The sequence below is a fragment of the Apium graveolens genome, chromosome 3 (assembly GCF_009905375.1).
Source record: "Apium graveolens cultivar Ventura chromosome 3, ASM990537v1, whole genome shotgun sequence".
NCBI lineage: Eukaryota > Viridiplantae > Streptophyta > Magnoliopsida > Apiales > Apiaceae > Apium > Apium graveolens.
In genome coordinates, this window is record NC_133649.1 from 6509096 (window position 1) to 6653274 (window position 144179).

The window sequence follows — 144179 nt, forward strand, 5'->3', positions numbered from 1 at the left end:
TTTCATGTTATAATGGCCACTTTTTGGACATTAAGTACAACTAATTTGGTCGGATTCGAGACATTGAGGAGCTTCTGTTGGAAGAAATCTACCTATATATATACATACATAGCATAATACCTAGAGTTGAATTTTAACCAAGACAAGATATGTATAAATACATAAAGTGCTTATACATCATTTTCATATTGCGGGTGTGTTCGGCAAATCTTATAAGTCAACTTATTGGCTTATAAATTCGTAACAGCTTATTGACGAGTGTTTGTCAACCCAATTTATAAGTTGAATTTACAACGTATAAGCTTTATGTTGAATGTTAGTAACAACCTACTTTTTCTTAACTTATTTTTATTTTTCATTTTTTCATTAATTTTAGTTTTAAAATATATTTTTTTAAATGCTAATTAAACTTAAAATATAGGAATTAAGATAATTATATTTAAAAATAATTTATTTTAGTTCTTTAAATAAAAAAAATCAAATTTATAAATTAAATTATCCAAACACTTGTATAACTTATAAGCATTTATCAACTTATCACTTATCAGCCACTTATTCGATTTAAGTCATAAATTACTTATTTTCAGATCGTCCAGACGGGCACTTTACATAAACTATTGTTGTGCTAAGTATTTTGTTATATTTGTACATTTTTGTGAAATCTTAAGTACCTCCGAACCTTAATTATTTGGAAAAAAATCGTCCAACTTTTTATAAATTGAGGTCGAGATTTTAGAGTGTTAACATCCCAAGATCTTGTCTTCAATTTTAGGTGCATGCACCGCTGTAATCGGGGAAAAATGCTAGAGACATCAAATATTATTATAAAAAAAATTTTCAAATATTTTATAGATGATAATTTTCTTCATAATAATATGGGATCCCGCGTGTATTTATATGCGACCACGAATTAAATTTTGACACTTATCATGTCACGTTATTTTATAATTATTTTTGTACAAATTTTGGATTCCTTAACATTACTCTTAATCGGGAGGTCATTAGTTGATCTGCGTATAAACTGAAAACTGGTTATCTAAAAAATATCACTTGATTATTTATTTATTTTCATTTAATATTTTTAATTCAGATATACTAGCTCGTCCAATTTTTCGACAAGTAATTCAATAGAAGCATCGCTCGATTATTTTTTCTCATTTAGTATTCGAATTCTTATATAGTACAACTTTCTTCGATATTGACAATGTCGCGTATGTATTATATAGTTAAAAATTCTGCATGTGAATGATATAAATGACACGTAGGTACGTTCATTAGCGTAATAGCGTGTGTAATTAAGTAATTAAGTTATTAAGTGGTAAATCTGTGATGAGGTCAGCCTCGAGATTTTGCCACGTTGCCCCTAAATCTGGTTCTTGAGGAGCATGCATGCTAGTCAAATTGCAAGCTGTTATGTGATCCGACACCTTTTTAGCTATTCCTGTGGTCAAATTGACATAGTATAAAATAAAAAGTGCATATATGACCTCTGCTAAGCTTTATCTGATTCATGTGTGAACATGTATTGTACATTACACACACTACTATTGTACATTACACATACTACTTCATAAGTGATCCGTTCGTTAACATAATATTGTAATTGATTATAATATTTGTTAGCAATCATAACGAAACGTGTATTAAAAAGTATAAGATCATATTTAGACCTTTATCGGATACCTTAACAATGTAATAATATGAAGATAATTATTATTTCTCAAATAGACCGTTTGTGATCCACTATTCATCTAAGTTTGAGATTTATGAGCGAGGAGAAAATCACATAACAATTAGATCATAATTAGGTTCTAGATCAACAATTAAATTAAAACAAATTTTGCTAATCTCTCTAGCTATTCAGAGAGATCAGTCGTGGTCATTGGCAAAGACATTTGTCTCATGATCCGCCTCCTACATAACGATCCTCCACAAGATTTTGGTCAAATATTATTATAATCATCAAGGAGAACTACTGTAACACATAATCCTTATCTACTAAAAACTTTACTACAAAGTCAAATTTAATCCCGTTAAGTCGCCATCAATTGATTGCCTACCATGTTTACTAATTGTTCCATATATACCAAGTGATGTGGTACTTTTATTTTCTACTATGACATGAGATTATTGGTAATATTCTAGTTATATTAAATACGGGTTTAACTATTTAAAATGTACACATATTCAATGTTTGGTTCCCTGGCCTGATGTCCTCAAAGCAATTTCAATCTTCTAGAGTAACGAATGTAAATTTTTAAACTCTTGTTATACGAAATGGGGGACATGTAAGATTTAATTTATTATCCGAATTGAACGCTGATATCAGCTTGTTTACTATTTGTAACCACTCGTAATTTAAAACTAAACGAAAGAAATTGTCAGTTTGAAATTTAGATCAAACTAGCTTTACAACCGGTGTCATGAACGGGTCTTTATTAATATTTTTATATTATTTAAAATTATAATGAATTTTTTTTTGAATTATTATCATATTAGTATATAAATATTTGTTGCTGGCGGCATTCAAAGATGAATATTGTGTACTGTATAAATAATAATATAAATAACATGTGTGAGTTTGAGTAGAGTATAATCTTTTATTATTTGAATTTAACGGTCCTTTTAGTATTTGAATCTAACGGTACTGATAACTTGATTAAAAAGAACTGGCGGTTATAAATGAGGATAACTAAATCAACCAAAATAAATAAATCATACTAAATTATACTTCATTACAATTATTATAGTATAGTATAGATGTTCATAAAGAAATACTCCCTCCGTCCCATATTACGTTTACCGTTTTGACTTTTTACACTATTCATGATAATCAATTGAATACTAATTTACGTCTAATCTATAAAATCAAATATAATCATGAGTGATTTTGCTGGATTCGTATTAAGTATTTTAATACAATGAAGTTTTTATATTTAATACTAATACGAAATTAAAGATATTAACAATTAAAAGTGTGCATTGGTAAAGGTGTACAATACAAATAAGGAAATATTTTCAGGGATGGAGAGAGAGTATATATTAGAAAGTTGTGGGTTAAACTACGCCACATATATACTCGTCTCCATATACAGTAAAACCTCTGTAAATTAATACTCGATTAATTAATAATCTCTCTAAATTAATAATTTTGTCCGGTCCCGACTTGGGCCAGTTCAAAAAATGATCAATTTCGATAAGATAATAAGATAATAATTTTTTTGAAAACCCTGTATAAAAATATGGTCCCAATAAAACTATAAATTAATAATTCCCTTATATTCATAAAAATATAGCTATTACATCTTTGTAAAATATGATTCAATTGTAGTTTGCTTTTTCATATAATTTAAATCAACATGAAACTCATCCCTAATCTTCCTTATTGCATCCAAAAGCTCGGGTGTGGTGCTTTCATGTTGCATCAAAAAGTTATTAAGCATTTTTGATGCCTTGAGTGCTTCTTTACGTGTAACCGGCTCCAACGGTGTTGTATCGTCTTCAAGATCATCTTCAACACTATTTTCAAGGATGGTGTTTGCAATCTCTTCTATACTCTGGACCTCGGAACATGATTCATTTTCACCCGGATAATCTAAGAAGTTATTAACATCCATTTTATTACGATAACCTAGATCCTTAATCATCACCTCAAGTTCATGAATGTATTCTTCCGGAGTTGTATGTTCATTTAAATTGCTCGAAACTTCATCTATGGAACGAATTTTGCAATGTTGAAAGCACCTTGCTATTGACTCTTGTTTTACATTTGTCGTCCACGTCGCGACTGCATAATTGATAGCATCCAAAACATTAATCTTTCCTGGATCAGATTGTCCCAACTCATAACCTTCTAATAACCCACGATAAAATCTCCTGCGATAGTGCATCTTGAAAGCTCTTATAATTCATGCATCACAAGGTTGGATTTTTGATGTCATGTTAGGTGGCAAGAAGTACAACTCAACATTTTGTAGTCCTTCAATATTTTTTGGATGTGCTGGACAGTTATCTACCACAAACAAAATTCTTCTGCCTTGCATTTGGCTATCAAACCAACGAATGTATTCATCAAAAAGTACACTAGTCATCCAAGCTCTTTTGTTTGCACGATAATAACAATTCAAGCTGCCCATGTTAACATTCTTGAAGCACCGTGGCTTTGCATACTTTCCAATAATCCATAAAGGAATTTTTTCAGAGCCATCTTCATTGCAACATATAACAACCGTGAGCCTTTCTTTGTCTTGTTTTCTTCCTTCAAGTTGTTTCGTAGCAAGAGAGTGATCAGCTTGTAACCTGTAAAACAAACCAGTTTCGTCCATGTTAAAAACATCTTTCATAGGGAACTGATTTATTTTTTCCCTTATGGACTCCAGTTTCTTCTCCATGTCCTGTACATCAACAGAACCACTTTCTCCAAAGCGACGAAATGACTTAATACCATGTCTTAACTTGAATTTCTCAAGCCAACCTTGAGAAAAAGTGTGCTCCTGATCTTGTTGAGGGTATAAAATTTTCATGGTCTCTTTTGCCTTCTCTAAAATTAGCTCTCCTGTCATATTAACACGATCTTGGTACTAGAGAAACCATTCATAGAGAACCTTCTCCATATCTGGATATTTTGCTGGTTTATGTCGCTTAATATCTTTTCTTTTCTCCAAGTAATTAGCTGCAAGATAGTCTGCTGACCTTTTCAGTGTATTTGATATTGTACCTTGACTAACTTTTACATGAAACTTATTCTCGAGCCACAACTGGAGATCTTTTTGAGTGCATGATGAATTTTCTCTTTTATATTCACATAATGCTTTTCTTGCTTCATCCGTCATTGTTGATTTTGTGCCACCTTTTAGATGAGAAGCCATTGTTTTGTTTGTATAATTTTTCCCCCAATCTAGTATATACAGTATATATAATATATTTTATGACTACACATACATTGAATACTTTTGATGTAAAATACAATGAATTAAATTAATTCATGTACTTTGAATTTTCCTAATATACATTGAATATTTTCTATGTAAAATACAATGAATTTAACTTATACACTACATGGACTTTGAATCTAATATATTGTACATTACATTGACTTTCTAAATTCATATACATTGAATTAATTGAATTAAGTATTAAATATAAATTGTACAATTCATTTTATTTAAATTTATGTGAATAAAAATTTAATCAAAAGTTAATTTTGTTTGCTACCGAAAATTCTCTATAAATTAATAATTATTAATTTATCGATTAATTAATACCTCTCTAAATTAATAGAATTCTCCGATCTCAACTATATTAATTTATAGAGGTTTTACTGTAGATCATTAGAGCACCCATGCGCAAGACTTGTAAATTTATTCGTGTTTGTATGTTGTTATGTCACATTTTGAGAGATCTCCGTTTTTTAATTTTTATGATTATTAATTCTCATTAATAATTATAACTTAATACATAAGTTTTATCTTTTATACTCTTTTTGAAACGAGTAAAAATCAATTTTAAAAATAAATCATGAAAAGTATTTCAAAACGCTATCCTTCAAATCAATGAAGATATTACACAATCAAAATTAAATTAGATAAATTTGATAATTAATCACATCAATGAAACTTCTATCTAAAGTCTCTAAGGGGTAGGACCAATTTCAGAAAACTGTATAGTCTTGATCCAATAAAAATTGGTACGCGGGTATTGTGACAAGGAGATGTGATACAAGAGACAAATTGAGATATTTCTCAACTACAACCCCTCTATTTTTCATAAATCATAATCTCTAAAAACAATCACAAAGACACAAATTATGCTCTATTATTCGGCAATCTTCAATTCGTATTATTACAAAATTCCTCCAATAACATGTATGTTTTCATATTATGTACTCAAAGGCCAAAAAGAAAATCGACCCAGTATACCTTTGTTTTCCTTTCATCCTCGTATCGTGTTACGAGTAAAACTGAATATAAATTTATATAATTAAATGTAAATATTAGAATTTTAGGTAAAAAATTAGTAAATTATAAAAAAGTATACATTAATTATTTATACTTACAAAATTAATATTAAACTATGCATTATTTAAAAAATAAATATACATATATTTATTATGAATATACATATTTATAATAAATATAATATTTAATTATAAATATATTTTATTTCGTCTATCCCGTGTTGTGTCGCTCTGTCGCCTACCTAAAAGACGACTCTACAAAGCCGACTCTACATGTTTGCTCGTGTTCGTGTGTATTTCGTGTTCTGTATAGACACTAAATTTTTGTGTTATTTTTGAGTCTAAGTCAAAAATTGTCGGGTCAAACTAGAACTTGTTTAAATTTCCAATGTTTTAGTTAAACCCCAGGTTTTGCATTTGTTTTAAATAAATTATGGTGAATCATACCATGTTCTAAAAATCATAAATAAAAGGGTAGATTTGCAAACTAATTGCAGAAAGAAAGATAAATTGCATTAACAATTACATTAAATATTTTTGATTATATTTGCCTTCTTTTCTTCTTCTTCTTTTTCTCAGAAACTTAATTAGTAAAACAATAAAGATAATTACTTAATTATCAAATCTGTTCTTTTCTACCATTTTTATTTCCTTCCATTTCTCTTCTTTAACTAAAAAACTTAATTATCAAATCTTTTCTTTTCTGCGATTTTTGTTTCCTTCCTTTTCTTTTCTTCAACTGAAAAACTCGGAAATATAGCATATAAGTTTTTGTTTTGATCATGGGATTCATATTAGTTAAGGAAATAAGAATGAGCTATTTTTAATATTAAAATATAATAGAATCTCATTTTCATTATTGTTAATCGGGCTTGAATTAAAATGAGATTTTAGTATCAACATGTAATAAAATTTCATTTTCATTATGGTTGACTGAATTTGAATTATTATGATCAGGCAACCCCTAAATTTAACTTTTTCTAAAAAATAGTGTTACTTATAAATTAACATAATTCAAATATAACAATATAATATGTTCTCAAAAAAAATATAATATTAATACAACTGAAATTAAATTTGAATTTTAACTCTTAATTACTATATATACACAAAATGGCGTACGTAATTAATTAAGTACACCCCTTTTTGCTGGCACTTCATCTGTACGTAATTAATTAATTCGGCATTTTGGAATAGCATTGCCAAGTCTCCACTCCTAAGTCCTAATCATATGTGTTGTGTTATACTTTTATATATTAGTATTAATTAATTAAATGTATATAAATCGCAGACTGAGATTTGGTTGCCCTAAATAATTAGCAACCTTCGTACGTCAGGACGTTGACTCCAACAGAACAGATAGTGTATCTTATTTGCCTGGGTAGTTATCTTAATATTGTTATTTGTTGTTGCGAGGTGTTCAATAACCCCACCAAACTTTGAATATATAGGGCATGTTTAACGTACTCATCATTCTTTTCTGCATATATCAGTAATTAACTTGTATTATCACTATTGTCCACTCATTCTGAAATTTCTGAGAACTCTAGATTCTTCGACAGTAGCTAATCTTGTTATAATTATCTTTGTTAAACTTACATTAAGAAGAAAGGAGCAAGTCAAGTTGTTTACATGCATGCAAGCATGCATGGTATTCTTGACCATCCACGTACGTACGTACTGCTAATAGTATATTTGCAGAGAGTTGACGAATTATAGGGGATTAAATAAACTGATACCGGATCTATGGAGGAATAAATAAATGAATTATGCCATTATTGTAGTATTTCCTATTTTATATAGCCTGTAAGATCACTATGTAAACGATGGGATTAACTATTTTAATGCAATGCACGTAGTCATGTACATCAGATATGTGTCCTGCACTGCTGCACATATAAAGATGAGTCTCTCTGACTCTCTGAGAGAGACATATTTGAGCATGTATGTGTTTGTAGCACTATACTCTAAGACACACACACCTGTATGTATTTGAGAATGGAAGATTGCAAAAACACTCGTTGTATTACTTCTTCTGCATTCACGATATTTAAAACAGAATACAATATGTAAAGCTAAAAAACAGGAAATGCTAAACCAGACTCCTACCAATCCTCCACTACGATTATTAGACTCCTAAAAACATGCACCTATTACTTGACCACTTCTACTGAACACCTAACGACTATATTTATTCAAATATATTTAGATTAAATGAACATCTAACACATTCCTCCCTAATCTAAACATATTTCAGACACTACACACTTGTTTCCACAAGATTCTCCACGCCTATTAGTTTCTTCATCGCCTCAAACTTGACTTTTCCCAAAGGCTTAGTTAGTATATCTGCTCGTTATTCCTTCGTAGCAACATGTTTAACAACCAATTCTCCTCGTTCAATACATTTCCGAATAAAATGAAAATGCACGTCTATATGTTTGCTTCTTCCATGTAAAATCAGATTCTTCATTAGTTCGATTGCTGATCGGTTATCTATAGACAATGTAACTGCACCAATTTGCTGTCCAGATATTTCTTTCAACAGACCACGAAGCCATATGCTTTGACACGTTGCATTATTAGCAGCAGCCATATACTTTGCCTCGCAAGATGATAATGCAATCACTCTCTGTTTTTGTGATGCCTAGGACATCAAATTACCATTCAGATAAAAACACATACCGCTTGTACTTCTTCTATCGACGACATCCCCAACTAAATCACTGTCGGTGAACCCAGCTAACATTTTCTTGTTTCCATCTCCTGAGTACCTCAAACCATGTTCAACTGTACCACTAATATACCTCAATATGTGTTTCACTGCTTGCTGATGTTTAACCGTGGGCCTTTCCATAAATTTGCTTACCACACCTACTGCATACGAAATGTCAGGCCTCGTAAGAGTCAGATATCGTAAACTCCCCACGATACATCTATACTCAGTGGCGTTCACGATCACTCCAACTTCATCCTTATCCAGTTGAAGTTTTTTTTTCCATTGGACACCTAGTCCGATTACAGCTCTGCATTCCCGCTTTCTCCAAAATTTTCTTGACATGGGCTGATTGCTTCAACGTGATACCCATCTTCCCTTGCTGAACCTCAATACCAAGATAATAGGACAGTAAGCCCAGATCACTCATCTCGAATCGCTTGCTCATCTGTACCTTAAATTTATTGATTTCTTCTTTATCCGACCCAACCACCAGTAGATCGTCAACGTAAACACCAACTATAAGAACACTCTCCTGGCTGTTTAGGTGTATACAACTTGTTCGTGCAAGCACCTTATAAAACCCAAATCCTTCAAGCATTTTTTCAGCTTTGCATTCCACGCTCTTGGAGCTTGACGAAGCTCATACAATTGTTTTAACAATTTATAAACTTTCTGTTCATGTCCAGTCTTTACAAAACCTTCGGGTTGTATAACATACACCTCCTCAATTAATTTATCATTCAAAAATGCTGATTTGACATCGAGATGGTGTACCTCCCAGTTCTCCTTCGCTGAAAGTGCTAGTAGCAACCTTATAGTTTCAAGCCGTGCCACCGGAGCAAACACTTCATTATAATCTATTCCCTTCTTTTGAACATACCCATTTGCCACTAAACGTGCCTTATGTTTAACGATATTCCCCTCTGCATCTTTCTTAAGTTTATACACCCACTTTAACCCAATGGGCTTAACTCCCGAGGGTAAATCCGTGAGCACCCAAGTCTGATTTTTTTCAATCATGTCAAATTCTACATTCATAGCCTTTTGCCACTCAGTTTCCTTCGCTGCCTCACCATACGAGGTTGGTTCTTCCACCTTTAATAACTTCAGCTCATCTAACATCTCTATGACTTCAGTTTCATTATATAACTCGTCCAAAGATCTGAATTTCTTTGGTTCACTTTCAGGTGTTTCCACTATTCTCCCAGCAGAATACTCGAACATATTTTCACCAGCAATTGGTGTTTTTCGCTCATTCCCTGTACTAGACCCACTATCTTCCCCTAATCCATTTCCAAATATGCTGAACTGTTCCGGAAAAGCCACCTCTTCCTCGATTGTCTTTTCCTATGGCCAAAATTCATTTTCCTGATACACTACATCACGACTCACATTAATTTTCCTCGTTACTGGATCGTATAATATGTTAGCTTTGGTGCCTGACTCCCTTCCAAGATAACTTGCTTACTTCGGTCGTCCAATTTTTTAGTGTGTACAGCTGGTATTTTCATGTACACTATACATTCAAAGACTTTTATGTGGGACAAATTTGGTTTCTTTCCACTCCAAGCTTCATACGGCATACTTCCTTTTAATGCCCGCTTTGGTACACGGTTTAAGACATACACTGAATGTTTAACAGCTTCGCCCCACAAATACGACAGCGATTTTGATCCCTTGAGAAAACTTCGAACCATAGCTACCACCGTTCTATTTCTTCTTTCCACTACCCCATTTTGTTGGGGTGTGTAAGGGGCCGTATATTGACGTTCAATGCCAACCTCTTCACAATAATATACAAAATCATTCGAACAAAATTTCCCTCCACGATCAGTCCTTAGCATTTTTATATTTTTCTCCTTTCTTTTCTCTACCATAGCTTTAAACCTTTTATACATAGTAAATGCACTACTTTTCTCCTCCAAAAATACACCCACATTTTCTTGCTAAAATCATCTACAAATAGAAGAAAATAGTGGTCACCTACATGTGTTGTTGGCGAGATAGGACCGCAAATATCTGCATATATTATCTCCAAAGATTGTGGTGCTTCAAATTTTGTATGTGCTGGAAAAGAATTTCTGGAATGCTTCGCCATCAAACAGCCCTCACATTTCTTAGAAGGTTGAGTCAATCGTGGTAAACCATACACCATTCCTTCATTTGTCATAAGTTCTAATGCCTGAAAGTTTACATGCCCAAGCTGAGAATGCCATAACCAAGTACTCTCCTCTATCTTCGATATTAGACACATCAGACTTTTATTTTCCAAGCAGATTTTGTACAGCCGATTTTCTGTCCTCTTTACTTTCATCAACAGTCTCCCACATTCATTATACACCCACAAGTAAAGTCCCTCGAGAATCACTTTATTTCCATCTTCGGACAATTGTCCCAAACTTATAATATTATTGCACAAGGAAGGGATATAATATACCTCTTTTAAAAGTTTTTTTTCGCCATTTTTGCATCGGAACGACACTACTCCGCTGCCCTTTATGTGCACAATTGATCCATCCCCAAACTTTACTTGTCATGTAACGCTCTCATCCAATTCCTGAACTTTCCCCGTTCACCGGTCATGTGATTACTCGCTCCATTGTCTAAGTACCAGATGATCGACTCCCTCTGTTCATCTGTCTTCGTTTTCAGCCTTGAAATTACTGTTTCCTCATTTAAAAGCATCACATTATTCTCACAGTTCTTCAGCTCTGCCACTAGAAGTGCTGGTTCATCTTCGTGTTTGCACGAGAGGTTCACTTCCTTCTGTACCTCTCTCTCATTTCGTGGTTTGCGACATTCAGCAGCAAAATGACCGTACCCTTGGCAATTAAAACAACGAATCTTTGTTCTATCTTGTGCACTGCGTATTTCGGTTTACCCACAGGATTTCCAGTTGTTTTGGATTTCCACTTCCCTCTCTATTGCTGCTTCTTTTCAGCCACTCTTCTCGTGTTAGTAGTAATTGCCCCTCGTGGCTTTCTTTCTTTCTCCACTCCTCTTCCGTCATAAGGAGTTGTCCCTGGCTTGTCTCAGAAGTTCCCCTTAATCGCTCCTCATGATCCTTCAACGAGCCAACTACCTCCTCCATGGACATTTCCTCAATTTTCCCAAATTGCTCAATGGCGGATGCAATTTGAAGAAATTTTGTAGGGACCGCTCTGAGTAATTTTTTCACCATGTAGCCTTCCTCCATTGTTTCTCCTAGTGCTCTTATGTTAGTAACTATACCATGCAGCTTTATATAGAAATCATCCAGATTCTCGCTTTCTTTCATACGCATTGCTTCGAACTCTCCTTTTAATGTTTGGAGATTTTGGCTTGTTTCACCTTCTCTACTCCTAAAGACATCATCTTCAGTGCTTTCCATGCATCCTTAGACGTTTTCTTGTCTACTATAGCTAATAACATGTCCTCAGGGATCCCTTGATAAATACCTGCTAGAGCACGCTTGTCCACTTTGTCGTCAATTGCAGATTTTGTATCCTTTGGTTCTATGGCGTCCCACACTTCATGGGCTTGCAAAAACACCTTCAATTTTAAAGACCATGCAGCGTAGTTGAGTTTAGTTAGCATCGGATAACTGAAGCCAATTGTACTTTCTTTTGCCATTGTTGACTCCATCATGAATACCTCGTGCCTTGTAGCTTAAGTGATCGCTAAAGCTCTGATGCCAGATTTAGCACTATACTCTAATACACACGCACACATGTATGTATTTCAGAATGGAAGATTACAAAAACACTTGTTGTATTACTTATTCAGCATTCAAGATATTTAAAACAGAATACAATATGCAAAGCTAAAAAACAAGAAATGCTAAACCAGACTCGTACCAATCCTCCAGTACGATTATTAGACTCCTAAAAACATGCATCTATTACTTGACCACTTCTACTGAACACCTAACGACTATATTTATTCAAATATGTTTAGATTAAATAAACATCTAACAATGTTTCCATCTATACATATTAATATATAGGAGTATGTGTGTGTGCGCGCGATAGTGAGGCAGTGTGTATGCGTATATACATTTTAGCTTATAGCTAGTAATAGCAGTTAGCTGATCTGGGATTGAAGTATGAACGAGAATATGGTAGAAGTTTAGATATACATGCTATCTGCAAAACAAAAATGTTATAACAGATTGAATTCTAAGATGACTTTTAATTTTATATGAAACTTTTATAATTGGTTGTACTATAATTAAATACGAAGAACCCTTTGTGTATTCATATTAACGATACCGATTTACCGATTTAAAGTATAAAGCTCGAAAATTTCATCTACATCACCTTATTTAAAATTTTATTTTTGAGTTCCTTGCACTGCTCTTTGTAAAATCTCTCTTGGCAAATTCGTGTTAAGTGCCTCTATATAATCATCTCTCTCTTATCATCTTTTTTTACGAAAAAATTGTATATATATATATATTCAGTCATTCTTTATTATTTTTATCACTAAATTTAAATTCACGAATGATATTACATTACATATGCATGAAAAAATATCACTTGTCAATAAAAATGGTATATAATATTAATGACGTGCATTGTTAAGGGTTTTGGTCCCTAATATCTAGTAACAGAGTGCTAAACTATTAGATCTGTATTTCAAGAACTTAGATCAAGTAATTATTTGTGCCAATCTGTGAAAAATTATTGTGAATTGATAAAAAAAATCTTTGTTATGAACTTTAAAAATATACTCCTTCTGTCCCGTTCAATTCTATACAATTTTCTTTTTGGGACGTTCCTCCCAATTGTATACGTTCCAAAAATAATAAAGTTTTAAAATATAAAAAATAAATATACCCACTTACAACCACTATTTTCTTCCACTACACTCACTTTATACATTAAATATTAATCGATCACATCACTTTACCCACTTTTCTTACTTTTTTTCATTAAATTACACTTTTTCCTAACCTCCGTGTCACACCTCCTATGTATACTAATCAACGGGACGAAGAGAGTAGATGTTACGACCCTTAATTAGTGTGTTAGATAAACAGTACATCACATGCCAATGTTAAATTTCAAATCTTCGAAGTTGGAGAAAATAGATTCGTAAAACTCAAAGTTTTTTTTTTGACAAATATGGCTTATAGCCTTACAAATGAGTATTTTTTCTCATAAATTCTCGGGGCCCAGCACCTGGGACTAGGTCTGTCAATGGATCGGATATCCCATCTGACCCGAGAGTCAATGGAGCGGATATGGATCACTTAAAATAAAATCCGATCCGGAAAAAATCCGATCCAATAAAAATCCGATCTGATATACATAGGATATGGATTTAATAAGATCTGATCCGTAAATAATCCGATCCGAATAATTTGGAAAATTCATTTATTATTATTACATTCAATTCCGTTGTTCCTCATTCTGGACAAGAATAACTTTTCTGTTTTCGGTGAGAAGTCCCTCTATGTACGTTTCATTACTAACATTATACGAAAAGTCTCTCAATGGCTTGTTTCTGTTGGATCATGAAATGGATAACTCTGTTCATTTTCTATTTTTGCAGAAATTATTTGCAAGTCTCTAATTTGCTTGTTTCATGCTAAGACTGAACAATGAAAAAGCACCAATTATATTCCAGTGATACCACTATTTATATATTCGTTGAAGTGTCTGTAATATTTTTTATGCTACTGCAATGTTTCTAAGTTTGCAGAATGGATTACAAACTTGTAATATGTGAACTGATGTATTTTTTTATTAAACTTTACATTTTGATTTTGCGAATCGTTATTATTAGTGATTTCAACATATTATAAATTTAGCTTTTTTCTAAATATAACGGAGCGGAGCTCCGATCCAAAAATCCGAAAATCCTACGGATTAGGATATGGATCATGCTCTAAAAAATCCGGCTATGATCGGACCTGAATCCAAATCCGGTAAAAATAAATGGATCAGGATATGGATTAAGGGCGATCAGATCCATTGACAGCCCTATCTAGGAGTAGATAAACTAATTGATATCATATATGTTTCCCTCGGCCGTTTTTTAAGAGCGCGGAAGTTTACGGGCCACAGGTAAGTTTATTTGAATTGAATTGTTTATTAACAGGCCTGATGATATAGTCGGCCAGACTCCTTTGTTTTGGATGTGTTTTGAGTTGAATTCTTACTTGGGCTCAATATGGGCTCAATTAAAGTTAAACATACTTGGGCCGGATTATAACCACAATTGATTGCGAAGGCCTCCAATACATCATTGGCAACTTGATAGTTGATCCAGTTGGTAGAAATGAATTGTTAGTACGAAACAAACTACAAAATGAACACTTTTTTTTGCCACAAATCAACACACTAAAAATTACCAAAAATAAGAAGAAAAAAAAGTCAATCAACACATTAGTGTCTATATTTCAGATTGAAAATCATTAATTTAGTTAAATTATTGTATACTTATATCTTTCTTTTTTTTAATATTCCTAATCTAAATGTATATATATTAATATTTCTAATTAATTGATAAAAAATTGTACAAAGCACAAACACTGTAATCATATTTATCAAATTTTAAATAAAAAACTAGTACTCCCTCCGTCCCCCTCAATTCTTTATATTGGGGGACGAGGGTTCGACACACACTTTAATACTTTTATTAATTGTAGTTGCATAATTTTTTTTTATTTTTTTTTAAAATAAAAATATAATATTTAAACTTTTATAAAAAAAAAATTAAAAATAAATTATGAAGATATATTTTATAGTTGTCTTAAAATACGTGTCATGTGAAAAAAAACTGTAAAAAAATGAAAAGTACGGGGTTTAAACCTCTTGTTTGCTCTTCTCCAGATTTTGACTCAACCTGTCATTTGTTTTTTTAATTTAACATCCACTTTAAAATACACTTTACTTGTAATAAAAGTCAACACTTGACATTATAAAAAAAATTAAAAAACAACAAATGGGCCCAGCCCGGCCCACCAGAATGATTCAATTATAGAATCTTGCCACTGCACTCTACATACATACAGACATATCTTTTAAATCTTTATGTTCTGCAAGAAAGCAGAGAGTTTCTGATCTGAGAAGCAACTGTTGCAGGTTAACCCTTCAAATCTTATTCTTCTTCTTTATATTTCTATATATATATTGATTTTAATATATTTAATTTAGATACACAAGACATGTTTGTTTTGTATTTATAAATGACATGGTTGGATAACATTTTCTTGATTTTTCTCTGATCCAAAAGTCTGTAATCTAAATTCTAATCAAGTTTGCATCTTTTTTGCTTAGATAATCTTTAATTATGATTTTGTGTTAATTCATTATATGATTGCTTTGGCTTCTCATTGTAAAGTTTGGTTCTTGATCATAATTCTTGATGATTGTCATAATGTGTATACTAATATGTATATATTTATGAAGCTTATGCACATTTCTTGAAGAGGATTTTGTTTATATGAGAAGCTAAAGTGGGCTTTTGAGTCTTGATCAGATTGTGGTTGTCGAAATTGGATTGATCAGTTTTTTATTTGTTTGCTTGCATTTCGTTGATTATTGACATGGAGTATGGTTAATTTATCTCTGAAAAGCAGGGATGGATCTAGTAATTTTTTTAGGGGCACGGAATTGTTTTTAGGAGGGCAAGTTTATAATTTTGTGCGGAATCCCTGTATATAATGAAATTCCGAATGTATAAAAGTAAGAAACAAGAAAATTTTGTGTGGCCGTGCTGCACGGGTGATGTTGCCACTTTTTAGTTAGAGCATAGTGTTGAATAGTATAAGATTATGTTGGGGCATTCCTCTAAAACATTGCCCATGTTTCTTTCATGGTATTAAGTGTAGGATATGATTATAATCCTTGAAATTTTCAATTCCATTTGTTGTGTAAAAACTTATTTGAGATTATTCCAAGGATTATATTATAATCCTTTAAATTATCTGATCCCTTGTTTGTTTTGTTGGAGTGGGAGAAACTATTGCAATCCTCTAGAAGGATAATAGTCCAATCCCATGATTATAAACAAACATGGATAAAATTTTGAAGAACTATAGTCCAATCCTAAACTTAATACCTCAAAATAAACATGAGATAGGATAATTCAATCCTTAGGTTTAATTATGATGAGATTAATTTTCCCGGAAAATAGTCTCATACTATAATCCCACGAAAAAAAGATGATCTTACGATTTTAGATGAACTAATACTTAGCGTGGTATTAAGGCTTGGTTTAGGGAGGGGTCTCGGGTTCGAGTCCTCTCCCCCCATTTATTTAATTCAAATATTTGTTTGTCTGTCTGGTTTTTTAATTATGTTTGTTGTTTGTCTAGTGACAATCATATTCCTACGTACATCATACGCTGCAGCCTTAGTAAGAAGGATTGAATTATAACTTTTTGTTTGTTTTTTGTTAATTTGCGTAGATTTTCTTTGGTCAGTTTATATTCAGTTCAGGAGAGATGGAAAATATTCATTCTGAAGACTTTCTGAGAGAATTTCACATCCCTGATTACTTGCTTATTCCTGGCGCAAAGGGTGAGTATCTTCGTCATGTACCTGCATGCCCTGTAGTGGTATTCATCAACTCTAGAAGTGGTGGTCAGTTGGGTGGGGATCTTCTGGTCACTTATCGTTCTGTCTTGAATCCAAGCCAGGTCTCTTTGTCGTATATGAATTACTTTGACAAAATTCCATGAGGATATGACTTTGCTTCAACCTCAGTATTTGCTTTGTGCCAATTTAAATTAGGTTTACGACTTAAATGAAGAAACTCCTGATAAAGTGTTACGGAAGCTTTTTTTGAATCTGGAGAAACTCAAGGCTAATAAAGATGAATTGGCCCTCAAAGTTCAGGAGAGGCTAAGAATAATTGTAAGTTGGGCTAAAGAAATATGCTTAAAATGGATACTTGATGTATTAGATTTATTCTCCATGATAATTTTTGACCTGAAGTATGTCATCAGGTTGCAGGCGGGGATGGCACAGCTGGCTGGCTGCTCGGGGTTGTTTGTGATCTAAAGTTATCCTGTCCACCACCCATTGCAACAGTTCCCCTGGGAACTGGAAACAATCTCCCTTTTGCATTTGGATGGGTATGTATAAAATTGTCAACTTGATAACAGCGATTGGCTGTCAAAATTTTGAGTATATGTTGGTTGGTTGTACTTTTGTATTTATATTTTTGTATTCTTCAAGTTATTTTTTGTGTATATGCACAGCCGTAGGCAACCATGGTGATATACTAATATGTTAATGCGCAGGACTTATTACTACGTATACTTGTCAAAAATTATAAATTTGTTATATAAAAAAGACTGTATACTACAATGCTTTGAGATTGTTTCTCTGTTTACTAGTCTTTCATGAGTTCCTGTCAACTGGAAGGCGGAAGCTGTTTTACATGAATGATTGAATTTCAACTCTTTATTGCATCTTTTACAAGCTTTGGCACAAGCTATGTGGATTTTTCTGTGTCATGAGATACTGTATATTTGTATATTTTACGACTGCAAGTGGGTTCCATCACTTTCTTTCTTTCTTTCTTTTAGTAAGTGCTTAGTTTTATGATTTTCAGGGAAAGAAGAATCCAGGAACAGACCGCGATTCAGTATTGTCATTCCTTAGTCAAGTAAAGGGAGCAAAAGAAATGAAGGTTGACAGGTCAGGCAGTTCAGAAAATTCTTTTATATCATTGTTTACCTTTTCTTTGTTGCCTTCTTGTTGTTTTGAATGTAACCAGGTAACCGAAGGAATATCATCATTTTTTATAGATTACCGATATATTTAATAAACATTGAATCTGTGATTTATCATCAATGTTATATGGTAAATATTACTTTAATGTCTTCTTTATGTGATTTTTAAACAAATATTATTATATTTCAAAAAATAGCTGGCACATTTTACTGAGGATGAGAACTCCAAAAGAAGGGGCTTGTGAGCCTATTGCTCCCCTGGACTTGCCACATTCCTTGCATGCATTCCATCGAGTGTCTTCATCTGACGATCTTAACAGGGTACGGTCACTACTTATTGTTGCCCTCAGTTGATTTAATAAGTACCTGGGAAATCATAAAAATTCTGTAGTTGATTGAAGACTTTTTCAAGAAAAAAAAAAGGTGATGAAGACTTTAAATGCCTTATAGTTTCCTTATATATTGGCCATTATTTTATGGGTATACATATAATTAATTTCTCAGGAAGGTTGTTCGACATTTCGTGGAGGCTTCTGGAACTACTTCAGCATGGGTGAGTCAATATTTTGCATATTTTTGCATATGGTAACCAACTGATAGCGGTAGGCATTGCATATATCATGAACCTTTAAATATTAAACAATTATGCATTAAACCTTTTTTTTATCCGAAGGCATCGAGCTTACTGTATAATAATTGAGAAAAGTATATCAAGAAATTACCTTTGCTTCTTGCATGACATTGTGACTAAAACTGAAAAAAAAACTAAAATATTTTACAGGTAAGCAAATATTTTATCTTAATTTGTAACTGTAACCTTGTGTTGTTATCACTCTTTTAACGTTAATGTGTTTGGAAATCTGAATGTTAAGGTTCGAAGTGTAAACATTCTACTAATTCCATAATGAAATATTGATGTTGAATATATGCAAAAGAAAAGATTGAGTGTTACTTTCTGTATCTTGAAAGGGTATTTGTAGGTTCAAATTGATATTTAGCCTTAGCCATCTCTTTATCAACTGTGTTTCCATAATTGTGTGAACAGTGAACTGCATACATAATAGAACTAATAGCAGAGCATAATGATTTCAACCAGTAATAGTTTCGTTTGCCAGCTATTTTCTTCATGAAAAAACTTTTCAAATTCAAAATTATTTCATTGGCGAGTTGCTTACTTGTAACTACTTAAAAGTCATACAAGAGTCGTACTCTGGTAAGTTCTGTTAAAATTTTATGATTGTTTTCGTATTGACAGGAATGGATGCTCAAGTTTCCTATGCTTTTCATTCTGAGAGAAAGCTCCATCCAGAAAAATTCAAAAACCAGCTTAATAATCAGGTTATTATGTTTTTTTTGCTAATAAAGTGCAGAAAACATGTTTCTAATCATTGGTTCTGTTTTTTGTTTCTTTCTGGCCATTTTTCAAAGGCATGAACACAGAATAATATATACATACACTGTCTGTATATAATACCAGTGAAATTTTGAAGCATTGTTTGGTGTTGCCATCATCATAAAAAAAATTTAGGTCATACAAGGACAGGTGTTTGATGTCTGGTCTTCTGGTGGTTGTACAATCATTGTTATATGACAGGAGTACATAATTAAGTAAACATTACCTGAAAAAATTGAGAGATGTAAAGTAGGTGAACAAGCCAAAATGCATCAAAAAGAAAATTACCAAAATTATTAGGTATAAATATTAGTGGCAGTGTGTTAATACTACACACATTATTTGTTTATGGCCATTATCCAATTCTGTGACACTCAATACTACTTTATTGCATTTGTTATTAAAAGATGTAGGTTAAAGCAGGCATTCAACAACATCCATGACAAATGATGTTTTGTTGATAAAACTTGCTCCAAAAGTGTTAAATAACCGTGTTTTAAAATAAATGCAAGGGTTTTCTCTTATAATTAAAAATAGTTTTTTTTTTAATAAATACACATGTGTGCCTCTTTTCCAGTACCATGTGTCATGCATCTATGTTTTTCCCATACGCAAAGGAAAGAACTTATGTAGCAGCACAACCTCCCTGTTGATCATATAATCATATCAACCCCCAAGTGATATTTTTTTTATTAACACTTTTGGAACTCTGTTTAATTATAAATTAATAATAATCAAGACCTGTTTCCCTTCTAATTGGTGACCACAAATTATATCCTTTGCAAAAACTGGCTGTTGATTGGTAGCCAGTGTAAAACATGAAGGTCAATGAATATCTGAACACTTTTGGTTATGATTATTGTGCATGTCTTGAATTGTTTATATATGTAGTTGTCGTTGTGGTTTAAGTATGTAGTTTATCTGCTCTCAGAAAACATATGCAAAGCTTGTTGGTAGCCAAGGATGGTTTTCTGCAAGTCTTCATCATCCTTCTTCAAGGTAAGCATATATATGTCACAATGTAAAAGTATCGGTTCCTTGCATATTGTCAGATTTTTTTTAAACATGTATTATTAAGATAATATATGTTATATCTCTAAATTTCATTTGTATGTACCAATAAAAAAGATGTTCGACTAATATTGACTGTAATTTATCATCTTAGATATCTAGCATTTAGTTAAATGCAGATTTGTTTATTATCATTTTTCACGTTGAGAATACTTAATTTGGATATAGTATTAATCGTTATATGTTTAACTTAACTATTGAGTTTCAAAGAAAGTTTCTATACATGTTTTGTCTAACCTTGTACTGGTTTTAAGTCTCCCATATAAATAGCCACATGGAGATATGAACAGTTTACAGGTTCTGACTATTTAGTTATATATATTAATAATTTCAACAGAAAGTACATTTCATTGTTTATTAGCTTCGAATTTTATCATTCACTCATATATTTCCAACATCAAGATGTCAAAGCTTATAGTGCATTTTCGCAAATTTATTGTTTTTTGCTGTAACGTACTCAAAAACTAGCTAGTGTCGTGTTATTCAATTTCTAGCTAACACGGCTTGGAGCTAGGTCAAGCGCGCTAGCTTCTATCTGCAATCAAACTAACAGCAAAGTTAGTTGCTTGTTTGTTTCATTCATAGTACAGTTTAAAATGGTTGCAGGAATATTGCACAGCTAGCTAAAGTGATGATTATGAAAAAAAATGGTGAATGGCAAGAGCTTAAAGTACCTCACTAGTAAGTCATCTGTTTGTTGTTTTATACTTGATTATGTATTAATATCTATTTTTATCTACAAACAATTAGTTCGTTGTATTGGAAACATAGTTAGCTAATTTAATGGTAAGGATGTTTGGTAATTCTTTACTTTTTTCTTCATCCTATACCTCATCTTTTCAAATGTCATTTCCTTTTTGTCTATATCGTCCGATCCTTTCACCTTTAATTCCTTGATAACTCTCCATTCTTTTCACTATTACCAATAGGACATAAGTAATCTATGTGAACAATTTTTTCTTTGCTGTCCTAGTATGTTTCAGTATTACATAACTGTCAATTTTTTAGAGCATAATATACCGGTTCTGTAAAGCAGAGAACACCACCAAAGGGGAAGGGGGGAAATTGACAAGTGCGTTGAAATTTTAAAAGTACTGTTTTGAGCTAATGTCTATTATATTTTCAGATTTGAAGGTTATACATTTTCTTAACAAGAAAGGCTTGTTTGTAAATTTTTTTCAAGAGTATGTATTATCATTTCATAACCATCCATAGTACCAAATGGTGGTGGTTGAGGCGTGATTATATAGCTATGATGATAATTTTTTAGATTTTATAAATTGTTTCTCACTTGTCAGTTCTTGGATTTTTGTTGAAATGAGATTGCTATTGTGAAAGAAAGACAGTAAGTTATTACTCCATCTTTATTTGATGTTTTCTCTCCTGTTAAAAAATAATTGTATTTACGATAAAAAAAATGCATATTACTAAAGTCTTGGTCGAGGTGGTTGGTTTAGGGACCTATGTTCAACAGGTGACGTGACGGGAGTTGGGTTAGCCATTTGGGGCCCATATAAAGCTGACTGTTTGGTCAGTGTGGTCGGTTTTAATGCTTTCATAGAGTTGGTCGGGTATGTTTCAGTCCGAGTTGCCATGTTGTCATGTAGTAGTGTAAGAGTCTAACCACAATTATTAATCACTATTATTTCTATGAGATATTTTATATGCAAAAAAAAGCTTTTTATCATTTAATTTTCAGTGCTAAAAGAAAAACTGGTTCGGGTAGCGTTTGTATTGTGGATAATCTTTGTTTCACTCCAACGCATGGCCACTTCTGGATCTTCTATTTACTGGCTGTACCGCTGACTTGTAAAAATTATAGGGGTATACAATTTGAAAAGCTACTTGTTTTGGAATTTCTCAATAGTTGTGTCATGCATTATCTCTAAATGATTTCATTTTCAATGTCTAGCATCAGGTCAATCATATGCCTCAACTTGCCTAGCTTCTCCGGTGGACTAAATCCATGGGGAACTCCAAACAAGCTTAGAGCTCGTGATGTTCGTACTCCATTCAATAGCTCATGTGCTCTATTCCTTCTATATATTTACATAAATATAAGATCTATATATTATATACGATACTTTTAGTTGGTGTTTACACTTCTGTGATGAAATTATCCTCACTCGGACATGACTTACAGAGAGAGCTGACTCCACCATATGTCGATGATGGCCTTATTGAGATTGTTGGTTTTAAGGATGCATGGCATGGACTTGTTTTACTTGCACCAAAGGGGCACGGGACTCGTCTTGCCCAGGTTTGTAATCAAACTTTCAATGAATTAGTTATTATCTAAACCTTCTTTTGCTAAATTTAGCAATATTAAAATAATTACAATTACTATGTCAAAGCTCGAACACCTTGATAAAGTGACCCATCAATATTTTGTCTAGTTGACACTAACCTGTGTTAAGTTTTGTAGTGCCATAAAATAATTTCATAGTTGGCTTTATTGCTTGGTACAGTGGCAGAGTGGCTCAGATCATACCATTCAGCTATTACACAAACGTGTTAACTAAATAAATGCAGTTTGTTATTTCCTCAGGCCCGCAGGGTGAAGTTTGAATTTCATAAAGGTGCAGCAAGTGAAACATATATGAGAATTGATGGCGAACCCTGGAAACAACCTCTGCCAAGTGATGATGACACTGTTGTGGTGGAAATCTCGCATTTACATCAGGTCAAGATGCTTGCAACCCCCGGATGCAAATCAAAGAGTGTCTACGACCCTTCAACTCCTAAAAAGGATGATCATGATGCTGAGGACGACAACGATAGCGATGATGCAGATGATGCAGTTGACGAGGAAGGTAGAAAATTTGGTGCTGCTGACACTTTTAAGATCCCTGACGAGGTTGATATTTCACATCTCAGTTAAGCCTGTCGTGATGATTGGTCTATTTTATACGATTGATTCCATTAATGACAATGATTATTGAAAACTTGTTATTTGATTGGGGAGTACAAGAGCAACTTCATATTTTGATTAGGTTTGCAACTAATGTAATTCTCTACAGATTTATAAATTATTCTCTGGAATTGTGCACCTTCAGGAAAGCTATTAGTTCTGTGCCTTTCGGTTAATTCTTTTTCGAATTGAAGCAATCCCTATTCATCTCGGCAAAAAAACAGGTTAGACCTCGAATTTTGGTTGTTTTGAGAATTATAAAGGGCAACACTTTTGATTTTTGAATGTTACAATAGGCAACTGTCAACGACGATTGCAAATCAAGTTAACATCTCAGAATTAAAATATCTTTCGATTGCAATTCTGCATAGGTATACAAACAAAAATTGGACTCCGTATAGATAAGCTGCTGAAACAGGAGCTTCTGATTCCCCAGCTCTATCAATGTAAAATACTTAAGCAGGGCCTAGTAGTAGTACTTTACATATCTAGTAAAAACTGGCCATGGAAACTGAAACTAGATTTATAATCCACCGTGTTGGTATTCCCCCAAGCATTTTGTAACAGCCTCGTTGGCTGTTGGTGATCCTGTTCTTTCTTCCGCTTTTTTCTTTTCTCTGCAAGACAGAAAAGAATTTTTAAGAATGCCAAGGTTTTCAGGAAAGTTCACGACTAACAGAACTGATTTTTTTATGCAAATGAGCCACAACGCCTGTACAAATTATAAAGGGAGGGGGGAATCGAACATGGGACTTATCGTACACAGGACCTCATCAGTACAGAACTGAATAGAATATTTCTGAAAACGTCTGGTTGATAAGACTAAGACCCAGAAACTACTGCATAAAAGATGGCCAGAGGGAAAAATTGCACACACAAAGCATACACCAATCAAATAATTTTAAAACCAAGTGCGGAAAGGCACGTGTTCTTTGTGAAGCAAAATAGTATGAAAATATACTTGTTAAAATGATAAAATATAGAAAAAATATATGAAAGAATGATTCGAGCATTATGGACGACTCAGTGACTTGTTATTTATATCAGAATGCTTGGAACTGAAGACCACTGATTAGCCTGTGCGTGGAGTGTGTGTTTAACATCTTATTAGGTGAAAAACAGTATTAAGTTCAAGAGTAACATGAAACAAAAGTAATTAAGATTGATTAGGAGGGATATCAAAAGGTACCTTTCTACATATTCCTTTAAAAGCTCCTTTGCTTGAACCAACTTTGTGAGAAGATTACGGTATACATCAAGATCGCGATCAACACTTCTTTTGTCTATATTTAGCGCTGCACATAGCTGTAACACCAATCGAAAGAGTTAAATATCCAAATAAATCAGGAACATGTACAGAGAGTGTTTAAATTTGGATTTAAACAGTAGTAAATTTGGTTTTACAGAAAAATCAGCAGGGTCACGTGATGCAATTTAATTTTGTTGCAGGAACTGAGAGCTTTGGTTTGGGGGGGGGGGTGATATCTGTTATTCTTAAGTATTCCGGTTTTCTGCTCCAGATACTTATTGGTTGATAGAAAATCTTTGTAGGCTGCACCACAGACCGAATCCGTAGACCTATCTCTGGCTGCACCACAGATGATCTTTTTTGTGACCATAATTATGAGGCATGGGTATATCAATTGACTTACTAGTTCCTAAATCCAGACATTTGAGCTTACCGATCAGTCACATTAAGCTGGAGGTCTCCTGATCATCCATTTCCTCTAGATTCTTTCCTATACCTACTTATTTAAAATTTATACATCCCCTTAGATTTAGTGACTTCGCAACAATAAAATAACTAAAAGTTTAAAACCTCAGTATTCAACTGCAAATTTATTTGTCCAAACACATGGTTGATAAATTCAGACATCAACGGAATACATCACATCACTGGTCGTGTTTGGTTCTTATGGAATATAAAGTACATTATATCATACACTGCTGAGGCAATGAAAATATAAGACAATTACCGAAGCCTGCCCATGCCTAGTCATCAACCGACCTAAACATCCCGAGATCAATTAAAAAGTACAGGAGAGCATAGGATGTTTGAAGTCAATGGTGGAAATTAGCTCACATCAAATGGAAGTTGGAACCATAGGTCACCTATAAGTTTTAGGATATCCACCCCCTACCCTTAAAATGTACATACCCCACAGGCACACTCTGGTCTTCGGATTAGTAGAAACTAATATAACTTCTCACAATATATATAACTCTTGAAAGAGGTAGAAGATCATTTCAGCAGTTCGCTACTGCAAACTATTAATATGTGGATATTTCAACAGTTTAGAGCATGAGTGCTACCTTTTCTAAAATGGTGGGTTCTGTTCCATTTGCCAATTCAAGAAGGCGGAAAAGGCCGATGGCAAAGAACCGACTGTAACTAAAGCTTTCTTTAGTCCTAGCCCTTTCTGAAATATCCTTCAAAATGCTTTCAACATCTCCCTCTTTTGTAGAAAAATCAACCAATGTACTGGCAGTCTGAGAACGAGCCCATTCTTCAAGTTTTTGTGCATCGCTCCTGCAATATTTAATTTGGCTCAAGATTATTATAAGTAGGGGTCACTAAAGAATTCCACGGACTAAAATTTAATTTTAATGCAGTAGATGTTACTATAATTTAGCAATTAGGAAATACTGATTTTGTTAGAAGCCCTGGAGTCCTTCTAAGTGCTACCCGATGCTAGTACATCAGGAAATACTAATCATAACTGGAAGGTTCAATATCAACAACCAAAAGCCAAAAGAGAGGGACATTTTTTTATGCATATAAAGGAAAGGAAAGACAAGATGTAATGGAGGATAGACCCCGTCCCCATTTAATTCGAGATAAGAACCCAGAAATTATCTCAATGCTGTGTCTACGAATACTTTCGAGTTCTGATAATGTGTATAACTACCTAACTAGCACTTCTCAATACTGTATAACCACCTAAAAAGCAATTCTGATTACTGTATGAGTATGACCACCTAAGAAGCACTTACCTCAGCCTAATGCTTACAAAATACCAATAAGGACTGAGAAGTTCTATTTCTTGTTTCAGGGGTGGATAATTAAAAAAGTACTACTCTATTACCATTTACCAGTTGATCAGTGCAAGTGAGACCAGCATTAAAGGGCGAATAGCAGAAGAAAATTACAAAAGAAATAGTCAAGAAAGTAGACAGGCCTGTATTGCTCCGGCTCTTCCTGTAGTGCCTTAATATATGCCCTGAAGATAGCCTCCCGATCCTCATCACTTGGATACCCTTCCATAAGTCGATCATACACCGTCACAAAACCGAGTGCAAATACTGCATCATAACAATGCGTCCTCTTGTACCTCATCAGATGATGCTGCACTATTAGCTCTTGCAGCACAGTATTGTAGATACTTGGAATTGGTCGCTTATAGGCCTGAAGGAAATTGGCTTTTGTTTGAGACACAGTGGGTACATCTGAAGACATTACATAGATTTAGATGATAACTCAGACAGACATTATACATTACACCCAAAATTACTGAAAATCAACAAGCTGTACCCTGTAAGCCTGTGCAGAACACAATCTTAATGCATTATTGCTGTTACTCCATAACTTCATGCATTATTGACCGCTATTTATCTCCTAGTCCTTGTCCAGATCACATCCAAATCCATTTTCTTTTTAAAACATTACTTATATTTGAAATTTGTGAATTGATCATTGGTTTAACTTAATTTACATCATAGATAAGATTATGAATTGTCATGCATTTTTCCTATAAATAGGATAAGATAATTCATGTTCAATTCTGTAATACAAAGCTTGTAAACACAAACAGCTTAATGGTTATAGTACTTCAACAAATTATCCAATGTACCACAGAATCTAATTTGAAACAGCAGTGATAAAATCAATCAAACCTTTTTCATACAAGAAGTCTAGAACAGATCAAATTTACAATAGCTATAAATCAACTAACAAAACATTTAATACTGGCTAAATGAAGCTAGGATTAGTCCGAAGCTCGAATTCACAATCAAAAAACGAAAATAACTAATTAATAATGAAATCTAAAGTAAGTGATGTTAACAAGTAAATCAAAATGTACAAAATAAATGCTAGTAGTACCTGTTGAAGAAGACATGCAACGAACAACCAAACGTGAGGAACTCGAATGAGTAGAAACTCGAACACCGATCATATCACAGGACTGATTTAAACGAAACCGACATGCATCAAAATTAGAAACCAAATGAGTAGATGAAACAGAGAGTTTCCTGTCAGAAGAAGATTGACTAGTAAGTTTAGCAAACGAGAGTGAAGTTACAGCTGCCATTACTTTCACTTACAAATGATATTATATGTGTATTTAAATATGTGTGTGGTTGAGTTTAGGGAGATTAGAGTTCAGACAGTGGAGTGCACATTATTCATAGTGAAGCAAGCAAGGCAAAACTGATGAAAAATTTGTAAGAGAAAGGGAAAATGAGAAAAAAGGTTGAGAGGTTGTAATAAAGGGAGTGGCTTATCCAGGCCAAATCTATTGGTTTTGGGTCTTAGCCACTCTGGATTTCACACGTAGGCTGTTTTTTTTTGTGGTTGATCCAAATTCCTTCCTATAAACCAATTACTACTTCTACTACAACTAGTTTTACGATACACATGTCTTCATTAATATTTTTATATTATTTAAAATTATAATAAATTTCTTTTTAATCATTACCTTATTAGTATATTTATAAATAATAATATAAATATTTGTTATTGCAGGGATTCGAACATGAATCTTGATAAAATATAAATAATAATATAAATATTTGTTGTTGGTTGGATTCGAACCTGGGAGTTTTAATATTGTATAAATAATAATATAAATATTCGTTATTGACGGGGTTCGAACATGAGAATTTGAGTAGTGTATATTCTTTTAGTATTTGAATCTAACGGTCCTGATCACTTGATTAAAAAGATCCGACGGTCGTAATTGAGGATAACCAAACCAACAAAAAAAAAACATACCAAATTATACATCTCTCTCCTTTTTCTTTTCTAAGTATTAATTGTAAATAAATGTTGAATTGAGCGATAATCGAACTCAAACCTACCTATTATTGTTACAGCATTTTTAAGAGTGCTGGGAATTGACTAGTTAAACAGTTACAAAAAACTAACTAGTTAAATTTTCATTCTCCTCTGCCCATTCTAGCCAAATTGGCTAGCTCTTTCATCACCTTGTTGTATAAATTAAAGCACAAAGACAAAACTGTATAGAGTTTGTTTGTTGCAGAAAGTGAGGATAGCAATAATAACATAAAATTGTATAAAAGTTTTTACTAATATTTTCATCAAATGAAAACAGAGACAAAATCATATCCTAGAAACAGTGACAAGAAAGTAGAAGTTGGAATACAGGATCATGGGATTATCTATTGCTAACGTTCTAACTTCTCGAAAGGCATGCATTTGTATATGACTATATGAGCATGACTATGCAGCTTCATTTTCAGAGCTTTCATTGACATCTGAAGCTTCCTGTTCCTGATGCTGCTGCTCTCCATTGTTTTCCAATTTAATCTTCTTATTCTCTTGCTTCCTTTGTTTTTTCTTTTGTCGTTTCAAACGCTTCTTCGCTGTGCGCTCTTCTGCAGCTTTTAACCTTTCCTCCCTTCTTAACATAAACTCTGCCTCTTCCTTCTTTCTCTGATAGTCAACATCCATCCGTGCAAGTCGATCTTGCTCCTTTCTCCTCATTTGCCGATACTGTACGAAGAGAAGTTTCAGGTAAAAGGACTATAATATTGCTAGGACTATAATATTGCTATGAACTTTCAAAATGTAAGTACATGGGAATGGTCTACTCCCTGCACTAAATTCACAAAAGAAAGTTCATATACATGCAGTTTTTTCTTTCTCTCTTTGTCAATGAAATTTCATAGTTTTGAAGATGCTCAGAAATTCCTCTACAGGTCATGTCTACCAAACCCAAGAAATTTTCAAAATAGTTCATGTCCTCGCAGCAATGCAATCAATCACAATTGCTTTACAAATATGGTTTATATACACACTTTAAAACTATCGAAACAGTTCATGTCCTGGCGCTTAGAGACTTTTGCCCTCACTCAACTTCAAATTTTGGTGGTAACACATTTTATATATAGTATATACACACCCTAAGCACATTTAACACATTTCATACTTTCTCAGTTGCCAAGATGAACTTATTTAACAAGTCTAAATATATAGTGTCCATACTTGCTAAAGCGATATTTACACCTGATGTTTCAGAATGTAGTTACTTATATCTATGTATCTAACCATTATATGTTATGTCCTAGCTCAGGTAGTAAAACAAAGCAATTACATAGATATGACACAGGCTATATTTAACATTTTATTTTTTCATATTATTCCCATTCCCAAGAAAATCTAAAGTAGTGTATCCTAGTACTATTAAGAACAAGTAGCTATGGTCCGTTCTGCATGACATTAGAGTGAATATGTTTCTCATGACTTAGTACATTGCAGCCCAATTAGAATGATGAGTTTAAGTAATCAATAAAATACAATTAACAACTTCTGTGTACCATTCAGGTCTGTAGGTTTATATAGTTTCAACCTCTCTTTGCGATGCATTTTCTGCCAAAAACTTAATCTTACAAGGAAACCACATTTATACCCTACTAGATAAGTGATACGTGAGTACCTAATCCTTATTCTCCACTTCAATTCTTCATAAAAAAATTATAAAGTATAACTGAAGATGTAAAAAACCCGCAGTTACAATATATGGAAACAACCAGTCCCCATCTATCTATCATGAAACTGCTCCATTTCTAACCTTTAATATTTACAACTCGTTATATGTTGCCCTACGATTAAACTCGATTGTACAAAGAACAAAAATACTTAAGAATCCGTTCTAGCACATCGACATATGCATATCTCAAATATTTATATTCAGAAATTAGACAAAGTAGCTCAATCAACTAGTATTGAACACTTACAATAACCAATTTAATCCATCCACCTCAAATATCTAAACTAATGTTTACAAATACAGTTAAGAACAAGCAGCTGTGGCTTGTTCTTCATAACATCAGCGTGCATATGTTTCAAATGACTATTCAGCCTAATTACAATTATGAGCTTAAGTAATCACGAATATCAGTTAACAACTTTTGTGTAAAATTCAGGTCTGTAGGTTTATATAGTTTTAGCCTCTGCTTTGCAGTGCATATTCCACCAAAAAATTAATCTTAAAAAGAAGCCACAACAGTTATACCCCACTACTGGACAAGTATAATCTGAGTAACCGATCCTTATTCTCCAGTCCGATTCCTCGAAAAAAATTATAATGTCAAACTAGAGGAGTAAAAAATTGCAATTTCAGAACATGGAAATGAAGGATCCACATTTATCTATCATATAAGTGCTCAATATATACCACTCATTATATGTTGTCTTACAATTAAACTCGAATTTACAAGGAACAGATAATAACACTTAAGAATTGTTCTAGCACATTAGCTTATGCATACCTATAATATCTACAAAGTAGCTCAATGAACTCATATCGAACACTTGAAAGAACCAATTTAATCCATCCACCCTAGATATCAGCTTTACAATCACACTTTACTACAATCAATCCCGTCAAGTTTACGCAGATTATCACCTAAGTCCTTAGCCACTTTTAACACTGTAGTCTGTAGAGCTCAACTAAAACTAGATTAAAACCCTAAACACTGAATATCTAACATCGATAAACGAATAATCTCGATAAAAATTCTCCGAAACGTACAAAACTAAAAGGTTCAGAATACCTGATGGAAGTCACCGGAGCCAGAACCAGCGGAACTACCAGAAGTATTACTAACACGAACCGGAACGCACTCGAGAATTCTCCGAAGCTTGATTTCGATATCTTCATCCTCAGGCTTAGGCGCCGGTGGAGTATACTCAACAATCGCGCTCGAAGAATTCGCCGGAGGACGTGGCGGAAGCGCCGCCACTCTCTTCTCCGGCGCCGGCACTAGCTGCATTTCCAGCGGCTTAGAAGACATTGATTGAACACTAATTAAACCCTAGAAATCGAATTGAGGAGGATGTTTTAATATAATTGAATTGATTGTTTTGTTTTTTGATTGTAGAAATTTTGTAGTTGTAACGTTGATTCAAGTGATGAATTTGATTTTGGGTGGGTTAACAAAAATTGGGCGTCGGGTCGGTCCCTTTCTTTATAATGTCTCTTTCTGTTCAAACTTACTCAGCCGGATCTAACTTCTAAACCGCCGAGTCTAATCCCAAACGCAACTGTGTAAAGAAAAAATACCCCAAATATCACTTTCGGTGAAATGACCCTCAATGTCACTTTTTAAATTGTTGGCCCCAAATATCACTTCAAAATCGGATTTCAGTTGAAGTTTTTCAAAATAAATGAAAACGCGGTTTAAAATTTTTCTCTAACAAAACGCATCTTGGAGTCATGTTCAGTAAACTTTGTTTCATTTTTCTTTTAAAATAAAAGAAAAATGCAATTTCGTTTTATGTTTTTTTATAAAAGTTTGGTTTCAAACTGTGTTTTTTATGAAAACGCAATTTCAAAAATTGTTTTGGTCAAAAACGCAGTCTTATCTTTAGTTTATGGATATAAAACGGGGTTTCAAACTTAGTTTTTCGTAAAAACGCAAATTCTAACTGAGTTTTTCTCGGGATACGGAAAAAAAAAATAAAACAAAACCAAAACGCAAATCCAAAATAAGTTGATATGAAAACTAATCTTGAAGTTGTGTTTTGCCCCGCTAAACATGAATTGAAGTTATGTTTTCAATCTAAAAAAAATATTGAAAATGAAACACGGAACTCCGTTTTTCATTAAAAAGAAAAACATAACACGAAACTCTATTTTAGAATGACATTTGGGGTCATATTTTGATAAAGTGACGTTGAGGGTCATTTTACCCCAAATAGTGATATTTGGGGTAAACACCCACGAGTAAATATCACAACTGTAAATAAAATATGATTAGAAAACTTGATAATATATACTTCTTCTGTCCCTCCCAATGGTTATTATTTCTAAGAAAGTGTGTGGCACGCATTTTAAGTTGAATAAAAAATATAGTTCTATAATCTTTTTTTATAAAAAAAATCTGAATAAAGGTTTAAACATTCTACTTTTATTCGGAAAAATAAAATTTTAAAAAAATTATAGAACTATATTTTATATTCATCTTAAAATGCGTGTGAGATCACTGTCTTAGAAACGATAACAATTGGTTGAGATTGAGGGAGTAATTGTTATTTATTTTATATTTCTCAATATATATATAGACAAGTGTTTAAATACAAACCAATATTAGAATACAAACTTCAAACTACAAACTAATAGCAGCCACATGTTTAATCATTTTCTCTCTCCTCCATTTGCACATATTTATATATATATATATTCCCCATCGTTTTTAATTTGACTTTTCCCATTAGTCGGTTAATTTTTGTTTTAAAAATAGCATCAATTTGCATAGCATATTTGCTATATTTTGACGACAAGTCAATATTTAAGCTTACCTGAATCATTAAGCTCAAATCAATACAATTCTAGAAACCAGTAGATTTTAGTGATTTTCGTAGGCATAATTAGTAATTTATTGCCGAAATATATCAATATGGTATTCATACTAATTGTTGGAGGATGTAGAAAAAATACAGTGAAGAGATTTTAAAAAGAGTTCACCAATTAACGGGAAAAATTCAATTAAAAATGGGGGAATTATGTGGAATTGTCTGTGGGAGGGTATATTTAAATTGGGTGTGGTATTACGTATTTTAATTTAGTTTGTATTGGAGTAAAACTCTATATATATAGTTTCATTCCATGAATAACTCTCTTATATAATCGTGAAGAATTATTATTTAAAAATATATAATTTATTTTATTTTGATAATATATAGTTACAAATTTTAATTACCAAGTTAAAAAGTAACGTTACACAATTTTTATTTAAAAAATCATTGAAATTTAATGAAAAAGTTTAAAGTGACTATAGTAGAATCGAGTTTATTTTTATTCAAATTATTTACTCAATAAATCAAAATATTAAAAATTATATATAGTAAATTCAAATTACAATTACACTAGGGAAATAAAACCTTACCAATTCAAATTACACTTAAGTGAAGGACATTTGACATGAATAATGTTTATTTTTCATTTTAATTTGAATTATTTACTAAACGATGGAAATTAAACCTAATCACTATTATAATTAGTACCATTTAGTTCATATTTTAATTTAAATAGTTTTCAAATATTATAATGTCCAATAACTAAATTACCCGCTCTTTATCCACCGCCTCACAATTAATCTGTACTATATAAAAATCCTCCAAGCTAGCCAAGACAAAGTAATTTCGTATGCACTTAAAAGAGAGTTTTCCTAGTAAACAACCACCTGACAATCTTACAAAAAAAAATATTTGCATCAAAGGACTCAGTTTATAAATCTTTTCCTTAACAATCAGATTTTATTAACTGTTATTAATGCTTTCATATAAAAATTAATAAATTGATGAAACCTTTCCGCAACAAAAGTGCAAATCATTACTAAATAAACTAAGATGACATGTCAAAATTATAAGGGTTAAAAGAGCTTATTACACAAAAGATAGTCACACACATTTAGCAAGACTGGACTCATACTATATAATATGTTTGTTAATAAGTTAGAACTAATTGAACTGAACAACCAAATAAATTACCTGACCAAGCTTACTTCCAGGTACATACAAAATAAACACCGCATAACGTATCGAAGTATTGAACAAATTGTACTCAGAGAATCTCTACCATTATAGGTATTGTCTACCATCACGGGAAGACAAAACCTATAATTATATCCGCACAACACATAAAATTAGTATGGAAATATCAACTCAGACCTCCATTAACACTACCAAGTTATGCTCTTTTTACTCTAAATCCCATAAATCATAATTAATTAAAATTGAATTCTATCACCTTCAAGAAATATTGGTAAATTATCCGTAATCAACAAGAATACAAGGGACCCAACAACCAATAGAACCCAAACCTGAAAGACAGATAGCTTTATATAATTCGACATTATAAAATCCTCTTTTAATCCACATTCTTATCAAATTCAGTATGCTTAGAAAAAAAACAATTAATTAGCTCAAGAAAAGGGTCAAAATCAATATTGGATATATTGAATACACACAATTACACAAGTGCCGCATAAAAAGATAAAATTTTGAACCTAAATCAAAGTAATAACAGACAACCCACCTTCAAAGTCATCATTTTATAATTGAAAACACAAAAAAGAATCACAATTTCCAGATTCAAATTTCAAGAATTATAACAAATAGGAATAAATTAACAAACCCCCTTAATAATTCAATTCAGTTTACTCCCAAAACAATTAACAAGAACAATTATAAATAATAATGGGAAGATAATCACCTCAAGTAAAGATTAGAAGCCTCTTAGTGGGTTGTTTCTAAGTGGCTTATTTCTAATCTTCTTCCAAATGATTGATGAAGAGAGAGATGGGGGTGAGAGAGATACAAGAATATACGAGAGAGAAAGGTAAGAGAGATATAAGAATGTATGAGAGATAGAACAAAGCTGCTTGATTAAAGAAGATATCACGAGCTGTTTGATTTTGCTGAAATCGCTTTCGATCGCTTGTATTTTGTGTTTGTTTCTGGGTTGGGTCGGGTATAATGGTAGTTTCTGCGTGTGTCTGTGTGTAAAGAAAAACGACTACCGCAATGTTTCACCGCGGCTTCCGAAATGAAACATTGCGGTAGTAGGTTCATGTTTATTTGATATTCGATATAATATTTAATATTATTAATATTTTCAAATATTCAAATATTTCCATTTATTATTAAAAATATTGAATAATTAAAATATTTAAATATCAAAATATTTTCCTTTATTATTTTAATATTTATTATTAAATATTTGAATATATTAATTTTATTTTAAAGTTTCAATACTTTTAAAATATTGAATATTAAATATTAAATATAATATTTAATAATATTATAAAAATATTTTATAGTATTTTTTAATATACAATCTTTAATCAGAAATATTAAGAATAATATCTTATTAAATTAATATTTATGTAGATAAAAAAGCATTGATAAATGAATTAATATAGAAAAATGGCAAAAAGGGAAATGAAGTGTGTGGGCCACTACCACAATATTTCATTGCGGCTGTCGCAATGAAACATCGCGGCAGTAGAGGATCCCAGCCTTCTGTTTACCGTATCATCGATACTGATTTGTTGGTTGTAAGAAGTGCCTATTTAACTATGGCTGTGAATAGGGCCCTATATATATATATATATATATTTGTTGCAACAATTCCATTATAACTACCAAAAACAAAAATAATATTGCAACAAGATTAGACATAACGATATATATATATATACATTCAAAAAATAAAAAATAAAAAAGATAATTTTTAAAAACCGTGTATCGCACGAGTTATAAGGTACTAGTATTTTATAAATTGTTGAATAAGATCATTCATATAAAATAACTAAATAGATTTTGGGGGGGGGTTTATTTTTTTTTTTGAAAAATACCCAAGTTTAAATTATTATATTATTTGTAAAAATATATTCATTTTATTAAAAAATATAAAAAAATCATTTTTTACAAAAAAATCAATTTTCTGCAACTTAAAGTGACCTCGATAAATTTTCGCAATTTCAGGTAACTAAAAAAATCGATTCAATTATTTGCATATTTGGTTGATTTAGTTTCACCTCATTTTTGCAAATATTTTTAGAAGATAATAAAATTACAAAAAATATAGAAAATTAATATATTTTGTAATTTCTTTTATATTTTTATATAATTTTTTTAAAGATATAACAGAATATTTAAAAATAAGTTCTAAATTTCATCTAATTTTAAAATTCAAAAAAAAAAATGGAAACCAAATGATTTTTTCCAAATATTCTAATAAAACACAGAAATATTTTAATTTAAAAGTGTAAAAAAATCGTGAAGGGGGCACCTGGGGTTCAAAGTTTGAAAACCCTAAACTCTTGCAAAACCTTCGAGCTTCAAATAATCTCTCTGTTGTCACCCAAATGGCTGTAAGTAATTATCGCTTTCATGAATTCAATTTCATCTTTCATCTATTTAATTATATTATTATTACTCGTGTGTATTTGTTTTCACTCTTTTTTTTAATTCTCATTCTTTTAAATTAGGGTTGTAATTCAATTTTACCGGGTGCTTTAAACTTATGCAATTGTTCATGATTTTTGTATCTAACATGTTAAATAATTGGAATACAGAGATTAGGGGAAAGGGTTTATTAGATAGCAGACGCCATAATAATGCGTGTTTTTCGTGATTTCCCCTAATTTGTTGGGGTTAACTTACAACTGAATTACTATTAGTTTTAGATGGAACATAGTTTTTTAGGGAATTTACATTATTTTTTTTAAGGGAAATTGTATAAATGTACGAACATTGAATAGTTTATATTCAAATTTTACTTTACGAGAGCTTGAGAGAGAGCACGATAATGTGCGTCAAGTCGTCAACTACGATGTATTTTCTTGTTAGTGTTGTAATATGCCCGAGGTACTGGTTATTATGTAGTTGATGGATTTTATGCTGTGATTTATTGTTTTCTATTGAATAAATTACCCCCTTCTTGGTGAAGGGTGCTTCATCTTTTCCCGATCCTGATATAGAGCTATTCTTTTCAGGTTTATAAACTAGTGTACCTTTTATTCACGTTCGAGAAATGTGCTTTATGCTCAACTTAATAGCTTAAATATTTGAGTTGTTAAAGTAGTTTATAGTGATGAATTGGCTGTCTTAAACGACAGGCGATTGTTACATTAGAGATTCCACCAGATGTACTTAACTTGGGATCTGGAATGGTGAAACTTAAAGCTAATAGGGATATTTCCTTTTAGTCAGTTACTGGTAGCATTCTGCACTAGTAAAAGTTGATCACTGTCAACTCTAATACCAAGACTGCTGAAAACTCTGAAATGGTGTCTAATTATTCATCCATGTTTTGTTTAGTTGATAGGTTGTATTGCCAATTGTCATGAGCTTCAGTCTTTTAGGAAAATCTTCCCCTATAACAGTAATACTTATTGTTAAATGCTTATGTTTTTAGTGCCTGACTATTTTTATAAATAATTTTTGAAAACTTGAAATCAATTATGTTCCTCATGCAACCAGTAATCCTCCTGGAATAGTGATTGTGCTATGGCTCAGTTACCCATGGATTGTTATTTGTTGCTAATATACTGTATTACTGTTTATTGCAGACTGTGCCGGTTAATCCCAAACCATTCTTGAACAATTTAACTGGAAAGCGTGTCATAGTCAAACTCAAATGGGGAATGGAATACAAAGGTACTATCTCACATTTTTTTTTGTTGAGTGCATCTAAGAAATTTGTGTAGTTGCCATCTGCCCTTTCCAAATGCACACCGTATATGTTTATCCTCGGACTTAATATTTTAATAATTGATACTTCTCTTTGCAGGATTCCTCGTCTCTGTGGATTCATACATGAATTTGCAGGTAAATTTATGCTCCAACTCATTAAACTTACAATATGTTTTGTTTTTGGATTTGCTTTCTCTGTATTAAGGTTGTTATTATTAGTTTACTTATACATGACTTATGATTTGTTATGATATCGCCGATGCCAATTTAATATTGCAGCTTGCAAACTCTGAAGAATATATTGATGGACAGTTCACAGGAAACCTTGGAGAGATACTGATCAGGTATCATATTAGCCATTAGGGATCTCACTATTTAGTTGGCTTATGTGTTCTCAAGTTCTTTCGTTATCTGATAATTTAGAAGCTCGTAGTCGTGTAAGTATTTATAAGAGAAAGTTAATTATATGACAACTTAGTAGTAAACTCACAATAACTTTGTATATTGTTCATATAATTTCATCAAGTTAAGTTCCATGGAGACTATGGTTTAGTTGGAGATTGTAGAGACCATATATGTTCAGCAAGTAAAATATGTGCATAACATATTATGCAAAACAAAGACCGTCATATTGGATATCTTATGGACCACGTATGTTATGTTTGCAAAACATTAATATACGTACTATTCCATAAAGTATGTTATGTAGCTATTTTACTTGCAGAAACATATACAGTCGCCAACTAAAGTTTGGTTTTCAAAGGATTTTTCTGTAATTTTATTTACTAAAATAGTGTTTTATATTTGTTCTGCAGGTGTAACAATGTACTGTACATGCGTGGGGTGCCAGAGGACGAGGACCTGGAGGATGCGGATCGCGACTAGAAGTCAACCCCTGTAATCAACCCGTGTTTTTAAACATTGTATGCTTATGGTTTTATGTTAGTTTTAACATAATTTTGGCTACTTGGTAAAATGTGTTTTGTTTGCTAAGGCAAGCCCCATAAAGACCACTGCTGCTTAGTTTTCAAGTGATGCTCCGGAATACATGTGTTGCCTGCATTTGATTGCACAAGTTTTCTTTCGAGACATTCGATTAACGCTATATGTAATCTTACATTTTGATTATAATTTTCTTAAACATTTATGGTTGTCGGTTTTGTATGTGGTTCATAGTTAAATTCTAAGCAAGGCACAGTAACATATTTATATTTCTTTAACGTTTTAAACTCTGCTGATAATATTATACAACTGCTTGGTGCAATTGTTCATGTGTTTGAGGCTTTTCGTAGGGAGGCTTTGTTATATTAACAAATTCAAAATAAAACACAATCAAGTATATCCCTTACTCCCAAGTCACAAGTGTGGTCTAGGAATAGTGCCATAATTCCTCTAAAGAAATCAGACTGAAAATGTAATTGTGAAAATTTCTAAATTATTGAAAATTTTGTACCACAATATGTGAATCTTTAAAGGCTAGTTTGCACGACTAAGATTTTCTAAATAGTATTTAGTGAGTGTAGAAAATCAGAAAAACCTGTATTAGACTCGAAAAAGTGAGCACTGCTGCACTGATGTGTACTGCATAGTGATATTCCCGGTTTAATAATATGTGGACGGCTGACGTGGATGGTGGGACAATATTAGTATAAAATTTTATCAAAATCTATTAAGATTGGTCTGAAAATAATCTCTCACCAAACTTGGTAAGAAATAATCTCAGAATAATAATATTAATCATTTTTAAAAAAAAGTTTAATAGTTAAAATAGGTGAGGGTTGATGATGTGGTTGGTGGGACAATTTCGGTATAAAATTTGGATCAAAACTTACCGAAATTTGTAGGTTTTGCGTTTCACATTAATTTTAGTAAATTTTGATGCTTGCGCGTATAAAATTTGAACCCGGCTTAAAATAATTCCTACCAAATTACATGTTATTAGAAACTGCTCTACCATTTACTACCCATTTTTTCTAGTTCAATTTGTTTAGTGTGAAAATGTCGTTTTTTTTTAAGTGGAGTAAGTGAGCCGAAGAAGGATCAGTGTTACAGATTTCGGAAATCGGAACTATTCGGTTACGATACCGATTTACAATTTATTGGATGATTTTTAAAAAATCGAATGATTAATCGGCGATTTATCGGAAATCGATCAAATCGGACAAATATTTTTGACCGATTTATTGGCGATTTTTTGAAAATCGGCCGATTTCTATAACAAAGAGAAGGATTACGGGATAGCTGATGACTTCACGTGACACCCCCCATACGGCCCCAGAAATTGGGCAGTTCACGTGAGCATACACCTTATGGGCGAGGTGTGGGAGTGGGGGCGATAACGTTATGGCAAAAGCGTTCTTTGAGGAAGAAGCCATCAAGAGAGGCAATGTGATTTGTGGGTGAGTCATCGGTTTTGTGTTCTTTCATATGCTGCCACGTATCTGCTTCTGCTTCAACGTTCATCCGGTGCATGCATTAATCTCTGTATCTCACTCTAATTCACCATTATTTATATCACACTTCTATTATTACTCCATACACATTGAATATCACTAGTGAATGGAGATTCCCTTACATGTTTTGTCTTTGTTTCACTCATATCCTCAACCACAACCTTAATTTATTTATCTACCCTTTATAAAATCTTAAAATAAGTAGTTATCACTTAAAATAAATAAATAACTTATAAATTAAAAGTAGATTAATCATTATAAGTTATGTAATGCAGAGAGATTCTGCACTATCTCATGCTGCCGTTTCTCTTGTTTTCATTGATCTTCTAACTCCAAATATTTCTCGTGCATATAAATCTGAAACACAACAAAACCAATAAATAAAGACAAATAAGTCGATGTAATTATGCATAATCAAAAGGCTAAGTATATATGTTATATAAATGAAAAATCCCACGGCAATTTTGTTTAAACCAAAAAAGTCCCTTTTGTTAGACATAAAAGTCCATAACACATATAGTCATTGACGACTAAAAAACCTTCATATAAGGCCAAAAACCCTCAAGTAATATAAATAAATGAATGTAAAATTTAATTTAACCCTTATTAATTATTAATCAACTTTTAAAAATGATAGTTTTGAAATAATATTAATACATTTTAATTGAAAATAAAAAATGAAAATACATTATCAGGAAAAAATTATTTTAGGAGAACCTATTATTACGGGACAGAGGGAGTACAAAGAAATAAATCATTTATATTGAGGCATAAGCATGGGGCAAAACACATTTATATATGTCAAATAGATGAGAAGGAAATAATTTAATATGTTAAATATATCTCTATATATACATATTTAAGCTAAAAATATAGATATGTGTCCCAAGAAACGACCACATTCGAAGATAAAAACCATGTACGATGACTCGATGAGCAAGTTGCAGATATACATAACGTCATGATTTGTTAAGGTGGAGAATGGGAGGTTCATTTCTTTTGTAGTCTTTGAATACATCCAACACAAGTTTGTTCGTACAACTCATCCGCTTAGATTTTCTGTTACTTTTCTTTTGTTTGCTTCTACCTCTGATTAATATCAATATAGCTGATCATCATGTAACTAAATATATAAGTTGCGACCTAGATAAATCTGTCTTCTCCTCCACTGGTTTTAGATGATTATAAGGTGATATATTTCTAACTTGAAGAAGTTAAAATTTTTTGGGGCTTTTGAGTTTCTGGGAGCCTAAGCGCAAGTTTTATTCACCTGTAGCCAGGACCACCCATGTTTCCGGCCAGGTTTCTACCACAATAGTCCAGATCACGGGCCACTGGTCATGAATAATGAATAGTCCCATATAGTTATATGGGATAGTTGACTGAATTCACGTGACACCCATGCAGGGTGAAAGATTGGGGGGGGGGGGGACAGGAGACAGGGATAATCATCCTGATAAAATAATGAATGTTGAATGGTATGGGCAGTTTTGAGGCCTTCCGGTATGGGAAAGGTGGTGGTGTATTGGGGAAGGAGCAATGGGCACTGTGATTTGTGGGGTGAGTCATGTGTTAGTGTTCTTTCATATCCTGCCAGGCTGCCACGTATCAGCCCTCTACTTAATTAGTCCCTGCATGGGGTTCATGCATGTATGATGAATTGATGATTGATGCATTCTCCTCTTGCCTCTTCTTACTGATCTTTACTGTATTTATTAAAATCGCCTCACACTGTATAATAGAATGTAATGTACCGTACGTATAGATATTTTATATATGGGTCCTGTTAACCACAGCCCTTAGGGCTGTTGATAAAAACATAATTTTCAACATATGGCAAATTCTGATTTGTGCTTATATTGTATATGCAAGGGTTCGGGTTAAATTTATGAAAGTAAGAATAAATTTTGATAGAAAATACACATGCATTTAATGCTTACTGTAATTTTGTATTATAGATACTAGTTTACATATTTCAAATTATCAATAAATTAAATTTTTACTATATTTATATATAAATACTAATTTTTTAGATAAATAAACCCCATCACAGTACAACGAATTTTCATGATATGGTCTATGCGGTTTTTGAGATTATGCGGTACATGTGCTGTTTGAAAATTTAATCAAATCGCATTTGCAGTTTGGTTTATAATTTGAGTAAAAAATCGTATTGTCCGCGTTGCGATCACTCCTAATCCTACCAACCTTTAGAGTCGGTCATGCATGAGATTTCAGGAATTCTATTACAAATCATTTTATGAGGTTCTAAAATACATAAATCATGAAATTTCATATATATTAATTTAATGAAACTATATATAATAGCTCCGTACGGAGGGAACGAGTGGCGGGGAAAATATTAATATACGTTTGTACTCTATAAGAATATAAACTAGCTATTCTTTTAGTATGTTATAAGATCAGGCCCACAATAAAAGATAAAAACCATGTCCGATGAAGCAAACCGTGTGACAAATTTGAATTGTATTAAATATATATCATCATGTTTCATTTAACGTGAAGAAATGGTGTTCATTAGGGGTGTAGAGACGAACTGCTCAACTGCATCCAACTGCTTGCAACCGAATCGTATATTGTAGATAATCGTGAAACGCAGGTTGGTTGTAGATTTAAATTTTAAAAACCGCTCATTCACAGTTTGGATGCAGTTTTAAATTTTTGAAAATCGCAACCGCAATCGTAACTCGCAACATATATTTATAATAAAATATATTTTCAGAAATGTAGTTGATATCATATAAATTAATAAGTATACACATTTTTAACTAATCTTAGGTTAATGTTAAGACTTCGTTCATAAGATTCACAATCATTATAAGATATATAACCAAACAAATGGAAAATGTAATTAACATCTAATTTTTTATCATTTTCTTTTTTCTTTTCTCTCGCCTCCATATTTTTTGTATGTTTTTAATATATTTGCTCTACACGGAGCATTAGTTTGTATTTTATTTTTGAATGGATTCGTTCAAGGCAGCCGCATTTGAGGGCATTCTTCCACATTTTTGCCATGCAAATAAAAAATTTATTGTACTTTTTGTTTTGTTTACCGTTTTTATATAAAATAAAAACTCGAAGCTTATTACGGGGTACGGATACAACCCTTCATAGCACCTAAACTACGATTTTTCTCAAGTCTTACCGAAATCGGATTTCCTTTTCGTGCCATAAGTCAGCTTTTCAAATATCTATAGAATGAGGGAAGATTTGTACAAGTTATACGTTTCGTCCCCACCACCTTGTGGAAAATCGTTAGGTATGAATATGTTAGATACCCGTGACTCGATTGGTGAAATAGTATCTCTCCCCCAAAAAGCATGTTTTTTTTTTGCAAGGCTATTTTGCTATTCTACAGCTTGAAAATGGCTCCTAAAGTTATTGAATTGCTCTGCTCCTAAGCTACTAAGCTATCTAGGATCCGAAATTCTTTGATATTAAATACCGTCCCCCCACGCCTTTCTTTTTTTCTTTTTGACAAACGGAAGGAAAAGACTGACCTATTTGGTACTTTTGCGTAATAATATAGTAGCGAGAGAAATTCTCGATAAGCGGAGCTTTGAATACATTTTAAAGCAAATCGAGCAGGGGAACAGGCCCAGAGCAAATTCTTTAACCAGAAAAAATTACTGTAAATAAGCTCATCCTAGGCATAAGCTCTACTTGAACTCAATATCTTCTATAAGGATATGTATTATCCACCATCACCTTATGGTATACCAACTCTAGGTGAAATATGCAGAGTCTTATTCAATCTATTCTTGGCCGAAAGCTTTGATCTTGGCTTTGCTCGAAAGTATCCGGCTGGCCCGGCCGAAAACGCCTGCCCTTCGACGGCAGGTTGATAATCTTATTCAAGTCCGAAAGAAAGGGGCTCCCAGGAATGAACAATTGGAGAATTTTTTTTTTATTATTGTTTCTAGAATATTATTATTATATATTATTATATATAAAATGATAAAAATAGAATCAATTAGAAAACCTGCCCCCTTTTCTATTCTATGTGGGTTTCATAATGTATTTTTGTTTTGAATAAAGAAGCGCACTCCTAGTTAGTGTAACGCAGGTCTTTTTCTCGGTTGACATCTGGGCTGTTTTTGGCTAACATAGAAAAAGGGTAGGATTCCGTTCCCGAGGGACCTTCAAATACTTCTACTCGTCCTGACTTGCTCAGCTTTCGACTAGAGAGTGGACCTTCTGGACATCCGGCGAAGGGTACGAAATAAATCAGATTTCTTTTTCGCACGTAACTTAAATTTGAATTATTAATATTTTAAATTTATTTTTTTACAAATTATTAATTATTTTAAAATAAGTGGTTCATGAACCGCAAACCGATCCGCAATAACCATAAATTCGCAACCGCAATTGACGCGGTTAACCACAAATGCGATTACTGATGACAATTTTTTAAAACCGATCTTCGCGATTTAGTTCAACTTTTATCCCAAAACCGATCTGATCCGAACATCGTACAAATCTAGTTTTCATTCCCTTTTCGCCCCACACAACTTTGTTCGTACAACCCCGTCCTTTCAACCTTCTATTACTCATCTTCAAACAAGACTCGGGAAACTTAAGTAAATTTCTACAAAATATTACTCTCTCTACCTTGTTCAGTTCACTATATATTTTTTAATACGTAGCATATATTTCAAAGTCACAAAGGAATTTTTGTAAATTAATTTTAAATTTTTTTAATTAAATTTTCAATTTAATATTAAATTTTCATTTACAAGAAAAAATATTTAAAATAATTTATGTAATTATACTTTACATGAGCATTAAAATACGTGCCGAACTCCGGTCGCTCAATATATAAATTCCAATAAAACGGAGGGAGTAAGTATTTACGAACTTTGAGTGATACTGGGATCCATTTTTTGTGTAACAAATATTTTAATAAAAATACAAGTATTATTTACGCAGTTCAGTGCTCCCTCCGTCCCTAAAAATATTTTATATTTGTGTCGGACACGTTTGTCAATACACACTTTTGATTGTTAATATCTTTAATTTCGCATTAGTATTAAATATAAAAATTAATTGTATTAAAGTACTCATAATACGAATTCAATATGATCACTCATGACTATATTTGATCTTATAAATTAGACGTAAATTAATAGTTAATCGCTTATCATTAAGAGTGTCTTAAGTCAAAATGAGAAATGTATAACGGGACGGAGGGAGTAGTTGATAATTGATATAGATAATTGAAGATATTGGTGGATAAGTTAATTAATCATTATAAAACTGAAAAATGCAAGTAAAGATAATGTGAATATGTGATTGTCGACCTATAATATCGACATCAATTAGTAGCCACTAGCATTACACGCGAAAATGACCTCTATTCAATCCATAAGCTCACTAAAACACAAGAAGATAAGGGGTTAGGAAAAGCTCATGCATGATAAAGAACACAGCTTATAAGTCGACTAATCTTGACAAATCCTTCATTTTCAATCGTCAGTTGTCACCCATTACAAAAATTATCTTAATAATTTCAAAATTTGCAAAAAATAAATTCAGAAATTAGAAAATAATAATTTTTTTGTATATAAATTATACTTGAGCACATGGGCGGATCCAAATATATATTTTTAAATGGACATCGAACAAATTTTGAAAAGACACTCTGATGATTTTGAATTTGATTATGACACTTTTATATATTTTATTTTAAATGATGAATTTTGAATAATATGATTTTCAGTTGTAGGTTTAAATTTTCATGTTTGCACTTATAGATGAATGTGTTGGATTTCAAATAAAATTCAAAAGCAATTTTTTTTACTTTTTTAAACATGTTATTTGTCAAAATTCAAAATTTTCAAATGAAATCCAGGTTTTCAAATACAATATTACAATTTTTTTTGTTTGTTTCTAACTCGGGTTCGAAGCTGGTTCCTGGGTCCACTAATATTATTTTTGTTTATTTATGGGATATTCAAAAATCTCGTCAAAAATAAGATACTGAAAATACACCTAGAAGGGGGTGAATAGGTGATTATGGCTAACTATGATTACTTTTAAATTTTACCCAATAATAACTTACTGAGATTTTACTAACAGAACTATAATCTGACAATGATAGTAAGCTTAGATGATTAAATGCAATGCAGAAAATAATGTGCAAAAAAATAAATAGAACACAAAAGAATTTTAGCCAGGTTCAACCCCTAAGCGCCTATGGTCTACGTCCTGGTCCCTTACCAACCTGGTAAGGGAATATATTATTGATCAATGAAAGTTACAACTGCAAGATACAACAATATATCTCACTTTATCCCAGCTGCTGATAATGGCTTGCTGAAACCCTATTTAAGAACCTGCTCTCTAAGTATTATACTACCCCGTAGTACAAACTCCTCTAACAAGTACCACTAAACCCTTGTTTCCCTTAGACAACTTATCCAGCAACTAATCAATATCAATCGAATAATAAAGAGATTACAACTCAAACTATAGACTCTCTAAGATATAACGTGTATATATAATTAAGAGCTCGAGAATATTATAAAATCAATAAAGTTCAGTGAGTAGTGTTTTTGCTTGCAATTAGTTAGTTTTGAAAATCTGCAAGAATGCTCATATATCAACACACATTAACGTTTGAAACAACCTTAACAAATTACAACGGCTAGAATCCAATTCTAGCGTTTAAGATCGTTGGGATGGTTTCCAACGTTCATGTATACATTAGATATAAGAGAAACATTGATGTTCAACGTTCAGAAACATCTCTTCTATTTTGTAGAGTATAAAACGATTTTAACAGTTTGTAGAAGATAGAGTTTGATAGAAAAACAAACTCCTACAATTTAGGAAATCAATTTGAATAAGTTAAAACGGTTTATACTTGAGCTCTCTATATATAATGCACGTATGTTATATTAGAGAGAAGTTCCTATAATATCTCCATGAAATTCGACTTCCTTGTTGAATCTGGACTGTGTATGTTGGCTTGCTGTTATTATGAGTAATGTGATCATAGCTTGCTGAAATAGATCACTGACTTAAAACAGTTTGCTGTCATGATTTTTTTTGACAAACAAAGGAATTTTATTAAATAACCAAATCACTCCTCAAAACATTCTTGACCTTAACAGGAATAGACCTCCTATCGAAAACTCGATCTGGAAAAGAATATGACAAACGAGCTAATGCATGAGCCGCCATATTTGCAGATCGTTTAACAAAAAATAGAGATACTGTGTTTAACTCCGCCAACATGTCCCGACAGGATTGAACCACCTGCCCGAGAGGAGACACCATTGGCGTTTTGCTACGGATTGCCTGGACAACAATCAGGCTATCCGATTCCACCACCACCTTGCTGCATCCCGTTCTTTTAATCCAGCTGATCACTTCTTTAATCACCACAGCCTCAGCCATTGCAGCTGACACCAGGCCTGGAAGCAGTTTAGTATGCGCCTGAAGGAGCTCCCCATGATCATCCCTTACAACAAAAGCCAAACCTGAGGCATTATACTCCAAGAACGTTGCTGCATCTGCTGAGATCTTCATATATTCAGACTGTGGTGCGACCCAAAACTCCTTTCCGTCACCTTCAATGAAGTTATGGTAACGTGATGGTTGTTTAATCTTTTGGGCTAAATTCCATTGTAAAAGAAACTGTGTAGCTTTTGCTATAACGACATTCAAACGGGTATAATTCTTGTTCCACACAAACTCATTTTTGGCTTTCCATAACGACCAGCAGACAGAAGCCACCTCTGCTATTTTTTCTTTTGCACATACCTCAAATATTTTCTGCCACCATTGAAAGAAATTATAGCTTCCATTCACACTGAATCTGGGAAGGACTATTTGCCAGCACTGAGTTGCCAATGTACAGTGACACAATATATGCTCCACTGTTTCCTCTCCATTTCTGCAGACTTGACAAACTGAGCTTACTGGCACTTGTTTCTGTGATAACATCACCATTGTAGGCAGACAGTTCGATAAGGCTCTCCACATAAAATTCAAGACCTTGGGCGGTGCCTTGACTCTCCATGTCTTTCTCCAAGCACTCGTCTGATCTTCTTGACGCCATAAGTTCTTTTGTTCTTGAAGTAGCCTATACGCACTTCGGACAGAGTACATGCCCGACGCTTCTTTTCCCCAATACACTTCATCTTCCTCACTGCTGTCTGTCAGAGTTATACGTCTAATGCACTGCTGATCCCGAGTGTTGAACAAATCCCTTAGGATTTCCTCATCCCACCCCCTGTGATCCATAGCCATTAATGCACTCACCTTGTAATTTTCTAAGCCTTGGACCGCTGAGGTTATAAACGGGTTATGATCATCTAGAAGCCAGGGCTGATCAAGAATATTAACAGAGTTTCCCGAGCCAATTTTCCATCTCATTCCTGCTGCAATCACGTGTTTAGCTTCCCAAATGCTGCGCCAAACAAAACTGGGATTGTTCCCAATTTGAGCATCCATAAACGAGCAATCTGGGAAATAGCGTGCCTTAAACACCTTACTCACCAAGCTGGAAGGATTTTTGATGAATCTCCAACCTTGTTTCCCAAGCATGGCTAGATTAAAATCTCTAAAATCTCTAAAACCCATTCCCCCTCTAGATTTGTGGCGACTTAAGCGATCCCAACTCATCCAATGAATACTTTTACTGGCTGTCTTCTTAGTGTTCCACCAGAACTTCGAAATGCTTCTCTCCACATCTTTAGTAATTTCTAAAGGAAGAAGAAACACGCTCATCGCGTACGTTGGCAAGGACTGAATAACTGCCTTTACTAATACCTCCTTCCCACCTTGGTTAATCAATTTTCCATCCCAACTTTGAGCTCTTCTTTTAACCTTATCTTTCAGAAAACCCAGAGTTGCTACCTTGCTTTTTTTCATCATATTGGGCAGTCCCAGATACTTACTATCATCCTGAGCTTCTGCAATTTGTAAGGTACTGCAGAGTTGTTGTGTATCATTCGTCCTTGTATTTGTACTAAAGAAAACCGAGGACTTATCGAGGTTAATCTGTTGACCCGAAGCAAGCTCAAATTTCGCTAAAATCTCCACCAGTTTTTGAACTTCACTTTCTCCTGCTTTACAGTAAAAATATGAATCATCGGCAAACAACATGTGCGTAATACTTGGAGCTCGTCTGCAGACCTTAACCCCCTGGATCATTTTTTGACTTTCAAACCTGTGAAGCATAGCCGAAAGACCTTCTGCACAGATAATGAACAAATACGGAGATAACGGGTCTCCTTGGCGTAATCCTCGGCTTGGCATTATCGGACCAATCTCCCTCCGAGCATGCACAATTTGGTATGAGACAGATGTGACACATTGCATAATGAGATGCACCCACCAGTGATCGAACCCCATCTTTATTAAAACAGCCTGAAGATAACTCCATTCGATTCGATCATATGCCTTGCTCATGTCAAGCTTCAAGGCCATATATGCGTCATTCCCCCTTCTTTTTCTCTTTAAAGTGTGCATTACTTCATAAGCAATTAATACATTATCTGAGATCAGCCTCCCTGACATAAATGCACTTTGATTTTCAGATATCACCTGATCAAGCAACATTTTCAACCTGTTAGCAACCACTTTAGTAACAATTTTTACTAACACATTGCATAAAGAGATAGGACGCAGATCAGTCACTGTGGCTGGGGATTTTGTCTTCGGAATGAGTACAATGTTGGTGGCATTTAACTCCTCCATTAAAACGCCAGTGCTGAAGAAATTCTGAACCAAATTGACCACATCCTTCCCTACGATTTGCCAGTGCTTTTGATAAAAACCAGGTGTCATTCCATTCGGTCCAGGCGCTTTGTCCGGATTCATTTGGAATAAAGCCTCCTTAACCTCCTCTGCTGTAACCTGGCCTAACAGCTGATCATTCTGGGACCTTGATACTGTTGTTGGGACATAGCTCACTACTTCATGCCATTCAACCTGAGTGGCTGTGAACAGACTCGTGAAGTACCCTGACATTAAGTCTGCCAGTCCATTCTCCCAATCCATCCATTGTCCATACTCATTTTTAAGCTTATGAATATGGTTATTTCTTCGTCTGTTGGAAGCAAAAGAATGAAAATATTTGCTATTTTGGTCGCCAGCCTGCAGCCACAGCTGTTTTGACCTCTGGCGCCAAAAAATCTCTCTGATTTAATATTTTTATTAATTAATTTCTAGCTTCCCTGTACCGCAGCTTCGAATCCTCATCTCTCCCCCCTCTGAACTGCTTCATCTCAGCTTTACAATTCTTGATTATGTTACCAAAGCTTCCAATTATTTCTTTTCCCCAAATTGCCAGACTATGACTGCATGTTTTTATTTTCTGAGTGACACTAGCTTCACTATCGCTGCTCCAACCATCTCTGACTAGCACCTCACACATAGGTTCAACCATCCAGGCGTTTTCAAACTTAAATCGATATGGAGTTATAACTCTCGAAATAACTTGGGGAACTAGCAATATTGGACTATGATCGCTTGTAGTACCTTCCACATTATATAGTTTTGCCATGGGAAACATGTCAAGCCACACCTCGGTTGTCAGAGCTCTATCAAGATGCACCTCCATCCATTCATCTGTGTCCCTCCCCCTTTCCCATGTGAACTGATGCCCCACCAATTCCATATCTGTAAGACCCGCATCCTGTAGTGCTTCATTGAACCCTTCTATTAACGAGCTTGGGTAAGGCAAACCTCCAGTTTTGTCTCTAATATCCACCACATTATTCATATCTCCGATTACACACCAAGGTAAGTTTGAATCTCTTGCCAGATTGCGAAGCAAGTCCCGGGTGTTGTATCTTAACGTTCTGTTAGGTTCCCCATATAGTCCAGTCAGCCTCCATGCAGGCCCATTTTCCATATTAACTTTTACGTCAATGTGGTTCTGAGAATACCCCAGAATCTCCACCTGATCATTCTCTTGCCAAAGAAGAGCTAAACCCCCGCTTCTACCAATGCAATCAACCACGAACATACCCTGAAATCCCAACCTCATCTGTACCCACTCCATTTTCGACTTCCTCGGTAAAGTTTCACATAAGAATATAGCCATGGGCTTTTCTTGACGTACGACGTCCGATAGGAACTGAATATTTCGAGGGAGGCCCACCCCTCGGCAGTTCCAACTGAGTGTTTTCATAATGGCCGGCGGGTCTGCTGTGCAGATCCCGCCAAAAATCCGTTTTTTAAACTCAAGTTTGCCAACCTACCTTCTTCCTCCATGTCTGTATCTTCTGTGTTGTTACTCCCTGCTAGCCCAGCTTCTATGGGCTCTTGAAGTCTACGTCTTTTCGGGTCGACAACTGTCAGCCCATTATCTTCATTTGAATTATCATTTTCCCCCATTAAAATATTATTTGAGATAATAGCAGTTTTATCTCCTAAAATTTCTCCTGCAGCAGATATGTCATCAATCATTATCTTTTTTGGAGTAACTGCCATATCCTTCTTGTTACCTATTTTCACGGGATCAGTTATTGTCATTGCGCTTTTTGTGGCATCAATCCCTCCAGCACCATCCGCTGTCAAATCCGCCGGAAAACTCACCGGATTTTTACCACCTTGTCTCAGCCACTTAGCCCCCATTGTGTGGTTCCGTCGCCTTGGCTCAGCCCTCATCCAGGCCCCGTATGGTTTCTCTATCTCTTCCGGAGATGTTTCAAAGAGCTTCTCACAAAACTTCTCCCCATGTCCTATCATGCCACAAATGAAACAAAAGGTGGGTACACCTTCATAACGAAAGTTAACCCAACACCATTCCGTCTGACTCTTTCGGAGTTTCATTCTTCTTTTTAACGCCATATTCAGGTCAATCGTTACACGGACCCGAAGATACTCACGCCAGACGCCCACGAAATTATTAGCATCAGACTCAAGAAATTTCCCTATATAGTTGCCCACATCCTTTACCACTCTTTGAGACATGAATCCTGCATGCATGCCATGAAGTTGAACCCACAAATCCAGTTTATTGATAACCATCGTACGTGGATTATCTCCTTCCTTCATACTTTCAAGAATTAAGTGAAATCTGCTAAACGTCCACGGGCTTCCTTCCATAACTCTAGTAATATCAATCTCATGGTAGAACTGGAAGATGTACCTATTGCGATCTATCTCTTTGATGTACACTCCCTTGCCTGGCCTCCATAACGCTGCCATCCTATGCTGCATTGCCTGAAAATCTATCGGAGAATCAGTTAAAAATCTTCCTATCAAACACCATCTAGCATCTATTTCAGACAACTCCTCTGAATTTTCCTCGTAAGAGATACCCCCGTCCTCCTCATCATCCATCTTAAAACGCGCAAAGCTTTCTTCCATTTCCTGAAATGCTTTAGAATTTTCTGCCATTTGCCTTCCCTCAATAAAATACTATCAGTTCAACGAATTTTCTAATGATTAGAGATAACAGGACGAATCAGAACGAACAGAAACGAATCAATGACTGAAAAACTGAACTTTCACACCATGGCATAGGCTAAGACTAATTTAATTTGGGTCGAAAAATTTTAAATATTTTGTTTGCTGTCATGATACTTAAATAGCAAAGGTATTAAGCTGATATATCCTGCAAACATTCTCAAATAACAATATGATGGCTTGTTGTGTTATGATCATCAAAACTAAGGAGTTACAATATGTACCTGAAAAAAAAATATAGGTGTAATTTTATTCTTTGCTTAACAGTTTTTATCTTATATATTTTTTTGTTTAGCTAAATTTACGTCATTAATTTGTAAGCAAACAATAAAATTACAGGCCGAGATGCGCTTAAATTGGCCGGACACCCAAATTATCAAGAAAAAGAATAATATTACATTCGGATTAAGAACTTTGGATGACTACTATACTAAGGTTTGATAGCACGATAAATATTACTCTAGTACATTCTGACATTACGAAGTGTAAACGCGGCATTTTTGACACTGATTTGATAATATTAAATTTTACGATATTACGAAAGTTTGATTAATATACATAGTGTGGAGTTTACTAAAAGTCGAAGTTTGTATTGAGTAAATTATGAAAAAAATAAAAATACTCCACTGATTTTTTGAGATCTGCTAAGAGATACTAATTGATCCTCCCATCCTAGTTGGAGTTCCCCTATGTAATGGTGGATCAATTAATCACTCTTGTAAGTTGTAGCCTGTTTTATAAATAATTAATCACTAATAGCCGGTTTGCGAAACTGGATTTCATTTGAAATTCTGAATTTGATCAAATAATTTGTTTACAAATTTGGATTTGGATTTTATTTAAAATTCTGGACATTCAAATATTAGTATAAACATGAAATTCTGGATTTAATCAAATAAGCTATTTGAGAATTTGGATTTAGATTTAATTTGAAATCCCGTCCATTCAAATATTAGTATAAACATGAGAATTTAAATTGACAGCTCAAATCCTGTTATTTGAAATCCTTAATTTGAAATGAAATGTAAATTTTCAAACGCCTCTAAACTTATTGTGAAAATGACTTCCACTAATCAATAAGTCCGAAACAAGTAGAAGGGAAATGATTGGTGTTTAGAAAATGACTTCCACTAATCTATAAATTTAAGCGAAAGCAAAAAAGGGTAATTGACGTGAACTGCATTTTGTTAAGGAAATAATTTAATGTTAAATAGATAACTCTCTCTCACTACGTTTTGGCTAAATATCTGTGTCCCAAGAAGCGCCCACATTCTAAGATAAAAAAAACTCTGCTATCTTATCCTCATGTTTTGTTGTTGAAGTGGAGAATGGGGTTCATTTCTTTTAGAGTAAATTGTATTTTGTAACTCATACTTTTTATTAAATAATAAAATTATATATTTATTTTTAAAAGTACAGTTCGCAATCCCTAATTTTAGATATCAAATACAATATACATCCCTTTAATCATTTTATTAAAAATATTTATATTGTAAAGGGTAAAATTGAAATTCAGCAAAATATTTAAATAATATTTTTTTTTAAATTAAACTAAAATTTAGAATATAGATATAATTTTTATTATTCAGTATAATTTTTAAAATTTTAAAATATAGATATATTTAGAAAATTTATGATTATATATATAAACATATATTTTGCTTAATAAATATATTTTAAGTATTTAGTATTATGATTAATTTAAAGTATTAGTAATAGAAAATAGCTATAATTTTTTTCATTTAAAAATACATTAAAATAAATATTTTAATTAATTTAAAAATTTAGTTATTAATATTAACATCACAATTTTAATTTTATAACCATAAGGGATAAATATTGTAATTAATATTAAAAATTAAGGGTTACAAAATTTTACAAAATAAATATATTATTTTGATTTTAAATAAAAAGTGGGGTTATAAAGTACAATCAACTCTTTCTTTTGTTTTACTCTTTGAATACATCCAACACAAGTTTGTTCGTACAAATCCGCTTACAATATTGTTACCTTTCTTTTTTTTGCAACTAATTAAATTGTGACGTAGGTCTTCTCCTCCGTTTGCTTTTGATCATATACTTACACTTGTTCAGCATTTAACAAACAAAGTATTATGAAAAATATATGCCATGTTTTCTAACATGCATTTTATTTTAAATTATAAATTTCAAATGATATAATTTGAGTTGTAATTTTAAATTTTAATTTTTGTACTAAAATTTGAATGTCACGTAAATTTAAATTATATTACTTATTCAAACTTATTATTTGATCAAATACATAATTGGATATGAAACCCAAGTTTTCAAACGTAGATTTACTATATATCATTCTCCTTTTCAAAAAATGCATATCATTTTATACTCTATTCGTCCCAATTTATTTGTCGTATTTGATTTTTAATGGTCAAATTTATCCATTTGTAATCAAAAATTTCATATAATATTTAATCGAAAAAGAATATAAAAAGAATATAATTAGAAAATATATATAATTCGCTTTAATATGTATTTTTTAGTTTTTAAAAATAATAAAAATATAATATTTAATTTATGATCAAAATTAAGTCAATTTAATTATAAAAAATCAAGATAAATGGGGACCGAGTACTCTACACTATATTGGAGGGAGGTTTTGATATGTAAACCAATTAAAATTAAAGACCTTCAAGTGTCAAGTATCTTTCCAACTATAACTCATAAAAAAAATTATTGAAAAAGTTGTCGGCTCCCTGGGGTCTATAATACTACAACACATAAATGATTGTTGTCGTCCGGAAATTAGTTACTCTAAACATCTCAGACCTCTGTCGGCCTGATATTATGTTAAAAAATAAAAGTTTTTAAGGTGTTAAAGAATTATCATTTCCAGAATCTTATATTATAACAGTTGTTACCTATCAGGGTTTCACTGTTTTTCTTCCTCAATAGTCCAGATCACTAGAGGTAGAGGCAGTGTCTGTTGTGTTACTCCCTGTTTGAAACCTGGAGGTTGAAATAAAGTGATGAAGAATCCACGTGAGTAACACCCATACAGGTTGAAAATTAGGGGGGACAAGCGACAGGAGATGGGAAGAGTCTTGATAAAATAATATATGGTAATGCATGTTGAATGGTATGGGGGACTATGAGCAGTTCACGTGAGCACCATAGGGTTGTGGTATGGGGAAAGGTTTTGGTGTTTGAATTGAGACAGAAGCTGTGATTTATGGGTGAGTCATAGGTTAATGTTCTTTCATATCCTGCCACGTACCTGCCTCGGGTGCATGTATCTCAGCAATTATGTTATTTATTTCACCTTTTTTATACAACCTGAGTTATGACACTTGATATATTACTCGCTAGGGCACAAAAACCTGTGGAGATTCCCTGGTCGTTTTTGTCTTTTGCTTCATGTACTACAAACTTTTTCTAGGTCTGCGTAGCCTAATTACAGTAACTGATACAGTCAAGTACTGAAAATTTACCCCTAGTAGTAATACTTAGAGTATGATCTGATAAATCCATACACAATATTTGAATGTTCTATGAAGCACAAAACAAGAAACGCACTCATGATTTTACTCTATATCCTTTGTTTCCATTTAGGGTAACAAGTAACAACCACAACTAGTAGTATGCATCTTGTTACCTGCACTCGGCGTAGCTCCGTACGTAAGGAAAAAGTTGACAGAAACAAGTGAACACGATATACTTTTGTATTACTCTGAATATAATTTGAAATCTCATATGGTGTCAAGAGAGGTGTAACACGTAACTTTGGTCTTATTAGCACTTTATTGTAAGTTTTGGGATTATATTGTGATGCCAATTGTCAAGTGAAGTGATATAGGCTATCAAAATTGATACTCCAAATGTAAGTTTTGGTCAAGTTAGCACTTTTATTTTGGATGTAATATGATTAAATGAGTGACTCAAGTCAGTTTCGTAACAAGTGACTTATTTGACCTATTTAATAATTAATTCTATAAAGTAAGTAGGGTATCAACTTAATATGTAATCATAAGTAAAATATTATGACCTCGGTTGGAATTGTCGGGGGTTAGGGAGCCCTCGAACAATTCGTGTTCTTAGTGACCTGTTAAAGTCACGTAATCCCGATTTCTTATTTCTTTCAGAGACTATTTCTTTTGCAAATAAAATCGAGGAGCTTCGTGTTAGGTATGGCTTCTCTCAGTGTTTTTCAGTTGATAGAGTAGGTCGTAGTGGTGGTTTGGCGATTTTTTTGGAAACACAATGTGGCTTGTGAAGTGGTAGGATATTCTCAAAACCATGTTGATGTTAATTTTATTGAAAATAATGCAGCTATCTAGAGGCTATCTTGTTTTTATGGCTTTCTGGAGAGAGAACGTCGTAAACACTCTTGGGATCTAATTCGCAGGTTAGCAGGAGTTTCTCAAATTTCTTGGTGCATCATAGGTGATTTCAATGATTTACTTTATTCGTCGGATAAATAGGGTAATTTGCCTCATCCTCAAAGTTTAATGGATGGTTTTAGAGCTGCAATTGATGACTGTTTTCTTTCGGAGCTTGATCTTAGTGGTGGTAAATACACATGGGAAAAGAGTCATGGGAAAAGCGATTGGGTTCGGGAGAGATTGGATAGAGCTTTTGCTACTCAACAGTGGTGGAATCTTTTTCCTCTCTGCAAGTTGCTAGTCTACCATGTGTCGGTATCTGACCATGATCCAATTTTTCTAGACTTGCTCAGTACATCCTTTTTAAAGAAGCAGTTTCGTTTTAAGTTCGAGAACACATGGCTCCAGGAACCGAATTTTCGTAAGGAGGTTTCAGATTTTTGGCTTGAACTGCCCACTGTTAATATAATTCCAAAGCTTGTTTCTGTCTCAAGCTTCATGGCTCGCTGGGGGAGGAACTTTTTCCACAAGTTTCGAGATAAGATCAGACGTCAGAATGAGGTGATAAGGCTTCTGGTTGATCGTGTAGATGAGGATGGAATCAGTAATTATTTTATGAAGAAGGAAAAGTTAAATGATTTGTTGTGCTACGAGGAAGTGTATTGGAAGCAGAGGGCTAAAAATTTCTGGCTTACAGAGGGAGACGCTAATACAAAGTTTTTTCACGCGAGTGCATCAGCTAGAAAGAAAGCTATTTATCTTCCGTTTCTTGAGACGGATTCAGGGGAGGAAGTAAGTAATCATGAGGATATGTGTCAAGTGGTAAAGGATTATTACACTGCAGTGTTCACTAGTGGGCATAATGTTGAGATACTTCAGCTGGATGAATCTGAAAGGCGTATAACAGAGGAGCAAAATCACATGTTAGTGGCTGAGATGACTTTCGAAGAATTTTCAGTTGCTATCAAGCAGATGCACCCGGATAAAGCCTCGGGTCCTGATTGATTAAACCCTGTTTTTTTCCAGCAATTTTGGTCTATATTGGGGCGAGAAGTTTACGAGAGTTGCAAGTGCTGGTTAGACTCAGTCACTTTTCCAGCAAACCTTAATGAGACCAATGTGGTTCTCATTCCTAAAAACGAAAATGCTCGTTGTATGAAGGACTTACGACCAATTGCTTTATGTAACGTTCTATATAAGGTCTTAGCGAAGGTGCTCTCAAATCGATTGAAAGTTCTATTACCAAATGTTATATCAGAAAACCAATCAGCCTTTGTACCGGGAAGGAGTATAGCCGACAATGTGTTAGTAGCTTTTGAAGTTGTTCACCATATGCGTAGGAAGAGTCGAGGCAGGGATGGGGAGATTGCTTTGAAACTGGACATTTCTAAAGCCTACGACAGGGTAAACTGGTCATATTTGAAAGCTCGAATGCAGGCCATGGGTTTTTGCAGAAAATGAATTCAGTGGATCATGCTTTGTGTAACCACGGCGTCATATGATTTTTGTTTCAATGGCACTTCTGTAGGTCTTGTATGTCCATCACGGGGTCTACGACAGGGGGACCCTTTGTCCCCGTATTTGTTTATCATGTGTGTGGAAGGTCTGTCTAATTCTCTTGATAAAGCTGCTATGAAGGGCAACATTCATGGGTCTCAGGTTAGCAATACAACTCCAATTATTACTCATCTGCTTTTTACAGATGACAAATTTCTGTTCTTTTGTGCCAATCTTGCTGAAACCACTGTTGTCAAGTCTCTCTTGAACGATTATGAGGCTCTGTCGGGTCAATCTGTGAATTTTCAGAAGTCTGCAATTTTGTTTAGTTCAAATGTCCCACAGTCTGAGAGGGGAACTTTAGCTGGGATTTTAGGAGTAGCGAATGAGCTTCAGGATGGAAAATACTTAGGCCTCCCTTCTTTTGTAGGTCGTTCAAAGAAAAGGGTGTTTGGTTTTGTCAAAGATAAAGTATGTAAAAGATTACAAGGTTGGAAGTCGAAAGCTATTTCTCAAGCAGGTAAATCAATTCTGATTAGAAACGTGGCTCAGTCTATTCCCTCGTATTGCATGTCGTGTTTTTTGCTTCCAAAATCTCAATGTCAGGAGCTTGAGAGGATGTTAAATAAGTATTGGTGGTGTACTAGCTCTAGTGATAGACGAGGAATAAGTTGGCTCTCTTGGGATTCCATGAGTTCATCGAAGAGTAGAGGTGGTATGGGTTTTAGGAATCTTTACGGTTTCAATATAGCACTATTGGGAAAACACTGCTGGAATTTTATAAAAACGCCTCATTCATTGGTTGCTCGTGTTTACAAAGCACGTTATTACCCAGATTCTCATTTTCTTCATGCCTCTGTGAGTCCAGGATCTAGCTACATATGGTCGGGGATCATGACAGCAAGGAGAAGCGTTTGTAAGGGATATAGATGGATTCTTGGAGACGGTAGGGACATCAATGCAATAAGGGACCCATGGTTGCAGAATAAGGATGATTTTTATGTGTCTCAAAGTATAGACTATGGCTGTAATCAAGTGCAGGTATCAAGTTTTTTCAGAACAGATGATAGGAGCTGGGAGGCGGATAAAGTTAAGTCTTTTTTTACAGAGGATGATGCTCGTATGATCTTGACAGTGTGTATCCCACAAAATCATGCAGTTGATCGTTTAGCATGGTCTCGAACGACAAATGGTCAATATACAGTGAAGACAGGTTATCAGCTTTGGTATGATTCCAATATAGGACCTGGTAGTGTCTATCAATCTAATGGCTGGAGCAAGTTGTGGAGACTGAATCTTCCTCACAAGATCAAAATTTTCTTGTGGAGATTTTGTAGAAATAACATCCCTGTTCGAAGAAGATTGAGTGCAAAGGGAGTGCGGCTACCAATAACTTGCCCTATGTGTATGGCAGATATTGAACACCCGGGGCATGTTTTTTTCGATTGTCCGTTTGCTTCTAGTTGTTGGCATTATGCAGGTTTAACTTACGATATGCAGACGGTGGATTTTGTCCCTGACTGGCTTATACAAAAGATTAGTAGTGCTTCGAGGGAGGAAATTGAAGTGGTGGCCAAGGTTTTGTGGGGAATCTGGTTTTTTAGAAACAGAAGGGTATGGGATAACAAGGTGGTTACAGGACGGGTGGCTATAGACTGGAGTTCTAAGTCTATCTCAGATTGGAAGATGGCAAAGCATCTTAAAGCCCAAAATCAGGTGCTCAGTGTTAGGGCTAGTAACAAGTCACTTCAAAAATGGAAACCTACTCGTGAGGGTTGTCTGAAGTTGAATGTTGATGCATCTATAAAGCTGGGATCAGACTTGTTTATCGTAGGTCTTGTTCTTCGTGACCATCATGAAATTTTTGTGGGAGGAAAGACCATCTGTTTACAGATGGTGAGCACAGTTTTAGAAGCAGAAGCTCTGGCTATTCAGGAAGGTTTGCATTGGTTGTGTTCGATGTCGAATTAGGTGGTCCGTATAGAATCAGACTCTCTCCTCTGTGTGCAAGCTATTAATCATTCCCAGGAGAATCATTTGGAAGTTGGCCATATTTTGGAAGATTGTCGCACGGCTTTACTGGCTAGATCAGGGTTTTCAATTCAATTTGTTAAAAGACAGGCGAATAAAGTAGCCCACTTGATGGCTCGTTTACCTTGTTCGCTAGATTGCCCAAACATATTAACGTCTCCTCCATATTTGTTGTTAGGAGACTCTTTTGCACGATGTTACTTAATGAAAGTTGGCATTTTCTTCAAAAAAAAAGTAAATTATTATGACAATTTTATTTGTGATCCCAATAATAAATAAAATATTATTTTTTTTAATTTATTTATATTACACATAATTTTTTTATAATCTTAGTGAAATTGATATTTATGGGTGTCAATTATAACAGTATTTTATAAAAAAATATCAAAATTAATGCGGAAGAGAAAAATAATTAAAAATAATATTATTAAGTGGCAATTGCCATTAAAAATAAGATGTCTGAGGAAACGCCCACAATAAACTATAAAAACCATGTTCGATGAAGCAAACTGTACGATACATACGTGTGCTAAATTTGTATTCAATATATTTTGATGTGTTTAGTTAAAGTGTTGAATGGTGTTCATTTCTTTTCGCCCCCACACATCCAATAAGTGCTTTGTTCGTACAGCCCCATCCTTTCGAATTTCTGCTACGCATCTTTAAATACAACTTTAAAACTTACTGTAACGAGTTTAATCCAATACAGATAATATTCGTTTTATTTCGGATACGGATAATATCCACTTTTTTCGGATACGAATGCGGATATTACGGATGAATATCGGATTTTTTAAATTTTTTTATTGCCCCGTTTTGACGAGGATTATAAAATATTTTCTACGATTTAATACATATAATGTATTATATATGTATAAAATATTTGTACAATTATATAAAATTTGTATAAACGTATTACTTAGTAAATTTACATACACTATAAACTAAAAAAATAATTTTTAAATTATATACAATTATATATTTATATAATTTAGATATCATATATGTATTTAGTTTCGGATTCGAATATCCCGAATTCGGATACAGATAATATCCGTTTTTTCTCGAATACGAATGCAGATTTTTCAAACGAATATCGAATTTTTCAAATTTTTTTAACAGCTCTACCAAACTTGTATATATAACTATTTCTAGTATTTGAGTAACGCAAACATAATAATAATTTAATATAATTTAATATAATTATTAAAAAAATACAAGAAAATCAAAAATTCAACTGACTTCACGATTAAAAAATTGGTGGATAAGTTAATCATTATAAAATTGTTGGTGTAATTGATTTGATATATATTGTGGATAAGTTAATCATTATGAAAATGAAAAAGCTGCTAAAGATAATCTAATATATAATATGTACCTCAATTAATGGCCACTAGCATTACACACGAAAATGACCTCTACTCATTCATAAGCTCACTAAAACAGAAGCAATTATAGATGATAACAGATGATAAAGAACAGAGCTTATAAGTCGTCTAATTTTGACAATTGTCCATTTTCATTTTCACCCGCAATTAATATTATATTATAATAAAATAAGACCAAATAAACATATCCAAGTATAATTGGAGTCAATTTTAACCACTTTCAATTGAATTTAAGGATGTGATTTAATTCAACGGTCATATTTAAATACAATTATATTTAAATGGTCGAATTTAGCCATGCCAAAGTGGCGGGAAAAACTATTGAAAATATCAATTTATTATAATTTTTTATAAAAATAATAATTGGGATATAAATAAAGTTAAATCTTAGAGAATTTAGAGAAATTATCAAAAATACTAACTATTTTAATTTTTTTGCGATTTTACTATCTTCTGATTTTATTTTGCAAAAATACGGAATCAACCAAAATCAAACAGATATGCAACTAGGTGAATCGAGTTATTTTGGTTGAATTTGAGATTGCATAATGTTGCACAAAGCAGACACTACGAAGGTTGCATCAAGTTGATTATAGTTGCAAAAAATTGTATTCCCTTCGTCCCAACCATTTCTATACAAATGGTTTGGGCACGGAGGTCAAGAAATTCATTAAAATAATATTAGTTTTATTTAGTGAAAAAAGTATAAAGTTGGGAAAAGTGGTGGGATCGATCAATATTTAATGAATAAAGTGAGTGTAATGGGAGAAAGTAATGGATGTGGTTGATTTTATATTATTAAATTTTTACCATTTTTAGTAAGTTTGAAATGTATAGAAATGAACGGGACATCCAAAAAAGAAAAGTGTAAGGAAATGAATGGGATAGAGGGGTAGTACTTTTGCAAAAAAATAATAATTATATTTTTGCAAATAAAAAAATATTTTTGTAATTTTTTTAACAAATAACAGTATTTTTGCAAAAATATTTTTTAAAAATATTTTTAGACTTGATTATTTTTCAAAAAAATCCTAAAAATTATTATTTCTAATTAAAAACCCCTAAAATTTATTATTTCTATCCATAGAATTAGAAATAGCGATGACGAGTCAATTGTTCCTTTTCTAGATAAGATCGCTACATGCCTCCTTGAGTACGTACAATCATCTTATCGTCATGTTTGGTTAAAGTGGAGAACAAGATGTTCATTTCTTTTGTACTCTTAGACACGGCCAATTCAAGTTTGTTCGTACAACTCATCCCCTTCAAATTCTGTTAACTTTCTTTTGTTTACTTCTGTCCGTGATTAACTCCCTCCATCCCTAAAAACATTTCCTATGTTGGACACGTTTGTTAATAGATACTTTAATTATTAATATATTTAATTTCATATTAGTATTGAATATAAAAACTGCATAGTATTAAAGTACTAATAAATACCAATTCAACAAAATCACTCGTGACTATATTTGATCTTGTAGATTAGACGTAAATTAATACTCAATCGCTTTAACAGAAATAATATTAGAAGTCAAAATAAGAAACATATAACGGGACGGAGGGAGTACTGTATAATTCTAGATGACCTTTTGCTCATTTGTCTCCGTTCTTATTTTTTCAAGGAGATGTGGAAAATTTCACTGATATTTAAATTAAAATGTATGCATGAATGCATTATTTTTCAAAAAAACATGGAATTGAACTATACGTAATTCCTATAAAATATACATTGTTGGAAAAATTAGAACTATATTGTTGGGAAAATATATATCGTTTTATGAGTGACAAATTTGTTAGAAAAATGACGTGAAAAGATGGGTTCATCTTTAGCCATTTCCTACCATCAAGGAAAAGATCCTTTGACTTAAAAATCGGTAAAAAATTGTTAATAGGCAATGTGCCGATAGAAAATATTGAGTAGGAAAAATCCTTTTATCTTGTAGTGTATAATAAGGACAAGAAGAGTACAAAAGTAACTAGAATGTAATGACCGTGGTGGGCCTAGCATAAAATCAATTTAGGGGGATTAAAATTTTAAAAAAAAATTAATGATTTTAAAATTTAGTGTATAAATTTTATTTTACTGGATATCATTCGGAAGAGCTCTTTTTGTGGTTATTTTATATATAAATTCCGATTAAAATATTTCTGATTTAGCTGACGGGGTGCAATTGACCCCACTCACTTTATGTTAGCCACATCCAGGTCCCGCAACTAGAACTAGGTCTTACCTTTGAGTTTGTTGTCCGTTCAATTCGCATATTTATAATTTGATTTTTTTATAAATTAAATAAATGCATAAAAACAAGAATAAAGTAATTATAGTAATCTATTTAAAAGTAATTTTAGTAAACACGTTTTGAATCACTTATAAGGTGTAAAAGCAACATTTCTGATATTTGACTTGATAATATTATCAAATTGAATGGTAGTGTAATACCAAAGTTTTATGATCATTGTTTTAAAAAGCGGAAATCGGCATTATTTGGTAGAGTAATCTTTCAATGATTGATCGGATAATCGGTGATTGATCGGATTGATTAATCGAAACATTAATCGGATATGTTTAATAAAAATAAAAATAATTAATTTACTAAACTAAATATATTAATTTAAGAAAAAAGTGAAGTGATTAATCGGATAATAAAATCGAACGACGGAGTATATTAAAACGATTAATTGGATGATTAATTGATAAAATCGGTGATTTTTAGAACAGAGCATTTTCTAGTGAAGTCCAAGTCTGTACTGAATTATTAATTATATATGAGAAGTTAAAAGATACTCCACTGGTTTTTTATGATCTGCTAAGATACTTGATACTCAAACCTATTATTTGAAGATACACTGGATAATGATGGATTAGTTTATCACTCATGTTCTACTATGAATGTTAAGTTAGTGGCCACTAAACTAATATGAAAACGACATCCACTAATTTATAAGCCCGAAACTAACAGAAAGGCGATGATTGGTGTTTAGAAACACCAGTTAATAAAAACTTTAATAAATAAGAGTTTTTTTGGTGAGCATATATTAGCTAGTTTGATTTTTTTATCGATGAAATTGATGTGCAGATAAAGATTAATTTTGAATTCAGTTTCATAGGTGAAAATTAGATAAAAAAAAGTTTATATTTATTATATGCACATAACACATGTAGAAAAATTAAATAAATAACAATAATACCTGATTTTGATAAATTTACTAATTTATTTATAAAAAGGCTAGAAAATTATATATGCCATCTCTGTAATTTACAGGAGAGATGCATTCGGTGAAAGTCGTTAAATAATAAAAAGATGTAATAAAAAAAAGGTTTTTTTGAAAAATATCCAAGTCTAAAAATATTTTTTTTAAAATACTGTCATTTTTTAAAAATAATTGCAAGAATACTTGTAAATTTGCAAAAATACTATTTTTCAAAACTTTTCACAAAAATATAGTTTTTTGACAACTGCAATCAACTGCATACAAATTTTGACGAATTTCTGCAACTATATGCAACTTCAAATCAACCAAAAAAAACTTTATTCAACTAGTTGCATATCTAGTTGAGTTTGGTTTATTCCTTATTTTTGCAAAAAAAAAATAGTAAAATCACAAAAAAAATTTAAAAAAATTGGTATTTTTTAATAAATTCTCAAAATAGAAGTTAAAAAAAAATTAAATTGATGTGCATAGAGAGATTCATTACTTGTTAAATTCAATTTCATCCGTAAAAATAAACACCATCTCCGTAATCTACAGGAGAGATGCATTTGGAAAAAGTCTTTAAATAATAAAAAAAGTGAAAAATTTAAAAAATAATATTAAAAAAAAAGTAAATAAAAGAAAGAGACATTGCATCAAGTCATATAAAAATTTGGTGGGACGAGCATGTCAATTCACGTGTCCCCTCCCATCCTTCTTTGAATTTATCTTTACTTTCCAAATGAAATGAGTGTAGAAAGTAACACCCGTGGAGGCCCGAGGATAAAGTTGATAATTTTTGCTTCTTTTATTAGACCGAGTTAAATTTATACCATTTATCCGTATTATAATAACCGAAATGTGATATAATTTGATATATTTTTTTGGTTGGTTTGGTTATCCCTTTTTATGAACGTTGGATCATTTTAATCAAGTAATCAGGACCGTTAGATTGAAATATTAAAAAAATATACACTACTCAAACTCGAACCCGTTCAACAACAAATATTTATATTCTTATTTATACAATACCCAAAGATTCATGTTCGAATCCCGCTAATAACAAATATTTATATTATTATTTATAAATATATTAATAATGATCTAAATTTTTTTATTATAATTTTAAATAATATAAAAATATTAATAAAACCCGTACATCGCATGGGTTGTAAAACTAGTAAATATAATACTCTCTCCGTTCCCCTCAATTCTTTACATTGGGTGACGGGGCTCGGCACGCTGTTATTAAATGTAGTTGTATATTTATTTTTATTTTTTTTCTAAATAAAAATATAATATTCAAAATTTTATAAAAAAAAAAATTTAAAACAAAAATTCGGAAATATACTTTATAATTGTTTTAAAATGCGTGTCGAGAATGCGAAAAAAATTGTAAAGAAATGAGAGTTAATATATATATATATTTTTGTTATAGAAATTCGAGCCGGAGGAATATTCAATAGAAATATGTGATGACTCACTCATTCTTGACTCCGATTAGCTCGCTAGCTGTCCCCCAATCTCTCTCCACTTCAATAATTGTCTCCCTTCTCTTTTTAGTTTTACCTTTTAATTTGTTCATAAATTTAATCATTTTCATTTTATTAATTTAGATTTTTATTGATAATTTATAGTATTACGAGTTTTCCAATTTTACGTGCATAAGCATGTAATAAGTGCGACCATTTATAATTTTATGTCAATTTAATTGATGAAATTAGTATAATACAGAAGTTCATCATTATTATATAAAAAAATCAACCAAAATCAACAAAAATTATAAATTTTTACGTTTATACTCATGGGAACGTAATTAAAAAATCGTTTATATTAACTCTATTTTTTCCTTCTTTTTATAATCTATATCATTGGAGTTAAAACAGTGGAAACTAATATGCAATCAATATTTTATCCGCTATATTTTATTCTAATATTCATAAAAAACAACTAAAGAGAATAATAAAATTTTGCATAATTTAGTTCAAGAACAAAAATAAAAGAAGAGAAAAAATAAATGACAGGCGTCACAATCACCCACAGTACATCGAAACGTCCAAAACAACCCATACAGGGCCCCACCTGGGACCCATCACCACCCCCGGTTTCCGGTATCCTGTATCCAGTTTTTGTAAACCGCTTTTCTCCGCTTCCCTATAAATAAACCCTCCCCCACTCACAAACTTTCAATCCAACAAAACAACTTAACAAAACCTCTCAATTACTCACAAATATACATACACAATACACACAGCAGCTACACTATGGCATATTTGAACAGAGTCTGGGCAGCGGCGACGGTCGCCGTCGTTAACGGCCACTCCGACCACGGCGGTCAGACGTTGAAGTCCGGTCTCCGGTCAATCCAGCACGGTCGCCGGCGATTCTCGTCGGCGTCTTCCACCGGCGCCGATCACGCCGATGTCCGGCCGATTTCGAGCATCGCCGGCGCCGATCACGGCGGAGCGGTTATGAATTGTAACGGAGGTGACGTCAGAAAGCAAGCTGATGATTCGTTAAGGCAAGTTATGTATTTGAGCTGTTGGGGACCTAGCTAAGAGCAATACAGAGAGAGAGAGATCAGTGAGAGTGAAATGTGAACTCATCAGAAAACGTGAACCGACGATCGGATCGGGTCGACTGTTCTTTCGGGTCGGGTCAGATGGGGAGCTAAGTAGATCAGATGTATATATATAAATGTAAAGTAGATTGAAGTGACATCATCTGTATAAGTATAAATTTCTGAAATGAAAATGCAAATATTGAGATAAAATGTTACTTTTTCACATTACTTTGTGTTGCCTATTTTCGTATTCAATTTTTTTCCTTTTGCTCTCAAATTTGATGATCTTTTTTCATGTAAAAACTTACATAAAAATAGCTTTCGATAATTTTTTTTTTTCTTGAGCGAGGATCGAAACAAGGATATTGGGATGATAGAAGACAAATTCTTAACCACGCTCTACAATCGAGCTCTTTAGATGACTTTTAAATTACTATTAAATCCTGACAAGTGAATATTTTTAGACTGTGAATGAATTTTATTCATTTTTTGGAATAATATATTTATTAAGACTGAAAATCAATTACCAATGTTGAGAACAGATACTCATTTGTAAGGCTATAAGCCAAAATTAGTCAAAAAAAAAAAAATCAATTACCAATGGGTTATTCCGTGACAAGGGCTAAACAAATCAGTCTAGCAATTATTTATTTTTGTTAAAAGAAATGGTCATTGTTCTGGGTAATTGATTGTTCATATATGAACATAAGTTGATTTTTGATATTGACATAAATCTATTATTATGAATTAAATTAGTCTTGGATAATGGTGATTGATGTGATTTGAAGTGAATAATTATTAAAAGAATAGTTATATTTTTTAGAAGTAAAGTAAAGTAATCTTGGATGATGGTCAGGGATGTGATATGGGGATATAATTATTTGAGTTTGAATTTGTCAAATGTGTTTGAGGATATAATTATTAAAAAGGTAGCACCAACAACAAATTATCTTTGAAAAGGTAGACCACTTGTGATTACAACTACAATTATGAAAGCAACAAGTTTACACTCACATAAAATATTCATAGCTTCCATTATTGACTCTACTTTGTTGCTAGTTTATACTCCACAGTTATATATAACAATACGGGCTTCGAGTTTGCCCAAGTTTAATTGGGTTTTCAAATAGTGGGCCTGGATAGTTTAGCAGCTGTGGTTGAGTTTCTGTTTTTGAGCAACATAAGAACCCAATTAGTAATAGGGCTTTGGTCCATGTTCATCAATACTAAATGACAAATCATCAATGAATCAATCAATCGTACCCAATAATACTGCATATGGCGGGGAGGGTATAGCGTACGCAGATTTACCCTCGTTCTAGAGAATGAAGAGACTGTTTTCTCAAAAGACCAAAAGACCCCCGGCTTGTGTGTGCACAAATATGTGTCCCTTAGCCCATGCTTTTCTTCATATGGAACTTACCTATATCGTAAAAAGTTTCGTTCATGGGTTCATTGTCGCGAGTCTCTTCTATTTCTCATTTTGCACACTTTTGATGCCCCAAACTCAATCTTTGCCTTGGAGATCGCTCTCCAAACTAAATATTTTGAATTACAACAAACCTGTCCAAAAAAAGTTTAAAATAGCCTTCATATGAAGGAGAGTTGCACGACGAGACGAAAAGGGATAAAACGCTATGAGTTTGAATGAGTTTCTCTTGGCAAAAAACCTACGAGGATTGGGAAAATCTAAAATAAAAAAGTTAACGGATATAATGACGTGAACTGCTTTGTGCTAATGTTATCGACATAAATTTTTCGTGGATAGATAATTATTTCCGTAATCGCTTGTCAACCCTTATTAATAATTATTTATACAGTATTAGTTTAATTATGCACAACTTCTTTTTTGTCATGTCACTGATGGAGCTTACTAAAGAAACAAGAATACAGATGTATAAGAACCTGCATTGTACTCCAAATCTCCAATGATGAACTTGAAGGAGTTTCCCAGATTACATTTTTTTATAGACTCCTTTAATCTCATCGTTGAGTGCAAATGCGGGTATATTCGGGTAATAGCTAGTACATTTCAATGCCTTGTTCATGTATAAGTACACTAACCTACTGTAGTCCGAGAAACAGGCAGAAATGGCAAAAGCAATCAGAATGATCTTCAACTTTGTTCAAATCTTAGCACTTCTTCTCGTTATCGTCTCGATCGCTGATGCTGGAAGTATTACTCTAGGGCCAGGCAGTAAGTAATGTGTTGATCATTTGTTTTTGTGATTAAATAACTCTTGCAATCTTGTTCAAACTTGTGTGACAATTTGTCTGTACTTGTTTTGCAGTTGGATTTAAGAATGTGGCTTGTAATAAGGTGTATGGAGCGGAGAGCGGGGATACATGCGCCACAGTGTCTGCTGCACTCAACATAACACCTGAGTTCTTCGGCTCAATCAATCCCAACCTTAACTGCAGCGACATCTTTGTCAGCGAGTGGCTTTGCATTAACGGGACTCTTTCCTAGTCATGGCTATGTTTGTTTGATGAGATTGATAATGTCGGATGCTGTTATCATTTTCTTGACTTTATTTCATTTGTAACTTCATTCGAGTACTAGTTTCTGTTGAAGTCTTTGTTATGACTGTAATTGTTTGAATCTTGACATCAGGCTTAAGGCCTCTACACTACATCAATGAGTTTGATCAAATATCTTCGACTCCATTCAGCTGTAATCCCAATGAAGTAAGTTTCTGTTCATAGTTCATACTTAGAATTAGGTTTAAAATGCAGAAAGTACCTGCATTGGCACAGTGGCACTTTCCCAAGCTCAACCAGCAAAAATCCAAATTTTAAACTATGAACACTTTGCTCCATTCCATACCCCTTATTACAAGCCACATTCTTTTTTCTTTTTTATTTGTGCAAACGAGCCACAAGGATGGTACAAATTAAAAACACTAGAGGATAATCGAATATGTGATCTATCGTGCACAAGATCTCAGTTTTCGCCACTAGGTTAGGATTTTATGGATTACAAGTCACATTTTTAAACCAACTACAAAACAAGTCCAAAGAAAATTGCAGACATAATTTGAACAAGACCGCGACAGTTATTTAATAATGTTGATTTTACATTTGATTTTTTTTGTTTTTTTACAAATATCTAAATTTATATAACGAAAACGATCAAGTTACAAATGTTCGATTTGATGAATGAATAATAAGTTGTGACGCGAGACATTGTTGATTTTACATTTCAAATTTAATTGTAAGTTTTCGGGATCTCGGTGTAATTAGCGGCTTGATTATAGGATTTGGTTATTAAATTAGAACCAATCAAATCATAAGATTTGAACTGTCAAGAAAAATGACAAAAAAAGGAGCTAAGTTTGAACTGCAAATTAATAGTACAAATTTCAACTAACATAACATAATCAAAGTTTTTATTACTATATGTTTTGACAATTTATAATCATAATTTTAATAATCGGAGCGTCCACAATAATCACACATGATTTACCATACAGCCAATAAAAACTTTGATTTCTTCCAACGGTCAAAAAATTCAAAACTACAAAATCTTGAAAATCAAAACGCCTCTTTTTCTCTCTCTAAATCACTCTTCAAAACCCTCCAACAATTCAACAAAATCACAATCACTCACTCAAATTTTCACCACCCATTTCAAGAAAATGAATGTTCTTCAAAACCCAGAAGCCAATAACACATCTGATCTCCAAATCTGGAACAATGCAGCTTTCGACACGGGCGATTCGCAAGATTTTTCATCACTAAAAGGGCCACAATTTGTGTCCTCTTCTTTTGAATCTGATGATTCAAGTAAAGAAAATCAAAGCCCTTTTGCTTTGAACTCTCAGGCTCAAATTAGGCCAAGTGGGCTGCTTGGAAAGTCGAAAATGAGGCCTTTCTGTGATCAGAATCAAGAACTCAAGAAAATTGATGATGAAATTGAGGATACTAAGAAGGAAATGGATAGGATTTCGTCAAGATTACGAGTTCTTGAAGCGAAAAAAGCGAAGAAATTGAAAGAAATTGGGGAAAATAAAAGGGGTTTGAGCTTGGGGCCTTTGGAGATTGTTAAGATGACTCATGTTCAAGCAATGCAAAGTAGGCGTAAATCTTGTTTTTGGAAGTTGCCAGAGATTGATGAAGAGAAAAGGACTGATAAAGAAAAGGGAAAGAGTGTTAGCCCGAAATCGAGAAAAGGCCTTACTGTGACAAGAAATGCATCTACTACAATTGGGATAAAGAAATGTGTGAAGAAAGATGATGGGATTCTAGAATCAATTAAGCCTAAGAACCTGTTTCGAGATGGGGAAAAATCGGTGGCTGCTAAGAAATCAATGAGGCCTGGTAGAGTTGTAGCGAGTCGGTATAATAGTAATCAGAGTACAGTTCAGTCTGCTGTGAAAAAAAGATCTTTGCCTGAAAATGATAAGGATGAGAGTAAGAGGTGTGAAAAGAAAAGGGCTTCATTTGTTGCGAAAACACCAGGGAATGGTGAGAACCGAGTGAAGAAGAGATGGGAAATTCCGAATGAGATTGTTGTTTTTAGGAATGTGGAAAGTGATCAATCACCATCATCTGTTTCTGTAGTGCAGGATTTGATTCCAAGAATCAGGACTTCTCGGTGTGTAAACGAGACTCCTCGTGACTCGGGGCCTGCCAAAAGAGTGTCTGAACTGGTAGGGAAGAAGTCATTCTTTAGCATTGATGAAGATGATGTGGAGGTGGAAGCTTCTGTTTGTCATGCCCTGAGTTTTGCGGATGAAGATGCTCAAGGGGAAGTGTAATGTTTAGGCCGAGAACTTGAGATACAATTGAGGTTTATTTTCTTTGAAATGTGATAAGCATTCTTTGCTTTGACATATTTGTCTAGGTTTATTTTCTGTGTTTCTGCCACAAATATTGAAATGAACTTGAGTTTCGCTAATTCAGTTATGATGTGTTTATTACTTTTGACAATTGTTAAACTGATGAACTCCGGTTCTCTGTTCCATCACGTTGTTGCTGCTATTGTTATCATACAACAAAAAGCTTTTAAATACTTTTTAATCATGGCAGACAGTAAAACCTGAATCCGATTTTGTAACCATTTGTTTGCTGAAAGTCGTTCATCAATGCACATGTGTAGTAACCACGACAGCAACGCTATTACTGCCCTTATATGAGATAATAATGTAGCAGCAGAAGCCGGCTTATGTTTAATAAGAGTGTAAAAAGAGCCTTTATTCATGACCTTGTACTAATTTGATTGGACTGTTGTATATTTAAGTTCATACATTTCCGAGAAGTGAATTGTTGATTAGTAGATCAATTGGAATCCAAAGTTGTGAAGAAATGTCTACTGGATTCTTCATTCAATCAAAAATGGTCCTAGAGTGTAGTAAACTTTCACATGCACTCCAGTGCAGTTAATTGTTTTCGTGTTTTAATGTACTTAGTGTTCTGAACTGAACTGCTTTTCTGGTGTAGACTTGTGTTTTTTGTTAAAGATTCATCAACCAACCTTATGGCTTCGGCTAAAGAAGCAAGGCATGCTTTGTGAAACTCAGTTTACTTGGCATTTTGCTGATAACAGCATTCGACATTTTATCACCACAGTGACATACACAATCCGCTTGTTGCATCTCCTCTTAGTATAGTTGATTGTCTTCCTCTTAACTCTCGCCTCTTGGAACTAAGAAAGGAAACATTATAAGATCCATGTTGGGAGTTGTCTCAGCAAGAAAGGAAACATTATAAGATCCATGTTGGGAGTTGTCTCACATCGTTTATGTGAGATGCAGAATGAAGTCTAGTAGTACAAGGCATTTTTGGGAGATGCCAAGAAACTATTATAGAGATGTTGTCCTGTGGATGAATAACTAAGAACTGATGACAATCAAGATCACAAGGTAAAGGACTATTTACACATTGGAATTCTTCAAATATATAAACAAAACTTACAGATTGGTTATCAAAGTAAAGAGGGGAAATTGCTACCAACAAAACCAGATGAAACAGGACAGGCAAAGAAACAAGTAAATAACCTAAGCACACAGTGTGAAATGCACTTGAAACCTTTTTTAAAAATAAAGATAAATCTTGCAAAAATTATAAACTTAGATATTAATTAAAATTGATTTATTAATATGCACTTAGAAAGCAACCTTTGTTTAAAAAAAGTAAAAATAATGCATAAATTGTTATAAACCTTAACTGAAAATATTAGTTATGTTTAATGTAAAGGAAGTATATGAGAATAGAAGATATGGAGAGAAAGTTGTATCTCATTTCATTAGCTAAATCAGCTATTTATAGTACTTGGTTTACAAGTCTTACTAAGTAAGCTATTCAAATCTTTTTCATAAAGTATTACAAAACTTCCTCGATAAGCTTTACAAGTCTTCCTCGATAATCTTTACAAGTCTTCCTGATTAAGTTTCTTTCTTAAGAAGTTGTGCAAGTCTTCCTCAGTAAAATTTGAGAGACTTTCTCGATAGAACAACTTCCATTGAGTCTCTGCACCTATCCCTTCAAAAAATAAAATAAATTGTCGAAAGATTCTTTTCTTTTAAGCTCTTTGAAAATTATCCAACTTGAGTTATGGGTTGCAAAGATTGATCGCCTCGTTAAAACCTTGCAAGGAAAAACCCAGTGGGATAAAAACTTTGACGAAGGAAAAAGAGTACAGCCTCCCCCTGAATAAAATGTCTCACATTTTGACATTTTTATGTAGCAAACTTTTTAACCTCCGCATACCCATATTATTTCTCAGCTTCTCAAATGTCGATGTAGGTAGTGACTTTGTAAGTATATCCGTCAGATTATCGCATGAGCGAACTTGTTGTACATCAATATCACCATTTTCTTCAAGTTCATAAGTGTAGAAGAATTTTGGCAATATGTGTTTTGTTCGATCTCCTTTAATATATCCTTCCTTAAGTTGTTTGATGCAGGCCGAGTTATCCTTGAATAAAACTGTAGGACTGTCTGAAATACTTGATAATCTACATGATTCTCGAATATGTTGAATGACCGACCTTAGCCAAATACATTCTCTGCTTGCTTCATGAAGTTGCAGCCATAGTCTGTTTTGTAGACTTCCAAGAGATAGCAGTATCACAATATGTAAATAGGTAACCTGTTTGTGATCGCCCAAAGTGAGGATCTGACATGTATCCAGCATCTGCATATCCAACTAGCCGTGATCTTGAATTGTTTGGGAAGAATAGTCCAAGATCGATTGTCCCTCGAAGATATCTGAATATATGTTTGATTCCATCCCAGTGCCTTTTAGCAGGGTCAAAACTAAATCTTACCAACTGGTTCACTGCAAATGCAATATCAGGTCGTGTGTTGTTTGTAAGATACATGAGAACGCCAATTACACTGAGATATGGAACTTTGTTAGGAATATATTGTGAACTTGATGATAAGTTGAACAAACACCTTAGTAGATTTAACTTAGTATTTTTGTAGCTCTCGACGGATGTTTAATATAGTCCCGACGGATGAACTTTATAGTCCCGACGGATGACAATTTGACATCCATCGAGAGTGTAGCTTATGTAACAATAAGTCTTGTAGCACATTTCTGCAAACACAATGTTTTAGTTGAGTAGATGATGTAGGATTCTGTAAGTCATGATGACTGCTAGATTGATTTACAGAATAGGTTGGCTAATTATAAATATAAGATGTCTTGTAATTCTGTACAAGTGAAATAGAGTCAAATGACAGAAAGACTCCCAACGGATAATCTACAAAGGCTCCCGACGGATGATCACCAAAGCTCCCCACGGATAATCAACAAGGCTCCCGACGGATGACCAACATAGTCCCGACGGATGATCATATTCAAAATAGTTGTTGATAGTGACAACACAGTCACATGCGTCGGGTGTTTGCAAAAGGAATGTGGCAGCCTAATTACAGGATTTAGAGAACAAAGAAGCATTACCATTTCCATGCAAATATGAAGATATTCAAAGATGCCGGATAGAGTAATGCAGTATCATGAAGTTAGACTAGATATAATTTTGTTTTATTATCTTGTCTTACTATCATCTAACTTAGTGATATATAAACCAAGTGTAGCAAGTAGAACAACTAACCAAGTAAGCATTATTTTTCAGAGGGATAGATAAGGTTGTATCTGTTAAGAATTTCTCTGTAAGTTTGTTTGTTCACTTGTAAGCAGTTGTGTGCTATTCAAACATTACAGAGTTCTCATACTAATATATATCTCTGGTGGATAAGTTCAAATCCATCAGAAATTTTAAAGCTTTGTGTTTTATCATTTTGTGTTTTGATTTCAATTCAAGTTTTATTCCGCACTTCTTGCAAAATTAAACACTGTTATATATTGAGTAAGAACAGTCTTAAAATCTAAAAAGTAGCCAGAATTACATTCAACCCCCCCTTCTGTAATTCTTGTTGCATTATTTGGGACTAACAAACTTCAGGTCCAAGTGCATCTTCATCTTGTTTTCTAGGACGGAAAGGATCATTTTTAACCTCGAGTGATCGAACAACCATTGGTGTGGTTAGTTGATGAGCTTTGTCCATGTAGAACCGATCAAGAATCTTTTCAGTATAGTTTGATTGATGAACAAATATTCCTGAAGATAAGTGATCCACCTGTACACCTAAACAAAATCTTGTCTTTCCAAGATCTTTCATTTCAAACTCATTTTTCAAATAGTAAGCAGCATTAGTAATATCTTCAGTAGTACCGATAATATTCAATCATCCACATATACAGCAATAATAACAAAATCATTTGATGATCGTTTAATGAAAATGCAAGGACATACTTTATTATTAACATATTCATCATTCAATAAGTATTCACTAAGCCTGTTGTACCACATACGACCAAATTATTTCAAACCATACAATGATCATTGTAATTTAACAGAATATAAATGTCGAGGCTTAATGTCCTCAATATTTAATCCTTCAAGAATTTTCATATAAATATCGCTATCAAGTGATCCATATAGGTATGCTATCACAACGTCCATCAAACGTGTTTTCAGTTTTTCCATACAAGCCATACCCATTAGAAAACGAAAAGTAACTCCATCCATCACAGGAGAGTATGTTTCCTGGTAATCAAAACCAGGTCTTTGAGAGAATCCCTGAGCTACTAGCCGGGCCTTATATCTCACAATTTCATTTTCTCATTTCGGTTTCGTACAAACACCCATCTATTCCCGATGGGGACTATACCAGCTGGTGTTTGGATTGCAGGTCCAAATACATTTATCTTGCGCAAGGATTGCAATTCTTCTTGAATCGCAATTTTCCATTTTGGCCAATCATCTAGGCGTCGACACTCTTCCACACTTTGTGGTTCAGAATCGGAGTTCATAATAATATCAGATGCCACAGAAAAAGCATATACATCATCAACCTCAATATTCCCACGATCCAGTAATTTCGCGTTATGGACATAATTCATTGAGATCTCATAGTTTTCAGGTACCTTTGCTTCTGTGGAAGCATTTGCCACTTCTGGGGCATGTGCCACTTCTGGGGCATGTGCCACTTCTGGGGCAACATTCTCTTCTGGAGGCAATCCCACGTCTGGGAGTTTTATTACAGCCACTTCAGGGGCTTGAACCTCTTCAGGAGGCAATACCACTTCTGGGGTATTTTCTGAAACTTTTGCCACTTCTGGGGCAATTCCAATCAATTTCCGTTTTCGTGGTACAATATCTTTTGCACCAATACGTCTACCACGCTTTTGGCGTGGCTTTGAATCACCAATCAATTCCATTGAAATTGATTTATTGCCAGGGATTTCAATCCTGGTCGGAGCATTAACAACAAATATATATATGATTTCACAATATTTCTAGAATCATTAAATGCATCTGGCATTTGATTAACAATATTTTGCATATGTATAATTCTTTGAACCTCAGATTCACATTATTTAGTACGCGGATCAATAACATTTAATCCTGAGGCATTCCATGATATTTCCGAACTTAATTTATGCAAAATTTTATCTCCCCCTAATGTAGGGAACATAGATTCATCAAAACGACAATCAACATACCGAGCAGTAAAAACATCACCAGTTAATGGTTCCAGATACCTTATAATAGACGGATAATTAAAACCAACATATATACCAATTCTTCTTTGAGGTCCCATTTTAGTTCTTTGAGGTGATGATATAGGAACATACACAACACAACCAAATACTTTTAAATGAGATATATTAGGTACTTGACCAAGAACCAATTCATAAGGGGATTGTTTGTGGTAAGCAGAAGGCCTTATTCTAATTATATTTTCAACATGAATTATTGCATGACCCCAAACAGATATAGGTAACTTTGCTCTTAGGAGTAAGGGACGGGCAATAAGTTGAAGTCTTTTAATTAAAGATTCTGCTAAACCATTTTATGTATGTACGTGAGCTACCGGGTGTTCAACTGAGATTCCTACTGACATACAATAACCATTAAAAGTTGCAGATGTAAATTCAGCAGCATTATCTAGTCGGATTGATTTAATGGGATGGTCAGGAAATTGAGCTCGGAGTTTAATTATTTGGGCAAGTAATTTGGCAAAGGCTGAATTTCGGGTTGTAAGTAGACATACCTGAGACCATCGAGTTGGCGCATCAATTAAAACCATAAAGTACCTAAATGTGCCAGAAGATGGATGAATAGGACCACAAATGTCACCTTGAATTCTTTCTAAGAATTTCGGGGACTCAGTTTGAGGCTTAACTGGGGATGGTCGGACAATCAGTTTTCCTAAGGAACATGCTGAACAATGAAGTTCATCTCGGGATATTATCTTTTGAGTTTTAAGAGGATGTCCCACAGAATTTTTAACGATATGACGCATCATAGATTCTCCTGGATGACCGAGTCTTTCGTGCCAAAGGGAAAGTAGTTTTTGGTCTATGATTTTGGGGATGTTGACACTATGAGATTCAAGAACTCGTATACTCGTTAAAAGTAATCCTGAAGAAATCGAGTGGAATTTTTCTAAGACCCTTTTATTGTCAACGGTGTTTGAGGTGATGAGAAGGTATTCTTTTTCATTCTCATTAGTAGTTTCAACGTGAAACCCATTAAGACGGATATCTTTAAAACTCAGTAGGTTTCTAGTTGACTTGCTAGAGTATAGAGCCTCTTGTATGTGTATGTGTGTCTTATTTGGTAGAAGAAAACTAGCTTTCTCAAAACCATCTATTATATTTGATGTACCCGATACCGTCCTGACATGTGAGTTGGTTTTAGTCAATTGTGAGAAGTATTTCTGACTCTGTAAAATAGTGTGTGTGCTTGCGCAGTTAACAATGCATATATCTTCCATCTCTATACATATATAAACGAAAAACACACCGAGTACATAGAACAACAGCATGAAACAAGTACATAAAATGAGTACATAATGGAAATAAGTAAAACACAAATGAAATAAGTAAAGAAAGACAATACATATGAAGTCTAGTCGTCTAAACCATAATAAAGATTAGCACCAGTGTCTATTTCATTTGAGGCCTTATTGACTGGTTAATTAACTAGATTATAATTAGCGAAGTTGGTTCTACTCTCTTTCCATTATTACTTTTGGATGACTCGTAGAGATCAACAAGATGTTTGGGTGTGCGACAAGTACGTTGCCAGTGCCCCTCAGATCCACACCTATGACAAATGCCTCGGTTCTCTCCTTCTTGGGTGCCTTTCTTTTATTTGGCACTTCACGTTGCCATTTCTGGTGGCCAGAGTTGTAACCATCACGTTGTCACTTCAGGTGGCCAGAATGATATTGATTGCGAAACCAACCACGGAAATTTCCACGTCCACGGTTTCGTCCATAACCCCGTCCTCCTCTATGCCCTTTCCCACGTTCATTCTTCAGGAATGACGTGTTATGTACTTCAGGTAACTGGGCAGAGTCTGTGGGACGTATCTGATGATTTTTCAGTAGCAACTCATTATTTTTTCAGCCACAAGAAGGAGAGATATCAGCTCGCCATATTTCCGAAAATTTCGCTCCCTATATTGTTGAACCAGGATCATAGTGTTGGGGTGAAAGGTTGAGAGGGTCTTTTCAATCATTTCAACATCAGTAATATTTTCACCACATAAAATTAATTTTGAGCTTATCTTAAAAAGAGCAGAATTATATTCATCTACAGATTTGAAATCCTGTAACCTCAAATTAATCCAGTCATATCGGGCATATGCCAAGTGAACAAGTTTCTGGTGATCAAATCTATCCTTGAGATTATTCGAGTGAATTTTTGATAGTGAGGTATTCAGATTTTAGATCTTCGTGGATGTGATGCCTAAGAAAGATAATTGCTTTTGCATTTTGTTCAACAGTTGGGATTTTTTCTGGGTCAATAGTGTCTTTTAGGCCATTAGCACTAAAGTGTAATTCCGCATCAAGGACCCATGATAAATAATTATTCCCTGAAACATCTAAGGCAACAAACTCTAATTTTGCAAGATTCGCCATTCTGAATAGATTTTAAATAAGATATAATATGTCACATAATATTTAAACAGGCAAGTTGAAATAATAACTTTATACAAAAGTTACGACGACATAGCCAGCCAGAAAACTTTTGATTATTACTTGACTACAGCGCCATCTTTATAGTAATATTACTTGACGGCAGAGCCATCTTTATAGTATTATTTGACGACATAGTCATCTTTATAGATTTCAATCAGTAACATAAATAAATATGAAATAATAATTAGAATAAAATGAGTAAAAGAAATCGTATCTCTTTTATGAAATAGTTTTAGTTGATAGAGACTCGTGGGTCAGAATAAGTCGTAGCTCTTTCGAGAATAAAGTTTCAGTTGGCAGAGACTCGTGTGTCAGAATAAGTCGTAGCCCTTTCGAGAATAAAGCTTCAGTTGACAGAGACTCGTGCTGATAACGTGTTATAAACCTTGACTGAAAATATTAGTTATGTTTAATGTAGAGGAAGTATAGGAGAATGGAAGATATGGAGAGAAAGTTGTATCTCATTTCATTAGCTAAATGAGCTATTTATAGTAGTTGGTTTACAAGTCTTACTAAGTAAGATATTTAAATCTTCTTCATTAAGTATTACAAAACTTATTCGATAAGTTTTATAAGTCTTCCTCGATAAGTTTTAAAAGTCTTCCTAATTAAGTTTCTTTCTTAAGAAGCTGTACAAGTCTTCCTCAGTAAGATTTGAGAGATTTCTTCGATACGATTTGACAATCACTTTATATTTAGGAAAATGTTAAATTCAGAGCAGCTTTTTAATTTTCAGAGCAAAAAACATGTGTAAAGACTAAAATGCCCTCCCTGGATGTACATCAATAATCCTAATAAAAATTAATGCGAGGATAATTCAGTCTTTTCAGAGCACTTTTGCTCTGAAAATTAAAATCCTTCTCTGGATTTAACATTTCCCTATATTTATTCAAATATTTTAACATAAATTAATAGAACCATGTTCATGTATATAAACTTGTTTAAATAAATTAATTTAATTTATAATTTATTGAATATTTTCTTGTTTAAATAAATTAATTTAATTTATAATTTATTGAATATTTTAAAAAGAACAATTATATTTTATTTTACATATTCCCATAATACGTTAATTTCTTTTAAATTAACTCCAAATACAAATTTCTCCTTTTTACAACATAGTACAATTTTACTCAATTTTTTGCACGTGAATTGGGCAAGTGCACATCAATTTCTACCTATCCAAATTGACCCGACCCGGTTAATTTAAGTTCTAAAGGTCATTCATTTCATTTGGGTCCATAAACCCTAAACCCCCAAATATCAAATTCACCAAACAACAATGATTGCTGCTTCAAAACTTGTGAAAAAGCTTTCACAAGGGGTTTTAAAGATGCCCTTTTTATCATCTTATCGTTTCTTGAATCACTTTGTAATTAAAAGACAATTTTTTGGGCAAGAAAGCTATCAATTTCAATATGTATATCTCAATCGACCCTTGTTGTAAGTATTTTTGTAACCCTGTTCTGATTCTTTATACCCTTTTAGCTGTATGTAATATTGAGATTGTTTGCATTGTTGTTGGACTAATACAATGTGTGTGTTTGTTGGATGTTTTCAAGATAATTTGGATTGTTCTTGTTTCGATTCATCGTGTTTGCGGAAATGTATTATAAGTTTATTTAAATTATTCTCATGTTTTCTCGATTTTAGATAGTCGGTTGTGACTTGCTATGATAATAATTTAAATTTGTTAAGTCTAAGATATTTGAGTGAAGATTATTAGACCATATTATGTATATGTAATATACAACGATAGAAGGTTGCCTACTGAAAGCTTATTAATCAGTTCTAATACTTGGAATATATTTGTTATTTAACGTTGAGATTCAAATATTGAAGGTTGAAAGTTTGCAAAGCCTGTTGTAGTTTTTTCTGGGGAAATTATGTATTACTGATTTTCCTTGATGGCTAGACTGTATGTTTGTGAATTGATATTCACCTTTTTTGTTCCGGCATGATTTCTTTTGAGGCATGACTACTGCTTTCCTACTCTAATATATTGTACATAGTTTCTGAGCTTATGTAATTAATTGTTGTATTCCTAATACAGAATTCTATTACGTCCAGCTCAGTTAAGTTCTCCTGGACATGTCCAATCTTCTTGATAATGAGCACTCGTGCAGTCAGTTATCAGGCAGCATCATCATCAACGCAAGCATCTTCTTCGGAAAAGGAAGATGTAGACGAGGTTGTGAATCAAATTCTTTCTGCTATAGAGATTGCACCAAACTCTAGTAAAGAGATCTGTACATTTCACATTGAGAAATTATGCAAGGCCAAAAAGCTTTCATATGCTTCCAGGTTACAACAGTCCCTGCACAATAATCACATATTCCTTAGCCCTTATGCGTATAATCTTCTTTTGGAAGCCGCAGGTGAAGAAAATGATATTGATCTTCTGCAACAAGTTTTTAAGGATGCACTGCTGTCTGGCGTACCAATGAATTCAACTTCTTATATTAACCTAGCCAAGGGTTTTACTAAGATGACTGATTCTGAATTACTGCTGAGATTTGTCCGAGAATTGTCAGAGCTGACCTTTTATAGGAGCGCCACAGTTGTAAACAGGATCATCGTTTCCTTTGCTTCATGTGGACAGGTTGATAAGGCCTTAGTAGTTTTTAATCATATTGAGACACTTAAATGTAAACCAGATCTTGTTACTTTTAATACTGTACTAGGGATTTTGGGCCGAACCAGTAGGATGGATGAAATGCTTCAAGTGTTTGGCTTCATGATAGAGGCAAACATTGTTCCAGATATCATTACTTATAACACATTATTAAACAATCTACAGAAAGTTGGGAGATTAGACTTGTGCTTAGAGTTGTTAAAAGAAATGAGTGAAAGAGGAATCGAAGCTGATTTGCGAACTTACACTGCTATGATTGAGGGCTTCGGTCGGTCAGGAAAGATTGAGCAATCACTAAGGCTTTTTAATGAGATGAAACTTAAGCAAATCCGTCCATCTATATACATATATCGTTCGCTTGTCAACTATCTGAAGAAAATGGGGAAGTTGGAGCTGTCAATTACTCTTGCTGAAGAGATGAATGCACGTCTTCCTGAACTTGTCAGCCCAAAGGACTTTAAAAGGAAAGATTGAAGTTTAACACTTGAAATTACGAGTTGAAAGTACCCTCTAACTTTGATGTTGCTGGTATTATTTTATTTTAAATCTTGTAATTATCTCTCTATATTTGTTATTTCTGTTAATTATTTAAAAAGATGTCATTAGCAAAAGGAACTATTTAGCTATTGTTCCCCCCCTTTTTAGTTTTTAACCATGAGACAATTTTGTTGCAGAATACTGCAGTAAACCTAATTTGTTTATATATATAAAAAAATAGCATCTTTACTGAAACTTAAATTCTAGTTGAATCACATTGGCAGTCAAATATGAATATTACGTATCTCATATTGCCTTTTTTTCTAAACAGGCAGGACCGGGTAGGTTAAGCTTAGAATGCATACTATCAAGTCTCAGTGGAAGCACAGTTGCAAGGAGACATAAGCATGCCTGGCTTATCTTGCTACTATTTGTGGTCATAAAGTTTCATCTTGAATATCCACACATCTAACTGAACGATTTGTTGGGAAGAATATGATGCTGGAACTCAAAATTGAAAATTCCAATGAAGGATAACGAAGTGCCTGTATGGGCTATTGCTGCGACTGTGAGTTCCTTGTACAGTGGAGTAGCTTATAGATTTATTGATATAAAGCTGTCTGGTGATTTTTCTTCATATGTTTCCTGGTTAAGCTGCAACTTTTAAGCTCTTGCAGTTTGTAGTCACCTGCTGACTTGTTTGAAGAACACATTGTCGGTTACCCTGTCTTGAATAATAATGCAGATGTATACAGTTTTATACCTAATAAGTTTTCCGATAACTTCTTTTTCTGTAGTTTTTGTTCAAGACCCGAGTGTTCAAGGCTATCATATTTTGATTTACTCAGCAATTGCTGATGAATGCTATTTTTCATCACCTTGTCACTATGAACTATCCCTGGAGAATGTTTATGATTGTTTAAGGTGTTAATATCTTGATTCACTCAGCAACTCCGCCATCAATGGTTACTTCATTATAAATAAACTTTATCTTCATAAACTCGCCTTTTTTACTTTATATCACTCTTTCAACTCCAATCATTACTTTAAATAGTCTAACTGTAAACAAGTAATGATTAATTCTGGAATTTCATGAAGCATGCATAAATTCCTAAAAAATATTCTTTTAATTAATATAAGTAATGAATTGTCTATTCTCTAATACTGACACCGTGAATATAATTCTAAAAAACCAAGTAATATTTGAGTAACACATCTCAACTTTGTCTCATATTTGTAAACTAAAATAACTCTCTGCAAAATTTATCTTGGTACTTCCAGAAATCCATGGTTTGATGATTAAAGCCATACATGCTTGATGCTTCTCAGAAAAATCATATCCTGCTCGAGTCTCTTCCGAAAATGAATCTTCTACCCCAGTCCGATACAACCAAAGTTCTTGTGCGCCAGCTGACTTGCTTGCTATACAATTTAATTAGTCCATGATAAAAAAATGAATTATAAGAGCAAAAATAGTAATAATTTAAGACTGAAAACAAACTCTAATGAGATGGAGATTAAGTTTTGCAGCATGAAAGTACCTTGCATAAATCGAGTACCACAACCACTGGGTGCTGCGACCAATTGATACTGTATCCCAAGGAAGCGTAAGTTGTGCTGCAGTTTGCTCTCCTCCCAAAGGAGCAAATTGCCCCAAATGCTTATACCTAATATTATATCAGGCGGATATGAATTAATTTTTTCAAATGCTTATACTAGTTAAGGTATGTGCTAGTTGGTACAAACTGTATGTACAACTTAGAGTTTAAAGGATGAATGCAATATCTTCAAACAACTCTTGTCGTAACAGATTAAGTGTTCATACCTAAATGGTTTAAATTTGTGTCGTCCTAATTCCCTGATTCTATTTGGACCTTCCGGATTCTTTTCACATTGCTCCATCCGATTGAAACAAGTAGCAAGGTATTTGCCTTCTTGATCAGCCACCTAAAACATCAGAAGCCACAGATAAAGATATGAAAACTGAATAGAAGGGATGAGGACTTGGAGTTGGTAAAAATGTACATACCTGTGCTGTAGCAGGAAGATTTTTCATCTCTGAGTCCACCTCAGAAAGAGCTGCTTTGAACTTTTCAATATCCAACTCTTCATCCGGCTGAGAATTCTTCAACAACTGAACAAAATTTTTCAATTGCTTTTTCTTCAAATACAGCTCCACTTGAGGATATCTGTCTATGATATCATTGACGACTTCTTTAAAATCATCCACTTTAAGGGAGCCTTTGTTTTTCTTGTCTGCCTTCTTGAATATGGCGCCAATATCATCCTAAAATAAAATGAATTTCAATCATTTACATTCATTTCGATGTTATAAGGTCTTTCAAGCCACAGGGGAAAGTCATCAAATAGAATGTATCCTGTTACCAGGCTGTTCCATAGTCGAGACTACTGATAAGTCATACAAAAAAAATGGTCGAAAAATATTCGAACTGTGACACTATTTGCGTGATTCAATCATTGTTTATCTGTGGATAATAGATCAGGGGAAACATACCATCACTTTACGTTGAACTATTGACGCACAGTCACCTAAGGCATATATGTTTTGAGTTCCTTCGACTCGTAACCATTCATCAGTTGCCAACACTCTCCTATCAGCCTGTGGTTAAAAACATAAAGCAAATTAGAGCAACAGTTACAGAGTAGAAGTGAAAATTTAATGTATCAATTAGAAAAGAATAGAATGTTCTATAGATAGGACAAACCTGACCAATTTGCTTCATAAAATCTTTAACAAAAGGTCGAGTACCTATACCAGTTGACCAGACAATCATTCCATAGGGAATGGACTGGGTTTCCCCAGTGGCTCTTACTTTTGTAGATATTTCCTTATCGGATATTTTTGTCACCATAGATCCAGTTTTTAGATTAATTCCATCTCTATGGAATTTATCTTCAGCAAATTCAGTAATCCTTTTGTCGAACCTGTATTGAACAGACGACAAAACAAAGATGTAAAAGTTAATTACGGTAGTCTCCAGAACAACATTCCTAAGCTTTCACTGGACACCCATGTTTTAATATCTAAAACTCCATGAACAGTTCGAACAACAGTCCTAAGAACATACTGGACACCCATGTTTTAATAGCTAAAACTCCATGAACAGTTCTTTTATCCTCTGGGCACCCTATGTTAATGTCTGTCCACATGTAAAGTACATCCAAATGCTTTTTAGAGTAGATTAAATGGGTTTTATGTACAACGGTAAAGAGTGAGGATTCAGAACAATGACCTTTTCATTGGGGAAGGGCCTAGGGATTTTTTCTCTACTCACTATGTTGGTCTCGTGTCGTCCATCCAAGATCCAAATGTTTTATGTATATAGATATTCCAAAATACTTCACTAACCAGTTGAACTTTCTTTAACTCATTTTACAATCGAACTTAAGGTACCCGAACCAAGAAAAACTGTATACCTGTAATGGGCCAAATTTGTGTTTTCTGTTCAACCTCTAACAATACTGATGAATCTAAGGATAAATCGCAAGATTGGTCATATTTATTCGTTTGTAGCAGTACCATAATTAGACAGATTTGGTGTCCGCTATTAAGGGTATAAATTGATTTCTAAACAAAAAAATTAGGGACAAAAACTGATCCACAGGTAATCAAACATAATATAAAAGATAGAATTCGAACACTATAAATAAATTCTAAATCAGCAGAACTTACATGCCCAAAATGTGATCAGTTGCCTCCAGAAGAGTTATCTTCACATACTGTTGAAGAGCAGGATACAACTTAGCTAAATCTTCATGCACGAAGTCATGAAGCTCGGCTGCAAACTCAACACCCGTCGGACCACCGCCAACAACTACAAAATGCAGAATTTTCTCCCTCTCTTGATCAGATACACTTGGAAGGCTGGCCCGCTCAAAACAGTCAATAACACTCCTACGGATCCTCAGTGCATCTTCAACTTCCTGTTTTCAAGCATCTAAATTAGACCCGCAGATAAAGTTTTAGCTTTAGTAAGCTACATTGCACGAGGTGATATTGAATATATGGTTTTAAACAAGCAAAAGTGTACTTGGCAATTGGCATATCCCGGTGCTCAAAGCTTATAACTTGTGCAAAAACATGTAAACTGATGATAAACAGGTTTTGGTAGTTCAGATAAGTTACCTTCAAGAAGAGAGTATTCTCTTCAACACCGGGAGTGTTGAACGTATTTGAAAGTCCTCCGACAGATACCACCAAGTAGTCATAGTCTACTGCAAATTCTTCTTTCTCTCCCAACTTTGAATGTTGGGTGGATCTACAGTAAACTTTCTTGTTTTCGTGATCTATCTTAAAGCATTCAGCTTCCCTGAAATTAAAATCTGAAACAGACTGCAAGACCAAACCATATATGCATATTTCACATTAGTATCTAATCAGCAAAAAGTAAATGGACATGAAGGTCAGTTAAGGCACCCTAAACGGCATCAAATATTTTAGACATGTCATTGCCTAAGCGCAAAGCAACACAGGAAATCCCACCTTTATACTTGAAAATTGACAAGAGTACATACATAAACACATACGTAGTTGATTACCATTAATTCAAAGACAATTAAACACATTTTCCAATTTGATGCTAATTTTGGGCAACTAAAACCAACGAATTAAAACAGACTCTGTCCCGTACAGAGCATTTGCTCACCAATTTACTTAACAAGGATTAAAACATTCGCAAGTCAAATTGTCCTATCAACATTGTCTTAACATAAACTGAGCTTATCACATACAAGTAAAACTAGGACAATTACATTAGAAGCAAAATGTGTAACATCTATATACTTGACATGTAAGTTGCTCACCTTTGCTGCAATACTACGAATTGGCTCAACAACACTACGTGCCTCAACTGTCCCAACTGTAACACTAGGCAACAGAGGAGTAAACGCAAAATAATTTCGCGGTGACACTACTTCAAGTTCATACGAAGGATTCTTCAGATTCTTAAGGAACGAAACGCCTCCCCAACCAGTTCCAAGAACCACCACTTTCTTCTTGTTCACACAATTACCCTGATCAGCATATGCACCATAATATGGTCTGGCCCCTGAATAAACCGCTACGCCTCCACCACTGCACTTTCGATTGCAAATAATGTCACAAAATCGAAAAAAATAATCTATAAATCAGTATACATTATTAAATAGCTCACATTCACCCCAGACAAGTTATACATCATCTGTAAACTAGACCTAACAGTAAAAATGTAAAACTTCTGCCTCTTTTTACAAACAACTGTTAGTTACGTAATTACATCATGTCAATTAGTTAATTTCGATTAGTGTATTATATCACAAAATCAAACATATAATATAACAAAGGCCATACTTGTATACGAAATTAAAAACATAGTTAATTTCGATAAGTGTATTATATCACAAAATCAAACATCTAATATAACAACGGTCATACTCGTAACAACAACGGATACGAAATTAAAAACAGAGACTAAAATTAACATAATCACAACTAATTAGCACCAAAATAATATTCACAAACACATAAATCAATTATCAACAGTCATGCTTGTAAGTTATAACAGATATGAAATAAAAAACAAAAACCGAAAAAAAATCAACAGAATTACACACACATTATTACTATTTCATAAGATTTTTTTTAGATTACAATTAATACATTAGCAAACACATAAATCTACTAACGCAAAATAAATCACGAGTGTTCTAAAAATCGACCGACTCAAGTACTCGAGAAAATAAACAAACAGTGTTCTAAAAATCGACAAGCTCCGAGTTTACGGAAATGTGAGATGTAAAAAAAGGAGGACCTGACAGTAGCAACAACGAGTAGTCTGGTGAGAACAGGGTGATTTGTAAACACACTGGTGGCTCTCTTGTAAAAACTACTCATCTTTGTTTAACGAAATTATAAAACCCTTGTTCTACAGCAGCAGAGAGGCAGAGACTCTGCTGTGTGTGTATGTGTTTATATATGAGCTTATGCGGCAACTTAACGCACCCTAATTCGAGATTTTGTTTTTGGTAATTTCCTTTTCCAGGAAAATTGGAAAATATTAAAAGGTTCGTACATTTATGGAGGTGTGGAGTGGGGAACAAGTTATTGGAGTGAAGTTACGGTTTTGACCTTGGGTGTTTCTAAGAATGGGGAGGGAGTGGGGGTATTTTGGACAATGTGATCCGAGAAACGTGGACTGTGTGTCCCCAGCTGTACCTCAAAGGCTCCGATTTGCAATAATAGCCGTTCGATTGGGACTTTGAGATGCGATTTATTCTCACGCTGTTGTTGTGTCTTTTGTTTCCTTTGCTTTTTACGGTCTGGAATTTTGGATTTTTTTTCCCCTTTTTCTTCGTATATTGTATATGATTTTGATATTTTTGGAAATATATTTTTAATTAAAGAAACATTTTTCTAAAAAAAAAAATAACGCGGTGAATCTAGTTTATATTCTTTGTTTTTTTGGGTGCGGTGTAATTTGGCGAAATTCTAAAAATCGATTAAGACAATCCGATAGGTTTTTATAAATCAAATTCATGATAATCTTTAACGATAATGCTAAAAATTATTATACATAATAGTCATAAGTTCAACTTCCACTAATAATCCAATTAATTCTAAATTCTAATATTTTACATATAACCTATTTACTTGGAGTTACTTAAGTCAATTTATGAATCTATTAATTTTATAAATAATTTAATGGTTCTTACTATTTAAAAAACTTATTTACCTATTTTCACGTGCCTAATTTCTCCAAATATCAATTTAATTAATTAAAGATATATTAAAATATACTTATTAGGCATACTTACCCTTTTAAACAAACTTATTTAATAAATATTAAAATATAAGTATTTCAAATAACCGTTCGCTGCACACGTTATAGAATTATGTAATAATTTAAACTTGATAATTATTTCATAACGAATGACACATGTGTTATCAAACAAATATTCGACTCACTTACTGATCATTATATAATTATAAATATTAATAATAATATTTGTTTACTTTCGATTAATGTGCTGATTAATGAGTCAGTTAATCTCCAACTTGCAAATTAATATCTTGAAGGTACACTCGCCGACCTAAGACGCATAACAATTTTTGGAACACTGATTTTTACCCGGAGGCTCCGTTTTTTTACACACTACTCACTCCGTTTCAATATCCATGCCAACATAAAAAAATAGGCATATTAAAAAAAAGTGAAGAGTAATTTTAGAGGTCCCAAAAAATTTTCACAAAATTTTTCCAAAAATTGAGGTGTTAATTTGTGATTAGTTGATTGCTCATCAATGTAATGGACCGCACTTGTGTTAATATGAGTCCCATCAATTAAAACTTGGCACGTGTATTTTGGGAGTTATTTTTGTACTTCTAGCACTACTCAAAAGTGAATGTTGATAAAAATATTTATATCCATATTAATTGTATTAGGGTCCTGTTACCTGACAATCATGTGTTAGGGAACTTTTATCCAACATGTTACTTACTGGTCGTTGGATCGTTCCAACGACCAGGATTTAAAAAAAATATTAACCGTTATGCGGGTAATATCCGCAGAAATGATAGCTTTCGCGGGTATTATGCACGGAACGACTTTCCTTTTCGCGAATATTATGTGCGGAAGAACGGTACTTGTAGTTTAAAACCTTAAACGATCACACTTTCATTTTTGTGATACTTTTGTCCAATTGGAGAGCAAATTTGGGGGATTTATTGCTTTTGTTCATCATTACTCACTAATTTTTATTGGGTAAGCTAAATTTCTTGCTTTTTTCTTGTTTTCATTATGAATAAGATGTTTGCTAGATTTGAAGTTAGAAAAACTCTGAAAAGAAGTGATAAAGTTTTTCATAATGTTGTAACTAATGAAGTTGATGATGTTAGTGGTAGTTGCTTGCGTAATGATAATGTAGATTATGTGAATATTTTTGATGATTGTGATGAATATATTTTTGTTAGTAAAGATAGGTTTGGAGATGAAGTTTTGCATGAAAGTAGTGAGTTTATGCATGATAGTAGTGAGACAAGGGATAAGAGTCTTGTTGAAGAAGAAGATATTGTAATTCCTTTCTTAAGTCAAAATTTCCCTAATTTAGTAGCCGCGAAGAATTTAATTAGGGCTTACGCTTTGAAAAATGGCTTTACAATTAAAAACTAAAATACACAAAGGCGTGTGGACAAAGCAATATATGCCCATACTTATGTTTATAATTTAGCGAGAGAAAACCGCAATAAAGAACCCGTAGAGGATGATGAAATTTTGATAGGAAGTGTCGGTAGTACGAAGAAGAAAAGGCGTAGAGATAAACTTCCTACAAGTGGATGTAAATTTAGGATTTATGTGATTAATAAGCGAAATACAAGACATTGAGAGATAACGTTTTTGGAGTTAAATCACAATCACGATGTTGTGTCGCCATCTAAGATGAGTTTGATTAAAAGGGAGCGACATGTAACCGCCGCCCAAAAGAATTTAATTAAGAATTTCCATATTTCGGGCATCACACCTAGACAACAAATAAATATATTTGGGAAAATGCACTGAGGAGCGGAGCAAATAGGGTTTCATGCCCAACATTTGAGAAATATCGTGCGTGATTTTAGAAAGGAAAATTTGGGTGTGAATGATGCTCAAGCGGGATTGGATTTGTTACATCGGTTAGAAGAGGAAAGTGGAGGAATTTTTTTTATTCGGACTTTAATTGATGAAGAAGGAAGATTGAAGTGCCTTTTATGAGTTGACCCTCGGTCGTTGTTGGTCTACAAAATTTTTGGTGATATGGTTGTGTTCGATACAACATATCGAACAAATAGGTATACCATGCCGTTTGTGCCTTTCACCGCGGTGAACCATCACTATCAATCGATTCTCTTTGGATTTGCACTAATGTGTGATGAATTGAAGACTACATTTGAGTGGGTTTTGGGTACTTTGTTAGAGTCCGTTGAAGGGAATGCACCCTTGGCTATTATCACCGATCAAGATCAAGCCATAGGGGGCAATTCAATCTCAACTACCGAACACGACACATTTGTTGTGTTCGTGGCACACTAGTAACAAATTTCTGAAGAAGCTCTCAACCTACTATGCAAAGGATGAATTTAAAGGCGACTTCAACAATTTCATATATCACTCATTGACCATAGAAGTTTTTGAGGATAAGTGGAAAACATTGATCTTGAAATACAAGTTGAAAAATAATACATGATCGCAGGGCTTGTATAATTTGAAGCATAAGTGGATCGATGCTTATACACGTAACATTTTTTTCGCCGGTCAAAAGACAATATCGAGAAGCGAAGGAATGAATGTCTTTTTTGATGCTTATGTAGAGTCTTGTACGGGGTTGAAAGAATTCTTTGAGGGTGCACAAAAAGCTTTAGAAAGGTAACTCATGCGTGAGAAAGAAGAGGATTATAATATACTTCACCAAATTCGTTGCATGCATATGAAGACCGCCTTGGAGCACCATGCCGCTTCTATTTATACCAAAGAGATGTTTAAAAGATTTCAAGACAATTGGTTGAGGTCGCAAAGTACTTTGTGGAGAAGGATAAAGATTGTTCCTTAGAAGATGTGGATAATACGTACTACAAATGTTATCGACCATTAATCCTTGAGTCTAAGTGTAATATCCCGTAATTTTTTTAGAATTCGATTGATAAAAGAATAATAGAATAAAAAGGATTAAAATTTGATAAGGACTAGGATTTAAAATTTGAATTAGACCAACGGGCCTAAAATTTGGATCCAATTTTAATATGGATAACTTGTAGGTTAAGATATAGGGTTTGTCTCGTTATAAATACACCCTATTCGTCTTCCCCGCCTTAATTAATAAAATTCGTAGGGCTCTTCTCAGCAAAAATCAGTAGTCTTATAAAATTCGTAGAAAATTCATCATAAGTCAGAATTCAGTGATTCTGGACTTTTCGGAAAGGTCTTTTCGTTATCTTCAGCTTTCGTGTTTCATGTTTTCCAAGAAAATATCATTTAGAGGGTCAAAAAGAGTAAATTCAGATCTGGTCAGGCTTTGAGGTAAGTACTTTTTGACTTGCTTTTATATTCGGAAAAGTTTTGATACTCTGATTTTCGAATTTCGTATAAGATATAAGAATTCTGTTTCGAACTGTATAAGAAATAAGATACGAGAATCTTTTGAAACCCAGTCTCTACGTTTTCGAACCAGTTCGTAATTTACGCTATAGTTCCGAAACTAGCCTTAGATACCCTTATTAGGCGCACAAGTGTGCAACTTTAGATACCTATTAAGGGCGTGTAATTATTGAACTTTAGATGCAGACCACTGGTAAAGTGTGGTATATGAGAATAAGAATAAGAATTAGATGCCGGCTACTGGCAAAGTGTGGCCGTAGATCAAGACTGTGGTGTTTATAAGAATTATCGTTTCATTCTGTTTTATTCTGTTCTGATCTGTTATAAAATATGCTCTGTTCTGTTTTAAATTCTGAATTTTAAAATATAAAACTTTGGGTTGGATTTATTTTAGAAAATATTTTACAAAATTATTATTGTTTTGAGGGAAATCGTTTTATTAAAACACCCATTGATTTCCGATTAAATAGTTAGTTAATTTGTACTTGCTAGGCTTTGTAGCTCACCCCTTTTATATTTCAGGTTTCGTATAAGATTCGAGTTGGAAATCATTGGAGTTCGAGGACTTAGGATTGGACTAGAATGAACTTTTGGACTTCCGTTAGCTGCGCTTTTGTAATAGTCACCTTTGTAATAGATTTTCGTATTAGTAAATTGTATTTTATTTTAGTTTCGGTTTAGAATTAATGGTCCGGAAGTGCGCGTCGTTACACTAAGAGAACCACTTACCTTGTTACCTTCAACAAGTTGTCATTAAGGGGTTCTTACATATGTAGAATGTTTGAGCATTCGGGCATGCTGTGTCGTCACATTATTGTCGTGTTGACAAAGAGGCGTGTGGCCGAATTACCGAAACATTTTGTGAAGCAGAGGTGGACTAGAGATGCCAATAGAGTTGATGGTGTGTTGCCATATCATATGCTCAGAGATGATGCAAGGAAAAAAAGACCACCGAATTCAAAGTCCCGTTGAGGAACTTGCAAGGAAAAAAGGAAATGCGGACATTGCAACATTGAAAGACATGATGCTAGGAAATGTTTAGTGAAAATGGAAGAATTAAGAAAAAGTTAAAGTGGCCAATTATAATTCAAATTTTCTATAACACTCCCTTATATATTGCTTTTGTCATGATTTACACTTATATTGGTTTTAGTAGGTCTACCTTATTTTACTAACATGCATTTTTTGTTATATATAGGTGAAATGGGCTATACTTCGGATGACGAGTCGGTGTCTCACGTTAGCAACTCATTCTTGAACTCGGACTATGAATTGGAGGATTGTATGTCACCAACATTTAGCGAGTTGGATGTAATCGCTCATGAATGGACCGACGAAATAGCACAGTTTAACGAAGCACCTCCCTAAGCGAAGGAAAAAGACCTGGAGTTGCACCCTCTAGAATAAGAGGCCAATCGATCAAGAGTTTGGGCCGAAGCATGCCATTGGTTAACCCTTTCTTGCAAGTGTGAAAGAGTATGAAGTAATATGCCGCCTTACTTTCTCCCCATTTTGAACTTGGGCAGGGAGTCCCCCGATGGTCCATGGAGACTATCTGAATGGGATGGCGGTAAACTTGTGGAATGTGATAGGATCGCGGACATACGTAAGTTGAAGCCTAGCGAGGGTGCTATCCGGGACCAAGTACGTATTGAACACGTCAAGGGTTGGGTATCCCACCTACGTGGTGACGATAACACTGCATGGGCTTAGAGGCGTGCACCATGGTGAAAATTCACTCTCTACAATGGGTTGAGTACCATTCTCGTCACCATATGTATGATCACGAAACCCATGTCGAAGTCACTGAAGGTGTGCTCCACGAAGGTTGTGTTGTTGTGCTTTATTGGGTGACATGCATTGTGAGGGACGACGCCTCTCCCGGGGTCTCCACGAACCGACTGTCGGGCGGCTTCTCTAACTTTTTAGAGATATTTAGTTAGTTAGGGTAGCTCGTACGAGAATTCTCTAACTTTTTAGAGATATCCGGCGGCTTCTCTAACTTTTTTAAAAACTAACTGTTCCTTCCGCGAAAAATATCCGTCGAAAGCATCAACCCTTTCACGCATATTTTCCGCGGAAGGAATAGTTAGTTTTCTTGAAATGTGCCATTTGTAATGGCACATTCCCACCTGTTTCACATGATAACAACAACCATAACAACATCATAATAACATGAACCTTGTAAAAATTTGAAAAAAAATCGCCAAAATAAAGAACCCCTCCAAATATGGCCCAAATCACCAAAAAAAATCAAAACCTTAAAATTTAAAGGTTCTCCAAACCCTTTAAAATTTGCACACAAGTTGAAAGGGGGAATTATAAATACAAATCAATAAATAAAAGAAACAGAAAACCAAAAAATGGGACGGGACGAGAAAGCGACACGGTCGATAAATGACCGATATAAACGAAACAATTGTCACTTGTAATTAAACCAAATGAAAAGTACATGAGGATGTTCGAATGGAAGGAAACAAGTTCAAGTACAGTACACAAGATCAACTAAACTACACAAGTTCAACTAAACTATATAACTAGTCGAATGACTTAACTACTACTCTTTCCGGCTACCCTCTACATCCTTTGCCTCATGCGATGCGTTGGTATGGGTTTAGCCATCCCTGTTTGAAGCTCCTTGGCAATCCTGTAATGGAAAATCTCCACATCCGAGGCATTCCAACGTACTTTAGCAAGATTATAACTTTGCAAGGTGTAGTCCATATACTTGTACACGTATACACCATAATCTGAATAGTTATATTGTTTATGTATTGCATCCCAAACATGAACTAAAGGCTCTTCACTTGGGATATTTCAATTCTTGCCAACGTAACGAAGCATACTTCCAACAACTCCAACCTAACACGCAATAAAAAATAACATCATTTCACGAAAGTAATAAGGAAAAATTTCAAAATTATAATGTAAGTTGTGGTCGAGGAACTATTACCACGCACTTTTCATCTTCGGGATATTTAGCATTGTAGTTCATAGGATCAAGTACCATCATGCCCCATTTCTTCACAGAAAATACCATGAGAATCCAATTACTCTTATTCTCGTTCGTATGAATAAATATGTAGTCCACCTGGTTAATCGGTGGGCCTATCCCACAACTCCCCCAAGTAACAAAAAAATGACTGGCCTTCACAGAATAAGGATGTGATTAGTCCACATTCTTCGCCAACTCCATAAAAAGTGGATCCATGAATTAGTAAGAAGGCATCATCAGATACATTCCCGCTGCAGTTATGGCTTTCTCACGATCACTCAATAACCATTGCAGGAAACAGGTTATCAAGCAAGAATTGTAAAATATAAAATTTCAAAATGAAATAAAATGAACAACATAAATGAAAGAAGGTTAAATATTATACCAGGTAAGCATATATGATCCTATCATCTATCCATCCTTTGGGTTGCAAACTCTGCATAACAGATGCGTCCAAGGTCCACATAAGATCATGTTTAATAGGAGCCCTCACGGGGAAACCTTCCCATCCCCAATACCTCCTAATAGCCTCCATCCTCTCCCACTTTAGCCTCTTATTTATCTTCCATTTCTCTTCCATAGGACGGCGGACATCCATCTTCTCGGCCCTCGAAGAAGACGACATTGATGCAAATATAGATGATTGTGTAGGGGCCTGTGACACTTGTTGAGACGGCTGTGTCATGTCAATGACATCGGGCTCTCGACTCCCTCCAACTGTAGGCCTCATCACCTCGGGAGATAGATGAACATACTGGAACAATGGATCCTTATATGCTGGACCTCTAAAATCCCGCATGAATTGACAGTACGACTCCACAAACATAGAGGCAATTCTTTCAAACTCCTGTTCATACTCAGGGGGAATGCTGGTATCTATAGCCTGAGACATGCCACTCCCTTCTGTATCTACAAAGACATTTGTGGCATATAATCAGATGCTACTATAATGCAAGGGAGGACAATGCCAAATAATATGGGAGTACACGACACAAAAAACATAAATAGAGGTGATATTTGTGTATCTCTTTTCGTGTACGGTTTCATCGACATGAATAGCTTGTCATCAACCGAGTCTGGCTGCTCAACCACTAAAACCTCCGGGTGATTACTAAAATGGGTCCACTCGCCAATCTTAGCAAACCATATACCCCGTTAGTCATAGGGATTGAACGAAATCTTAGGCTTCCTATGTTAGTGTGTGTGTACCCTAGAGACAACGCTATTATGTTTATGTTATGAGACATTTGGATTATTAGTTATGATTCTATGGATTATTATTTATAAATTTATTGTATCTTTATTTTCTGTGATAAAATGTTAGATTAATAAATGTCCTTGGAATATGATATGTAAATTTAAATCTCTAAGTACGTGACTTATAAATGAGATTATGAGAATAATATTGATATTTCTAAATGTCCCTAGTCAAGTAATATTGTTAAGGGATGATAATAATATATTGAGACTAGTGTGTTTGTTGACTGATGATGTATTGGTCCTTAGACCTGAAGTCATTATATTTCTATACGAGAATTAATACACTTTGATTCTATTAAAAGTTATCCTTGACCGGGTAAATATAAAATTAGAAATTGGGTATATTATGAATTGTATGAGAAATATGAATGATCTAGATAGGATTTAGCCCTCCTATATTAAGGAGTGATAGTTTTTGGCCTCTTGATTGAGTGAGACTATAAAATGCATGGTCGTGCTCAAATACTGATTTGTTTAATAGTTTACTCAATAATCAAGGAAACCCGGATTCAACATTATAGAGGATGCCACAATGCATACCTCGAGTTTGATCAATAGTATAAGGTTAAAGGGATTATATTACATTGTACATTATTCATGAATGATTTAATTGGATCACAAAGTATTATTATTACTTGGGTAACAATGATGTATTACTAGATGCTACTCATTATTTATAATTTTATTATTTGATATTAAAATTTTTGTCAGTGTAATAATAACCTAAAGGGTCACACACTAAGAACGTTTAAAATGAGTTTTAATTTAAATTTCAAATTTAAATTATATGATTATAAATTCAATATTGATTATTTAATTAATTTAGTTGAACTTAATTAATTAAATCATAATTTGAATTTTAATCTAATAACCCAATCAGTTTTGATTTTACATGAAGCCCAAAACGAATTAGGGTTAAGCTCATATATTTCTCTCTCCTATATATACATGATGATGTATACTTTTAGGGTGAAGAGGTTGAAAATCGTTTTCATAAAAACCCTAGATGCTCTACACAAGGAGAGGCTAGAAAAGAGAGACAGAGAGAAGCAAATATTTCGGCTAGTACTGGCTCCGGTGATCATTCGACGATCAGGCGTTCGTGTGGACATCTTTGAAGTGCAGATCTTTGTGCGAAAGGGATGTTATGATTCATTTACCTTGGACCTACATTATAGTCACTTGTAAAGCTTCGTTAAGGTACATATTCCGTTCTCGATAATCATTCACTAAGTATACATAGATCCTGCGGCAGGGATTCAAATTTTTTTTTTGCTTTTTGGAGCCTTTTCCGTTACGTTTTATGTTCGAATCCCTACATCCTAAACTATGTCATGCTAACCAGTGATTGTGGGATACCCTGTCTCAACCTGAACTGTCTTATCACCCTATCAGAATACTGATACTCAACAACATCATAACATATCACTGGAACCCTGGCAAGACCAAAGAAATGAGCCTCCAAATCCTCAGCAGATATGTCATGATCCTCATCTGAATCCTCCTCTACCTCGCGAAGTAAGCATACGACGTCCATGCCATAATATTAGCTGCAACTCCATCAAACTCGCCTCTATAAAGTGGCAAACTATGATGATGCGCCAATCTACTATCACGCCTACCACTACCCCGTTTCCTCTTAACAACAATCCCATCCTCAGGAACATCCTCATCCATAGCATCATCAAGAACATCATCGCATGCCCCTTACCCTTCCCTCCCTTTCCCCTACCCTTACCCCTTCTTCCCCTAACCTCCTTTCCCTTCACCTCCTTCCCCTTTTTCCCCTTCTTCCCCTTAGGCTCCTCCTCCTCCACCTCCTCCTCCATCTTCTCCTCCTCAGCAACCATCTCATCAACCGACCTAGCCCAGAACTCAGCAACTGGATATGAATCCCTGGTAGAATCGGGAAGAGGTCTCACAATCAAGAACCGCTCATATGCCCACAACTGCAACAACCACGTACAATAAGCAATCATCTTCGCCCCCTTTTGTGCTTCATGCTCTAGCCCCCTATATAGATATGAAACAACCGCAGAACCCCAGGACCATGTATGTACACCCCTAAGAAAGCGGAGGTGTCTAATGTACCTCGGGTGCACCACATTCCTACTACTGGTAGGAAATAGAACAGAACCAACAACCATGAGCAAGTATGCATGTGTGTGGATAACAATCCTCCTCGGATCAGGACCTAGATCAACCCTCCCATATCTCTGATACAACCATGTGTACTTTATGCCGGTTCTGGCGAATGCCACATTCACCTTCGCTTCATCCGGTGGCTCAAACCAATGTCTCGTGAAGTACCCACGCTACTCCCTAGACTGTCGCCAACTATCGGACGTCCAACAATCGGTAAACCCAAGATATAGCTAACACTCTCCAGAGTCACTGTCATTTCCCCATGTTTCATGAAGAAGGTATTGGTCTCGGGACGCCACCTATCTACAAGTGTCGTGACACGCCTCACATCATTCTACAAAACCACACCCGGATTTGCAAACACAACATAACCAATACTATGGAACAAGTCCTTCTGAGCATCAGACAAAACCCAACTACGCATGTTCATGTTCCCACAATCACACTCCAAAGGACCCCACTCATGTCCCTCCCAAACATCCGAACTCACATGATACTCGTTATGAAAGATAATGGTATGACTAACTGAACCCGTCAATATGTTATCTATCCTGAAACAATACATGAAAACAGTTCAATAAACTAATCATAAATCATATAATCCACAAAATTATATGTATAAGCTATCTCAATCATATAAGCATAACTATGAATACAAATTCAAAACCGAAATGCAAAAACTTTAATTCTACAAATCTCAAACAATATCATACACCAATTCCACAAATTCAAAATCGTAATGCAAAAACTCCAATCCCATACATATCGAACAATGCCAAAATACAAAACGTACATAATCGAACAATTGCATACATGATTTTATGGATATAATTCAAAAAAACGGATTACAATCGAACATACATACATGTTTATGTTGTGGTGTTGTGGTTTTTGGACTTTCTGTGATCATCCATCAAATACACTCGCAACATCAACAAACAATTCAAAATCACACACCATATTCACAGATTCGCGTAAATTACACAATCATATTCAAAATTCACAGTCCAAAAACACGATCACAGACACGCAAATTACACGCAAAACGCGACCACATATCTACAAATATAAACACATATAAAAACCAATCAAAGAGATCGAACATAATCAAACATAATTGAACATATACTAGAATTTATAATTATACATACACACAAATTACACAATCAATTTTTCAAATTCCATCTCGGGCCTCAAGAACCAAAAACTGAACCCTAGAATCCGAAAAAATACAGATATGTGATTGTAAAATGAACCTTAATGTCGTTGGAGTTGGGAAATTGAAGGGAAAGTGATGAAGAACAAGATTCGAGTCTAATTCACAGTTCAATCGCCTTCAAATCGCCAGAGATATGAAACAAATTTAGAATTTTATGTTTAAACTGCTAAACGGGTTGTCTAAACCCGTTTAATCTGTTTCTCAGGGCTTACGCGATTATTATACGTGGAAGGTAATTAAGGGTAAAAAAAGTAATTACCCATTCCGCAGATATTTACGCGGAAGGGCTAAAAGTTTTTAGCTTTCCACGGATATTATGCACGGATATTAGCTTTCCCACGACATAATGTGTTGGATAATGGTTTCCTGACACATGATTGTCAGGGGACATGACCCATTGCATTATTACAACAAAATATGTGAAATATGGTTGATCTTGAAAATGTGATTAGATATACATGAAATAGAGTTTAAAAATACAAACTTACATTAAAAGTTGAAGCGAACAATTTTAAAACAAATACTTTTCTAATAAAATGGACATTTATTATGAAACTGATGAAGTATATTTCTTTATACTAAAAATAACATATAGTATTATCTGTATGTTTGATCTGTTTAGATAGAATGATTTCATTTATTTAACTATTTTTAATTTATTTAACTTATTAGCTCTATTCTCAGTTACACGAACACATTTCATTTTATGCGTTATTGACTGCGGAGTACCATTAACATTATCAGCTTTACTATCATGGTGAGACAATTGTTCAAAACAATCACAAAATTTAATTTATACACAAATGGGTAATATAGTTATCACATATTTCCGTTCATGATAGGTATATTTTTCAACTTTTATACCTAATACAACGAAATTAACATTATGTTTGAAATACTTGAATTTTGTGAGGATGAGGAGCATTATGAAATTTTAAAATGTTAATAATTATTGAAGTTTTCTTGAAGTTTGTGAGGATAAGGAGGTGAAGTTTGAATTCGACCTCATCCGAAGGAAAATAAACTATGTTCCAACAAATGAAATTCTTGTAATTCAAACACAGAGTGACTGTCAGGTAATTGGTATAAAGGATTAAATTTGTAATATCTAGTAGATATAAAGAAACTAAGAAATTCAATTAAAAAGCGAGACTCGATAAAATATCCAGCAGATAGAAAATACCCAACTTATAAATTATGCAAAATATACAAGTTAATTGATTTGATGATGTCAAAAATATTTAAGTACAAATGCAAATAAGAGTTTAACTAGATAACTAACTACAACTTACAGTCCTTGTAGCTTTTACCAATCTCACCGAGTCAATCTGAATCCAAAATGATTCTTGACAAAGCTTGATATCAACTTTTCTTCTTTACTCCTCAGGACTTGAGATAGTGTAGTCTTGACTTGCTTCATCTCTTCATTCTGACTTCCAATCTGATAGATTACAGTCCTTAAAGCAGATATATGGTTTCTTTCTAAACCATCATTCAGTCTTATTACCTTAGGATTAGAAGAATCTTCATTGTAGCACAAACATTTCTCATTCAGTATCACTTCAAGCATAGCAGAATCCTTCCTCATTGGAATCCCACTTCCATTATTTTTAACAATATTAGGAATGGATTCTGTAACTCTTGAACCAAAAATTTTTGCTTTATCTCTGATGGTCTTCAATATGAAATCTGACCATCTCCTGGTAATATCAGACTTTACCTCTAAAAGGTAATGAAAGAATTGAAGTTCTTTCAGTGATTTGTTTAGCACATCTGATTCTGACATTTGATATGTCCTTCCATCTTCAAGAAAAAGAATAAGATTTTCTTTGACATTGTGCTTGTCATGAACATCCGGTACCACTTGAACAGAGATAACCTTATCAAGGTGTTTTTGTGTAACATCTTCAAGAGGTTTGTTAGTCAGTAGAAATGGATCTGTAGTAGCAACTTCAACTCCTGTCTTGATCTTAGCTTCATCGGAACCTAGTCCAGCCCTGTCTCTTGGTTCTCTAGCATTTAACCCAATAGTCATGAAATCAAAAAATAATTGGCTTTTCTTTGGATCTGATGGTTTGACATTCTTCCATAGAAGTTTCTTTTTATCAGCTACTTCCATCTTTTCTAAATCAACTTGAGCACTGTCAGAGGTTGATCTCTTGATGACTTTATCAGAACTTGTTGTTTCTGCTGTAACTTGTTATTCTTCACTCTGAACAACTTGAGCCTTGTCAGAGGTTGTCTTTGATTCTTCAGAAATCTTCTTTCTTTTCAGAGTTTGAACATCTTCATCTTCAGCAAGAATATCATCAGTAACTTGAACCAGTTTGCACACAGGTTTTATCAGGATTTGAGGAATTTTCATCTCCTGTGGCTTTATAGGTTCATCAACTTTTCCTTTCCCTTTGTCTTTGGGATCAATCTGTGATCTTGTCATGAGCTTTGATGCCTCATAATTTGACTTCTCTTTGATCACAATGCCTTTCTCTTTAGGCCTAAGAGGTTTCTTTGCAACAGAAGCTTTTGGCTTTAGATTTTTCTTTTCAGCTTTAAATCTAGCTTCTTCCTCCTTGAGTGCTTCCAAATCCATTCCTGGATTATGTTTCAGAAATAATCTTCTAGGAATTTCCTCATCAAGTGTCTGAATCTTGGGATCTTTGTAGTAGGTTATAGTCTGCTTCCCCTTTAGCTTCAGAGTTTGCATGAACTTTTGAGAATCTTGACTTCCACCTTGTACCAGAACATCAGGCTTTGTCATCAGACTTTGCTCATCAGAACTTGATATCAGATTTTGAGTATCAGTACTTGCTATCAGATTTTAAGTTTGAGCAGCTTCAATTGTCTTCTTTTGATTAGAAGATTTGCTAACATCAATATTTAGCTTCACTTTGCTGCTTTGCCCTTTAACTTGACCTCTACCCTTGCTAGGGTTTCCCTGGTCATCAACTTCATCATCTTTCTTCTTCAGTACTTGATCATTAGAACATTTGTACTTAACTACCTTCTCCCCCTTTTTGGCATCATCAGGTAGTAGGAGAGAGAGAAGAAGTTCTACTGAAGATTGAATCTCATTCAATTGAGTCTGTTGAGAAGCTTGATTTTGTAGGACCTCAGAAATTTGGGCCTGTTGCTTCTCTTGAGCTTTCTCAATTACTTCAACTTTCCCAAGTGTAGCTCAGGATATGTCGATTCAAATTCAACATTTGTTTGTCAAATCATCACAAATTATTAGTAACCATAATTTTAATCAAAATATTCATTAAGAAATACAGTTCAAGTAGATGAAGTAAAGATTAACAGGCTTCAATGAGAACATTCACATACGCATAATACAAGATAAACGAATACTAAATCTTACAATCAAAAGAAATTTCATTAACATATCAAAAGAGTACATTTTATGAAATTTGTAGATTACAAGATAATCCTAGTCTAAGATAGTGAACATTAACAGCCTTGGTCTAAGAAGGAAAGCTATCGATTAATTCCTCCTGTTGCTGACAACTAGCACTGCAAGACGGATGATCCGTTCTTGCTGAAGAAGAGCCTCTCTCCGTTCTTCTTCCAAGTGATCAAGATGGAGTTAATAGTCCATCTCAAAGAACAAGAGATTTGTCTGAACCTCTTGTGGAACCAAGTTCCATATCTCATCAGGAATAGCAGTGACATGCCATTCATGTTCCCAGTCACCACAACTGAACTCGACGTTGACGTTTTCATAATTCATAAACATGTTTACAAAAACCATTTTTATGAAGAATGAAAATGGTGAGAATTAAAAGAGAGAGAATGATTTTGTGTGAGAATAGAAGATGATATGTTTGAGATGAGATGTCGGTTAAATAGCCAATGGAATATCAAGGGACTAGAAGATTAATTAATGATTAAGTGTAGAGTTAATGATGCCTCGTCTCCCTAGACCGATGTGTAATAATCAGTCAGTAAAAAGTTAAAGTAGGAGTTAATGGGCACGAGAAATAAGTAACAATTACTGTGCACATGCAGTTTTTCAAGACAAACACGTTTACCACTAACTCAAATGATTATGACTGTTTTTATCTCACCTTATTATATTCTGATTAAATATGACCGTTACAGTATTTACCACAAATAAGTCAAGTAAAAAAATGCCACGAAAGCATCAGAGTTTGCATCAGGATTTAATATCAGAACTTGACTATTATCAGATTTTAACGGTCATCAGAACATGGCTTCTTTACTCAAAAATTGAAGGTCTGTATCTGTGATTCTTCATACAAACACTGACTTGTTTCTTCAGAGTTTAATCATCAGAACTTTCATCAGATGTTCTCCTCAGAATTTATGCAAATGACACTTAACTGTTTGTCAAAAACAACTTAATCACCACAATAATTTTCATCATTCATATGGAGTGAGAGTGTGTGCATTTAGCAAAATATCAAATAAAGATTAAAGTCTGATAAACTTCAGTACATCTTAGAAATAAGGCATAACTAAGAAAAGTGCTTAAAATCTGTCATTAATTATGAAGTCTACTATAGAACAAATTTATGCAAGAGTCCACCTCAACTGTTTGTGCTCATTTTATGCATCTTTTAACATTCTTTTTCACAGTGGCTTCTCAGTGTAAGTGAGACACAACTGCTATCAGAATTTATGCTATTATCAGAGTATTTATCTAGTAGTCAGAGAATGTGAAAAGTCACCAAAAAAAAATTATTTGTTTTTCTAATGCATATTACTTAATACCAGCAATGCACTTGGGTCTTCCCTTCCACATATATACTCTAGATCTCAAAGGAGTACCTGACTTTAATTTTTTTTTTCTTTTCTTCAGATAAGTGAGGCTTATCAAGCATGTGGTTCATCCTTAAGATTTACTGACATCAGAATTTGACATATGAGAAGCAAGAATCTAGTCTGTGACTTAGTAATAAGATACATAAAGTAAATTTGACTAAGCTCAAAATCAGAATTTGCTTGTGTTAATGAGTTTCCACATAAACAACTAATTCAAACATGGGATTTCTAGTATGTTAAAGACTACTAGGTCAGCATCTAGCACAGTTATCCTCATTGGTTTGAATAGTCACAGAACATTCAAATCACTATCAGAGTATATAGATCCACATCCGATAACAATTAACATTTAATGTATTACAATTTAAGCACATAATACATAGAGATAAGACAATCTATAAACACTAATCATAAAGTCTGATGCATGAGAACAAAAACTAAGCAGATTTAGAGAAAGAACCAAAAACCATTCCACGTTCATTTACCAGTCTTGTAAAAGTAGCTTCACATAGTGGTTTTGTGAAGATATCTGCTAGTTGTTGATCTGTTGGGACAAAATACATTTCCACTGTACCTTCCATCACATGTTCCCTTATGAAATGGTACCTAATGCTGATGTGCTTTGTCATTGAGTGTTGAACTAGATTACCTGTCATAGCAATAACACTTTGATTATCACAGTAAATAGGTATTTTAGAAAATTCTAACCCATAATCCAGTAACTGATTCTCAATTCAAAGAATCAGTGCACAACAGCTTCCTGCATTAATATATTTTGCTTCTGCAGTTGATGTGGCAATTGACTTCTATTTCTTGCTAAACCAAGAAACCAATCTGCCTCCAAGAAATTGGAAGCTTCCACTAGTGTTTTCCTATCTATTTTGCATCCTGCAAAATCTGCATCTGAGTATCCTATTAGCTTAAAATATGATTCTCTAGGATACCACAATCCTAGATCAGCTGTACCCTTAAGGTACTTGAAAAATTCATTTCACAGCTATTAGATGAGGTTCTCTTGGATCAGCCTGAAATCTTGCACAAAGACAGGTAGCAGACATGATATCAGGTCTACTAGCAGTTAAATAGAGTAAAGAGCCAATCATACCTCTGTAGTTAGTAATATCTACTGATAAACCAGTATCTTTATCTAACTTGGTTGCAGTGGCCATGGGAGTTGAAGCAGTAGAACTGTCTTGCATTCCAAATTTCTTGAGTAGATTTCGGGTGTACTTGGATTGACTGATGAAAGTACCATCTTCAGTTTGTTTGACTTGAAGTCCCAGAAAATAACTTAACTCTCCCATCAAACTCATTTGATATCTTGACTGCATTAAGAAAATCTTTTACAAAGCTTTGTATTTGTAGAGCCAAAAATGATATCATCAACATATATCTGTACCAAAAGTAAGTCATTTCCATGGTTGAGGTAGAATAAAGTCTTGTCAATTGTGCCTCTATTAAATCCACTTTCCAGAAGGAATTGAGCTAAAGTCTCATACTATGCTCTTGGAGCTTGCTTAAGGCCATAAAGTGCTTTGTCAAGCCTGTAGACATGATTTGGAAATTTAGGATCTACAAAGCCTGGAGGTTGTTCAACATATACCTCTCCCTCCAATTCTCCATTGAGAAAAGCACTTTTCACATCCATTTGAAAGACTTTGAACTTATTGTGAGCAGCATAGCCAAAAAGATTCGTATGGCTTCCAATCTAGCAACTGGTGCAAATGTTTCATCATAATCAATACCCTCCTGTTGAGAGTAGCCTTTGGAAACCAGCCTTGCTTTGTTCCTTGTAATTATGCCATCACTGTCAGTTTTTTTTCTGAACACCCATTTAGTACCAACAATAGATCTGTTCTTTGGTCTTGGCACTAAGGTCCATAATTTATTTTTTTCAAATTCATTTAACTCTTCCTGCATTGCTTGCACCCAATCAGCATCTTGAAGAGCTTCATCCACTTACTTTGGTTCAGACTGAGATAGAAAGGAATGATAGAGACATTCATTTGATGTTGCAGTTCTAGTTCTGACACTGGCTTCAGGATCCCCAATTATTAAGTCAGGTGTATGTACTTTAGTCCACTTCCTTGCAGATGGAAATTGATCTCTAGAACTGGATCCTCCCCATGATCCATGCTGTCTCCATCATCATTTTCTGATGCTCCCCATGTAGTTATGCTCTCCAAGACTTCAGAATTTGAGTTGGATCCATCAGGATTTGAAGAGTCAGAGTTTTCAGAATTATCAGAATTTGGCTCATCAGCACTTGATGAATCAGAACTTGAAGAGCGAGTGACAGGTTCTGATGCTTCTTGAGAGTCTTGAGTTGTGGTAGGATCTTCAGCTTGCTCCCCCTGAACAGGTGCATTTTCCTTTGGAGTAGTTACCACAGTTTCAATGACATCATAATTTAACCCGTCAGAACTTACAAGATCAGGATTTAAGTCATCAGACTTTGCAGAATCAAAATTTAAATCTTCATTTTCAAATCTCGGCTGATCATGATCATTGAAATCTTCAAGTCCAGTAAGCTTCTTATCATCAAAAGAGACATTGATAGATTCAATGACAACCCTTATTCTTAAATTGTAGACTCTAAAGGCTTTTGTGGTGTAACAACCCGCATTTCCGGACCACTAATTCTAAACCAAAACTAAAATAAAATACAATTTACTAATACGAAAATCTATTACAAAGGTCACTATTACAAACGCGCAGCTAAAAGCGGAGTCCAAAAGTCAATCTACTCAAATTCTAAGATCCTCGAACTCCAATGTTATCTGACTCGAACTCTTAGGCGAAACCTGGAATTGTAAGAATGAGTTATACATGTAATATCCAGGATATATCGTGTAATTATTTTGCTAATAAATAATTATTATATGTGTTCAGTATCTATTCTATGAATTATTTGTTAAGTGTTATCTGTGTTTGGATATTTAAAAATAATATTAATTGAGTATTTTAATTTTTATATGTCCAAAATAAAATCTAGATAATTGTCATATATTCCTAATTATTTTTATGTTGATTTATGAATTTATAGGAATCATATGAATTTTATAAAATCTTTTTCCGGGTATTTAAAATCTATTTTATAAAAACGGGAACCAACTGACGTCATCGGCTGTTACATTTTTAGAACCCGAAACTCTTCCGAGAATTCCTTCATAACCTAATTGTAATATTCCGAGTATTTTCCATGTTTCGACTTTTTCGATCCAGCGTACGGTTTGTCCTGCGCGGGTCCCGGCGCAACATTTTCGATACAATATTCGTTTCGGTAAATCAATAAAACTCGTATTTTCGATAAACGGGAGCTTTTTATTAAACTATCACAATTATCACCTCGTAGTACGTGTAACCAGGCGCTGAGACCAAGACCGTAGTACAAATTGTACTAATTTGGATAATTATCCCGAAAATCGATACCGTTTGGATCAGTTTTTATAAATAAACGTACCGTTTTATATCCGGAATGATCCAACGGGATACTAATTTTAAGTAATTATAAATAGCCTTTTACCGTATTTTATTTCGTATCAAATCATTTGCAGTCAGCTAAATATATAATTTTCCAGAGAAAAACCTTATATTCATATAATCTCTTGAAAATCAAACAGCAAAACGAAGGTGTTATTGACCTCTGTTTTCAAAGCTTGAGTAACCAAAACGAAGGATTTGAGGAATACTATCAGATTCTGAGCTTCGTTTTACTGCAGAAACTAAGGTTATTTTTCTATATTTTTATTTAATTTCGAATTATTTTTATTAAAAATATGAATTTTTGTTCGGATGATTGTTTGTATGATTTGATGATTGCATGTTGTAGAGCTTGTTTTCCTGATGATTTCCATATGTCATACGTCTAATTTGGAGTTCAATAACATATTCAAAATTGAGTTTAATTCTCGAATTTTAAAATTAGGGTTTATAACCCGTATGAATGTTTTCAATTGAAATTTGGGGCTTTTTGATTTAGGGGTTATTAACTGTCGATTTATAGTGGGTTGTGTTCCTTATTAAATTTAAAATCGATTGGTATATAGCTCGTTAACAGAGGATTAGTGAATCAAAGGGAGTTGTGTTTTGAAGATTTACGATGTTCGCCGGAACCGGCGATGTTCTTGACCAATTTCCAGCCAGGACAGGGATGATTTATGTGTTTTGATTGCACGAATAGATGATTGATGTGTTTTGATTGCACGAATAGATTCCTGGTATTGTGTAGTGTAAATATGGAGCAGATGGTGAGGTGAGGGTGCCGGAATCGAGTTCTCCGGCCACCCCTGTATTTTCGGGCGACGGGGATGTAAAAATTACAATTTAGTACCCTGACTTTTGAAAACGATGAAGTTTAGTCCCTGAACTTTCCAGAGTTTTCAAAAATAGGATTCCTGTTTTAATAATATTCAAAAATCATATTTCCTATTCATTTTTATTATAAAGATTCATTTTTAATTTCTGAAAATTCCAAAAATTATTATTTTAATTCCAAAAATTATTTTTAATTTAAAAATAAATCTGAATTAATTAGTTAATTAATTTCAGTTAATTTTTAATTGATTAATTAGTCAATTAATTCAAAAATTAATTGATTAATTGATTAATTGATTTATTTAATTATTATTTGATTTTAATTAATTATTTAATTAGATTTAATTATTTAAAAATGATTTAAAAATTCCGAAAAATAGTTTCGAGCTTTAAAATATTATTTTAAATTGTTTTCAAGGCCCGATAATTATTATAAAATTGTTTTGAAGCCAGAATTGGCCAACCGAACCCTGTTTATTACTCCAAAATTTATCCAACGATCCGTTTAATTCCGAAAAATGTTTTAAAAATTATTTTAAATATCCGAAGGCCTGTTTATGACCCGATACTTCTTTATAAACGTCATATCATTGATTATGTGACGTGTTATGTGCTGTATGTGACTTATTGGTTAATTGCCGGTCTATATATTTGATGTTTATTGTTTATTGCGTAACTTTCAATCCGTTAATCGGATTTGGGTGAAACGAAGGGTAGATAGAAGTATGTGTCGAATAGAATCGTATAAGTTGAATATTGATAGATGTTTATGATATGTGAGCAGAAGAGGCAAGGCGTATGAAAGGGAAATAGGTAGTCGAGGAGTAAGACAGTCGTGGCTGAAAGCGAGTGCAGTATAATAAGCTAGTACCAGGCAAGTGTTCTGAACTTTCTCGAGATATTGTAGTGATTGATGATCCTGTTTGATATTGCAAGTTCTTTGAAGCACTGAACCCTAAACCATGATTCCAGTTATTGATCTTGAGCCGTAAACCTGATTCTTTCTAGACCATTCATTGTTGTATACCCAAATACGAACCTCAAATATACGATACTACTCGACAAATACATACAAACTAAATATCAAACACTGAACCAGATTGCTTACACACTCAAACCATTGTATCTTATGCTTTGAAAGGCCAAATCCTTGAAACCTTGAAACATTATTTCCTTTGCTATCCAATTCTTTCATTACCTAACATCCATGCTTTGAAAATACCATATTGATCCATATGCAGATTGAAACCATTTTCATTATTGAACGTCCAATGTTGTTAATGATTCTGTTTATTATTTATTACTGCTAATTCTGTTATTATGTTAGAATTGGATTATTTTTATAAAATTGTGGACCAGATTCGTGGTCAGACCATATAATGGTCAAGTTAGGCCAATGTGTGCCTTGGATCTAGTAGTTAGAACAGTGCTGTATGCTTTGCTCGGGGTTAGTGCGTGACTGATCAACAGCCTAACCTTGGTTTTTAAAATGAAAATATAATATCCAATTCTAAATCATAATCTATTGTTCACTTGATACCATAACAATTTTCACCCGATGATCATTATTCTCAGTTTTTTTATTGTGACTTGCTGAGCTAGTTAGCTCATTTGTGCGATGTTGTTTATGTTCTTTTCCAGTTAAAAAGGAACCAGTTGGTAGCGAGGATCCCCAGTCCAGCACGAGAGCTAGGGGTTCAGGTTGATCAAGTTGAGCTAGTAGGCTTCTTTTGGAATAATTTAAGTTTGTAGAAGTTTGTAATATTGTTTAATACTCAGTTCTGAGTTGGAATAGGTGGGATTCGAATGTTTGTAATATAAGTAAGTATGTTTGGATTGTGTGCATTCTTTAACCTGTTGTGGTCCGTGGTAGTTGGTAAGTAGGGTCACTGTATATTATTATTATTATCCTTATTATTGTTATAAGCAGGTTATAAATAGTGTGTGTGTGTGTGTGTGGACCCCAAACTTCTGACCCGGGTTTGGAGGGCGCCACAGGTTTGGTATCAGAGCTACAGGTTATAAGTCACTGACACAAGCCTAGGTTGACGGGAATGGGTAGAGGGTTAGGATTAGAAGTAATGAATAGAAAGAATGAACGTCGAGAGGTAGAGTGCTACGGTATAACATGTACTATTATAATTCACGTCATGGTTCGAGATTCTTATATTGCGATATTATTTCAGATAGCAGCGATGGCCGACTCTTTCATCCCCGTATCAGCTGATCACTTAGAGCCTTCAGTTGGAGTACCATTATCAGATCCACGTCCTATTGTTCTACCAGCATTAGTTATTCTACCTCCACCGGTGTTGCAGCCCGTACCACTTCAGGCTATTCCACCCCCAGGCATGAGACCACCTATTAGAGGACCCCCACCTGCTGATTTAGGCTTTACTGGTCATTTAGTTACAGGAGTACCTTTCCAGTTCTCTTCTTATCCTGTTTCATATCATCAGTTTGAGGCCTACCTTATGGAGAAACGATTCCTACAGGGTCAGATTCAGGAGTTACGACATATCATGCGTACCAGAGAGGTTGGGAGTGGTGAGAGGCGACATAGAGAGAGGCTCCAGGTATTTCGTAGAGCAGCTGCTGTGAGGATTGCAGAGGCTACACATGAGGAGATCACCCCTGATTTCCTAGTGGAGTGGGCTAAGTGGGTTCTAGAGGAGCTTGAGGAGATTGGAGGTCCAGACTTGCCATGAGTCAGAGATCCAGAGACAGAGATGCTGAGCAGTGTTATTATGGTTGTGTAGTATGTACAATAATGTGTAGTGTGTATCTGTAGACTTTTGGGTTGTATTTATAGACCAGCTATGCTGACTAGTGAGTAGTTTGTAGTACCCTTTTGCTTTTACTTCCGAAGCGTCTTTATGCTTGTACTACCCAAAACTTTTGATCTATATATATCAGTACCTTTTCTTTTCCAGCACTGCCATTTACTTTATTGCACCTGTTTTACTTCACCTTATTTATTGCACCAGTTATACCCCTGTGATACCATGTACCCTTTTTTCCATAACTGTTTATATTCTGTAAAGAAGCATGCAATTTACTAAGTTCAACTGTTACAACCATTTTCAAAAAAGAGATATTTCTGTTTACAAAACTTTTCTTTTATGCAAATGATATGATTTAAAAGCTAAATAAGTTGTTTGATTCTTTACAGAAAAATGCCTCACAGAAGAAATACCCGCACCAACACCCAGAATGAAGAAACCAATAACAACAACAATAACAACCAAGATGATACAACCCAGAATGCAAACCCAGGACCCATAGACCCAATAATAACCCAGATTCTCCAAATCTTGGCCCAACAAACAGTTCACCTGGCACAACAACAACAAAGACAGACCAATCCCTAGGTAACTTTCAAAACTTTTCAGGCAGTAAACCCACCAGAATTCAAGGGTTCCTTAGAAACGATTGAAGCAAATGTTTGGTTAAAGGAAATAGAGAAGGCATTCGCCTTAGTGAAAGTGAAAGAGGAACAGAAGGTTGAGTTTGCAAGTTACTATTTGAAGAATGAGGCCACCTATTGGTGGGAAATGGTGAAGACATTGGAAGGTACAGATGTAATTACTTGGGAGAGGTTTAAGGAATTGTTTTTAGAAAAGTATTTTCCTCAGTTTGTTCAGGATCAGATGGAGTTGAAATTTTTAGAATTAAAGCAAGGGAATATGTCGGTGGCAGATTATGAGAGTAAGTTTGAGGAATTGTCAAGGTATGTGCCGTCGTATGTGGATACTGACAGGAAGAAGGCTAAGATATTCCAACAAGGTTTGAAGCCATGGATCAGAGGGAAGGTAGTCATTTTTGAATTGGATACCTATGCATGAGTTGTACAGAAGGCTATAATCGCAGAGACAGAGAGTGAGATGTCACAGAAGGACAAAGAAAGCAAGAAAATGAAATTTGAAGGGAATGAAGGTCAGTCACAACCGGGGAAGTTTCCAAATTTTAAGAAGGGCAAGTTTCAGCCAGGGAGGAATTTTAATTTCAAGAGACAAAATGCAGGCGACGGAGGCCAGGGCAACCGTCTAGTTAATGCGAATCAACCGAATCAGTTGAGATTAACTTTTCCAGATTGTCAGGTATGTGAAAAAAAACATGGAGGAATTTGTAATAAATTGAATATAGTTTGTTTCAAGTGTAACCAGAAAGGGCACTACTCGAGGGAGTGCCGAAATCAGCCAGCAAGAGAGCCAGCAAACAAGGATCAGCCTATCCGGAATCCAGCAATGAAGGTTCCAGCTATTGGATTAACGTGCTTTAAATGTGGAAAGCCAGGACATATAGCAAGAGATTGCAAGACACCTGTTGTGCATATGTTGTGTACTTGATGATTTCATAAACAAAACATCTAAGTGGATTTTACTTAGTGAAATAATGTAGCACTCGACGGATAAGAATTATAGTCCGGACGGATGTTAACTTATTATCCATCGAGTGAGTAGCTTATGTAATAATAAGTCTGTAGCACAGTTATGTATACACCTTTGTATAGAATCTGTAGTAGCATATAAGTCATGTCGACTTTAACTAGATATGCAGAATAAGTTGATTAATTGTACATAAATGATGTCTTGCAATTCTGTATAAGTGAAATGAAGTCATATGCTTGATTGCTACCCGACGGATAACCTACAAAGCAACCGACGGATGATCAACAACCCGACGGATGATCAACAACCCGACATATGATCATGTACTCAACTAATAAAGAATTCAAATAGCAGTTGAACAGTGAAAGCTAAGCACAGCCGTCGAGATGTATACAAATATACTGTGGAAGCCCATTAACCGGGTAATAGAGGATGAAAAGCAGCAAAGCTTAAGACTGATAGTTTTTATATTTATTCAGTCTTTTTGACTTTGTAATCTTGGTGATATATAAACCAAGAATGTAGCAAATAGAAAAAGTGAGCTGAGATACACAAAACAGAGAAATCTTTGTAAGCAGAATTATTAGCATTTCCCTGTATTCTCAGTAGTTCCATTTGTAAGTAGCTGTGAGTATTCTTGCACACAGAGTCCTCTCGATATATAATATATATCTCTAGTGGAATTGTTTAAATCCACCAGAAAGTTTTTAAAGACTCTTGTTTTTAATTACTTGTATTTTGATTCAATTAAGTTTCTATTCTGCATTGTGTTAATCAAAACATTATATCTATATTCGAGTTGAACATTCTTATTTTCGAGAAAAAGGTTCAAGAATTCTATTCAACCCCCCTTATGTAATTTTTGCTATATTGTTAAGGGACTAACAATTGGTATCAGAGCAAACTCTTAATCTACAAAGAGTTTAAAGATCAAAACAATTCAGCAAGATGAACAAGAAAGACGTTAGAGTCAAGATTCCTTTTCTTGATAGAGATAATTCCCATCATTGGAAGGTAAAGATGCATCTTCATATGCTTTCTCAAGATGAGGCCTATGTGGACTGCATCGAAAGAGGTCCTCATGTTCCAATGAGAGCTGCTACAGGAAACGAGCCATCTGTTCCCAAACCAAGGCATGAATGGTCTGATCCTGACATTGAACAAGTCAGGAAGGATAAAAAGGCCATGAACATTCTGTTCAATGAAGTTGATGCAGACATGTTTGACAATATTATAAACTGCAAAACTGCCAAGGAAGTTTGGGATACTATACAGATAATCTGTGATGGCACTGAGCAAGTTAGAGAAAATAAAATGCAGCTCTTGATTCAGCAATATGAGCATTTTCACAATGAGGAAAGTGAGTCACTCACTGACATTTTTAGTAGATTTCAAAAACTACTAAATGCTCTTAAGTTGCATGGAAGAGTCTATCAGACTAAAGACTCTAATCTGAAATTTCTCAGATCTCTTCCAAAGGAATGGAAACCAATGACAGTCTCATTGAGAAACTCACAAGATTATAAGGAGTTTACTTTGGAGAGACTGTATGGCATCCTGAAGACCTATGAGCTCGAGATAGAGCAGGATGAAAGGATGGAGAGAGGAAAGAAGAAAGGAGGATCCATTGCACTAGTTGCTGATCTGGAAAAGGAGAAGGAAGTAAAGATGGAAGCTGTAGAATCAACTTCAAAGGTCTGTGAGAGTAAGGGCAAGGGGCTTGCAGCAGAAAGTGAAGATTCATTGAGCCAAGACCAAAAAATCCTTTCGTCTTCCAACTTTTCTGACATGGAGGACATTGATGAGCACCTAGCATTTATTTCGAGGAGATTTGCCAAGCTCAAGTTCAAAAAGAACTTTGGAGCAGCCAAGCCAAATAGAAACATGGTGGATAAGTCAAAATTCAAATGTTTCAAATGTGGCTTGGCAGGGCATTTTGCAAATGAGTGTAGAAAGTCAGATTCCAGTAAGAAAAGGTTTGAGTTTGTAGATTATAAGCAAAAATACTTTGATCTACTCAAACAAAAGGAAAAGGCTTTCATTACACAAGAAAATGACTGGGCAGCAGATGGTTTGGATGAAGATGAAGATGTCAGCTATGTCAATCTAGCCCTAATGGCCAAGTCTGATGAAACAGAAGCAAGTTCCTCAAGCAATCAGGTAATCACTACAAATCTTGCACATTTATCTAAAGCTGAGTGTAATGATGCCATAAATGACATGTCTACAGAATTGTATCATTTGCGTGTTACACTTAAGTCTCTCACTAAAGAAAATGCTAAAATCAAAGAAAACAACTTGTTTTTAAGTGGGAGGAATAATGTGCTTGAGTCTCAGTTTGTTGAGTTTGAGAAACTAAAAATTGAGTGTAAGATTGCCAAGGAGGAATTAACTGAGTCCTTGAAAAAGGAAGAGATTTTAAAGACGCAGCTCGAGCGTGAACAAGAGGTGATTAAAGCATGGAAAACATCCAGGGATGTCCATGCTCAAATCACCAAAGTTCAAGGAATTGAGTCTTTTTGTGATGAAGCCTGGAAAAAGAATAAAGAGAAACTAGAACCTATTTTGGTAGATGGTTTACTGAAAGATGTAGACTCGACGGATGATGAAGACTATCCGTCAGATAACAAAAAGTGTTATCCGTCGAAAGATGAAAATCCTCATCCGTCGGCTGTGAGCAAGCCCATTAGCAAAGCCAAACTAATCAAGCTAAATGAGAAGTATGGGTCTGTTTCCAAGAACTTTGTTTCAGGAGAGTCAAGTCAAGCTAAGAAAGGGAAAAAGGCTAATGTTGGTCACATGACTGTCAAACAGTTAAGTGACAGACTTGAGAAAATTGTGGTAAAAACAGAGACTAAAAGGAAAAATAGTAGGAATGGTAAAGTAGGGATTAACAAACACAATAACTACACACCTGAGAAATATGCTCCTAGAAAAATCTGTGTCAAGTGTGGTAGTGTAAATTATTTGTCTGTTAATTGCAAATCTGCCATGCCTACTCCCATGCCTGTTCAGTCTCAATTTCCTCACATGAATGCAATGCCTCCCATGCATGTTAATGCCATGCCTACACAGAACATGAATGCACAGTTTGCTAATATGCCATTTGCACCTAATCCATATTATGCTGCATACAGTATGCCTCAAATGCCATTTAGCATGCCCTACTGGAATAACATGTTTACACCAAGCATGCCATTTCCCGGTAGCCATAATATGCATGATAATTCTGTTGCATTAAATGGTTTCAAAGGTCCAACCCAAATGACTAAGGAAGAATCTGAAATTCCTAAGTCAAATGAGCTAAGTCCTAAGAAACAGAAGAAGAAAGCTAACAAGGCAGGACCCAAGGAAACTTGGGTACCAAAATCAACTTGATTTGATTTTGATGTGTGCAGGAAAACAGAAGGAATCTTTGGTACTTGGATATTGGTTGTTCAAGACACATGACTGGTGATTCTACCCTGCTCACAGAGTTTAAGGAGAGAGCTGGCCTAAGTATTACTTTTGGAGATGACAGCAAGGGTTATACTGTGGGATATGGCTTGATTTCAAAGGACAATGTCATCATTGAAGAGGTTGCCTTAGTGGATGGTCTCAAACATAATCTGTTGAGTATCAGCCAGCTTTGTGACGAAGGCAATTTAGTAATCTTCAACAAAGAAGCCTGTGTTGTGACTAATAGTCAAAGCAACAAAGTGGTTCTCACTGGTGTGAGAAGAGGAAATGTGTACCTAGCTGACTTCAACTCAACTAAAGCAGAATCTGTAACTTGTCTTCTCAGTAAAGCAAGTCAAGATGAAAGTTGGCTATGGCACAAGAAGCTATCCCATTTAAACTTCAAGACCATGAATGAGCTGGTAAAGAAAGAACTAGTAAGAGGCATTCCTCTAGTGGAGTTTACAAAGGATGGACTGTGTGATGCCTGCCAAAAAGGGAAGCAGATTAAAGCATCATTCAGGAAGAAACTTGATTCAGCAATTGAAGAGCCTTTGCAACTGCTTCACATGGATCTGTTTGGACCAGTCAATGTATTGTCAATCTCAAGGAAAAGATTTTGCCTAGTAATTGTAGATGATTTCTCAAAGTTCTCTTGGACATATTTCTTAAAGTCTAAAGATGAGGCTAGTGAAATCATCATCAAACACATAAGACAAGTCAACAATCATCCTGATTTCAAAGTTAGAAGAATCAGGAGTGACAATGGAACTGAGTTCAAGAATTCTGTCATGAGAGCATTTTGTGAGGAAAATGGGATTCTGCATGAGTTTTCAGCAGCAAGGACTTCACAACAGAATGGAGTAGTGGAAAGGAAGAACATATCACTTATTGAAGCTGCAAGGACAATGCTTGAAGAATCTAAACTACTAACATATTTCTGGGCTGAAGCTGTTAATACTGCATGCTACACTCAGAACATTTCTCTGATTAATCAAGCAAGATGCATGACTCCCTATCAATTGTTCAAGAACAAGAAGCCAACTCTAAACTTTCTTCATGTCTTTGGCTGCAAATGCTATATTCTGAGAAATCAAACTGATCAAAATGGGAAGTTTGATGCTAAAGCAGATGAAGGAATTTTTGTTGGATATGATGTTGGTAAAGCAGATAGAGTCTACAATCTAAGAACCAACATTGTTGTGGAATCTATACATGTTGTGTTTGATGATAAAAAGATTGAAGGACTGGAAGATGGAGATTACCATGAGAGCCTCAAATTCGACAATATTGAGATGGTTAGTGATGAAAGTGATGATGAGAGTGATCAAGAAACAGTGTCTAAGGATAATGCAGACAAATCTACCACCAATGAAGCACAAAACTCAACATCCGCCGAGTTACATAATGCTTCATCCGTCGGAAGGCAGTCTGTGTTATCCGTCGGAAGACAACCTACCTCATCTGTCGGTACTCAAAATTCACCATCCGTCGGGTTATCAAAAGGAGCAGGAAGTCAAGACAGGTCACCTAAAGAAAATTCTCCTTTCTCAAATTAAAGATCCACAAACTCAGGGGGAGTTTCTAGCAATCAAAACTCAATCACACATCAAGACAATCATGAGGCCTCTTCATCTAGAGCTAATCTACCCCAACAAAGGAAATGGACAAAAGATCACCCTTTTGAGCTTATTATTGGTGATGTGTCTTCTAGAGTTCAAACAAGAAGAGCAACTCAGGAAGAATGTCTATACAACAGCTTTCTGTCAAAGGAAAAACCAAAGAAGTTAGAAGAAACTTTGTTAGATCCTGATTGGATTTTAGCTATGCAGGAGGAGCTAAACCAATTTGAAAGGAATAAAGTATGGAAGCTGGTACCCAAGCCTAAAGGAAAGAATCCAATAGACACCAAGTGGGTATTCAGAAACAAGATGGATGAAAATGGCATAGTCATCAGGAACAAAGCTAGATTGGTTGCAAAGGGCTATTGTCAGCAAGAGGGAATAGATTTTGATGAAACATTTGCTCCTGTGGAAAGACTTGAAGCCATCAGAATCTTCCTAGCCTATGCAGCCCATGCCAATTTCAAGGTCTATCAAATGGATGTCAAAAGTGCCTTTCTGAATGGAGATTTGGAAGAAGAAGTATATGTCAGTCAACCTCCTAGTTTTGAAGATCCAAAGTTTCCAGATTATGTTTATTATCTTCTGAAAGCACTTTATGGACTGAAGCAAGCACCTAGAGCCTGGTATGACACTTTATCAAAGTTTCTTTTGGAAAATCACTTCACAAGAGGTATTGTAGATAAAACTTTATTTTTTCAGAAATGTTAATGGCTCTAGCATACTTGTTCAAATTTATATAGATGATATTATTTTTGGCTCTACAGATGAGAAACTTTGCAAAAAGTTTGCCAAATTGATGCAAAGTAAGTATGAAATGAGTATGATGGGAGAACTGACTTACTTTCTTGGTTTACAAGTTAAGCAAGTTAGTGATGGAATATTCATTAGTCAAACTAAATATATTTTTGATCTTTTAAAGAAGTTTGATCTAATGGATTGCACATCTGCAAAAATTCCCATGACCACTGCAACTAAGCTTGAATTAAACACTACTGAAAAGTCTGTGGATATTTTAAGTTATAGAGGCATGGTTGGCTCACTTTTGTACTTAACAGCTAGTAGGCCAGATATAATATTTTCTACATGTTTGTGTGCTAGATTTCAGGCTGATCCTAGAGAATCTCACTTGATAGCTATTAAGAGAATTTTCAGATATCTCAAGGGAACACTAAAATTTGGCATTTGGTACCCTAGAGATTCTGGTTTTGATCTAACTGGTTATTCAGATGCAGATTTTGCAGGTTGTAGAATTGACAGAAAGAGCACAACAGGAACCTGTCAATTTCTAGGAAACAAGCTTGTGTCCTGGTTCAGTAAAAAGCAAAATTCAGTTTCTACTTCTACAGCTGAAGCTGAATATATTGCTGCTGGCAGTTGCTGTGTATAGATTTTATGGATGAAAAATCAATTGATGGACTATGGTTTGCAAGTTGAAAGGATTCCTATTTTCTGTGATAACACAAGTGCAATTGCCATCACTGAAAATCCAGTGCAACATTTAAGGACAAAGCACATAGACATCAAGTACCATTTCATAAGGGAACATGTGATGAATGGTACTGTGGAATTACATTTTGTTCCAAGTGAGAAGCAACTTGCAGATATCTTTACCAAGCCACTGGATGAATCCACCTTTTCAAGGTTGGTAAGTGAGTTAGGTATGCTTAATTACTCTTAATTTATCTGAGTTATTTTGCAAGTTGAAAAGTAGCCAGAAATTTAGCTGATTTTTAAGTCTTGGATGAAATTTTGGCTAAGTCAAAATTTGCATCTCGACGGATGACCCTTATCCATCAGTTTTGTCATCCGTCGATATACTATTTGCTAATAAAAATCAATTACCTTTCTGGAATCTTTTAAAATGCGACGGATATCAGTTTATCCTCATCCGTCGAATTGTCTAAATCACAGCCGTTATTTTCCTGAACATTATCCATCGAGTATACTTACAGTTTGTAAGCATTACATGACGGATAATGGGTGGAATTTTTACAGTTTATTTTTTTAAACGGCTATTTTAGGCAATTTCTATTGGTTAATTTACTCTTCTTTATTATTTTTATCCGTTGTTTTTGAGATAATATAAAAGCTTATTTCATTCCAATTATTTTCTTTTGTCACTCTTAAATTCAAATGCTTCTATCTCATTCTCTCTCAAGAAAATCTTTTCTTTCTCTCTTCAAGCTTTCTTTCTCTAACAATGGCACCTGTAGTAAAGATTATGTCTCAAACTGGGTTCATTTATAAGAAGAACAACTTCACTACTTTGGTCAATAAAGGTATACAGCAATCAGAACACTATCACAAGATGATGGACTTTGTGAAGAACTGCAAGTTAAATTACGCCATGCTGGAATCACCCACAATTTTCTGTGAAGTTGTTGAAGAGATGTGGACCACTGCAATCTACAACTCTACTGACAAGACCATCACTCTAACCATCAAAGGTAACAAATTCTGTATCAATAGTGATGTGATAAAAGCATGTTTCAAAATTCCTGATAATAATGTGACTTCACCACACACTGACACTGATCTTATCAATATGCTTAATTCCATGCATTATGCACTTCCTACTTCTAAACTAAGTGATATTAGAAGAATGGGTCTTAGGAAGGAGTGGAGTTTCATGTGTGATGTAGTTACTAAGGTTTTCTCTAGAAAAATCAGTAATTTTGATTCTGTAAACATTTTCATGCTTAACATGATATACATGCTAGTCACAGATAAATTTTACAATTTCAGTGACCTTGTCTTGATTGAGTTAGGTTTTAAACTAGGTGAGTTAGCTAAAAGAGGAAAGAATGTGTATTATGCTAGATTTTTCATGTTATTGGCTAACCATCTATGTCAAGAAATTGTGCTTGAGAACCCAAACAACAAACTGGCTTGTTGGGTTCAAGAGAGAAGACTCATTGCAGACTTGAACAGAGCCAACCATCACAGGGATATGCCAATGTTCTACTTTCCTGTAATACAGGCACCTCAGGTAAGTGAGGTAAGTTCATCCATCCCTTCAACTATTCCAACCCCCTCAATTTCTTTGAGTTCAGGAGCAGCTATGGCAACTGCGACAATGACCAAACAGTTGCCTACCAAAGCTGCCAAAACAACTGTTATTTCTAAATCCAAATCAAAGAAAACCCCCTCTGGTATCTCTCAAAAGGTACCAGTTGACACCAAAGCCAAAGAGGGGAGTGTGAAGGAGGGTAAGTTAGGTGAGGGAAGGGGTAAACATCAAAGAAACCCCAAGGATAAGGTTGGAGAGTTGAGTGAATCCCAGCCTAGCCACACTGCAGTTTCTCAACAAACTGCAGTGCTTAAAAAGGACAAAAGCTCACTTCTAGCTACATCCTCCCAAAAGGATGTAGTTATTGAACAAAGCTCTCAGCCAAGAGCACAGGACAAAAGGGTTAGGGACACAAGCTCACCCCAAACTTACACAAGAAAGAAGAAATCCAAAAGCACTGGGGATGCACAGGGCACACACAGTGCAAACTGGTGCTAAAGACACAGTCCCTGCATTTTCTCAAATTCAGTTTGATGTGGCTCCAATAAATGTGGAGTCACAGCCAAAATCTCTAATAATAGAAGCATCTGAAACACCATACTCACCAACAAACTCTCTGGAAGTGGATATGATAAACACTTCGATTCCTGATTCCCCTTCTTTAACTCTATTGGGGAAGCCAAAATATAGTGCAAGTGAACATCATCTTTTAGATGATTTGTTGGCTCACTTGCCAATTCTTTCATATTCTATTGTGACATCTGTGCCTCAAATATCTTCAATCAACACAGAGTCAACAATAGTTTCTCTTCCCACATCATTCATTTCTACTCTCTCGATGGATATTGCTAATTCGTCGAGTAGTGATTGTATCCCGACGGATAAGCTTAACAGCAGTTATCCGTCGGATAGCATTACCACTCACTCGACGGATATCACTTATCCGTCGAGTATCTCTGCACAACTTCAAACTTCAATTATTTCAAGTGCAGAAGATTTAGTGGTTGTACAGTCACTCTTAGGACTGAGAGAGGAGAGTGTATTGAGTGAGAGGCTGGGTTGCTCCCAGGCAAAAAGAGAGGAAAAGAGTGAAACTCAGCAATCCATTTATTCAGGATTGGCAAAAGTGAGTGAGAGGAGTCCCACCTTAGTAGGTGAAGGTGAGGGTGTGAGGGTGGGGAGCCAGGGTGAGACCCTGATGCAACAAAAGAGAGATTATGAGAGAAAAGCAGGTACAGGAGAAATAAGGGTGGATCCAGCCATTGCTAGTGAGTCAATGATTGTGGATGATGCTGAAAAGGAAAGACAATTTCAGCAACATTACAAACCTGTAATTGATAACATTTCCTTGGATGTTGACACTTTTACTCATCCTGTGTCAGCCTATCAATTGTTGGCTGCTCAGGGCAATGTGGAGGCAGAGCAGACTTTGAACTTAGTATACACCTCAGAATCTCTTCAAAGAGATAAAGCTGCTGTTAATAGGATGCCTTCTCAAGCTGGTGAGTCATCTGAAGAATTTGAAGTAAATTCTAATAATGATGACTCTGTTTCTTTGGATGGAAGCATGAACTTAGGGGGAGATGAAGGTCCAAGTTCTGTTTCAGATTTACCTGAATGGGCATGGACAAAGGAATCTACACCAGGACAATTTGGTGTATCTTTGGTTAAGCAAGTTATGGCTATTCAAAAGGCCCTTCAGGAAACTTCAGATGCTGGTACCAAGGCTATTCTTCAAGCTCATCTAGACTCTCTACATCTCATGAAGATCCAGTAATTAAGACAGAATCTGAGTGTGGATGAACTAAAAAGGGATATAGCTGACTTGAAGACCTATAATTCTGAGAAGCTGGATTCAGTAATGCCATATGGTACCATGCAAGATCTATTACTAAGATTGAGGAGAGAATCAGATTCTGAAAAAAAGTTGGCCAAGCTGGAAGACAGAGTTCAGGTTATTGAGAATTCAGTGGCTATCCTTCTTCAAAATTAACAGACTCAGACAAATCTTCTCATGCAACTGGCTAAAGCACAAGGCCTAACTCCTCAACTTGATGATAACAAAAAGGGGGAGAGAGAATCAAGTAAGGGGGAGAAAGGACCAAGTGAGGGGGAAACACTTCAAGTTCAAATCATCAAAGTAATTGTACCTTCAATTACTGTCTCCAAGCCACCAGTTGCAGATGGTATAGATCTAATTCAAGCAGCAGCAACAAATTTGAAAGTTATTGAGAAAGGAAAGTTGAGTTTGATCAACTGGAATTAGATTGATGAGGAGATACAGAAAAAGTTTGAACTTGTCAATGAGCCAGTTAAGTCAGCCATCCATCACTCTCAAGTCAAGCCAATCAGTGTGAATGAGATGAGCATGAATTATCTGGAAAGAGGACAATCTTCCTGCATCAAGTCTCCAAAGGCTGAAACAATTCTAAAACCAAGGGAAAATTATCCAAAATCATCTTTAAAGAACCCCTTGGACACTGTTTATGAGACACCCAAGCCTGATGAGAAGAAGCTTCTGTCAAGGTCAATTGTCTTCTATAAAGATCCAGCTGATTCAGCTTCAAAAAGGAGAATTGCTAAGATATTCATAAATGGAAAGGAAATTTGTGTGGTAGCTGGACATCCACAATTTGCTCAAGCAAAGAGAGAAGAAAAAGCCAGATTGAAGCAGGAAAAAAAGCAAGTTGCTCTAGATGCAAAGAAGACTAAACAAAAGAAAGAGCAGATTGCTATTTTGGCCAAGCTACAGGCTGTTAATTCATCTCAACAAATTCCCTCTCAACCATCTGAAGCTGCTGAATCAGAGAAGAAAATTGAAGAACAGAAGAAATCCCCAAGGAAGAAAGAATTGGCTAGAAGAACAAAAAGGAAACTGGATATTGTTGACAAGGAATTGGAAGATCAATTTCCTAAGGAACCCACACCAGCTACAACTCAAGCATCAAAACCCTCTGTGGTATTTGAAGACATATGGGTGGTGGATCCCTACAGGAATATACATGGTGAACCTATTGTGCCAGAGCATGAGCCAATAGAGTGGGATAACATACCAATTCCTGACTTCAGCTTACCAATCCTTAGCAAACCAAAAAGGACAAAATCAAGGACAGTCAAGAAAGTGAAGCTGTCACCCCTCAAATCCAAATCAGTAGTTAAAGCTCAACCCAAAGTCAACAGGGGAGACTACTTGTACTTGTGTGACATCAAATAATTTTCAGATCTAAATCTTTATCTGGATGAACTGGATGAAGTGAGGGGAATTGATGCATACGGGAACCTACCTGAAAGGTTAGTGTTCAAGTACAAAGGAGGAAGGGAGATTTAGTGGCCACTTCACAGGATTCTTCAAGAGAGCCAAGCTGTACTGATTAAAGTTTATTCATCCTTCAAGAAGAACTTTGGGTTCAATGTTACTGCAAGAAGACTAGTATTGAAGAAGATTAAAGAACTAAGGAGTGTTAGAGCTAAAGATACACTCCCAAAGACTCTAATCATCCCTTACACAGGGAGAAGAGTGCATCTAAGGCCTTACTGGCTGATGGAGTTCATGGATGACAAGGGTGTGAGAAGATTCTTCAGATTAGAAGACCAATTGAGTATCTCTAGTAATGAGACTCTCTTGGAAATTCAAGAAAAGCTAGATCTCTCAGAATCTGATGAACTGAAATTCCACATGCAGCTCCAAAATCAGATTGAGGAAAATAACAGAAAGCTTGGAATAAGATCCAGACCTTCAAGGAACTAGAAAAATCTGCTCAGGCTAGAGGAGCATCTTGAAATGACTGTGAGCCAAACCTTGTACACTTTGATTATTTGAAGCACTTTCAGTATTATCTACTTATCTTTAAAGTTGTATGTTTAGGATGTTTTGTTATCATCAAGTATCTCTTAATTTATGGCTACAATTCCAGTAGACATAAATTGGGGGAGATTGTTGTGCATATGTTGTGTACTTGATGATTTCATAAACAAAACATCTAAGTGGATTTTACTTAGTGAAATAATGTAGCACTCGACGGATAAGAATTTTAGTCCCGACGGATGTTAACTTATTATCCATCGAGTGGGTAACTTATGTAATAATAAGTCTGTAGCATAGTTATGTATACACCTTTGTATAGAATCTGTAGTAGCATATAAGTCATGTTGACTTTAACTAGATATGTAGAATAGGTTGATTAATTGTACATAAATGATGTCTTGTAATTCTGTATAAGTGAAATGAAGTCATATGCTTGATTGCTACCCGACGGATAACCTACAAAGCAACCGACGGATGATCAACAACCCGACGGATGATCAACAACCTGACGGATGATCATGTACTCAACTAATAAAGAATTCAAACAGCAGTTGAACAGTGAAAGCTAAGCACAGCCGTCGAGATGTATACAAATCTACTGTGGAAGCCCATTAACCGGGTAATAGAGGACGAAAAGCAGCAAAGCTTAAGACTGATAGTTTTTATATTTGTTCAGTCTTTTTGACTTTGTAATCTTGGTGATATATAAACCAAGAATGTAGCAAATAGAAAAAGTGAGATGAGATACACAAAATAGAGAAATCTTTGTAAGCAGAATTATTAGCATTTCCCTGTATTGTCAGTAGTTCAATTTGTAAGCAGCTGTGAGCATTCTTGCACACAGAGTCCTCTCGATATATAATATATATCTCTGGTGGAATTGTTTAAATCCACCAGAAAGTTTTTAAAGACTCTTATTTTTAATTACTTATGTTTTGATTCAATTAAGTTTCTATTCCGCATTGTGCTAATCAAAACATTATATCTATATTCGAGTTGAACATTCTTATTTTCGAGAAAAAGGTTCAAGAATTCCATTCAACCCCCCTTCTGTAATTCTTGCTATATTGTTAAGGGACTAACAACACCAGCCCCAGTCAGTAATGTATTGAGGATTATGGGATCTACCCCAGCAGTGAATGAGACTCCAAGGGCTAGAGTTTTTGACATGTCTGTGAAGGATGCTATCCAGAATACTGATGTCGTGGCAGGTACGCTTAATGTGAATTTTTTATGTGCCAAAGTGTTAATAGATTCGGGAGCAACTCGATCATTTATTTCACAAGATTCTAAAGCGCATTGGCAAAGTAGCTTACGAGTTGGCGTTACCTCCGCACATGGAGCATATTCACAATGTTTTTCACGTATCAATGCTTAAGAAGTATAATTCAGACTCCAGGCATGTAATAGAATATGAGCCAATAGAGCTTCAGGCAGATTTGTCATATGTAGAGAGTCCGATAGAGATTCTAGAGGAAAGAGAGAAGGTATTGAGAAATAAAGTGGTAAAGCTAGTAAGAGTATTATGGAAAAACCCAATGGTTGAAGAGTCAACCTGGGTATTAGAAAGTGATATGAGAAAAAAGTACCCTCATTTGTTTTCTTAAGAGATTCTGAGGACAGAATCCTTTTAAGGGGGGAAGGATGTAATATCCGGGATATATCGTGTAATTATTTTGCTAATAAATTATTAATATATGTGTTCAGTATCTATTCTGTGAATTATTTGTTAAGTGTTATCTGTGTTTGGATATTTAAAAATAATATTAATTGAGTATTTTAATTTTTATATGTCCAAAATAAAATATAGATAATTGTCATATCTTTCTAATTATTTTTATGTTGATTTATGAATTTATAGGAATCATATGAATTTTATAAAATCTTTTTCCGGGTATTTAAAATCTATTTTATAAAAACGGGAACCTACCGACGTCATCCGTTGTTACGTTTTTGGAACCCGAAACTCTTCCGAGAACTCCTTCCTAACCTAATTGTAATATTGTGAGCATTTTCCATGTTTCGACTTTTTCAATCCAGTGTACGGTTTGTCCTGCGCGGGTCCCGGCGCAACATTTTTGATACAATATTCGTTTCGGTAAATCAATAAAACTCGTAATTTCGATAAATGGGAGCTTTTTATTAAACTATCACAATTATCACCTCGTAGTACGTGTAACCAGGCGCTGAGACCAAGACCGTAGTACAAATTGTACTAATTTGGATAATTATCCCGAAAACTGATACCGTTTGGATCAGTTTTTACAAATAAACGTATCGTTTTATATCCGGAATGATCCAACGGGATACTAATTTTCCGTAATTATAAATAGCCTTTTATCGTATTTTATTTTGTATCAAAATCATTTGCAGTTAGCTAAATATATAATTTTTCAGAGAAAAACCTTATATTCATATAATCTTCTGAAAATCAAACAGCAAAACGAAGGTGTTATTGATCTCTGTTTTCAAAGCTTGAGTAACCAAAACGAAGGATTTGAGCAATACTATCAGATTCTGAGCTTCGTTTTACTGCAGAAACTAAGGTTATTTTTCTATATTTTTATTTAATTTCGAATTATTTTTATTAAAAATATTAATTTCTGTTCGGATGATTGTTTGTATGATTGTTTGTATGATTTGATGATTGCATGTTGTAGAGCTTGTTTTCCTGATGATTTCTGTATGTCATACGTCTGATTTGGAGTTCAATAACATGTTCAAAATTGAGTTTAATTCTCGAATTTTAAAATTAGGGTTTATAACCCGTATGAATGTTTTCAATTGAAATTTGGGGCTTTTTGATTTAGGGGTTATTAGCTGTTGATTTATAGTGGGTTGTGTTCCTTATGAAATTTGCAATTGATTGGTATATAGCTCGTTAACATAGGATTAGTGAATCGAAGGGAGTTGTGTTTTGAAGATTTACGATGTTCGCCAGAAACCGGCGATGTTCTTGGCCAATTTCCGGCCAGGACAGGGATGATTGATGTGTTTTGATTGCACGAATAGATTCCTGGTGTTGTGTAGTGTAAATCTGGAGCATATGGTGAGGTGAGGGTGCCAGAATTGAGTTCTCCGGCCACCCCTGTATTTTCCGGCGACGGGGGTGTAAAAATTGCAGTTTAGTACCCTCACTTTTGAAAACGATGAAGTTCAGTCCCTGAACTTTCCAGAGTTTTCAAAAATAGGATTCCTGTTTTAAAAATATTCAAAAATCATATTTCCAATTTATTTTTATTATAAAAATTCATTTTTAATTTCTGAAAATTCCAAAAATTATTATTTTAATTCCAAAAATTATTTTTAATTCAAAAATAAATCTGAATTAATTAGTTAATTAATTTCAGTTAATTTTTAATTGATTAATTAGTCAATTAATTCGAAAATTAATTGATTAATTTAATTATTAATTGATTTTAATTAATTATTTAATTAGATTTAATTATTTAAAAATGATTTAAAAATTCCAAAAAATAGTTTCGAGCTTTAAAATATTATTTTAAATTATTTTCAAGGCCGATAATTATTATAAAATTGTTTTGAAGCCAGAATTGGCCAACCGAACCCTGTTTATTACTCCAAAATTGATCCAACGATCCGTTTTAATTCCGAAAAATGTTTTAAAAATCATTTTAAATATCCGAATGCCTGTTTATGACCCGAGACTTCTTGATAAACATCATATCATTGATTATGTGACGTGTTATGTGCTGTATGTGACTTATTGGTTAATTGTCGGTCTATATATTCGATGTTTACTTGTTTATTGCGTAACTTTCAATCCGTTAATCGGATTTGGGTGAAACGAAGGGTAGATAAAAGTATGTGTCGAATAGAATCGTATAAGTTGAATATTGATAGATGTTTATGATATGTGAGCAGAAGAGGCAAGGCGTAGGAAAGGGAAACAAGTAGTCGAGGAGTAAGACAGTCGTGACTGAAAGCGAGTGCAATATAATAAGCTAGTACCAGGCAAGTGTTCTGAACTTTCTCGAGATATTGTAGTGATTGATGATCCTGTTTGATATTGTAAGTTCTTTGAAGCACTGAACCCTAAACCATGATTCCAGTTATTGATCTTGAGCCGTAAACCTGATTCTTTCTAGGCCATTCATTGTTGTATACCCAAATACGAACCTCAAATATACGATACTACTCCACAAATACATACAAACTAAATATCAAACACTGAACCAGATTGCTTACACACTCAAACCATTGTATCTTATGCTTGGAAAGGCCAAATCCTTGAAACCTTGAAACATTATTTCCTTTGCTATCCAATTCTTTCATTACCTAGCATCCATGCTTTGAAAATGCCATATTGATCCCTATGCAGATTGAAACCATTTTCATTATTGAACGTCCAATGTTGTTAATGATTCTGTTTATTGTTTATTACTGCTAATTCTGTTATTATGTTAGAATTGGATTATTTTTATAAAATTATGGACCAGATTCGTGGTCAGACCATATATTGGTCAAGTTAGGCCACTGTGTGCCTTGGATCTAGTAGTTAGAGCAGTGCTGTGTGCTTTGCTCGGGGTTAGTGCGTGACTGATCAGCAGCCTAACCTTGGTTTTAAAATAAAAATATAATATCCAATTCTAAATCATAATCTATTGTTCACTTGATACCATAACCATTTTCACCAGATGATCATTATTATCAGTTTTGTCATTGTGACTTGCTGAGCTAGTTAGCTCATTTGTGCGATGTTGTTTATGTTCTTTTCCATTTAAAAAGGAACCAGTTGGTAGTGAGGATCCCTAGTCCAGCGCGAGAGCTAGGGGTTCAGGTTGATCAAGTTAAGCTAGTAGGCTTCTTTTGGAATAATTTAAGTTTGTAAAAGTTTGTAATATTGTTTAATACTCAGTTCTGAGTTGGAATAATTGGGATTCGAATGTTTGTAATATAAGTAAGTATGTTTGGCTTGTGTGCATACTTTAACCTGTTGCGGTCCGTGGTAGTTGGTAAGTAGGGTCACTACATATTATTATTATTATCCTTATTATTGTTATAAGCAGGTTATAAATAGTGTGTGTGTGTCCGTGGACCCCAAACTTCTGACCCGGGTTTGGAGGGCGCCACAATACAGCCCAACAAGAGACCAATCGATCCAACTAGTAGGCCAAGCAACACATACACATATAATAAAATACAATAATCTATACGATACGATACACTAAATAAACACTTTCGATATATATTCTTATCCTTATTCTTATTCGATACATACGATACACATAACACATAAACGAAAATAATTCAAAATCCATAATTCATGCCACGACCACTACAACCCGGTGATAACGGTCCTAATTTTTCAAAAAACTGTCACTACAATCCGGTGACTGCGGTCCTAAGTTCTTATTCAATATTTTCACAAACCATGGCACAAATCACAAATCCAAAATTATCGTCTAGACATCACACATATACACAACAATACATATACTGTAATTTACATCATACTTTCAAATATATAATCACTTAGCCCAAATTTTGATAATCAAACATAAACGCGTAACATATAATTTTGAAAATACTAGTAAGATCGATCGAAAACTTATCTCAAAATCTGTCCAGATCTGAATATAGCCTTTTTGACCCTCTAAACGACATTATCTTGAGAAACACAAAACACGAAAATTGAAGATAACAAAAAGACCTCTCCGAAAAGTCCAGGATCACTGAATTCTGACTTACGATGATTTTTTTACGGATTTTACAAGACTACTGAATTTTTATGAATAAAGGCCTACGAATTTTAATGATTAAAACGAGGAAGACGAATAGAATGTATTTATAACGATATAAAATCCTATATCTTAACCTACAAATTATCCATATTAGAATCTGATCCAAATTTTAGGCTCGTTACTCTAATTCAATTTTAAATCCTAATCTTTATCAAATTTTAATCCTTTTTATTCTATTATTCTATTATTAATCTAATTCTAAAAATTACGGGTTATTACATACTACCCTCCTTAAAAAGAATTTGGTCCCCAAATTTACAATAAACCTATAGCGTCTACGCCCCATAATCTCTATAGATATAACTTAAACTATGGTCCACAAGAACAAATCCTAGGGAATGTACTAGTCCCATACCTAATACACTCCGAAAGATCGCCTGCTCTGATACCAACTGTAACAACCCGCACTTCCATACTATTAATTCTAAACCAAAACTAAAATAAAATACAATTTACTAATACGAAAATCTATTACAAAGGTCAGTATTACAAACGCGCAGCTAAAAGCAGAGTCCAAAAGTCAATCTACTCCAATTCTAAGATCCTCGAACTCCAATGTTATCCAACTCAAACTCTTAGGCGAAACCTGAAATTGTAAGAATGTGCTATACAGCCCAGCAAGAGACCAATCGATCCAACTAGTAGGCCAAGTAATACATACACATATAACAAAATACGATAATCTATACGATACGATACACTAAATAAACACTTTCGATACATATTCTTATTCTTATTCGATACATACGATACACATAACACATAAAGAATAATAATTCGAAATCCATAATTCATGCCACGACCACTACAACCCGGTGATAACGGTCCTAATTTTTCAAAAAACTGTCACTACAATCCGGTGACTGCGGTCCCAAGTTCTTATTCGATATTTTCACAAACCATGGCACAAATCACAAATCCAAAATTATCGTCTAGACATCACATATATACACAACAATACATATACTGTAACGCATCATACTTTCAAATATATAATCAATTAGCCCAAAGATAATCAAACATAAACGCGTAACATATAATTTTGAAAATACTAGTAAGATCGATTGAAAACTTACCTCAAAATCTGTCCAGATCTGAATATAGCCTTTTTGACCCTCTAAAGACGTTATCTTGAGAAAAACGAAACATGAAAGTTGAAGATAACAAAAAGACCTCTCCGAAAAGTCCAGGATCACTGAATTCTGACTTACGATGAATTTTATACAGATTTTACAAGACTGCTGAATTTTATGAATAAAGACCGACGAATTTTAATGATTAAAACGAGGAAGACGAATAGAATAATTTATAACGATACAAAATCCTATATCTTAACCTACAAATTATTCATATTAGAATCTGATCCAAATTTTAGGCCCGTTAGTCTAATTCAATTTTAAATCCTAATCTTTATCAAATTTTAATCCTCTTTATTCTATTATTCTATTATTAATCTAATTCTAAAAATTACGGGTTATTACATGTGGAAAGTGGATATCCAACAAAAATTCCTTCATTAGCTTTTAGATCAAATTTTGACAGCTGTTCATGATGAGTCTTAAGAACAAAATACTTGCATCCAAATACATGAAAATATTTCAGATTTGGCTTCTTTTTCTTCACCATCTCATATGGTATTTTTCCATGCTTGTTGATCAATGTAGCATTCTGTGTAAAACAAGCAGTCTGCACATCTTCAGCCCAAAAAGAGGATGGCAGCTTTGCTTCATCAAGCATAGTTCGTGCAGCTTCAATGAGAGTCCTGTTCTTTCTTTCTACAACTCCATTTTGCTGTGGAGTTCCAGGTGCAGAAAATTCCTGTTTGATTTCATGCTCTTTGCAAAACTCTTCCATGATTGAATTCTTGAACTCAGTGCCATTATCAATCCTTATGATTTTAACAGAATCTTTGACCAATTTATCCAGATGTTTGACATGATCAGTTAGAGTAGATGCAGTTTCAGTCTTCTTGTGCAAGAAATACACCCAAGTGTATCTTGTGAACTCATCCACTATAACCATAGCATATTTCTTCTTTGTAATGGACATGACATTGACTGGACCAAATAGATCAACATGCAGTAGGTGATAAGGCTCAAGAATTGAGGATTCAGTTTTGCTCTTGAATGAAGATTTTCTTTGTTTTGCCTTTTGACATGAATCACAAAGGCCATCAGGAGCAAATACTGATTTTGGTAGTCCTCTCACAAGATCTTTCTTTACAAGCTCATTTATATTATTGAAATTTAAATGAGAGAGTTTCTTGTGTCAATTCCAGCTTTCTTCAATTGATGCTCTACTCAACAGACAGATTGCAGAACCATCAGAACTTGTTGAAAGCCTGGCTTCATAAATGTTACCATGCCTGTAACCTTTCAGAACTACTTTTCCTGTAGAATTGCTTACAACTTCACAGTGTTCTTCAAAGAAATCCACATGATAACCTCTGTCTCATATTTGACTCACACTTAGCATATTGTGTTTAAGTCCTGAGACAAGAGCTACTGTTTCAATGATGACATTCCCAAGATTGATATTGCCATATCCCAGAGTTTTTCCCATGTTGCCATCTCCATAAGAAACTCCTGGGTCAACTTTCTCCATAAAGTATGATAGCAAGGCTTTGTTTCCAGTCATATGTCCTAAACATCCACTGTCCAGAACTATGATGTTTTTCATGTTGCCCTGCAATCACAAAGACCACTATTGGTTAGTTTTAAGGACCCAGACTTGATTGGATCATTTGGCCTTATTAAGTTTATTAGCATTTACAGTGGATTTAATTTCAGAATTTATGCTAACATGCTGTTTATCAGAGTTTATATCAGACTTTGCATCAGAACTTACACTAGAAGGAATAATGCTAACTTTCTTTAAAGAAGGTTTTATTTGATAATAATCACAGTACAAACTATGATATTCCTTACAAGTATAAATGGAATGCCATAAACTACCACAATGAAAACACGGATTTTGTGGTTTAAACCTAACATACTGACTCTTAACTCCTGATCTAGGAGGTAAAGAGTTTATATCCTTATTCTTCCTACAAAAAGAAGCAAGATGGTTAGAGTTTCCACAATTATAACATTTCTTTCTAGGAGCATTACGAACAGGCATATAATTATTGCTTTTATTCACACCTTCCTTTCCATTCCTATTTTTCCTAGCTTCCTTTACCTTGTTCACATTTTTAATCTCTTTCAGCTTATGCTTAAGCTGCTTCTTTGTTATTAATCCTATGTTTACTTCAGCTGGTTTATCCTGTTTTAATTTATCAGAAGTTGACTTTTCTTTGACTTCTGTCCTAGACTCTTTCATCTTTTCAGAATCAGACCTTACAGTTTTTGGTACAAACTTAACAGGATTTACCTTTGGCTTAGCAGTCAGTTTAACAATAATTGGCTCAATTTGAACAGTTTCTTTCTCACTTTTATCATCTCCATAACCTAAGCCCTCTTTCCAGTTTCCACTACTTAGCAAATTCTGAGTTGTTCTTCCAGAGTTAGTCCAAGTTATGATAATCTCTCTTTACTTTTCTAACTCAGTTTTAAGAGATACATTCAATTTTAACACTTCATCTCTAACATAAAAGGCATCATCTCTTTCTTTCTGAGTTTGATGGAACATAACTAACTCTTTTTCGAAATAATCATTTCTCTTTTTAAAAGCAAGATTTTCAGATGTTAATCTTTCACATGTTAAAGTCTGATCTCTATAACTAATAAACATGGTTTTAAGATATAATCTCAACTCAGTAATATCATCAGTATGAAAGGCATAAGTTGTTTGAGGTACCTTAAGTTCATCAGTGTCAGTACTGCTATCAGCATTTGCCATCAAGGCATAGTTCACCTCATCTTCAGAATCTGAAGTGTCTGTCCAGCTTTTCTTCTTTGTGACAAGTGCCTTGACTTTGTCACTTTTTCCTTTCTTGCAGTCAGAAGATATGTGGCATCTTTCACCATAATTGTAGCATTTGACATTTGAGTTGTCTCCTCTGTCAGACTTTCCTCCTTTGCCTTCAGACTTTCTGAACCCTTTCTTATCAGAATTCCACCTTTCCTGGAAAACTTCTTGCCCTTTCTGAATTTCCTGTAGGCAATCTTTGTGATACCCTTCACCATAAGAGCACACAGTTGCATCATCTCCGCATCATCATCCATTTCAGGTAAACTTTCAGTTTCTGAATCATCATCATCAAAATATGATGACTCTGAATTAGACTTTATGATGAGAGCCTTTACTTTGCCCCTTTTTGAGGCAGCCACTTTAGGAGATTCCTCCTCCTCAGCTTTAAGGGCAACTGTCCTTGACTTTCTTCCATGCCTCTTGCTCCTTTGATCCATCTCAAGTTCATAAGTCTTGAGCATACCATAAATTTCATCAAGAGTAGTTTCAGTAAGGTCATGGTTGTCTCTTATGGTAGTAGACTTCAAATCCCAATTATCAGGAAGAGCTAAAAGGAATTTTAGATTTGAATCTTCAAGATCATATTCCTTGTCCACCAGTGACAGATCATTTAAGAGTTTGACAAACTTGTCATATAATTCAGTTAATGACTCATCACCTTTTGAGTCAAAGTGCTCATACTCTTGAGTGAGTATAGTCCTCCTGTTATTTTTGATTGCATCAGTTCCCTGGCACCTTGTTTCCAAAGCATCCCATATCTCCTTTGCAGTCTTGCAATTAATTACCCTGTTTGACATGACATTATCAATGTCACTATGCATCAAATGCCTTACCCTTGCATCCTTGGTAATAGATGAGATATCTTCAGCTGTATACTCATTTTTCTCCTTAGGTATGGTCTTTGCTGGTTGATCAGCAACTACAACAGAGAGCTTGGTAGGCTTATGTGGTCCTTCATTAATTCTGTCAAGGTATTCTGGATCTGTAGCTTCCAGAAATATAGCCATCTTCACTTTCCATATGGGATACTCAGAAGGTCTCAGTATGGGAACCCTAATAGTCTCATATCGACTGTGGGTTTGGGTATTTTGAGTCTCTTGAGTTTTGGTGGGCTTGGTTGGAGTTTGTATTTCTTCAGACATGATTGTTTGGATCTTTACTGTATATGTGTTAACAAATAATCTCTGATACCACTTGTTAGGTCACACAACACTGTAGAAGGGGGTTGAATACAGTGTTTATACAATCAAATCGATTTAACACAAGTATGTAACAAAGATCAAGTATATTGAATAATCCCTGTTACAATAAGAATTGTTGTTCTCTCTCAGTGATGAACAATATCACTAAGAGCTGCTAGGTTATAATGTATAATCTTCTCGATAATGATAACACATATAGTGTAAACCCTAAGTCTGTGTTTATATAGTACACAGTTAAAAGATATATTCTAATTGATATGGAATACAATTCTGTCTCCTAAAATATATCAATCAGATATCTTCTACAAGTCTTCCAGTCTTCTAACTCTTCCCATGCATATCTTCTATTATTTTAGTTCATATCTTCTACTGTAAATCAACTTCCTTCCTTATATGAAAGTCTTCCCGTACTTAAGTTCTGATATGACCTTAAGTTCTGATATTAAGTTCTGACTTCCAGTAAGTCCTGATTTTAGTAAGTCCTGATTTGTCATGTTGTTAAGTTCTGAAAACTAAACACAAATCATATTAGACATGACATCTAAAATATATCTAACACCTTTCAAGTATCCCACTTCCAATTCTTCAGGTTGACTTCTCAACCTTATAATTCCTTCATAAATTTTAACTCATAACATCAAATTATTACCCAGCAGTGTCTTGCTGACATAATATTCAATCAGTTGTTCATACAACCCAACTTAATTGAGTTTTTATTATATATATATTGAAGCTAAATTACTCTTCCCGGGTATACACATATAAACACCCTATGAAGTTGCTATACATGTTGTGGTAAAGACAACTCACTCATAATCTTCCTGCATATCTTACTACCTCAAAAGACCAACATAATGCATACTAATTTTCTTTTCTTGCTAATTCTAATTAATCATGTTTATGAACACTTTCAACATTTACTGATTGTTTAACTTCATTCGCCACGTATTTCTTCATTTAATCATCCTAACTTATAATCGCTTCCGAGCGCATTCGAAGCTCTTTAATCGTTCTCTTACTCTCCTCATCCATCCGTGAATGATAAATTAAGCCCAAGGTGCATTTGGTTCCTAAACGTTTCTGAAATTAACTCCAGAATTAAGAATTAAAGAGAAAATATCGACTGGATACGATTGATGCACGGACTTATTATCATACCATAATTTCCTTTGATTACATTCGCATATATTCATCGAGCGAAAACTGTAATATCCGGGATATATCGTGTAATTATTTTTGATATTATTATGTGTGCCCAGTATCTATTCTGTGAGTTAATTGTTAAGTGTTATCTGTACTTGAATATTCAAAAATAATATTAATTGAGTATTTTAATTTTTATATGTCCAAAATAAAATATAGATAATTGTCATATCTTCCTAATTATTTTTATGTTGATTTATAGATTTATAAGAATCATATGAAATTTCTAAAATCTTTTTCCGGGTAATTAAAATCTATTTTATCAAAACGGGAACCAACCGACGTCAACCGTTGTTATGTTTTTGGAACCCGAAATTCTTCAAAGAACTCCTTCCTAACCTAATTATAATATTCCGAGCATTTTTCATGTTTCGACTTTTTCGATCCGGCTTACGGTTTGTCCTGCGCGGGTCCCGGCGTAACATTTTCGATACAATATTCGTTTCGGTAAATCAATAAAACCCGTATTTTCGATAAACGGGAGCTTTTTATTAAACTATCCCAATTATCACTTCGTAATACGTGTAACCAGGCGCTGAAACCAAGACCGCAGTACAAATTGTACTAATTTGGATAATTATCTCGAAAACCGATACCGTTTGGATCAGTTTTTACAGATAAACGTACTGTTTTATATCCAGAATGATCCAACGGGATACAAATTTTCCGTAATTATAAATAGCCTTTTTCCGTATTTTATTTCGTATCAAAATCATTTGCAGATAGTTAATTATATAATTTTCAGAGAAAAACCCTAATTACATAAACTGTTCTAAGAATCAAACAGCAAAACGAAGGCGTTACCGATCTCTATTTTTAAAGCTTGAGTAACCAAAACGAAGGATTTGAGGTGTTCTATCAGATTCTGAGCTTTATTTCACTGCAGAAATCAAGGGTATTTTTCTAAAAATTTATTTATTTTCGAATTTATTTTATTAAAAATATGAATTTTTGTTCGGATGATTGTTTGTATGATTTGATGATTGCATGTTGTAGAGCTTATTTTCCTGATGATTTTCATATGTCATACGTCTGATTTGGAGTTCAATAACATGCTCAAAAGTGGGTTTAATTTTCGAATTTCAAAATTAGGGTTTATAACCCGTATGAATGTTTTCAATTGAAATTTGGGGGGTTTTGATTCAGGGGTTATTAGCTGTTGATTTATAGTGGGTTGTGTTCCTTATAAAATTTGCAATCGATTGATATATAGCTCGTTAACAGAGGATGCTTGAATCGAAGGGAGTTGTGTTTTAAAGATTTGCGATGTTCGCCGGAAACCGGCGATGTTCTTGGCCAATTTCCGGCCAGAACAGGGATGATTAGAATGTTTTAAATGCATGAACAAGTTCCTGGTGTTGTGTAGTGTTGATCTGGAGGTGTTGGTGGGGTGAGGACGCCGGGATCGTCTTCTCCGGCCACCCCCGATTTTCCGGCGACTGAAACTGCAACATTGTAGTTTAGTCCCTGTATTTTTGAAGATGGTGAAGTTTAGTCCCTGTAGTTTGCAAAGTTTTCAAAAATAGGATTCCTGTTTATAAAATGTTTAAAAATCATATTTCCTATTTATTTTTATTATAAAAATTCATTTTTAATTTCTGAAAATTCTGAAAATTATTATTTTAATTCTGAAAATTATTTTTAATTCACAAATAAATCTGAATTAATTAGTTAATTAATTTCAGTTAATTTATAATTGATTAATTGGTCAATTAATTTGAAAATTAATTGATTAATTGATTTAATTAATTATTAATTGATTTTAATTAGTTATTTAATTAGATTTAATTATTTAAAAATGATTTAAAAATTCTGAAAAATAGTTTCAAGCTTTAAAATATTATTCTAAATTATTTCCAAGGCTCGATAATTATTCTAAAATTATTTCGGAGCCAGAATGGGCCAACCGAACCCTGTTTATTAACCCGAAATTGATCCAACGACCCGTTTTAATTCCGAAAAATGTTTTAAAAATCATTTTAAATACCCGAAAGCATATTTATGACCCGAGACTTCTTTATAGATGATATGTCATTGATTACGTGATGTATTATGTGTTATACGTGACCTGTTGTTTGACTATCGGTCTATATATTCGGTGTTTACTTGGTTATTGCATAGATTTCAATCCGTTAATCGGATTTGGGTAAAACGAAGGGTAGATAGAAGTATGTGTTGAATAGAATCCTGTGAGTTGATGATTGATAGATGCTTATGATATGTGAGCAGAAGAGGCAAGGCGTAGGAAAGGGAAACATGTAGTTGAGGAGTAAGACAATTGTGATTGAAATCAAGTGCAGGATTGTAAGCTAATATCAGGCAAGTGTTCTGAACTTTCTCGAGATATTATAATTCTTGATAGTCTTGTTGACATTGCAAGTGCTTTGAAGCACGGAAACCTAAATCCTGATTTCAGTTATTGTTCTTGAGCTATGAACCATATTCTTTCTAAGCCATTGATTATTGTATACCCAAACACGAACCACAAATCTACGATACTACTCCACAAATACATACAAACTAAATACCAAACACTGAACTGAAGTATTATATACTCAATCCATGATATCTTATGCTTTGAAAGACCAAATCCTTGAAACCCTGAAACGTTGTTTCCTTTGTCATCCAATTCTTTCATTACCCAGCATTCAAGCTTTGAAAGTACCTTGTTGATCCTTATAAGGATTGAAACCCTTCCATTGTTAAACATTTATTGTTGTTAATGATTTCGGTTATTGTTTATTATTGCATATTCTGTTATTATGCTAGAATTGGATTGTTTTTATAAAATTGTGGACCAGATTCGTGGTCAGACCATATAATGGTCAAGTTAGGCCAATGTGTGCCTTGGATTCAGTAGTTAGAGCAATGTTGTGTGCCTTGCTCGGGATTAGTGCGTGACTGATCAGCAACCTAACCTTGGTTTTAAATTAAAAGTATAATATCCAATTTTAAATCATAATCCATTGTTCACTTGATATCATAACCATATTCACCTGATGATCATTATTCTCAGTTTTGTCATTGTGACTTGCTGAGCTAGTTAGCTCATTTGTGCGATGTTATTTATATTCTTTCCAGTTAAAAAGAAACCAGTTGGTAAAGAGGATCCCCAGTCCAGCGCGAGAGCTAGGGGTTCAGGTTGAGAAAGCTGAGCTAGTAGGCTTCTTTTGGAATAATTTAAGTTTGTAAAAGTTTGTAATAATGTTTAATACTCAGTTTGAATTTGAAATAGTTAGGATTTGAACGGTTTGTAATATATTAGTGTGTTTGGCTTGTGTGCATACTTTAACCTGTTGCGGTCCGTGGTGGTTGGTAAGTAGGGTCATTGCATATATTATTAGTATCTTTATTATTGTTATAAGCAAGTTATAATTAAGGTGTGTGTGTGGACCCCAAACTTCTGACCCGGGTTTGGAGGGCGCCACAGGTTTGGTATCAGAGCTACAGGTTATAAGTCACTGACACAAGCCTAGGTTGACGGGAATGGGTAGAGGGATAGGATTAGAAGTAAGGCATAGGATGATAGAACGTTGAGAGGTTGAGTGTTTCGGTATATCAGGTATTAGCGTAAATTGCGTTATGGTACGAGATTCTTATATTACGATATAATTTCAGATAGCAGAGATGGCCTACTCTTTTATTCCCGTATCAGCTGATCACTCAGAGCCTTCAGTTGGAGCACCAGCATCGGATCCACGTCCTGTGATTCCACCAGCATTGGCTATTCTACCTCCACCGATGTTGCAGTCCGTACCACTACAGGCTATTCCACCCCCAGGCATGAGGCCACCTGTCAGAGGACCCCCACCTGCTGATTCAAGCTTTACTAGTCATTCAGTCACAGGAGTACCTTTCCAGTTCTCTTCCTATCCTGTCCCATATCATCAGTTTGAGGCTTGCCTTATGGAGCAACGATTCCTACAGGGTCAGATCCAGGAGTTATTGCATATCATGCGTACCAGAGAGATGGGGAGTGGTGAGAGGCGACTTAGGGAGAGGCTTCAGGCGTTTCGTAGAGCAGCTGCTGTGAGGATTGCTGAGGTTACACATGAGGACATCACCCCTGATTTCCTAGTAGAGTGGGCTAAGTGGGTTCTAGAGGAGCTTGAGCAGATAGGAGGTCCAGATTTGCCATGAGCCAGAGATTCAGAGATGGAGATACTGAGTAGTGTTGTATGGTTATGTAGTATGGACAGTAGTGTGTAGTGTGTATCAGAAGACTTTTGAGTTGTATTTATATACTAGCGATGCTGACTAGTGAGTAGGTTGTTGTACCCTTTTTGCTTTTACTTTCGAAGCGTCTTTACGCTTGTACTACCTTAAAACTTTTGATCTATATATATCAGTACCTTTTTCCTTTCCAACACTGTCATTTACTTTATCGCACCTGTTTTACTTTACCTTATTTATTATACCAGTATACCCTGTGATACCATGTGCCCTGTTTTCCATAACTGTTTATATTTTGTAAAGAAGCATGCAATTTACTTAGTTACAACTGTTTTCAAAAAGATATATTCCTGTTTTACAAAACTTTTCTTTTATGCAAATATTTGATTCAAAAGCTAAATAAATTGATTGATTCTTTACAAAATATGCCTCCCAAAAGAAATACCCGCACCAACACCCAGAATGAAGAAACCAACAACAACAACAATAACAATCAAAATGATATAAACCAGAATGTGAACCCAGGACCCATGGACCCAGCAATAGCCCAGATTCTTCAAATCTTGGCCCAACAAACAATTCACCTGGCACAACAACAGCAGAGACAGACCAATCCCCAGGTAACTTTCAAAACTTTTCAGGCAATAAACCCACCAGAATTCAAGGGTTCCTTAGAGCCAATTGAAGCAAATGTTTGGTTAAAGGAAATAGAAAAGGCATTTGCCTTAGTGAAAGTGAAAGAGGAACAGAAGGTTGAGTTTGCAAGTTACTATCTGAAGAATGAGGCCACCTATTGGTGGGAAATGGTGAAGACATTGGAAGGCACATATGTTATTAGTTGGGAAAGGTTCAAGGAATTGTTTTTAGAAAAGTATTTTCCTCAGTTTGTTCAGGATCAAATAGAGCTGAAGTTTTTAGAGTTAAAGCAAGGGAATATGTCGGTAACAGATTATGAAGGGAAGTTTGAGGAATTGTCAAGGTATGTGCCGTCGTATGTTGATACTGATAGAAAGAAAGCTAAGAGATTCCAGCAAGGCTTGAAGCCATGGATTAGGGGGAAGGTAGCTATTTTTGAATTGGATACCTA

General features: G+C 34.3%; 8 protein-coding genes and 1 pseudogene across 10 annotated transcripts; 5 read left to right on the forward strand and 4 right to left on the reverse strand.

Moving 5' to 3' along the window:
- Positions 1-3260: 3260 nt before the first annotated feature.
- On the reverse strand, positions 3261-4868 carry LOC141710548 (ARS-binding protein 1-like; annotated as a pseudogene).
- Positions 4869-15616: 10748 nt separating this feature from the next.
- Positions 15617-24316, forward strand: LOC141711522 (diacylglycerol kinase 5-like). 2 transcript variants are annotated; one of them, XM_074513997.1, is made up of 13 exons: positions 15617-15745; positions 17089-17304; positions 17399-17521; positions 17614-17742; positions 18225-18310; positions 18543-18666; positions 18850-18898; positions 19601-19683; positions 20670-20737; positions 21416-21490; positions 22722-22809; positions 22953-23069; positions 23358-23858. In XM_074513997.1, the coding sequence occupies exons 2-13, from the start codon at positions 17110-17112 to the stop codon at positions 23688-23690; spliced, it is 1470 nt and encodes a 489-aa protein (XP_074370098.1). In that variant the 5' UTR covers positions 15617-15745; positions 17089-17109; the 3' UTR covers positions 23691-23858. The 2 variants fall into 2 exon arrangements, with proteins under 2 accessions (XP_074370098.1, XP_074370097.1); XM_074513996.1 differs by having other exon boundaries at positions 15618-15745; positions 17074-17304; positions 23358-24316.
- LOC141711523 (protein THYLAKOID FORMATION1, chloroplastic-like) lies at positions 24041-28204 on the reverse strand. Its single transcript, XM_074513998.1, has 5 exons — positions 27823-28204; positions 26900-27167; positions 26034-26250; positions 24910-25025; positions 24041-24337 (listed from the first exon to the last, which is right to left on the reverse strand). The coding sequence occupies exons 1-5, from the start codon at positions 28028-28030 to the stop codon at positions 24244-24246; spliced, it is 903 nt and encodes a 300-aa protein (XP_074370099.1). The 5' UTR covers positions 28031-28204; the 3' UTR covers positions 24041-24243.
- An 806-nt stretch (positions 28205-29010) lies between these two features.
- Positions 29011-31997, reverse strand: LOC141711524 (uncharacterized). Its single transcript, XM_074513999.1, has 2 exons — positions 31518-31997; positions 29011-29454 (listed from the first exon to the last, which is right to left on the reverse strand). The coding sequence occupies exons 1-2, from the start codon at positions 31755-31757 to the stop codon at positions 29182-29184; spliced, it is 513 nt and encodes a 170-aa protein (XP_074370100.1). The 5' UTR covers positions 31758-31997; the 3' UTR covers positions 29011-29181.
- A 4745-nt stretch (positions 31998-36742) lies between these two features.
- Positions 36743-39309, forward strand: LOC141710549 (putative small nuclear ribonucleoprotein F). Its single transcript, XM_074513106.1, has 5 exons — positions 36743-36842; positions 38043-38130; positions 38264-38301; positions 38446-38510; positions 38982-39309. The coding sequence occupies exons 1-5, from the start codon at positions 36837-36839 to the stop codon at positions 39049-39051; spliced, it is 267 nt and encodes an 88-aa protein (XP_074369207.1). The 5' UTR covers positions 36743-36836; the 3' UTR covers positions 39052-39309.
- Positions 39310-57556: 18247 nt separating this feature from the next.
- LOC141713795 (uncharacterized) lies at positions 57557-58435 on the forward strand. Its single transcript, XM_074517369.1, has one exon. It carries the CDS (start codon positions 57557-57559, stop codon positions 58433-58435), a length of 879 nt encoding a protein of 292 aa, XP_074373470.1.
- A 13304-nt stretch (positions 58436-71739) lies between these two features.
- Positions 71740-72861, forward strand: LOC141713796 (uncharacterized). Its single transcript, XM_074517370.1, has one exon. It carries the CDS (start codon positions 71740-71742, stop codon positions 72859-72861), a length of 1122 nt encoding a protein of 373 aa, XP_074373471.1.
- Positions 72862-81829: 8968 nt separating this feature from the next.
- Positions 81830-84622, forward strand: LOC141711525 (uncharacterized). Of its 2 annotated transcripts, none has more exons than XM_074514000.1 (3): positions 81830-82054; positions 82682-83774; positions 84055-84622. In XM_074514000.1, the coding sequence occupies exons 1-2, from the start codon at positions 81894-81896 to the stop codon at positions 83718-83720; spliced, it is 1200 nt and encodes a 399-aa protein (XP_074370101.1). In that variant the 5' UTR covers positions 81830-81893; the 3' UTR covers positions 83721-83774; positions 84055-84622. The 2 variants fall into 2 exon arrangements, with proteins under 2 accessions (XP_074370101.1, XP_074370102.1); XM_074514001.1 differs by having other exon boundaries at positions 81916-82054; positions 82665-83774; positions 84055-84620.
- A 201-nt stretch (positions 84623-84823) lies between these two features.
- On the reverse strand, positions 84824-89749 carry LOC141711526 (external alternative NAD(P)H-ubiquinone oxidoreductase B2, mitochondrial-like). Its single transcript, XM_074514002.1, has 10 exons — positions 89534-89749; positions 88548-88818; positions 87871-88077; positions 87418-87668; positions 86450-86669; positions 86239-86343; positions 85753-86010; positions 85549-85670; positions 85265-85390; positions 84824-85145 (listed from the first exon to the last, which is right to left on the reverse strand). Exons 1-10 carry the CDS (start codon positions 89614-89616, stop codon positions 85058-85060), a joined length of 1731 nt encoding a protein of 576 aa, XP_074370103.1. The 5' UTR covers positions 89617-89749; the 3' UTR covers positions 84824-85057.
- Positions 89750-144179: the final 54430 nt, after the last annotated feature.

What these genes read in the sequence shown, in the direction of transcription:
- LOC141711522 (XM_074513997.1), top strand. Translation starts at nt 17,110, where the DNA reads ATGGAAAATATTCATTCTGAAGACTTTCTGAGAGAATTTCACATCCCT. An exon ending in CTGTCTTGAATCCAAGCCAG is followed by an intron (nt 17,305 to 17,398) that starts GTCTCTTTGTCG and finishes AATTTAAATTAG; the next exon opens with GTTTACGACTTAAATGAAGA. An exon ending in AGGAGAGGCTAAGAATAATT is followed by an intron (nt 17,522 to 17,613) that starts GTAAGTTGGGCT and finishes GTATGTCATCAG; the next exon opens with GTTGCAGGCGGGGATGGCAC.
- LOC141711523 (XM_074513998.1), bottom strand. Translation starts at nt 28,030, where the DNA reads ATGGCAGCTGTAACTTCACTCTCGTTTGCTAAACTTACTAGTCAATCT. An exon ending in GAAGAGCCGGAGCAATACAG is followed by an intron (nt 26,251 to 26,899) that starts GCCTGTCTACTT and finishes TAAATATTGCAG; the next exon opens with GAGCGATGCACAAAAACTTG. An exon ending in TTAAAGGAATATGTAGAAAG is followed by an intron (nt 24,338 to 24,909) that starts GTACCTTTTGAT and finishes TCTGTCTTGCAG; the next exon opens with AGAAAAGAAAAAAGCGGAAG.
- LOC141711524 (XM_074513999.1), bottom strand. Translation starts at nt 31,757, where the DNA reads ATGTCTTCTAAGCCGCTGGAAATGCAGCTAGTGCCGGCGCCGGAGAAG. An exon ending in GCTCCGGTGACTTCCATCAG is followed by an intron (nt 29,455 to 31,517) that starts GTATTCTGAACC and finishes CTCTTCGTACAG; the next exon opens with TATCGGCAAATGAGGAGAAA.
- LOC141710549 (XM_074513106.1), top strand. An exon ending in ATGGGGAATGGAATACAAAG is followed by an intron (nt 38,131 to 38,263) that starts GTACTATCTCAC and finishes TTCTCTTTGCAG; the next exon opens with GATTCCTCGTCTCTGTGGAT. An exon ending in ATTCATACATGAATTTGCAG is followed by an intron (nt 38,302 to 38,445) that starts GTAAATTTATGC and finishes TTAATATTGCAG; the next exon opens with CTTGCAAACTCTGAAGAATA.
- LOC141713795 (XM_074517369.1), top strand. Translation starts at nt 57,557, where the DNA reads ATGGATGGTTTTAGAGCTGCAATTGATGACTGTTTTCTTTCGGAGCTT.
- LOC141713796 (XM_074517370.1), top strand. Translation starts at nt 71,740, where the DNA reads ATGAATGTTCTTCAAAACCCAGAAGCCAATAACACATCTGATCTCCAA.
- LOC141711525 (XM_074514000.1), top strand. Translation starts at nt 81,894, where the DNA reads ATGATTGCTGCTTCAAAACTTGTGAAAAAGCTTTCACAAGGGGTTTTA. An exon ending in TATCTCAATCGACCCTTGTT is followed by an intron (nt 82,055 to 82,681) that starts GTAAGTATTTTT and finishes TATTACGTCCAG; the next exon opens with CTCAGTTAAGTTCTCCTGGA.
- LOC141711526 (XM_074514002.1), bottom strand. Translation starts at nt 89,616, where the DNA reads ATGAGTAGTTTTTACAAGAGAGCCACCAGTGTGTTTACAAATCACCCT. An exon ending in AGAATACTCTCTTCTTGAAG is followed by an intron (nt 87,669 to 87,870) that starts GTAACTTATCTG and finishes GCTTGAAAACAG; the next exon opens with GAAGTTGAAGATGCACTGAG. An exon ending in TGGTACTCGATTTATGCAAG is followed by an intron (nt 85,146 to 85,264) that starts GTACTTTCATGC and finishes TAAATTGTATAG; the next exon opens with CAAGCAAGTCAGCTGGCGCA.